We start from the raw sequence: 144,179 nt of genomic DNA on the forward strand, positions 1-144,179 counted from the left end.
GCAATGACGGCCTACCCGGCCTACGACGTTGGGCCAATTGTGCGCGCCCTATGGGACTCCCAATCACGGCTGGATGTGATACAGCCTGGATTCGAACCAGGGACTGTAGTGACACCACTTGCACTGAGATGCAGTGTCTTAGACCGCAGCACTACTCTTTTATTGTATTATATGGTGAAAATGAAATGTCATTAAACATTTTATTTTTTAAATGACGCAGACAATTGTTTTTAGGGGGTAGATAATTCCACCAGGGCAATAACATGTTAATGTTGATGAAGAAATCATAGTGAATATGATTATACATCCATATTGTGCTTTCAAAATAGGAGAGCTTATTTAAATGCAGCCAAATGGGACAGAAACTGTGCCTTCAGGGTAAAAAGGCACCCTCTGTGCCAAAAAGTTTTCAAGGCTTGTGTTGTTGTATTCACACTGTACCAGTGACCTGGAAGGTGATGGATGGTGAAGTAAATATTGGGGACTCATCCGTTATGATTCATGATGCAGTTAACGCCATGATCTATGGAATACAAAATGACTCCTGACAAATATGTCAGGCGGCCTACACTGTATCATCATGCCTTTGTAGTTCGACCACCAGATGGTGCATTTGACAGTTACAGTACAGAAGTTTCTAGATATGGCACTCAGTAATCTCGTCCACCGGACGGCTCTCTCTCTCTTGAGCCTGGGAATGAGGTTGGATTCCAATAAATACATAGATTCAGACGATTTCCTCTGTAATGATTACTCTTCCATAAGATTATTTGTGAGATCCATACTGATTGACACGCCAATGGAAGTGTGTGTGCGTGCGTGTGTATGTGCGCACACACGTTTGTGTGTGATTCTGCGCCTCTCTTTGACCATTAGGGGCTGCTGTGAACCTGACTCTGGTCACGCCAGAGAAAGCCGTCAAACTAACTGCCAATGACTTCTTTAGACAGCACCTGTCCAAGGATGGGTGGGTAGTGCTCTGAGACCTCTTTCAAATACCTACCTGAGTGTGTGTTTAGAATAAAACATTGTATCAAGAAAAAGTATGACATTACTCTATAACACTGTTTCTACTCTTTTATTCTATATTTTTTAAATGATGCAGACATATTTTTTAAGGGGGTAGATCAGCTTTAATATTGCAGATAGATTGTGGCTTCCATCAATGTAATTGTCTGTATCATTTCCAATTCCCCATATTTTGGGGGTAAATATACTGTATATTAAAAAATCTTGCATGTCTTAATTTATTTCCAAAATTAACAAATCATATGCATAATAATGTAGGCAGTTCATATGAAAGATTGTTACCTATAACCAGGATTGTTACCTATAACCAGGATTGGCATTACAAAAATGTCATTTTCGGCAAGTAATTATTATTTTGGCAAACAATTATTGTGATTCATCCTGTATTGTTCCTAACATCATTACACCATAGCAACAGACGTGGGACACACAGACACAGACACAAACACACACACACACACAGACACACACACACACACACACACACACACACACACACACACACACACACACACACACACACAAAACTCTCCTCCCTTCCCCCCCAAAAAACATCCCAGAGCCCAATTTAAGAGAGACTTGATATGCGAATGCATATACAGTTGAAGTCGGAAGTTTACATTCACTTAGGTTAGTGTCACTAAAACTCGTTTTTCAACCGCTCCACAAATTTCTTGTTGACAAACTATAGTTTTGGAAAGCCGGTTAGGACATCTACTTTGTGCATGACACAAGTCATTTTTCCAACAATTGTTTACAGACAGATTATTTCACTTATAATTCACTGTATCACAATTCCAGTGGGTCAAAAGTTTACGTACACTAAGTTGACTGTTCCTTTAAATAGCTTGGAAAATTCCAGAAAATGATGTCATGACTTTAGAAGCTTCTGATAGGCTAATTGACATCATTTGAATCAATTGGAGGTGTACCTGTGGATGTATTTCAAGGCCTACCTTCAAACTCATTGCCTCTTTGCTTGACATCATGGGGAAATCAAAAGAAATCAGCCAAGACCTCAGAAAAAAAATTGAAGACCTCCACAAGTCTGGTTCATCCTTGGGAGCAATTTCCAAATGCCTGAAGGTACCACGTTAATCTGTACAAACAGTAGTACGCAAGTATAAACACCATGGGACCACGCAGCCGTCATACCGCTCAGGAAGGAGACGCGTTCTGTCTCCTAGAGATGAATGTACTTTGGTGCAAAAAGTGCAAATCAATCCCAGAACAACAGCAAAGGACCTTGTGAAGATTCTGGAGGAAACAGGTACAAAAGTATCTATATCCACAGTAAAACGAGTCCTATATCGACATAACCTGAAAGGCCGCTCAGCAAGGAAGAAGCCACTGCTCCAAAACCGCCATAAAAAACCCAGACTACGGTTTGCAACTGCACATGGGGACAAAGATTGTACTTTTTGGAGAAATGTCCTCTGGTCTGATGAAACAAAAATAGAACTGTTTGGCCATAATGACCATGGTTATGTTTGGAGGAAAAAGGGGGAGGCTTGCAAGCTGAAGAACACCATCCCAACCGTGAAGCACAGGAGTGGCAGCATCATGTTGCGGGGGTGCTTTGCTGCTGGAGGGACTGGTGCACTTCACAAAATAGATGGCATCATGAGGGAGGAAGATTATGTGGATATATTGAAGCAACATCTCAAGACATCAATCAGGAAGTTAAAGCTTGGTTGCAAATGGGTCTTCCAAATGGACAATGACTCCAAGCATACTTCCAAAGTTGTGGCAAAATGGCTTAAGGACAACAAAGTCAAGGTATTGGAGTGGCCATCACAAAGCCTTGACCTCAATCCTATAGAAAAATTGTAGGCAGAACTGAAAAAGCATGTGCGAGCAAGGAGGCCTACAAACCTGACTCAGTTACACCAGCTCTGTCAGGAGGAATGGGCCAAAATTCACCCAACTTATTGTGGGCAGCTTGTGGAAGGCTACCTAAAACGTTTGACCCAAGTTAAACAATTTAAAGGCAATGCTACCAAATACTAATTGAGTGTATGTAAACTTCCGACCCACTGAGAATGTGATGCAAGAAATAAATGCAGAAATAAATCATTCTCTCTACTATTATTCTGACATTTCACATTCTTAAAATAAAGTGGTGATCCTAACTGACCTAAGACAGGGAATTTGTACTAGGATTAAATGTCAGGAATTGTGAAAAATGTAGTTTAAATGTATTTGGCTAATATTATATTATGTATATTATGCTCAGCCATCCGGGGGCTTTGGCTTTATTGGACCAACCCTGCCAGGCAGGCTCAGACTCTTGAGGGGGCAGTGCTGCTTTAGTGGGTCACTGACCACCTTTATTTTTCTGTCTTGGCTGCATATAGGCTGCTTGCAGTACGCCTATAAAACAGATAAGGATTTCTCCTTAGTGTGTGGGTCGCTCAGGTGGGTATCTAGGGTACAGGGTTGGGGACCGCTCCATCATGATCAGGCAATATTTATAATCTATTTTAAAATGTATATCCCATATTTGCACAAAATTGAAAGCTCTCTCTGTCACAACTCCTGCTTGCAGACCCATATGAGCTCTGGCATTTCCAACTTTTCCAAACACAAAAACACACACCCCACCTTCCACCACAATACATCCGTACATACCCACATACTGTGCCTTCTATGTCCTCTGTTTGCTGTGTTTTTATCCCTACCATCTTGAAAAACATTTTTTTACTATTTTGTGCAACACAATGGACACACAAGGGCCTTGAAAACACATGCAGATTGTTTGTGAGAGGTTAAGAAAACAGAAAACATAAATAATGTTCGCACTATGAGTCATCCCTGCCTGACTTGAGCAATGCATATAGAAAGAGGAACTTATGGCTGATGGGACAAGGGTCCATGAAGCAGAGTTTGATGGAAAACATAGTGTGTGCACACGTGCGTGCATGTGTGCGTGCTTGTCAATCGGCCATGTGATTTATCTTTGTCTTCTATCCAAGCCTTGTCTAATGGTTGGATCTTGTAAAGCTGAGTGCATTGGGGAAAATGAGGAATTGGGAATAAGAAGTGAGAAATCTGGATGTCCCCTTGCACGCCGGTCAGGGGCGGCTCCATGTCATTGTGAAAGAGATGATGGCCAACGAAACTGCTGGTGACAGTCAGGCAGTAAAACAGGGTCAGGGTCCTCTCTGCGGCCTGTCTATCCAGGCCATGCCCTCAAAACCATAATTTTCTTGACAGTTGCTCTCTTTTTCGAGAATATTTTTTTTGGATCTGATATTCTGATTATCCTCCGACATATGCATACAACCAGTTCTTTATTATCTTGGTAGACAGTAGACAAAACAAATAACTACTACTTACATTTGGATAACCCACGCCCGTAGCAGTGTGTGTCCACTCCGTTCTATTATAAACAACTCTCTGATATACATCCAAATCAATAAGGGCCCGTGGTGTGCAGTTCATCATATGGTAATCTAATGGAGTCTATGGCATACTACTGGATTGCACCTGCTGTATAAGGCCTGGAAGGAGCAAGTGGCTCCACAGAGGGAGCAGAAATCAGATCACAGACGACAACATCGCCCACTACCTCTAATCAAGCTTTGCTTTGTGGCAAGCTGTTTAGTTACCATCTGGTTTAAGGAAGAAGGAGAAGGAGAAGAAGAAGAAAATATTTTGAGTTCCAGCTTAAATTGGTAAAATTAAGGAAGTTTTTAGTTCCCTAGTTAATTCAGTGAGTTATAGAAATCTCAGATTTCTTGCCCTCTGTGGCAATTTGCTTTAACCGACTCAATGAGATTCTCCTGCATTCACAGAGAGCGTACTACTATCCATGCTGCTCCTGGAAGACTTATGAGAGGGACGGTAAGAGTGAGGCTGGCTGGACTGAGAGAGACAAGAGGCGTTTCTTCCCATGAGCATCCTTTCATACAGATTGTAATGTTATGAAATATGTTTTTCTGATGGTTTCAGCTCAGAGATATATCTGTATAGCTAGTGTTGGTATTCTTGCTACTTTTTATTGAATGAAGGAAAAAGTTTATGTAATGACAGAGGCAATTTGGCCTTTGTAGATCACTGGGTTACAGTTGTTTGCATTATATCCTTATCCATTATTTGATTTGATAGTCTTGGATAATAAGTTTGTTGAAAAATAAATGCTAATTTTCCCTTGTTGATCGTTAGTAGTATATTTTATCTTTGACTGAGAGTCAATGGGTTACATCAAGAGTAAAAATGTACCTTTAAAAGTTATCTTTAGCTAACATCTAGGCAGTAGACCTATGGTCATCACTGGCAGCTAATACTTTGTGTCCACATTTGTCTTAATTTTGTTTCTTCTAAATGTAATTACTTGGTTTAGAATATGTTGTTATCACATCAAAACTAATAACAGTACTCTTTAAATAATAACTAGAATGAAGTATGTTTGGTAACACTATTTGGATAGTCCATCTGTAGATGCTCTACAGACACTATCAGTAACATTTCAACTAACTATCTACTAACCTTAGCTCTAAGCCTAACCATTATCCTAACCCTTATTCTGAACCTAACCCTAACCATGACCTTAGCAAGCAGTTGCTTATCAACATAGTGAGTTGGAAAATTCAGACTATCCAAATAAAGTGTGAGCAAATGTTTTACTGGGCTATAACATGTTTCCAACTATTCAAGCTAAATTACTTGAGTTGTTCAAGAGAGTTTGTCAGAGGATGATTACGTAAATTATGTCAAAACCAGCACAGTGTGGACATTGATCTGGAGAAATCTTGGTCAAACAGAATAGATAGACGGAGTGCAACATTTCCTGTTGCGACGGTCTATGTATCCTGTTTTCCACAGTCAGTGGTCATGCATGTCATCCCCTTGTGAGAGGGTCTGTGGGTATGTTCTCGTGACCCGAAAGTGTGAGGCCACAGAGGTCTGGTAGAGGCTCTCTGTCTGTCCGAATTAAACTGACAGATTATGACATATGAGTAATCAAAGGTATCAGTTAAAGCCAGATATAGTCCTGACTAGAAATGTAGGCCTACATTGTGATTATTTTGCAATCCTTAAGAATACTTTTGCCACTATTATACAGTTGAAGTCAGAAGATTACATACACCTTAGCCAAATACATTTAAACTCAGTTTTTCATCATTCCTGACATTTAATCCTAGTAAAAATTCCCCTGTTTTAGGTAGTAGGATCAAATCAAAGTTTATTTATCACGCCCGCCAAACAGGTGTAGACCTTACAGTGAAATGCTTACTTACAGGCTCTAACCAATAGTGCAAAAAAGGTTTTAGGTGAACAATTGGTAGGTAAAGAAATAAACAGTAAAAAGACAGGCTATATACAGTAGCGAGGCTATAAAAGTAGCGAGGCTACATACAGACACCGGTTAGTCTGGCTGATTGAGGTAGTATGTACATGTGGATATGGTTAAAGTGACTATGCATATATGATGAACAGAGAGTAGCAGTAGCGTTAAAGAGGGGTTGGCAGGTGGGACACAATGCAGATAGCCCGGTTAGCCAATGTGTGGGAGCACTGGTTGGTCGGCCAGTTGAGGTAGTATGTACATGAAAGTATAGTTAAAGTGACTATGCATATAAGATAAACAGAGAGTAGCAGCAGCGTAAAAAGAGGGGTTGGCGGGGGCACACAATGCAGATAGTCCGGGTATTTGATTACCTGTTCAGGAGTCTTATGGCTTGGGGGGAAAAAACTGTTGAGAAGCCTTTTTATCGTAGACTTGGCAGTAGTAAAGAGAACACTCTATGACTGGGATGGCTGGGGTCTTTGACAATTTTTAGGGCCTTCCTTTGACACCGCCTGGTGTAGAGGTCCTGAATGGCAAGCAGCTTAGCCCCAGTGATGTACTGGGCCGTACACACTACCCTCTGTAGTGCCTTGCGGTCAGAGGCCGAGCAATTGCCGTACCAGGCAGTGATGCAACCAGTCAGGATGCTCTCGATGTTGCAGCTGTAGTACCTTTTGAGGATCTCAGGACCCATGCCAAATCTTTTTAGTTTCCTGAGGGGGAATAGGCTTTGTCGTGCCCTCTTCACTACTGTCTTGGTGTGTTTGGACCATTCTAGTTTGTTGTTGATGTGGACACCAAGGAACTTGAAGCTCCCAACCTGCTCCACTACAGCCCCATCGATGAGAATGGGGGCGTGCTCGGTCCTCATTTTCCTGTAGTCCACAATCATCTCCTTAGTCTTGGTTACGTTGAGGGATAGGTTGTTATTCTGGCACCACCCGGACAGGTCTCTGACCTCGACCCTCTAGGCTGTCTCGTTGTTGTCGGTGATTAGGCCTACCACTGTTGTGTCGTCTGCAAACTTAATGATGGTGTTGGAGTCGTGCCTGGCCATGCAGTCGTGGGTGAACAGGGAGTACAGGAGGGGACTGAGCACGCACCCCTGGGGAGCTCCAGTGTTGAGGATCAGCGTGGCAGATGTGTTGCTACCTACCCTCACCACCTGGGGGCGGCCCGTCAGGAAATCCAGGATCCAGTTGCAGAGAGAGGTGTTTAGTCCCAGGATCCTTAGCTTAGTGATGAGCTTGGAGGGTACTATGGTGTTGAACGCTGAGCTGTAGTCAATGAATAGCATTCTCACATAAGTGTTCCTTTTGTCCAGGTGGGAAAGGGCAGAGTGGAGTGCAATAGAGATTGCATCATCTGTGGATCTGTTTGGACGGTATGCAAATTGGAGTGGGTCTAGGGTTTCTGGGATAATGGTGTTGATGTGGGCCATTACCAACCTTTCAAAGCACTTCATGGCTACGGACGTGAGTGCTACAGGTCTGTAGTCATTTAGGCAGGTTGCCTTTGTGTTCTTGGGCACAGGGACTATGGTGGTCTGCTTGAAACATGTTGGTATTATAGACTCAATCAGGATCATGTTGAAAATGTCAGTGAATCACCACTTTATTTTAAGAATGTGAAATGTCAGAATAATAGTAGAGAGAATGATTTATTTCTGCTTTTATTTCTTGCATCACATTCCCAGCAGGTCAGAAGTTTACATACACTCAATTAGTATTTGGTAGCATTGCCTTTAAATTGTTTAACTTTGGTCAAACATTTCGGGTAGCCTTCCACAAGCTTCCCACAATAAGTTGGGTGAATTTTGGCCCATTCCTCCTGACAGAGCTGATGTAACTGAGTCAGGTTTGTAGGCCTCCTTGCTCGCACAGGCTTTTTCAGTTCTGCCTACAAATGTTCTATAGGATTGAGGTCAGGGCTTTGTGATGGCCACTCCAATACCATTGCTTTGTTGTCCTTGAGCCATTTTGCCACAACTTTGGAAGTATGCTTGGGGTCATTGTCCATTTGGAAGACCCATTTGCGACCAAGCTTTAAATTCCTGACTGATGGCTTGAGATGTTGCTTCAATATATCCACATAATCTTCCTCCCTCATGATTCCATCTATTTTGTGAAGTGCACCAGTCCCTCCTGCAGCAAAGCACCCCTTCAACATGATGCAGAGCACCCCTTCAACCCCCGTGCTTCACGGTTGGGATGGTGTTCTTCAGCTTGCAAGCCTCCCCCTTTTTCCTCCAAACATAACCATGGTCATTATGGCCAAACAGTTCTATTTTTGTTTCCTCAGACCAGAGGACATTTCTCCAAAAAGTACAATCTTTGTCCCGATGTGCAGTTGCAAACCGTAGTCCGGCTTTTTTATGGCGGTTTTGGAGCAGTGGCTTCTTCCTTGCTGAGCGGCCTTTCAGGTTTTGTCGATATAGGACTCGTTTCACTGTGGATGTAGATACTTTTGTACATGTTTTCTCCAGCATCTTCACAAGGTCCCTTGCTGTTGTTCTGGGATTGATTTGCACTTTTCACACCAAAGTACGTTAATCTCTAGGAGACAGAACGCATCTTCTTCCTGAGCGGTTTGACGGCTGCGTGGTCCCATGTTGTTTAAACTTGCGTACTATTGTTTGTACAGATGAACGTGGTACCTAACTAGAAGCACAAGCATTTCCCTACACTTGCATTAACACCTGCTAACCATGAGTTTGTGACAAATACATTTGATTTGATTTCAGGCGTTTGGAAATTGCTCCCAAGGATGAACCAGACTTGCGGAGGTCTTACATTTTTTTCTGAGGTCTTGGCTGATTTCTTTTGATTTTCCCATGATGTCAAGCAAAGAGGCAATGAGTTTGAAGGTAGGCCTTGAAATACATCCACAGGTACACCTCCAATTGACTCAAATTATGTCAGTTAACCTGTCAGAAGCTTCTAAAGCCATGACATAATTTTCTGGGATTTTCCAAGCTGTTTAAAGCCACAGTCAACTTAGTGTATGTAAACTTCTGGCCCACTGGAATTGTGATACAGTGAATTATAAGTGAAATAATCTGTCTAAACAATTATTGTAAAAATGACTTGTGTCATGCACAAAGTAGATGTCCTAACCGACTTGCCAAAACTATAGTTTGTTAACAAGAAATATGTGGAGTGGTTGAAAAACGAGTTTTAATGACTCCAACCAAAGTGTATGTAAACTTCCGACTTCAACCGAAGCCTGTAAAAAATAAAAAATAAACTCAAATTAGTTTAGACCAGGGATGGGCAACTTTGATGGGGATGGGGGCCACAGAAAATCTAAACTCTGTCTGCGTACCCACATCCATACCCACACATGCAGTCAGTTGCAAAAGACTCTAGGCTTTTGGGGGCCCAAAGCAAAAACATTTTCGGTGGGGGGGTGCCACCGTGCAAGCAAAACATTTTGCAGCAGAGAGAAAAAAATGTAAGCTGCAATATGTAACTTTTCATGCAATTCTACTAATTTTGCCATTGGGTGGAGATAAATGTTTGCAGTTTTTAACATGATATTTGAGTAAGAGTGACAAACAAAATCAATGGGGGCTCCCCAGTTGGTAATTGGACCATGATTACTAGAAGTTTAGATACAGTAGCTGGCTGCTAGACTAACTTAACAATCCAAAACATATTTAGCTGACGGGCTAAATGACTGACTGTCAGTGACTGACATAACAATAGAAAAACTGCTGATGCAAAACCAAATTTCGAAATTGCACCTTGTGTATTCTACTATTCTAACTCAAAACAGTAAGTTGAGACCCTGACTGAGTCCCCCTCCAGTGTATTTTCTGTATTGCTAAATGAGTACTAATGTCACACTGCAGCCCTGAGAACACAGGGTATTAAAGACAGAAGTAAGAGGTGTCAATGTAACTGCTTGCTTATAAAGATGCTTTAGCCATCAGAGATATGCATCTTGTGAACATAACTGCATTCAGACATCTTAAGTTGTTGAGTACTCAGTCACTCGCTTTCGTAGCCTAAAACCAAAGCGTCCATGGGTGCAAGTGATACAGTTAACACAACAGCATCCGTGTGCCTGTAGCAAAGTTGCACGCTGAACTTCTGGGCTGGTTTCCCAGACCTAGTCTTATTTTATTGCATATTTTATGAAGTATTGCCATTAATTAAGTATTTATATTCCAGTAAAAGACTTTATCTGTGTACAGGCTCTTTGTCCACAAGTAATTGGTGGATACCAAACACAGTAGACATTTTATTTACTGTGTTTTACCAAAGAAAGAAGCTGGTCTGATCTGTCAGGGACTGATAAGATAAGATACGCTACGTATTGTGTTTCCTTACTGTATGAAAAGGCCCAACCTGATCAGACAAGACAATCACTGAAATACCCCTATAGATTTATATTTTAAGTTTTGTGGCCTAGATCATACTGAAGTTTAGACACACAAATGGAGGCATTCACAGCAACCCCCCCCCTCCCCATAAGGAACTGAATCTAAAAGAGAATTTCCCAGTTCCTCTTTTACATAGTGTGTGTGTGTGTGTGTGTGTGTGTGTGTGTGTGTGTGTGTGTGTGTGTGTGTGTGTGTGTGTGTGTGTGTGTGTGTGTGTGTGTGTGTGTGTGTGTGTGTGTGTGTGTGTGTGTGTGTGTGTGTGTGTGTGTGTGTGATGATGATGATGGTCAAGACTGAAGTTGACTAACAGTAGAAATGTAAAACCAAATTATAGGCCTGATTCTGTTTGAATGTTATCTGCCTATTTCCTGTAACTTTTTACATTGTGAGAAACACACATTTTATGTATTGAGCCATTCATTCAAACACAGAATTGAAAGTGTGTTCTTGTCTTTCCCAAAATTGGATGAGCACAATGATGCCTGTTTAGGTTTCATCTTATTCTTAGCTGTCAAAGGCCTAGTAATCTGAAGCCGTATGTAGTATGTAGTAGACCTGTATGTGGATGTACTCTGTAAAGCAAGATACAGGGGAACAGAAATTACACTATATCATACTCATCAAACTAACTATAGTGCTGTCCATGAGGCTGAGGGACCGACCTCTTACTGAGATGTCCACCGATCTCCACCTAATAGTTTTAAATAGATCTGGGAAACCTGAATGATTTCTGACAAAGCAGCATATTTTTGTTAGAGAAAAAAATATATATTCAAAAAGAGAGTCGTTGTGTGCTCTGAAAATAGCCGTGGTGAAAATAGCGTGCTGGGCTTGCTGTAACGTACGTAGTGTATTAATACTAAATGTCATCAGTTTTGCTCAGACAGCTGTGATTAACATGGGGGCCATGGACAGGCTGTGTGGTTTCAGCAGACCCACAAGTGGTAGAAGGATGCAGGGGACTCAAATTATAACCCCAGACCATGCAAGCAAGGCAAACTGAAAAGCCACGTAAACCAAAATCCAACAAAGTCCACCAACATCAAATGCACAGGCCTACCAAATTAAGATTGTTATACCGCAACCAGTAAGTCAAACAGATTGTATGCCTTTGTTAATGTTGATTATTAAACAAAGAACACACTGTATTTGGTGCTACGTAGCACATCAAAACATTACCAGATAAGGTTATAACAATTCACTGAAAATTCACATAGTCTTTGATAGGAGAGGAAAAACAATAGAATACATGGACATCCATAATAGAGCAAATCTGACTACAGGGTTTCTGGTTGTGTGTTATATTAAGTTTTGAACAACCAAGGGAATATAATAATCATTCCGAAGTTATCCTCAGTGCGATTTGGATCTTACTATCTACAGTATTTCAAGTACCTGGTCATTATCAGACGGATGCACTCTTCCGCTGTCCAAACCTACACAAGCCTGTCAGTGGAGGCGTGTCCTCACTTCTCTTCAAGTTAAAACAGAGATGTTGTGTCAGGGAGAGATAGACAGACAGGGCTGGTTTCCCAGACACTGCCTTGTCCTGGATAAAAAAGCATTCTCATACTGTGTCCTGTAAACCAGACCATATTGTCAGGAGAGGGGGTCATCTGAGTCTAGTAGCAGAGCTACTCTACACTGTATTCATTGTGAGGAAGAATATTTTGGTGAGAAAAACACATTTGGTCAGAAAATATTATATTTTCAATTTCTCAAGAATCCCCCCACCAACACTACTATTGTCACAGGAGGTGTTTTATCTCCTCTCCCTTAATCTCCACAGCTGTTGCAGGATTGCAAAAAGGAAGTGGCATGATTTTATCTGTCCAGCTAATCTACACACAGATAAAACAGTTGTTTGGATAGAAATGCAACAGAATTCATTGATGTATGTGAGTCATTATTTCATTGATATGGCTAGAACTCAAGCTACTGGTTTGTTTTTTAATTGACATATTTACACGACTAAGTTTATTTGAAGGGATAGCATAGTATAGGGAATAATGGGTACAAGTGCCGAACCTTGCTGAACACCAAATCCAATGTACACACTGATACTGGTATGAGAAGTAGGAATTAAACCAGTTTAAAATGTGAAATGACAATGTTATCTGGCATTGAAACATGGTAAACATGTTTAATATTATATTTGTAATATTCATCTAGATTTCCATAGTGTATGCAAGGTGTATGAATATGGATACCTGCACTTTAGCCATACAAAAAAAACCATTTAATTTGGTTGGCAAAATTTGGTCACAATGAGATGCAAAGACGCTACCCACTGACAGATGATGCTATGCTAAAAGACTTGACATTTCAGGCCTTGAAATGATTGGCTGGTTTGGGAGGCGACGCAATTGAGCCTTAATAAATGTGAGATGTTAGAATCTCCCCCTGACAAATCACCAATGACCAGGAACCACCACCAGACACACAGATGTGTACACCCACAAAGATATACAGAAGTCAAAATATCAGGTTCCCTTTTCATTTTCAGTCATTGAGTAGGGCTAATTTATTTATTTTTCTTAGACAAAATTTGAGTCCCAGAGAGTAGCTTGGCTTACAAGTGGATAAAGTTGTGTAGGCAGAGGGAGACATTTTGGGTTTCGTTTGGTGAGAGGAAATTTGGTAAACGTTGTGCAATGGTGCGGGAAAAGTTTTGAAAGAGTGTGAGAAATAATTGCAAGCTAAGTGCCTGAAGTAGGTCGGTTCAAGAAGAAGCCTTCATGTTGCATCCGTACAGAATGGAGGGGTACCTCATCTCACCTGGTCCTGTAAGTACACAATGAGTCAAACAATTTGTGTTAATTCAGTTACAGGCCCAAGTATATACAGGTATGTGGTTATTTGTTGAGTTTATGTACTTGTTTATATACCACAGGATACACTTATACAGAAAATGCATCTCAAGCATTGTAAGCTCACTGAATTCAAGTTTGAATTTCATATTAACGTTACATTTTTCAAATTATGATAATTAATTAAAATATGGTAATAGATTACTGTAACGTCATTAATGTTCAAACTCTTAAACTGGTACACAATGTTGGTACTTTTGTGGTCTACATACTGTCAAAAGAACAATATTTCTAACATAATAGTTTATACAACTAACAATATGTTTTGTTTCACAAAAATCTATTTTGTAAGGTTATGACCAACCATGAAAAAAAACCCAGCAAAAGTATTATTGTAAATGTCAATGAAGTTTAAAAAGCTCAAAATGTTGTTCAACAATGTCATTATCAACAAACATTATCAAGGGAAGAAAGCAATTTGTATATAGATGTTGAGTATCAGTCCCTTGGAAACAATAGTAAAACTTTATGTGAAGTTTTGTTATGATTTCAGTTGAGGATATTATTTTTGTTTTGACAGCCATCAGAAGACATGTACGAACCCGACATCTATAGACAACAGATGTCAGAATATTCATATCCGTATGTCATCGATGCAGAGAGTCAAGGAGGTGAGCTTTAAAACACTACAACATTTTTCCTAGTATTACTACCTCTTGTATTATCTATTGATAATCTTGATAACTATGATACAATGATATACTTTTGAAATTAATTTCCCTTTCTCTGATGAACTTACCATCACATAATTGGAGATGAAGTAAACAATCTGAATATCACTTATACGGAAGTGAATAGTGCCGGCCCAGCTAGATATGTGTTTGACCAGGCCTGAGGAAATCACACACAGTAGCAATATTAAAGACAATACTGTACACAAAAGGTATCAAGACACTGCAGCTGGAGCCAACCATGTTGCCCCCATGGAGTACAGGAAACAGATGCCATTTCTGTCAGGCGCTCAACCTACAGTCGTAGAACAACTTTCCCCCCTGGGGTTTATTGAAATGGAGAGATTCAGTTGTATTTTCTCCTGTAATCAACTGATCCTACTGCCAAGAATAAACTGGTATTTACTAGTACGAGCTGTAGAATTATATAGGCTTTGCTCCATTTAACGAACTAAATTATTACAAAATAATAATGGCAAGTCTCTGGTGCAGTGTCAGGACCGAACACAACAGATCACTAAAACATGTGTACATGCGGAACGTTTTAACACATTTGTGACATTTGGGCTAAAAAGAAAGAAAAAGACAACTGCCAAAGCAAAGAGGTGTGAACAGGAAACTGCCTAAAATATTTTGCTGAACACTTTTTAAACAAATAGCATACATTGTGTATTTGGAATCTGTAGTCAAATAGGTGTTCTCTATTCTATGCCATCTGAACATTGCCATTTAGTATACACCTACCTCTTACTCTATGAACAACTAAAATGTTTCTCTCTGTTCAGATCACTGGGACTATCACACCACTCATCATGCTCATCCTCTGGACTTTGACAACCTGCCAGAGGGCCACTTCACTGAGCTCCAGAGTGTCCAGCAACTACATCTACCCAGTATGGCTCGTTACAGCGATGTTGACACTCTCTCTCTGGACCCTGGCCTTGGGGGACACAACCATGCCCTACCCCCACCGGTGAGCCCACCCCCCTGACCCCTCTTTTCCTCTATCACAGACAGAGCGTTGGAGTTGGTCATTCTTTTCAAGCAGATGTAGTGTACATGACTAATAGAGAATGTTCTGAATGTTCAGGACTAAAGCAAGTAGCAGAATTGATTTACATGTCCCCTCTAGTGCAATAGCAATGCTTCAGAAAGGTTTAATAACAGGTAAACATAAAATCAACCATCTGGCTTCAGATAAAGATATGACTATGAAAAGTGTATCTGAGCTACTGTTTGTTACTGGTGAGCTGTGTTGCGTGGAGGATGTAGGGTGCGCCTACACACAGATGGTTTGACATTGTGGCCTTTTCCTAACTGGGGCCTGCTGGTGTTGCTACAGAACTATAATCTGCCAACTCACTAACGGCTGATGAACAAATAATATTTTTTTTAAACAGAAGTGGCCTCCCCAACATTATGTCACACACACACACACACACACACACACACACACACACACACACACACACACACACACACACACACACACACACACACACACACACAAATCATTGTCAGTCTTCTTAGTGTAAAATCTTACATTGTAAATATTACACTTTAAACAGAGAGCATTAATGAATGAGCGTCGATGAGAATATCCTTAAAGATGCCTTTTCTATTTGTGAATGGAACTGACATACTGCCTCAGAGTAGAAACAGTGGGTTTTTAGAACTGTGTGCTGAATGTTTGGACAGGATTTTAAACGGCCAAACATTCAAACTGCTATAACAGCAACCACACATCACACCTCATGCAGCGGGGCAGTGCCCTATAATCTTTGCCACCGCTGGGCTAACTTGAGATGATTATATCGTCAAGAACAGGTCAAGGTTAACAGATCTTGACCTGATCTTAAAAACATGGCGAAGGTTTGAACTGAGAATCATGTAAATAAAACTTTGAGTTACAAGTTGTTATTATGGGTAGTCAGACAATACCTCTAAAAAAATAAAATAAAAAAATAAAAAGATACAACTGGTCTCCTAACTTGAAACATAGTCAAATGTAGCAAGCTAGCAGCGACATGCTAAAATAATCAGAGCAAGCTAGTTAGCTAAGCATTTAGCAACCTCTTAGCTACTCATGTTGAATTAAAAAATATAACTACTATAACTAATTAGGTGTCAAATATACAAGTAAGTCAGGTAACATTTGCTTTACTGAAATGTTAAGTTGAATAAGCTATATGACAAAAAACAACAGGGATGGATAGTTATGCTGCTCCAGGGGCATCAATATAAAATGCTAAGCTAAACAGAACTAGTAGGCTAGCAGATAGCTATCTTTTACTAATGTTGAGTCAAAGAACAGTGCTTGCTAGCTAGCTAGGTCTCAAATAAATGTTAGTTTGGGTGAAGATAACCATAGGAGTTAGAAAAGGGCAATTCCACGACTCTAAAATGTATGCCAAACAAAACTGATTTATTTTAAAGTTTAACAAACCATACAGTGCACAAGGACTCTATGCACAAGGGCTACATTTAACAAATTACACAGAAAATGTAACAAAAACACTGGTCTGGAAGAAGAAAAAAAAAAACTGGAAGAACTGTACAGATTCAAAGTTTGGTAACAGAATTTCTGTAAAATCTCCCTCAGTTTTTGTGTGTCCACGTTTTCCAAAAACTCAGAATTAAGAATTCAGAATTAGGATTCAACAATGTCTGCAGAAAGAATGGGGTGTCAGCTATGGTCTTTACTTCAACATTGTTGTAATTTTTAGGATGCAAAATGGTTGAAAAATGTATATCTGCCTTAATTCCTCCTATGAACTTCACATGTTGTTGCTCATGGGTCCTTTTACATGGAAATGACCCATGGCTGTCCTTAGGGCACCAAAGTGATCTTAACCCAAATTAACATTACTGCCCCCGGGGAAGAATTTAAACAGTGCATTCCAGTCTGCTTAAAGTCTGCTCTTAATGCACCAAGTGATCTTGACCCAAACTAACATTTCTGCCCCCACGGTAGCATAAACAGTCTGTTCCATTTTTGTTGTTGTTGATATCGCTTATTCAACTAAACTTTTAATAAAACAAATATTAACTGACCTACTGGCAGATTTGAGACCTAACTTGCTAGCTATTTTTTATTTTATAATTCAACATTAGTAGGAGGTAGGTCTCTGCTCAGCTAAGCTACATTTAGCTTAGCATTTTACTTTTCTTCCCCCAAAAGTTTATATAGCTTATTCAACTAAATATTTTGATAAAGTAAATGGGAGCCGATTTACAGGTATATTCAAGACCTAGCTAGTTATATTCTATGACTCAACATTCTATTTATAAATTCAACATGAGTAGTTAAGAGGTTGCTAAATGCTTAGCTAGCTTGCTTGCTCTAATTAAATGCTTAGCATAAGGCTGCTAGTTTTCTACATTTTACTCTTTGCTTCAAGTCAGGAGACCAGTTGTATCTTAGAGATACTGTCACATTTATTTGACTACTGTAACACAAACATGATTTTAAAACATTACAACTTGTAACTCAAAGTTATTTACAAGATTCAGAGTTCGAAACCAATCGGATTTGTTCTGCTCCAAACCAATCAGATTCTTTCTGCCCTTAGAACAAAGTTGACTAAACTTCAAGTAAATCTGCATTTAAGCTCTTTTTCTCACACATTATATGTGGGAGAGAATCTCTTTAAGTATTCATTCAACTCTACTGTCACTTGATACATTCAAGGGAGTGGGTATTCACAGGAGACAGGTGATAATGATGGCTGGAATGGAGTGTTTGATACCATTCCATTTATTCTGTTCCAGCCATTACTATGTGCCAGTCCTCCCTATTTAAGGTGCTACCAGCCACCTGTGGTGGGGATAGTTGATTGGGGGAGTAAAAATGGTTGCCGTCATTAATAACACGTGCGCCTCACTGTGTATATAACATGATCAGCATGGTATCTAATTTTTTTAGTTGTAATTTCTCAGTGAATACTGCTCCAAAAATAATGTATTGTAATTGTTTTGTATTATAATGACTACATGGTTATTGTTGTTTGTGGTGTCCAAGGTGCCATATTACCCTCGAGCCATGGGCTTCTTGCACCCCTCTCCTCAGACGATGAGGAGCTCAGACGACGAGGAGCCAGGAGGCCGCAGCCCTCCACTAGAAGTGTCTGATGAGGAGTGTCTGAGGGATCACATCGCCCACGTAACAAGGGGAGAATTGGGTAAGGAATTAATTCATAAATGCATACCTAATATCTCACATGTTTGATTTAGCTTTTGAGGTCACAATAATCCTACTCCATGTAGGTCATAGGTAGGGAACCTCCTCAACTGATTCATTGCATGTTTAACCATTTTGTACTTTTATCAACATTAATATAGGCAACAAGAAGAAGATCCGTCTGTACCAGTTCCTGCTGGATCTGCTGAGGAATGGGGACATGAAGGACAGTATCTGGTGGGTGGACAGGGACAAGGGCACCTTCCAGTTCTCCTCGAAACACAAGGAGGCACTGGCACATCGGTGGGGCGTACAGAAGGGCAACCGCAAGAAAATGACCTACCAGAAGATGGCACGGGCTCTTCGCAACTATGGCAAGACAGGCGAGGTCAAAAAGGTCAAGAAGAAGCTGACTTATCAGTTCAGTGGTGAAGTGCTAGGGGGGAGGTCTCACTTGGAGAGGAGGCCATATTCCCATTTGTAGAGGGAGAAACATAGTGGAAGTCCTGAAGAAGGGTAGAGTGAGAGTGAGAGATAGTTAACTGTATATAGTATGCAAGATGGTTATCAATGTAATAACTATTGTTTGTGTTCAAATCAACAATAACTGTTTTTGCTGCTCTTGTAAAAAGCATTTATGTGAACGTCAAAGCCAATGTCTTAATGGAATCTGACAATTAGCACATTTTGACTCAATGATTGCACACACACATCTGGACCTTTTACATTCCATAGCACGTAGAAACATGGCCGTTTTAAATGATACTGTCAACCATTATCACCAGAATGCTTACAGGAGTGGTAACACAGATGACCACTAGAAGTCCTCAGAGATCTCCTTTCTTAAAGCTGTCTGTATTCACTGACTTCTACGCACTGTTGGACTCACTGATCATTGTGCACATTTGACATCAATTAGACTTGGATGCAATGTAAACAAACAAAAAGACTGCGATAAAGAACTCTTTAGCATTAATGACATTGATTTGATACTCTGAGATGCACTGACTTTGGATAAGCAATTCCTGTAGCAGCACACAAACACAACATATTATACATTAGCTTTTGCTAATCAGAATTGAGTATTCAGCCAAGCCGTGGTATAAAGCTTGTATATTTCTATGATGGTATTACATGTATATTACATACTAACTCAAGTTAGCTCAAGACTTTGGGAAGTAAACCCTTCTGAACTTTGGGAGACTTAACCTGCAACCTTTCCGGACTGTCCCCTTGATCATAACTTCCCTATCACATCCCATTGACTTGTTCCTGAAATGGGGGAGGGTGAAGAGGCTTGTCACCCAGCCCTTATCATCTGCTTGTGTTCGGAGATGAAGCACAGACCCTTGCCTCCTCCGAGCTAGGGTGCAATCTATTCCTAGCCTAGGAATACCAACACAGGGATATTTCTCCCATCCTCTCAATCATAGACCCCTGTTTGACCTGTATGATTGTGTATATGACCATTTGTTTTTCCGTACTCTATGTGCTCTCTGTATAACACATGTTGGCATGTTTGTATGTTGGCATGACTCAGTTATATATCTGCACGTGACGAACTCGAAAGCATTTCTATTTCTCACATGTCATGTGGTTTTAGTCGACTCATCCTCACATTGTTCCAGCACATCACAGACTGGCTTTAGCAAATCCTCTGGGAATCACAGCCATCTACGCAGAACCCCAGTGGCCGAGCCAGATAATATATAGACATGTGGGCAGCCATGGAGACTTTACTGGGCCCACTGGCAGCAGACAAGGCCACCCCGTCCCCCACCATCCACCCCGCCCCCAGCCCAGTTATGTGGCAGCTGAAGCCTGTAGGTGTAAATAATTCTGGGTGCTGACACAGTTCTATGATGGGAGCACAGTCTGCAGTGAAAAGTGACGCAAAGTGAGGTATCCAGGGAGGACACTATCAAGAGACAGATAATAGTTTTAAGTGTATTTTCCCTACAGCACCTCTGGGATAAATAAATTAATAAATACAACTGAAAGGGAGACATAAAGGACAGGGATATAGTTAGAATAATTCAATTGAATAATGCAAAATCATAGAAAGAGTGAGGATTGATTTAAGTGAACCCTCCTGCATTTATTACTGACTGAGCAATAAAACAAGGTTGAAAATAAAAACATATACAGCACCAGTCAAAAGTTTGGACACACCTACTCATTCAAGGGTTTTTCTTTATTTCTGCTACTTTCTACATTGTAGAAACTATGAAATATTGTAGTAACCCCAAAAAAGTTATATTTTATATCAAAATATATTTTAGATTTTAGATTCTTCAAAGTAGCCACCCTTTTCCTAAATGACAGCTTTCAACACTCTTGGCATTCTCTCAGCCAGCTTCACCAGTAATGCTTTTCCAATAGTCTTGAAGGAGTTCCCACATATGCTGAGCAGTTGTTGGCTGCTTTTCCTTCACTCTGCGGTCCAACTCATCCCAAACCATCTCAATTGGGTTGCGGTTGGGTGATTGTGGAGGCCAGGTCATCTTATGCAGCACTCCATCACTCTCCTTCTTGGTCAAATAGCCCTTAAACAGCCTGGTGTGTTCTGGGTCATTGTCCTGTTAAAAATAAATGATAGTCCCACTAAGCACAAACAAGATGGCATGGCGTATTGCTGCAGAATGCTGCGGTAGCCATGCTGGTTAAGTGTACCTTGAATTCTAAATAAATCACTGACAGTGTCACCAGCAAAGCACTCTCACACCATCACACCTCCTCCTCCATGCTTCACTGTGGGAACCACACATGCGGAGATCATCCGTTCACCTACTCTGCGTCTCACAAAGACACAGTGGTTGGAACCAAAAATGTCAAAGGACAGATTTCCACCGGTCTAATGTTTATTGCTCGTATTTCTTGGCCCAAGCAAGTCTCTTCTTCTTATTGGTGTCCTTAAGTAGTGGTTTCTTTGCAGCAATTCGACCATGAAGGCCTGATTCATGCAGTCTTTGCTGAACAGTTGATGTTTAGATGTGTCTGTTACTTGAATTCTGTGAAGCTGTTACGTTCGTTGATGGAAGGATTGGACCAAGGTGCAGCGTGGTATGCGAACATCTTTCTTTATTCAATGAACACCGAAAAAAAACAAATACAAACGTAACGTTCAGTAGGGCTACACAGCACAGTACCAAAAACAAGATCCCACAAACTAAGGTGGGAAAAAGGCTGCCTAAGTATGATCCCCAATAAGAGACAACGATAGACAGCTGCCTCTGATTGGGAACCATACCCGGCAAACAAAGAAATAGAAAAACTAGAATGCCCACCCAAATCAAACCCTGACCTAACCAAATAGAGAAATAAAAAGGCCCTCTCAGGTCAGGGCGTGACAGAAGCATTCATTTGGGCTGCAATCTGAGGTGCGGTTAACTCTAATGAACTTATCCTCTGCAGCAGAGGTAACTCTGGGTCTTCCTTTCTTGTGGCGGTCCTCATGAGAGACAGTTTCATCATAGCGCTTGATGGTTTTTCCGACTGCACTTGAATAAACTTTCAAAGTTCTTGAAATCTTCCGAATTGACTGACCTTCATGTCTTAAAGTAATGATGGACAGTCATTTCTCTTTACATATTTGAGCTGTTCTTGACACAATATGGACTTGGTCTTTTACCAAATAGGGCTATCTTCTGTATACCAACCCTACCTTGTCACAACACAACTGATTGGCTCAATTAAGAAGGAAAGAAATTCCACTATTTAACTTTTAACAAGGCACACCTATTAATTGAAGTACATTCCAGGTGACTACCTCATGAAGCTGGTTGAGAGAATGCCAAGAGTGTGCAAAGCTGTCATCAAGGCAAAGGGTGGCTACTTTGAAAAATCTCATATATATGTTTACTTTTTTGGTTACTACATGATTCCATATGTGTTATTTAATAGTTTTGATGTCTTCACTATTATTCTACAATGTTGAAAATAGTACAAATAAAGACAAATCCTGGAATGATTAGGTGTGTCAAAACTTTTGAATTTTACTGTATTGTTTTTAGGAAGTATAAGGTAGTTTGCAATAATAGCTGGGACACTTGAGAAATCTGGGCACACACAAGGTCAAGGTAAAACACAAAAAGAAAAGTCCTAAAATGATCAGGATGTAGTGTTAAGGATCAGGGTCAGACATGCCTTATTATCCCATAATGCTCCACTAAGGTGTGGTTGCTCAACCGCCTCCACAGTTAACACTCCATAATACTTTACTCCAGTCAGTCTGTTAGTCTGTCATGTCCTCGCTATGTCACCAAGCCGAAGCTTCGGACGGTAGGCCCCTACTAATAAGATGCAAAGCTCCAGTGTGTCAGGCAACAGTATATGATTCACCCAGAACAGGACTTATTTAGAGAGGGTAAAGGTCCCACATATATGTGTATTACTTACTTGGGAAATTAGGTTTTGATGTAAAGTTCACTGCCATTTGGAAAGCTTGAATTACATGAAAAAGTATTGTTACATGACAAACATAAGGAAAGGTATTTTGCTGTTTACAGTGCTGCCTGTTCAGAAAATAAATGTTAAATTAACCAGATGGATGATGGAAAGTTGTGCACACAGCCATGGAAGGATTCCTGGAAGTCCTGGTTCACCAGGGGGAAAGCAATCACATTCCTGCCAACAGATAAAAGGATTACTCTAGCCTCCTGTCTGCTGTTTTCTGAAGCAGCTACTACTTTTTGCAAGGCCAGGCAGCGGCACAAATCTAGAAAGAGCAGGAGACGTTGCTGGACTCAGGTTCTAAATTTAACCCCCCACCTCCCATTCCCTCCCTCCCTCGCTTCGCCTGTCATGCAGCTGCGGTGTCGGGAGAAGGGATGGTTGAAATATGGTTTGCAGGAGGTCAGAGGGGTCTGGGGTTGTGTGAGTGTGGTGTGGAGGGATAGGGAGGGATGAAGTACACGTATATTATCTCATTGCCGGACAGAAAGGGGATTGGGTCTAGACATCGTGACGAAAGAGGGTGGGTTGGTACTGTTGTGAAGAGGGGGTTGCTCAGGAACCCCACTATTAAACGCAAGGGGTGAGCTAGGAAGGATTGTGTAAGTTATTGTTGGTTACTTTCTGGAAGAAACGTTCAATCAGGATGCCAGAGCCGGTCAAAAAAACAGGTAAGTGTGCTTGATCAGATTCCATCTTGTTTTACTGCAGCATCATTGTATCTCCAGCTGCTATCTAAAGACGTCACTGGATTTTTTTTAACCTCCTCTCCCTTTTCCCTCTGTAATAACAAATCCCTCCCAATCTGTGGGACTGGTGGGACTTTTGATCACTGATCATCTCATGTCATAGTTTCTTGTCTTCCCAGTTGCATTTCAGAGAGGTTACGTTTGAAAGTTGTTGCTGTTACAAGGGTGAACTTTATCAATGCCTGCCTCTTTAGCTTCATTTTAGCTATGCATGTCTTCTGTGCAGTTTTGTCTCTCTATTTGATCCATTGAAATTGTAAAGGGAGTGTACAGTGCAAAAGTATTCAGACCCCTTGACTATTTACACGTTTCGTTATGTTACAGACTTATTCTAAAATTGATTAAATACTTTTTCCCCCCTCATCAATCTTCACACAATACCCCATAATTACAAAGCAAAAACAGGTTTTTAGAAGGATTTTCAAATGTATAAAAAAATGTAAACTTCAATATGACATTTACATAAGTATTCAGACCCTTTACTCAGTACTTTGTTGAAGCACCTTTGACAACGATTACAGCCTTCAGTCTTCTTGGGTATGACGCTACAAGTTTGGCACACCTGTATTTGGGGAGTTTCTCCTATTCTTCTCTGCAGATCCTCTCCAGCTCTGTCAGGTTGGATGGGGAGCGTCACTTCACAGCTATTTTGAGGTCGCTCCAGAGATGTTCGATTGGGTTCAAATCCAGGCTCTGGCTGGACCACTCAAGGACATTCAGAGACTTGTTCTGAAGCCACTCCTGCATTTTCTTGGCTGTGTGATTATGGTTGTTTTCCTGTTATAAGCTTAACCTTCAGCCCAGTCGGAGTTCGTGAACGCTCTGGAGCAGGTTTTCATCAAGGATCTCTCTGTACTTTGCTCCGTTCATCTTTCCCTCAATCCTGACTAGTCTCCCAGTCCCTGCTGCTGAAAAACATCCCCACAGCATGATGCTGCCACCACCATGCTTCACCGTAGGGATGGTGCCAGGTTTCCGCCAGACGTGATACTTGGAATTCAGGCCAATGAGTTCCATCTTGGTTTCATCAGACCAGAGAATCTTGTTTCTCACGGTCTTAGAGTCCTTTAGGTGCCTTTTGGAAAACTCCAAACGGGCTGTCATGTGCTTTTTACTGAGGAGTGGCTTCCGTCTGGCCACTCTACCATAAAAGGCCTGATTGGTAGATTGCTGCAGAGATGGTTGTCCTTTTGGAAGGTTCTCCCATCTCCACAGAGGAACTCATGAGCTCTGTCAGAGTGACCATGGGGTCCTTGGTCACCTCCCTGACCAAGGACCTTCTCCCCCAATTGCTCAGTTTGGATGGGCAGCCAGCTCTAGGAAGAGTTTTGGGGGTTGATGGAGGCCACTGTGTTCTTGGGGACCTTCAATGCTGCAGAAATGTTTTGGTACCCTTCCCCAGATCTGTGCCTCAACACAATCCTGTCTCGGAGCTCTACGGACAATTCCTTCAACCTCATGGTGTCACGACTGATTTGGACTGGCGGATAGGCGGAATCAAATGCAGGAGACAGAGGTGCTGGAGGTGAGTGTCTTTTAATATAACTGACACACACAAACGCCGAAAAGCACAGGGCGCTATACAAAGTTCCAGTATTTTGAACTGCGCCCATAAAACACAAACTATAATTACAATGCGCAAGGAGCGCAGCCGGTAAATCGCTCGACAAAACTGTCGGTAACACAATGTAGACAATAAACAATCCCGCACAAAATCCCAACTGAAAACACACATTAAATAAGTCCCCACTAATGACATACACAAAACAGGTGCGGAACAGACAGACAAAACTAAACGACACAGAAACAATGATCGGTGGCAGCTAATAGGCCGGCGACGACGACCGCCGAGCGCCGCCCGACCGAGGAGGGGCGCCACTCTCGTTGGAACCTGTGACAGTACCCCTCCCCTGACGAGCCGCGCGCCGACGCCGGCCTCGGGGACGGCCCGGAGGGCGAGGCGCCGGCCGATCCGGTCGGCGACGGTGGAAGTCCAGCAGCATAGAGGGGTCCAGAACGTCCGCCGCCGGAACCCAGCACCTCTCCTCCGGACCGTACCCCTCCCAGTCCACGAGGTACTGCAGGCCCCCTACCCGACGTCGGGAGTCCAGGATGGCTCGGACTGTGTACGCCGGGCTCCCCCCGATGTCCAGGGGGGGCGGGGGGGCCTCCAGCACCTCACTGTCCTGCAGCGGACCAGCTACCACCGGCCTGAGGAGAGACACATGAAACGAGGGGTTAATACGGTAATACGAAGGAAGTTGTAACCTGTAACACACCTCGTTTATCCTCCTCAGGACTTTGAACGGCCCCACAAACCGCGGACCCAGCTTCCGGCAGGGCAGGCGGAGAGGCAGGTTCCGGGTCGAGAGCCAGACTCTATCCCCCGGGTTAAACACGGGGGCGTCACTGCGGTGGCGGTCAGCGCTCTCCTTGTGCCGTTCGCTCGCCCTCCTTAAACATTCCTGGACCGTGCTCCAGGTCTCCTGAGAGCGCTTCACCCATGCCTCCACCGCAGGAGCCTCTGTCTGTCTCTGTTGCCATGGCACCAGGACCGGCTGATAACCCAGCACCACCTGGAAGGGTGACAGATTAGTGGAGGAGTGGCGCTGAGAGTTCTGGGCCATCTCAGCCCATGGCACGAACTGCGCCCACTCCCCTGGCCGGTCCTGGCAATACGACCGCAGGAACCTGCCCACATCCTGGTTGATGCGCTCTACCTGCCCATTACTCTCGGGGTGGAACCCCGAGGTCAGGCTGACCGAGACCCCCAGCCTCTCCATAAACGATTTCCATACCCTGGATGTAAACTGGGGACCCCGATCAGATACGATGTCCTCGGGCACCCCATAGTGCCGGAAGACGTGAGTGAACAGGGCCTCCGCGGTCTGCAGGGCCGTAGGAAGACCGGGCAAAGGGAGCAGACGGCAGGACTTAGAGAACCTGTCCACAACGACCAGGATCGCCGTGTTCCCCTGAGACGGCGGGAGATCCGTAAGGAAATCCACCGAGAGGTGAGTCCATGGCCGCTGTGGAACAGGGAGGGGCTGTAATTTCCCTCGAGGTAGGTGCCTAGGAGCCTTACACTGAGCGCATACTGAACAGGACGAGACATAACGCCGGACATCCTCAGCCAAGGTGGGCCACCAGTACCTCCCCTTCAGGCCCCGCACTGTCCGTTCCACCCCAGGATGACCCGAGGAGGGTAGAGTATGGGACCATCGGATCAGGCGATCGCGAACACCAAGCGGAACGTATTTCAGGCCCACGGGACACTGCGGTGGAGTAGGTTCTGACCGACCCGCCCGCTCGATGTCCGCATCCACCTCCCATACCACCGGTGCCACCAGACAGGAGGCGGGAAGTATGGGAGTAGGATCGATGGTCCGCTCCTCGGTGTCGTAGAGACGCGACAGTGCGTCAGCCTTCCGGTTCCGGGAACCTGGAATGTACGAGAGAGTGAAGTTAAACCTCGTGAAAAACATGGCCCACCTTGCCTGACGGGGATTAAGCCTCCTCGCTGCCCGAATATACTCCAGGTTACGGTGGTCGGTCCAGATGAGAAAAGGGTGACGTGCCCCCTCAAGCCAATGTCTCCACACCGTCAAAGCCCTGACCACGGCTAACAGCTCCCGGTCCCCCACATCATAATTGCGCTCCGCCGGGCTCAGCTTCTTAGAAAAGAACGCGCATGGGCGGAGCTTCGGTGGAACGCCCGAACGCTGCGAAAGCACAGCTCCTACCCCAGCCTCGGACGCTTCCACCTCCACTATAAATGGCAAAGAGGGGTCCGGATGCACCAGGACAGGTGCATTGGTGAACAGAACCTTCAGACGATGGAAGGCTCTGTCCGCCTCTGCTGACCATCGTAGCCGCACCGGCCCCCCTTTCATCAGTGAGGTAATGGGAGCTGCCACCTGGCCAAAACCCCGGATAAACCTCCGATAATAATTAGCGAACCCCAAGAACCGCTGCACCTCCTTCACAGTGGCTGGGGTTGGCCAATTACGCACAGCCGTCACGCGGTCACACTCCACCTCCACCCCCGAGGTGGAAATGCGATATCCTAGAAATGAGACGGCTCTTTTGAAGAACTCACATTTCTCAGCCTTGACGTATAGGTTATGCTCCAGCAGCCGCCCAAGCACTCTACGCACCAGGGACACATGCTCGGCGCGTGTGGCGGAGCAGATCAGGATGTCATCGATGTACACCACCACACCCTGCCCGAGCATGTCCCTAAGGACCTCGTCCACAAAGGATTGGAAGACAGCGGGAGCATTCTTTAACCCATACGGCATGACGAGGTACTCATAATGGCCCGATGTGGTACTAAATGCGGTTTTCCACTCGTCTCCATCTCGGATACGCACCAAGTTATACGCACTCCTGAGATCCAATTTCGTGAAGAAGCGCGCCCCGTGAAATGACTCCACTGCCGTAGCAATGAGAGGTAGCGGGTAACTGAAACCCACTGTGATAGCATTTAGACCTCTATAGTCAATGCACGGGCGCAGACCTCCCTCCTTCTTCTTCACGAAAAAGAAGCTCGAGGAGACGGGGGATTTAGAGGGCCGAATGTATCCCTGTCTCAAGGACTCAGTGACGTATGTATCCATAGCCACTGTCTCCTCCTGAGACAGAGGATACACGTGACTCCTCGGAAGGGTCGCGTCGGCCTGGAGGTTTATCGCACAATCCCCTCGTCGATGGGGTGGTAATAGAGTCGCCTTCGTCTTACTGAAGGCGATAGCCAAATCGGCATACTCTGAGGGAATGTGCACGGTGGAGACTTGGTCTGGACTCTCCACCGTAGTCGCACCGATGGAAACTCCTATGCACCTACCTGAGCACTCCCTCGACCACCCCGTAAGAGCCCTCTGTCTCCACGAAATCTGGGGGTTGTGTGTGGCTAGCCAGGGGATTCCCAGTACCACTGGGAACGCTGGGGAGTCAATGATGAACAGGCTGATACGCTCCACATGACCCCCCCACGTCTGCATAACCAGTGGCACGGTGACCTCCCCTACTTGGCCTGACCCTAGCGGTCGACTATCTAGGGCGTGCACAGGGAAGGGGTGGTCCAGCTGAACCCGGGGAATCCCTAACCTCTCAGCTAACCCATGGTCCATAAAACTCCCAGCTGCACCTGAATCGACTAGCGCCTTATACTGGAAGTGAGGGGAAAAATTAGGAAAACAAACGGAGGTGTACAAGTGGTCGACAGGGGGCTCTGGGTGTGGTTGGTGCGGACTCACCTGGGGGGCCGAAGCAGTGCTCTGCCTGCCCTCCGAACTCCCGGAGGGACCTCTCCAGCACCGGTCCACAGTGTGTCCTCTGCGTCCACATCGGGTGCAGGAGAGACCCCCACCTCCGGTCCTCCTCGGTGCAGCCCCCCCTATCTCCATGGGCTGTGGAGCGGGAGGACTGGTAGGTGGAACGAACAGGCCCCGACTGGAACGTCCCCGGGCAGCCAGCAGGTTGTCCAATCTAATGGACAAATCCACCAGTTGGTCCAGAGTGGAGGTGTTGTCCCTACATGCCAGCTCCCGGCGGACGTCCTCACGAAGGCTGCACCTATAGTGGTCTATTAGGGCCCGCTCGTTCCACCCCGATCCAGCGGCGAGAGTCCGGAATTCCAACGCGAAATCCTGAGCGGTCCTCGTCTCCTGTCTCAAATGGAATAGGAGCTCACCCGCCGCCCTGCCCTCCGGGGGATGATCGAAAACCGCCCGGAAGCGGCGGGTGAACTCAGGGTAGTCACCCCGGGCCGAGTCTGGACCATCCCAGACCGCATTGGCCCATTCCAGGGCTCGACCCGTGAGACACGAGACGAGGACGCTCACCCTCTCTTCGTCGGAGGGAGGTGGGCGGACGGTCGCCAGGTACAGTTCCAGTTGGAGGAGGAACCCCTTGCACCCAGCGGCCGTCCCATCGAACTCCCTGGGAGGTGAAATCCGGATCCCGCTGGCACCCGCTTCAGTGGATGTAGGTAGGGGCGCAGGGTGAGGGACCGGAACTGGTCCTGCTGGGGAGGCACTTCTCTCCCATCTCTCCAACCGGGCCAACACCTGATCCATGGCCGAGCCTAGGCGGTGGAGGAGGCCGGCATGCTGGGAGACCTGCTCAGCCATGGATGGCGCTTCTGCTCCTGCTGACTCCATCAGTTTTCAGGTGCGGGATTCTGTCACGACTGATTTGGACTGGCGGATAGGCGGAATCAAATGCAGGAGACAGAGGTGCTGGAGGTGAGTGTCTTTCAATATAACTGACACACACAAACGCCGAAAAGCACAGGGCGCTATACAAAGTTCCAGTATTTTGAACTGCGCCCATAAAACACAAACTATAATTACAATGCGCAAGGAGCGCAGCCGGTAAATCGCTCGACAAAACTGTCGGTAACACAATGTAGACAATAAACAATCCCGCACAAAATCCCAACTGAAAACACACATTAAATAAGTCCCCACTAATGACATACACAAAACAGGTGCGGAACAGACAGACAAAACTAAACGACACAGAAACAATGATCGGTGGCAGCTAATAGGCCGGCGACGACGACCGCCGAGCGCCGCCCGACCGAGGAGGGGCGCCACTCTCGTTGGAACCTGTGACACATGGCTTGGTTTTTGCTCTGACATACACGTTCATCTGTGGGACCTTACATAGACAGGTGTGTGCCTTTCCCATTCATGTCCAATCAATTGAATTTGCCACAGGTGGACTCCAGTCAAGTTTTCGTACCATCTCAAGGATGATCAATTTCGAGTGTCATAACCAAGGGTCTGAATCCTTATTTTACATTTTTTTTATACATTTTCAAAGATTTCTAAAAACCTGTTTTCGCATTGTCATTATGGGGTATTGTGTGTAGATTGATGAGGGGAAAAAATGATTGAATACATTTTAGAATAAGACTGTTGTCACGTCCTGACCTGTATAAGGGGTTATTTGTTATTGTAGTTTGGTCAGGACGTGGCAGGGTGTGTTTGTTTAGAGTGTTTCGTGGTTTGTTGGGCTATGTTCTGTTTTAAGAGGGGAGTTTGTTGAGAGTGTTTCGGGGTTTGTTGGGTTATGTTCTTGTTAGTTTATTTCTTTGTTAGTTCTAGTATGTCTATTTCTATGTGGTGTTTGTTGGGTTGACCTTCAATTGGAAGCAGCTGCTCCTAGTTGCTTCTAATTGAAGGTCCAATTTAAGAGGGGTGTTTTTTCTATGGGATTTTGTGGGTAGTTGTTTCGTGTATAGCTGTATGCCTTACAGGACTGTTTGTCGTCGTTGTTTTTGTATATGTGTGTTTTGTTTTGGTTTTCCTTCTTTCTGCCAATAAAAAAGAAGATGAGTATACAGACTCCCGCTGCAGTTTGGTCCACTTTATACGACGCCCGTGACAGAACTACCCACCACAAACGGACCAAGCAGCGGGCCCAGGAGGAGCAAGGATCCTGGGCCAGGGAAAGAAGGGAGCAGCACCAGGAATGGAGCAAGCAGCGCGCTCGTGAGGTGATGGCATCCTGGTCACTGGAGGTATTAGATGCAAGGATAGACTGGACGTGGGAACAACTACTGGACCATTGTAACAGCCTGCCTGGGAAGCAGGTGGCGGTGGAGAGGCAGCCCCAATAAAAAATGTTGGGGGGGCACACGGGAAGATTGGCTAGGTCAGGCGGTTGACCTAAGCCAACTCCCCGTGCTTATTATGGGGAGCGTGTGGAGAGGAGAGCGCCGGTGCATGCAGAAGTGCGCACGATCTCTCCCATACGCACGCACAGTCCGGTGCGAGCGATCCCAGCCCCTCGCAAGTGCCGTGCTAGAGTGGGCATCCAGCCTGGAAGGAGGATGCCTGCGCAACACATCTGGCCACCAGTGCGCCTCCTAGGCCCAGGCTACCCTACGCCTGCTCTACGCACGGCAGCCATAAGGCATCTGCACAGCCCAGTTTGCCCTGTGCAAGCACTCCGCTTGTGCAGGGCTACTATTACCATCCAGCCAGGACGGGTTGTGCAGAAGGTGCGCTCCAGACCTCCAGTGCCTACACATGGCCTGATGTATCCAGTTCCTGCTCCTCGCACTAGCCCTGAGGTGCGTGTCTCTAGTCTGGCGCCTCCAAAGCCAGCACCACGCACCAGGCCTCCAGTGCGTCAGCCCAGTCCAGTACGTCCTGTTCCCGCTCCTCGCACTAGCCTTGGGGTGCGTGTCCCCAGTCTGGTACCTCCAGTACCAGCCCCACGCACCAGGCCTCCAGTACGTCAGCCCAGTCCAGTACGTCCTGCTCCTGCTCCTCGCACTATCCCTGTGGTGCGTGTAAATAGTCTGCCGTCTCCAAAGCCAGCCCCACGCATCAGGCTTTCAGTGCGCAGTCCCCGTCCAGAGCTTCCGACGACAGTACCCCGTCCAGAGCTTCCGACGACAGTACCCCGTCCAGAGCTTCCGGCGACAGTACCCCGTCCAGAGCTTCCGGCGACAGTACCCCGTCCAGAGCTTCCCGCGACAGTACCCCGTCCAGAGCTTCCGGCGACAGTACCCCGTCCAGAGCTTCTGGCGACAGTACCCCGTCCAGAGCTTCCGGCGGCAGTTCCCCGTCCAGAGCTTCCGGCGACAGTTCCCCGTCCAGTGCTTCCGGCGACGTCCTACAGTCCGGAACCGAGAGAGACGTCCTACAGTCCGGAACCGAGAGAGACGGCCTACAGTCCGGAACCGAGAGAGACGGCCTACAGTCCTGAACCGAGAGAGACGGCCTACAGTCCTGAACCGAGAGAGACGGCCTACTGTCCGGAACCGAGAGAGACGGCCTACTGTCCGGAACCGAGAGAGACGGCCTACTGTCCGGAACCGAGAGAGACGGCCTACTGTCCGGAACCGAGAGAGACGGCCTACTGTCCGGAACCGAGAGAGACGGCCTACTGTCCGGAACTGTCCGGAACTGAGAGAGACGGCCTACAGTCCGGAACTGAGAGAGTCGCTCTACAGTCCGGAACCGGCGCAGCCAGAGTCGCCCTCCAGTCCGGAGTTCCCAGAGTCGCCCGCCAGCCCGAGGTCTCCAGCGACGCGCCTCAGCCCGAGGTCTTCAGCGATGCGCCTTAGTCCAGAGACTTCGGGAGGGGTAATATATAATAACCAGTTAGCGGGGGTGGACAGGTTAGGTTGGGGAGTAAGGCCGGAGCCTGAGCCACCTCTGTAGTAGGAGGTTGGGGGGGGGGGTGAAGCACAAGAACCGTCGGTGACGGTGGCCACCCTCCCTTCCCTCCCTTTAGTTTGGGATTATTTTTGTTTTGGGTTTATTTTTGTGTTTTTGTTTAAGGTGCATCCGGGGTCTGCACCTTTGGGGGTGGGGGTGGGGGGGCGTACTGTCACGTCCTGACCTGTATAAGGGGTTATTTGTTATTGTAGTTTGGTCAGGACGTGGCAGGGGTGTGTTTGTTTAGAGTGTTTCGGGGTTTGTTGGGTTATGTTCTTGTTAGTTTATTTCTTTGTTAGTTCTAGTATGTCTATTTCTATGTGGTGTTTGTTGGGTTGACCTTCAATTGGAAGCAGCTGCTCCTAGTTGCTTCTAATTGAAGGTCCTATTTAAGAGGGGTGTTTTTTCTATGGGATTTTGTGGGTAGTTGTTTCGTGTATAGCTGTATGCCTTACAGGACTGTTTGTCGTCGTTGTTTTTGTATACGTGTGTTTTGTTTTGGTTTTCCTTCTTTCTGCCAATAAAAAAGAAGATGAGTATACAGACTCCCGCTGCATTTTGGTCCACTTTATACAACGCCCGTGACAGCTGTAATGTAACAAAATGTGGAAAAAAGAAAGTGGTCTGAATATTTTCTGGATGCACTGTATAACCTTATTTGTAATTTGTCTGAAGAGCTTTCATTTGATAATGGAACTACTATGGTGTATCATCATAGTGCACTTCAAAGGTTTAACATCACAATTTACTGCAAAAATCCATGACAAACTGGGCATCTTAAACGGAATTCTTTCATTCTGACTCATCCCTCCCTCTCCAGTCTCAGCATTTGCCAAGAAACCAAAGACTCAGGTGGCAGAGGAAGGGGCAACAGTGGTTTTTGAGACAGAGACAGAGAAGCCTGATGCGAAGGTGAGATGGCAGAGCAACACAAAGGACCTTGCCTCTGGCGACAAGTATATGATCAAGGCAGATGGAAACAAGCACTCACTTACCATCCAAGCAGTCACCAAGGAGGATGGCACTGCCTATGCAGTGATTGCCGGAGGGTCAAAAGTCAAGTTTGACCTTAAGGTGAAGGAGAAAGAAGTCATGGAGGAAGTCAAATTGGAAGTGAAGGAGGAAGTGAAGAAGGAAGTGAAGAAGGAAGGTGGGAGTCTATTAGGCTGTAGACCTTTGTCCAGAGCCATACTCACGTATGAGCGCAGTGTGAGGAGCGCCGAGCACAGAGGCCACCAAACACCATAAACATGTTTGTTGAACACTGAGCACTGTTTGTTGCACTGCTGGTTGTTATCACCTTCAATCACAGTCTGTTTTAGACAATTACTCAGTATGTTTCATTTCATCAAGCACAGAGCACAGTGTGTACTGTAACATTACCTACACAGTTGATCACACAGCAACCCTTTCAGCCTGGCAGTAGGAACTGTGTGTGGTTGGATAAAATGCCTGGGGTCAGAGAGAGAGAGTGGCTGTGGAGAGCTCAGACTTGGAGCAGCTCCAGCCTGTCCAGTGCTGCTGTGATTCACATCAAACCCTCTCTGATGACCTTCACCCTGGCCTGACACAAACAGATTGTTTCCTCATGAGTAACCACAGCAGCAAGTGCTCAGGATAGATAGTCACAAGAGGCATCTGACACGAGATAACACAGTGCATATGGAAACTTGATCCGTTCAAAGTTGATAAATGGAAATATTTGCAAGATAAGCGTAGACAAATGTGTAAAATAGGGACCTTGTAACAGTGGTATGGGCAGAAATGTTGCAAGAGGCAGGTGGGTTCAGGTGCAGAAGTTATGCTTGTATTTATGTCAATGGTGATCCAGACATTCAATTGACAATATTGACAAAGTAATCCAAATAGATATTTCCAAACTTCTCATAACACTTATAATAAAAAAGAAAATGCCTAGAGGCAGGCAAATCTGTCTACTCCAGACTCAGGTTGGGGTATAACAGGCTCACATCAGCCTCCTAACAATTACCGAAACTGCCCCCCAAAAAATAAAATAAACAAACAAGCGATTATATTTTCTTAGCTCCCCCTGGGACATACCTCTGTCAAAATGATAGTTAACCCATAACTGGTCATGTAAAATGCATTTTCATTAATTAGCCTACAGTGTGGAATAATAGTCTAAAGCAGACATAATAATCATCAGAACTTATTTAATTCATAGTCGAGTCATTCATAATATTGACGTCCTCGCAGGAAGGCCACCTACAACTATTAGAACGCACCCGCACACAAATACATTACAGATAGGCCCACTCAGAGCCATCTAGCAAAAGATTGTATATTATATTGACAAGATAGTCAATTGACCGCTCCAACAATGGAAATACATGTCCTTTAAAGATGGAAGGATGAGGTGAGATCAGGTGGGACCATTCTAGCCAATGAGAGGGAAGATACTTGTATGAACAACAGGCCATAGAGATATACTGTATATCTGTGCCATTATAGCGTCTGTGACCATCTGGGCAGCACCATTGAGGCTATCTCCATTTTAAAGTAAACAATTGTCTTCTTCTTCATTGGCTGATTGCTCCCAACTCTTAGGAATCCCCACCCAGTTGACTAATTTAAAATGGTGGAACCCTCATTGACAATGTCCTTGTTAAAATGGGTTATATCCATGATGAGACCTCTATCTATCTCTATGACAACAGGCACAACTCTGATATAAAGTTGTTTTTTTCAAAGTTGCCGAAATGCCATGTGCATTCACTTATATCAGTGCATTTCGTAACAACCTAACCATTCCAGAACTTCTATTCAATCAAATAAGCCTCACGTAGCAAATTAGCCATTCCATTTTTTGTTGACCAAATTCAACACTCTCTCATTGACTACTGCACATTTGAAACAGATGGGGAGCGCCATGGACAAACAGCAAACAAACACTTTTTATGGAAATAAAATTATCTCTTGCCTTGTGAGTCTTGCAAAAGTTCATATGCGCTATAAACATTGTGCCCACTCAGAGGTGAGGAAATAGTCAATGAAATGCAACAACATATCGTAGGCATACCAAACATGAATCAAAATGTGTGCAATGTTGCAAAAAACGGTAAGGGAATGACATTTTGTAATGCTAGCGATTACTGTACGTTTATGTGTAACATAGATTTGGCAAACATGTTTATCAATTTGGGAAAACAACATCAAACATGTGCCTACGGAAACAAAGCGCTCTCAAATGTTCAGACATTTTATGAGTTAAGAGAACAACCGCATAGGCTAAGCTTAGCCACAAAATGTAACCCCTCGAGCATCCCATTGGTTCCTGCATGATGCCCCCCCTCGATCATCTCATTGGTTCCTGCATGAATGCCCCTCCAAGCATGCCATCTTCCTGCTTGTGTGACACTTTTGATATTGTGGATTTCCCAGGATTGTCTATGCAATTAAAATGTGAGTCAAGTGGAATTAAAGAACTATCTGAGTTTTTCGGGGGTCCACCACCAAAGAACATCCAGCCAACTTGTCACAACTGTGGGAAGCATTGGAGTCAACATGGGCCTGGGGGGGTATGCAACTCAGTATTCAGAAGGTGTTCCTAATGTTTTGTAGACTCAGTGTATATGGCCTACAGTCCGAGAAACATTCAGTTCTATTAGTCTCTCATTGTAAATTGTTTGTTACCAGAGGAAGCCCAGGGTGGAGCAGGGGACCCAGGAGCTCCAGATCTAGCTGCTACAGACACTTTAGCTCCAGAGGAGGCCCCAGCCCCAGCAGAGACCCCTGCAGCAGCGGACACTACACCAGTAGCACCTCAGCCAGGTGCCAATATACAGGCACATGACACTCCAGGATTTGATGGTTAGATCAATGTTTACAGATTGTTTCCACCGATCCTTTGAGCTACTGGATACACGCTTGTGGTGATGTTGTAGGGTCACAATGCATGACAATGGAGACATTGTAATATACTTCACTGAAAAACGTGTGCACTGCACTTGCCAGTATCACAATTTAGCTTTGTATCAGCCTTCACAGAGCTTCTGTGAAGAAAAAAACCCCAACAAAAAACAGATGGTATAACTATCCTTGGTAGTTTACTTGCTCCCGGCTTCTCCCTAGCTCTGTCCTGTTTAACATTTTCCTGTTCCCTTCCCAGAAAGTCAAGCCCCTGACACGAAGACAGACCTCACAGGCCTGTTTACAGAGAAACCCCAGAGTGGGGAGGTTGCTGTGGGTGAGTGACACCATTACATTTTAGTCATTTAGCAGACTCTCTCATCCAGAGTAACTTAGTGAGGAACAGCACCCCAGAGATCATAGTCATTCATGCAAGCAATTCATAAAGATGTTATGGGCATGTCAAGGCATGTTTCCCTACTGTTGTGTCCAGGTGAGAACATTAATTTTGTGGCTAAAGTGAATGCTGCTTCACTGCTGAAGAAGCCCACCATCAAATGGTTTAAGGGGAAGTGGATGGACCTGGCTAGCAAGTCTGGAAAGAGCCTGCAGCTCAAGGAGCTTTATGATCGTAACTCTAAGGTTAGACTTTTGTCCCATACATGAGCATGTTACATACTGTTGTCACCAATGTACAGTTCTGAACATCATGATACAAGAACAGGTTGGACACTGCAATGAGCTGTTAAACCTAGAGATCGCCTTGCAAAAGACTTCAGAGGTTTTATGGTTTTGGCTGACATTATTATTACCAGGAATTTTTGGCCTTTGTTTTCAGGTCTACACCTTTGAGATGCAGATCATTGCAGCCAAGCCCAGTTTCGCTGGAGCTTACAGGTGTGAGGTGTCATCCCGGGACAAGTTCGACAGCTGCAACTTTGACCTAACTGTGCATGGTGGGTGCTCTCTCACACAGTACAATCACTAGGGGCAGATTAACAGAAACTACAATTGTTCTTATTTTCTCCTTAGTGCCTTTCTTGCTAAAGCATACAGTAAATATCAGTTATTTTTTATAGTACCTGTGGTATAAAAATCAATGATAGAGAAGAGATAACTGATTATTCTATCATGTTTCAGAGGCCCGGGCTGTGGAAGGGTTTGACATCAGGGCAGCTTTCAGGCGCACGTAAGCTCAAACATTTCTTTCTTTCTGTGTGTGTGTGTGTGTGTGTGTGTGTGTGTGTGTGTGGGTGTGTGTGTGTGTGGGTGTGTGTGTGTGTGTTTGTGTGTGTGAGTGTGTGTGTGTGTGTGTGTGTGTGTGTGTGTGTGTGGGGGGGGGGGTGTGTGTGTGTGGGTGTGTGTGTTTGTGTGTGTGAGTGTGTGTGTGTGTGTCTTTGTGTGTGTGTGTGTGTGTGTGTGTGTGTGTGTGTGTGTGTCACAGGTGGTTGGTGGCACCTTAATTGGGGAGAACGGGCTCAAGGTAATGGATGGAGCTGAATAAATGGAATGGTATCAAATACATCAAACACATGGTTTGATGCCATTCCATTCTCTCTGTTCCATGAGCCATCCTCCCCTCAGCAGCCTCTACTGGTGTGTGTGTGTTTGTGTGTGTGCGTGTGCGAAAGTGAGAAGGATTGAAGGAAAAGTATATCAAGTTATTATTTAGCAAGCTGTATCAACAAAACAACACAAATCAACTTTGTACAATGGTATTAACTAAAGCATTTTTCAACAGCCCCAAACTAGCAGTCTGTGCATATTGTTGGATGGTTATTTAAATGCTTCTCTTTTTTGTATACAGTATGTGCCAATACACAATAAGTAAATGGGGTGTAATAGTATCTATACAGTCCTTTGGATATGTGAGAGAAATAACTATCTGGCAATGCCAACTTGTCAGGAGTGGAGCTGCTAAGAAGAGAAGTGGACCATCAGGAAGGTCGTGAGAGTTTGCTGCAACATTGGGGGTTCATATCCAAACACTGGGGCCTCTGATTACCAAAAAGACTTCAGGGAAAGCTTTTCAGTCTCACTTTTCTCTGCTTTCCTTTTGGGTCAAACAGAGCCAGTTTCTGGAAATATGTAACTTCCTCGCTGAACTTTGAGAAGACAGCTATGGTGTGAAAGAGAGAGGGTTTGACCTAACTCATCTTTTAAAGAGACCACCTTAGATGTTAAATCCACTGGGTCATCCTTTAGCTTGACAGCGTGAACACTGTCATTGTGTCAACTTTGACAGAACCAGCTTCTGGTCTGGAGGTGAGAGAGTACAATAGGCTGGTTTTACAAGCAGCTTAACAGCACACCAACTTTATATGTCACTCAAACTCTCTCTCTGATCTACCACAGGGTCTTTATCAAAACAGTGGAGCCAGCTGCACAAACATTGAGCCGAAGGAGTGAGTTTTTGGTCTTGCCCCTGGTTTGATGGAATTGAAAGTGCCAGGATGTGTTAAGACACACAGGCTTTTCTGTGGCACTGGTTCTCCAGGGCTGTCGGATGAGAGATATCACTGGAGGAAGCCACTGCCGTGTGTTGTAATTCTACCACATAAACCACCAGGCCCTTGTTTAATCCTGATCGCTTCAGAGATCAGAGGAAGGAGATAAACACTTCCAGCCGCATATAAAACTGCTGTCCTCTCCCTGAGATCCCTCATCCCATTGATCAGTGTAGAATACAGATTTCATGGGGATTTTGACCAGGTGCTGGCATTCACCTTGAGTGCTTTGTTTTTTGATTGGAAGATTGTTGCTTCTCATGGTTACGCTAGTACAGGGTAAGCATCTATCTCTCCAACCAAACATCTGTCCATCCATTCTGTCTTTTATTCTTCTGTCTTTTCATTCATGCAACCACCCCTCATCCATCCACCCCTCATCTATCACCCCTCATCCATCCACCCCTCATCTATCACCCCTCATCCATCCACCCCTCATCTATCACCCCTCATCCATCCACCCCTCATCCATCCACCCCTCATCCATCCACCCCTCATCTATCACCCCTCATCCATCCACCCCTCATCTATCACCCCTCATCCATCCACCCCTCATCTATCACCCCTCATCCATCCACCCCTCATCTATCACCCCTCATCCATCCACCCCTCATCTATCACCCCTCATCCATCCACCCCTCATCCATCCACCCCTCATCCATCCACCCCTCATCTATCACCCCTCATCCATCCACCCCTCATCTATCACCCCTCATCCATCCACCCCTCATCCATCCACCCCTCATCTATCACCCCTCATCCATCCACCCCTCATCTATCACCCCTCATCCATCCACCCCTCATCCATCCACCCCTCATCCATCCACCCCTCATCTATCACCCCTCATCCATCCACCCCTCATCTATCACCCCTCATCCATCCACCCCTCATCCATCCACCCCTCATCTATCACCCCTCATCCATCCACCCCTCATCTATCACCCCTCATCTATCCATCCATCCATTGATCATCATCTTTCTTTCTGCCAGAAAAGACAGTCTGTCTGTCTCTATCCGTCTATATTATACTATACTTCCAGTGCATCCCAAAGTTCTCTTTGTTTCTTACCCCTTCAAATATCTACCAGCTCCTTGCATTCCACCTTGAAAAAATGTCAAGACCCTTTCTGCACTGTCTGTAATTGTCCCCCATTATGAAATCGGGGAGGGGACTGTGGATTTGTCTCTGTCCGTTCCTTCGTACGTTAGTCACACGCGATATCTCAGACAGCACTAGCCTGATTTTGAAAAAATGTGGGTGAATGATACATCTTGCCACAGAGATCCGACATTTACAAAATGACACTGATTCGTCCAAGGCAGGAGCTATAGTAATTAACTGAAAATTGGCCCCAGGTGGCATCATTCGTGGTGGACAACATGTTTGCTGTTGTTTTCAAGGGTGCTGCTCATCTCTTATGGTGATGATGATAACCAAACTGTCAGAATACATTGCTTTGATAGGGTACTGACATTGTGTTATTGGCGCTGATATTTCTACAGCAGTGTGGATGGAAGTGAGGAAGCAGGAGAGTTGGACTTCAGTGCCTTGTTGAAGAAAAGGTGAGTGTGAATTATCTCTGATTATTTCAGAACAAAAAGTAACATCATTATTTTCCAAATCAGTAAGCTTGTTTCTCTTGGGCATGTTATCTCATTGTGTCCATCTCTCTTTGTCACCCCCCCTTCCCCTCCCCTCCTCTATTCAGAGAGTAAGTGACTACTACTAGTTTACCCAACAGATTGGATTAATGGAAATGTTTTCCCAGTTACTTTTTCACTAACCTGAAGACGAGGTCAGTCTTGCTGCCTACTCACAATGCATCTTGAGTCCTCCTGCTAATCTCACACTGGTCCCAGACTACTTCTGCCTTGCACCCTCACACACCTCATGCCCTGTAGAAGACTCTGTCACTTCTACCACACAAGCTCGAACACATAGAGCAGTACACTATTAGATAAAAAGGTTCCAAAACAGTTCTTTGGCTGTCCCCATAGGAGAACCATTTTTGGATCCAGGTAAAAACCCTTTTGGATTCCATGTAAAACCCTCTGTGATTCCATGTAGAACCCTCCCTGGAACCAAATAGGGTTCTTCAAAGGGTTCTCTTACAGGGACAGCAAAAGGACCCTTTTAAGTTGTAGATACCACATTTTCTTCTAAGAGTGCAGGAGATTTAGCACACATCTGAAGTGCAGGACATTTAGCACACATCTGAATGCAATAGAAGCTTTCACAACACTTTGTGGTCTGCATCTCTTTCTTCCCTATGAGTGTCCCTGCATCATCACAATGAGTCATTACTGACTCTCCAGACCTACCTTCCATATTCAGTCACAACTCCGCCTGTTTCAAAGCAATGGTTTATTTCCGCCCCATCACACACAAACATTGTTCCATCTCACTCAATCCCTTAATGTCAAACCCATCTCCTAGTCTAGTGGATTTCATGCCCTGGCATTTACCTTGATGTCATGTATTGACCTATACTGGCAAACACATTGTTTTAGGGTCTCTTGTTTGTTGAAAATGTGAATGTTTTCTTTTTTCAAAATTCCAAATTCATAATGCAGTATAAATTATTCTGATTTGATGTTCTATATAATTCTGATTAATCGGAATTCATTTTCAATATTTTACAATAGCTATGGCACTTTTCTGTATGTCTGCAGACCATTGCAGCAGAAATTATACTTATTGTAGGTGTTGTGCTTGTTTGCGGTCTTCATGGGTGGGTTCTAGGGTGCTAGAATTTGATTTTGGGTACTGCAATGTATATTTGATGTGTGTATTAATCTGTTTGATTTGTCGCTTGGGTTCTGCTTCGGAATGAGTGCAGCAGTTTTTTTAAAGGTTCACCAGGTCATCGGTAAGAAACAATTGTTGTCGATGTAATAATATGCTATCTGATTGTTATGTGAAGACTGCAATGAGTTTTCGAGTGAAACCTGAATGCAAATATGACTTAGAAAATTGTAATGGAAAATTGCAAGTAATGAAGAAAATGTATAAGTAGGCCTATTGAGCATGGATAGACCTAACTGTTACTGTGCATGGTCAGTAATGTAACCTAATGATAATGCTAAGTGATGGCTTCAGACATTGGCTTACCTTGTCCCCTTGTGTCCTCTTTCTGTGCCAGTGCCTCTAAGTCCCAGGTCAAAAGTGAGCCTGATGAGGATGTATGGGAAATCCTCCAGAAGGCTAAAGCCAGTGAGTATGAGAAGATCGCCTTCCAGTATGGCATCACAGACCTGCGTGGGATGTTGAAAAGGCTGAAGAAGATGAAGAAGGAGGAAAAGAAGAGTGAAGGTTGGTATCTCTATCTTTGTGAAACTAACACTTATCCTTCAGCTCATACATTATGCATCCTGAGACTGAACCCATCCTAAAATGGACACCGCAAATACCCATTTAGGTACTCATCCCTTCAGTCATCCCTCCATGGAAGCCTCCACTGTAGAAGCTAGCTACTGTATCTGTATTTACAGCTAAATGTTACCTCTGCAGATCAGTATTGTTAACTATAGGAAAAGTAATTGCTCTCCACGTGTCTGTGTCTCCAAACCCCAGCTTTCCTAAAGAAGCTGGACCCTGCCTACCAGGTAGAAAAAGGGCATAAAATGAAACTATGCATTGAGGTGGCCAATGAAGACGTAGATGTAAAATGGCTGAAGAATGGGCAAGAGATTCAATCAACTGGAAGGTAGCCATCAGCGGAAAGGGTTTTCTGAGCTGGCATTCAAATTGAATGAATTACTGATGTACCATCTCTTACAAATGTGTGTACAACACATGCTTATTCAGCAACTCAACAATACAATTAGCTATCTCTCAGATTGCTGTATATGTCAGGCTAACGTTTCTCTTCCTTCCCCCCACAACACATGGATGGACTGTGCTGATCTTGCTGACCTTTCATGAACAGCAAGTAAGTACTTTCATCATGTCAAGCAACACATCTGAGATTGTTTTGCTAGGTACCGACAGTAGCAAAGGGCTGAAATAAGATAGACAGGAATACGACTGTCAACCATTGTAAATATGGAAGCTTTTTGGGGTCTCCACACTGCTGTCTACTCTGAAAACATGATGATGACTGATGTAAAACTGTTATGCTATCAACCAATTTACCAACTATCTATACAATGTATCATCAACAGGAAGACAGTGTTACACAGAAGGCTATTGTGGTTTGAATGTTGTCTATGTCTGTCAATAAGGAACATTTATTTTATTATGAAAGGTGTTGGTGAATAATTGAGTGGATAATGAAGGTTCTTGTCCATCTACCAGGTACATCTTTGAGAGTGTTGGCAACAAGCGATACCTCACCATCAACCACTGCTCACTGTCAGACGATGCCACATACACTTGTGTGGTCGGAGATGAGAAGTGCACCACAGAGCTCTTTGTCAAAGGTGCATGTGAGACAACTGAAAGTTACCAATCAACAGTTCAACATCAATGTTTCATTTGTACACTAGTTTGAATGCATTTCACACTGACATTTTATTTGTGCCTGCGTGATGTTTAACATGGCATCATGACATAACAAGGGAAACTCACAACAAGGGAAATAGGATTATTTGCTAAGGTGCCTGGTGGTATAATGGTGGTTCTTATTGTTTCTTTCTCTGTGTGTCTGCAGAGCCTCCTGTCACTATTACAAGTAATCTGGAGGACCAGATGGTCATGAAGGGTGAGCGGGTGGAGTTAGAGTGTGAGGTGTCAGAAGAAGGGGCTACGGTCAAATGGTAAGACGTTCTCTCAACCCACAAATCAAACTCAAACACTTCCATAGAAGGTGTGAGGAGGTCAACAATGGGTGCCATACCAGACAGTATTTTAAGATTTGCAAAGTGCCAAGTCCCTGACCGAGGACATCAAAAGCATGGTCTGGCATACTGTTCACATTTACGTCATTTCACAGCAACTCGGATAGACACAACAGATGGCTGTAATAACTAATATGGTGACATTGTGGTACATTAGGTTTCATATAGGAAATAGCTGTATTTTGTGTTTCCCTTGTTAGAATTAATCCACATATCAAATCTTGGCTTGAGGATAACATTACTCTGGTTGTAAGGATTGAAACAGATGTCGTTTTTGACTCTGCGCTGCATGGTGCACATTCCTCACATGTCCGGTAGATGGCATTTGTGTCACTCATGGCTTTAACGTGTTAGTCACCCCCAGGCTGTGACTTCCCTGATTGACAGACAGATGCTGACCTTCCTGTCACAGTGTCTCAGGTACAGTGTCTCTGCCACAGGGCTGGCCTATATATTACAGTGTCTCTGCCACAGGGCTGGGCTATATATTACAGTGTCTCTGCCACAGGGCTGGGCTATATATTACAGTGTCTCTGTCACAGGGCTGGGCTATATATTACAGTGTCTCTGCCACAGGGCTGGGCTATATATTACAGTGTCTCTGTCACAGGGTCTCTGCCACAGGGTCTCTGCCACAGTGTCTCTGCCACAGTGTCTCAGTCACAGTATATCTGCCACAGGGCTAGGCTGGATATCACAACATGCAGTAAATTATCAGCCACATGAAAGGTCATACAGGGCTGTTAGCACGTCCCCTGTCCTTTAGCGGAACGAGAAAGTAATCGTGAATTATGGTCACCCATCCAAAATACAACATTGTGATGTTCCTGGAATTGGGCCTAACCATAGGCACATAAATAAATATCTATCGGCCAATTTGTTTCTTTGGGCAAACATACAGTATCAGATTGCAATGATACCACTGTTAATACCTGTGCAACTGTGCCTTCAATGGTGAAAATTAAATAGTTGTGGTAAAGTGATGACCATTCAGAAAAGTGACATATAGAAAACATTTGTCAGTGCCGATGTGTAATGCAAAATGGCTGACAGTGTTACATCGGCAACTCTGTAACACATTCACTAGATACTGTCTAACATAACCTCAAATCAAAGCTGTTATAGTGACACCTCTGACTATTTATAAAGTCTTTATATAGTGTTGCTTAATATATATATATAGAAATGTTGATGTAGAAATGTAGATTCAATTAATCAGACAATAATGGAGAATTTGAGACTGCTGGTGCTCATGTGGTGCTCTGTCTATGCAGGGAGAAAGATGGTGTGGAGCTGACAAGGGATGAGTCCTTCAAGTACCGCTTCAAGAAAGATGGCCGCAAGCACGTCCTCATCATTAATGAGGCAACTAAGGAGGACTGTGGCCACTACACAGTTAAAACCAATGGTGGTGAATCTATGGCTGAACTCATGGTGTCGGGTAAGTGCTGACGTCAGACAACATAACAGATTGAAATACATCTCTGCTCAACAATGTTGAACATGATAGCCAGTATCCGGGGGTCCAACCACCTGCAGTCCATAAAGCCTGTCCAATTTAAAGACAGACAAAGCAATCCTTGAACTAGAGTACTGGGCTGAAGATAAAAAAAACAATGTGAATCTTCTTCCTCACCCTTCACCGAGACACAGCCTACTCTTATGTCCCTGTCACTCCAAGCAAGCCCCTGTTCTACCTAACCTTGAAACATGGCTGCCCACGCCATCAACCATGTCACTATGTCAAGGCTACAGCACAGACACAAGTCTGTTCAAATACCAGCTAAAGTTAGAAGACATGGCCCATATATTTTATCTGAAGGGTACAGGCTGGCACAGGTGACCCTCAATTGTCTATATGTGTCTTTGTCTGTCTCTGTCTCTCTCTCTCTCACTGTCTCTCTCTGTATGGGTTCTGTCTCTCTCTGTTCTCTCTCTTTGTGTTCTCTTTCTCTCTCTCTCTCTCTCTCTCTCTCTATTCTGTCCTGTTGTACTGCATGTTTAATTTCTTCTGAATATCTAATTCGTGCCAATAGGTGTATATTTATAGGGATATTCCAAAAAGATAGGGAATACAGCAAACTAAAAATGTTGTCCTATTACAGCGAGTATAGAGAATCAACCCACAGGAGACGTTGGATGATGACCATTCAATGAAAACGAACGTAGGAGAAAATCTAAACGAACGTAGGACAAAAATTAAATAACATTAATTTAAACCAATACGTGATTGAACAACAACCATCAAACAACGTCACTTCAGCAATTTCAACTGTGACAGAAAATTAGCCGTGTCATGACATCTAAAAACACCCATTCTCCACCATCTCTTACAGTTTTTCTCCATTGTTTACACACATTTTCTGAAAGCATGGCTCATATTCTCAGAACTCTACACACAAATCAAAAAAAACACAATGGGCAAAACCCCTCAATTCTCCAGCAAAATGAAACTTTACATTCAAAACAATGTTAATTCTTATCAAAATGGTGTTTTGTTTTCAAATGACACACAAACCATCATATGAATTGACATTTGTAAGAACCAGTTGAACACTGATGTGCTCAATGTCAAACACTATGATGAATGGAAAACACTTCTTCTCCATTCATCATAATGACTTAGGCCTTTTTTTGGTTCAGTGTTGCCATTACTACAGACAGTACGTACATAAGCGTGTTGTAAAATATTTGAGAATATTGTTTTTATACTCAGAACACACAAATGCACGGTAACAAATATATTTTATTTTTCCCACAAAAACAATGTACATAGTGTACATCCCATTCCCAACCAACACAAAGTTGCACATACAGTGGTCTACATACAAAACAGAAGAATTTAATGTATACAGTTACAGTAAAAAAAAATAATAAAAAAAAAACATGCTGCATCCTCTCTTCTGTTGCGGTCTGGCCACAGCACCTCATCCACATCAGAAGCAATGTTTTCCCTGGCCAAGCAGCGGGGGAAATATCGCCTAGCATGGCGATTCCAGCCATGAAAAGCATCAGCTGCTATATCTCCACATGCGTCTTCCATAGCTTGGAGAAGAGGTATACGCGTTTGTGGATTTCAGTCATACACTTTCCATCTCCAGGCAGAAAAAAATTCCTCAATAGGATTGAGGAATGGAGAATATGGAGGGAGATAAACAACTAAAAAGCGTGGGTGGGCAGTGAACCAGTTACAATCCAGAGCAGCCCTGTGGAAACTTACGTTGTCCCAAATGACAACGTACCTGAGCTGCTCTGGGCCATCTACCTGATCTGGTGGAATGAGTGTGTTGTGTAGGGTGTCCAGGAATGTGATCAGATGGGCGGTGTTGTAGGGGTCAAGGGTAGCATGGTGATGGATGACGCCGTGGTGGGTAATCGCTGCACACATTGTGATGTTCCCTCCGCGCTGGCCAGGGACTTGAACAATGGCACGCTGGCCGATGATATTCCTTCCCCTCTTTCGTCTTTTTGTGAGGTTGAATCCAACCTCATCAATGAAGATGAACTGGTGCTCCACTGCAGCCACCTCTATCTCAAGGACTCTCTGAAACACACATGACAATATCAGAAATAGACATGGAGTGGTCACATGGAGTGGTTCACAATACTGAAATATGTATAATTTATACAGTGTTGAGAGTATGCATCAATTGTGGGATTGTATAGGACTCACTTGCACGTAGTTATATGGCAATTCTTTGACTCTTTCTGAATTGCGTTCAAATGGCACCCTGTAGACCTGCTTCATCCTGAGATTATTTCTGCGCAAGACACAGTCCAGTGTTGATAAGCTTACCCTATCAATATTTTGAAATATCTCATTGTTTTCTACTATTTTTATTTGCATTTGCTGTAATGTTATGGCGTTATTTTCTAGGACCATGTTCATGATTTCAGTTTCCTGTTCAGGAGACAGAACACTTTCCCGACCACCTTGTGTTGGTAATCTTTCAGTTCTGCCAAACAAATAGTAAAATACTGTAAATACAAAGTAGGAATACATTTCCCAAATACTTGAAACGTACTTTATTTTAACAGTCCTACAGAACAGTCCACAGGCAATACTGTACTACTGTACTCATTGAGTACTGTATTGATATGCAGTACTGCAATTTTCTAGTGAGAGTAGATTTCTTACCTATTCTCATTTCGGAATGTCCGGATGATGGATGCTACAGTGTACCTGCTCAAATTTGGCTGTACTCTTTGCCCAGCCTCCCTCATTGTTAGACCATGGTTGACCACATGATCAACCAAAGTGGCTCGGATCTCATCAGAGCTTACGGTCCTTGGCCTTCCTCGTCCTTGTCCTCCCCGTCCTCCTCCTCTTACTCTCACTCCTCTGGCTCTGCCTCTGTTTCCAATGTTGGCATCCATTGCTCCAAAACAGAAGAGCTCACCTGTTGCCCTTTTATGCTAAAGCTCTGATTGCTAATTGTAAAACTGTGTGACGGGTGTTTGCCCATGTGATGAGTCAGTGTGCATATTTGAATGGCAGTGTGTTCATTGTGAAAACAAGAGAGTTTTTGCATGGAAATTGTGCCAAATGCAAAGAATTGTGTGTAGTGTTTTGAAAAAAGCGTGTTTTAGAACTGCAATTTGAGTGTAAAGCAGGAATTGTGCTTGTAGTTTAGCAGAATTGGTTCAGGGGGTTGGTGCATGTTGTGGTCATTGTGTCTCAAGTACCAGTATTTGTGTGTAAACAATTGAGAAAAATTGTAACTAAACATCAGTTTATGACCGTTTTACAATCCTAACATGACCATAAATGCCCAGTCATTGATGTCAAGAGCTGCAGAGTGCAGACATTGGTTTTGCTGTCCTAAAGTTAGACCTGCAATTTGTTTGGAACATTTTGGATGTAGATGTACAGTACCAGTCAAAAGTTTGGACACACCTACTCATTCATGGGTTTTTTGCTATTTTTACAGTTTTAGAATAATAGTGAAGACATCAAAACTATGAAATAACACATATATGGAATAATGTAGTAACCAAAAAAGTGTTAAACAAATTAAAATATATTTTATATTTGAGATTCTGCCTTGATGACAGCTTTACACGTTCTTGGCATTCTCTCAACCAGCTTCACCTGGAATGCTTTTCCAACAGTCTTGAAGAGTTCCCACATATGCTGAGCACTTGTTGGCTGCTTTTCCTTCACTCTGCGGTCCAACTCATCCCAAACCATCTCAATTGGGTTGAGGTCAGGTGATTGTGGAGGCCAGGTCATCTAATGCAGCACTCCATCACTCTCCTTCTTGGTCAAATAGCCTTTTTTGGTTACTACATAATTCCAAAATGTGTTATTTCATAGTTTTGATGTCTTCAATATTATTCTACAATGTAGAAAATAGTAAAAATAAAGAACCCTTGAGTGTGTAGTTGTGTCCAAACCTTTGACTGGTACTGTATATAAACAGACATGTATGTTTGTATATATACTTTTATCAAACCAAATCAAAATCAAATCACATTTTGTTTTTCACATGGGCCAAATACAAATACAAACTTATCATAAAAAGCTTACTTAGGAGCCCTTTAACAACAATGCAGGGTTTTTAAAAAATGAAGTAAGAATTTTCTGCTACATGGACAAAAGGAAAAATAATAACACAATAAAATAACTATAATGAGGCTATATACAAGGGGTACCGGTACTGAGTAAATGTGCAGGAGTACGGGTTAGTTGCTTAATTGAGGTAATATGTACAGTACATGTAGATAGGGATAGAGTGACTACGCATCGATAATAAACAGAGAGTAGCAGCAGCGTATGTGAGGAGTGTGAATCTATATCTGTGTGTGGCGTCAATATGCATGTGTGTGTGTGTGTGTGTGTGTGTGTGTGTGTGTGTGTGTGTTGCAGTGTGTGTGTCCGTGTGTGTGTTGCAGTGTCAGTGTAGTATGTGTGGGTGTGTGGTTAGAGTCCAGTAAGTGTACATTGAACCTGTGCAAGAGAGTCATTGCAAAAAAATACATTTGAATAAAATAAGGGGGTCAATCAATGTAAGTAGTCCAGGTAGCTGTCCATTTGATTAACTGTTGAGCGGTCTTATGGCTTGGGGGTAGAAGCTGTTAAGGAGCCTTTTGGTCCTAGGCTTGGTGCTCCGGTACCGCTTGCCGTGCGGTAGCAGAGAGAACAGTCTATGACTAGGGTGGCTGGAGTCTTCGACAATTTTTAGGGCTTTTCTCTGACACCGCCTGGTATAGAGGTCCTGGATGGCAGGAAGCTCGGCACCAGTGATGTACTGGGCCGTACGCACGACCCTCTGTAGCGCCTTACGGTTGGATGCCGAGCAGTTGCCATACCAAATGGTGATGCAACCAGTCAGGATGCTCTTGATGGTGCTGCTGTATCATTTTTTGATGGTCTGAGGACCCATGCAAAATCTTTTCAGTCTCCTGAGGGGAAATATGAGTTATCGTGCCCTCTTCACAACTGTCTTGGTGTGTCTGGACCATGATAGTTTCTTAGTGATGTGGATACGAAGGAACTTGAAGCTCTCGACCCACTCCACTACAGCCCCGTCGATGTGAATGGGGGAGTGCTTGGCCCTTCTTTTCCTTTGTCTTGCTAACGTTGAGGAAGAGGTTGCCAGGTCTCTGAGGTTGCCAGGTCCTCTCTGTAGTCTCTGTAGTCTATTTCGTTATTGGTGAACAGCCCTGCTACTGTTGTGTCGTCGGCAAACTTAATGATGGTGTTGGAGTCGTGCGTGGCCACGCAGTCATAGGTGAACAGGGAGTACAGGAGGGGACTAAGCACGAACCTCTGAATACAAAAGTATCTTGTGTGTATTATTTTGTTGTGTGTCGCTCAGGGGTTGTTGTGTGTAGTTGAATTTAAAGATGATGTCTGGTGTCTGGCCCGCCTTACAACAATAGTTTATCTGGGCCTCTATTCAAACTTAGCCATTGCCAAGAATTACCAGCTGCCAATCCCATTATGCTCTCGGGAGCAGCTTCTCATTGCTCCTGTCTGCTAACTTCATTCTGATGTAACCTTCACTAAGAGTGGAGTAGTTTACATTGATCATTGCGGATTGAGCTTGCAGCCTCCAGTGATGTCTAAAAGTATTTGTTTCCTGTGTGGATCAGATGCCCTATCCTCTATGCATCTGGTGTTGTTATATACTGTATAAGTTATACAGTATATCCATGTCACCTAGGATTCCCTAGTAAAAGTCCCCCAGAAAAACATAGGATCATAATGAACACACCATACTCTGAAATACTTCATATACAACATACATTGTGAATCATCTCTGACCTCTGACCCTTTAGAGAAGGAACTGGAGGTGTACCAGAACATTGCTGACCTCACGGTGAAGGCAAAGGACGAGGCTGTGTTTAAGTGTGAAGTCTCAGATGAGACTGTGAAGGGTATCTGGTACAAGAACGGAGTGGAAGTGAAGGCCGATGCCAGGACCCATATTACACACATTGGCAGGTGAGAATGGTATCCATACTGTTGTACTGAGTAGGATCAGAAGGTTTGTTGAGTAGTTGGACAAATACTATTGAAAATGATGTTCTCTCACTGAAGGATCCACAAACTCACTATTGATGATGTCAAACCCGAGGACCAGGGTGACTACACCTTTGTTCCAGAGGGATACGCATTCAACCTCTCAGCCAAACTCAACTTCCTGGGTACTTTTACAATTACACCATGTCATGTGCCCCTGCATTTCGTAATGATCATTTTCATCTAATAAATTAATTGCGTGTTTGTCTGCTTTTCAGAGGTCAAGATTGATTATGTGCCTCGCCAAGGTATACCATGGTTTATTCTTCATCCTCGGAGCCTCTTATTCAATTGCAAAGATTATATGTCTTGGATTGCCGGATTAAGAATACATTTACATATGTTGCATGTCCATCATTCTTTACTCCTGAAGATCCTCCAAAGATCCACCTGGACTGCATGGGTCACACGGCCGACTCCACCATAGTGGTGGTGGCTGGGAACAAGCTGCGACTGGACGTGCCCATCACTGGAGACCCAGCGCCTACTGTGATATGGACAAAGGGAGAAAAGGTAAAGTTGCTGGTTTTCCTCATTAGCCACACAGGCTAGCACATAGCCTCTATTCCAATCTTGTGTGAACGCTGGCCTCTGGCCAGTGGATGTTTAGGAGAGAGTACCTCAGTTCCAATGACTGTACAGATGATCAGGTAAGGCTTGCTGTGAGAAGACTGAACCATGTTGTTTTGTCTGCCCCATTAGTAAGTCATAAGCTGTCTGCTACTTTGTATGTTCACTCATACAATTAACTCTTCCACTACCAGTGGCCACATACTGTTGACTAGCTTAATTATTAATGTTTCTTTCCTTGTTTTTTCACTATCAGCTATGGGATTGACCTTGTTTTCCACTTTCAACTCTGTGGTTTCCCATGTTCTCCATTGTCAACCTTTTTAATTTATGAATTGACTAATTGTTTCACTTTCATGGTGAGAGGGTCCCTTCCTCACCCATCCCAACAGGTAGGAGGTCTGCAGGTGATCACATGACCTAAATGCCCGCAGGTGACTGGTTGATTGCGGGGAACGGGAGGTTAGTTGGTGAGAAGGGGAGGACAAGAGGGGAATACCCTCTGGCCTCCTCTTCAGCACCCTTACTGCTTTACTCTGCTCATGTAGGCTGGCTCTGAGGTGGCGGCAGAAACATGGAGCATCAAGGATGGGGATGTGAGTGTGGCCCTAAACACCAACGCTGAGGCCTGTGCATGTCTCTTTTCAATCACTGTGTTACTACTTCTCTCCATAACACCTGGGTTCCAAAAAATGCATCTCTTTCCGATGTATATTTCATTTTGTGCATTTTTGTCAGTCTCATGCTGTCCTTCTTTCTCTTCTGACATCCCTGTTACTTTTTATTCCTCATGCTCTCACACACTGTTCACGTCAAAACGTCAAGGATTTTATTTTGTCTGTACCAATAGAGGCCTGGGTGGCAACATGTTGCCTGATAACTTAACACAGCATTCAATGCTAATTAAACAATGCATGCAGTTTCATACTTTCATGACGATCAGGTAAGAGCATGTTCGAAATATTTTGCTGAAATGAAAGACATCGAAGGGGTGACACCATGGCAGAACTGTAAGTATTATAGCTGCTTTTGCATGAACATTTCAGCTGAGTCTATGAGTAAACCTCCCAGTGTGGTTGGTTTTCATGCCAAAAAGCATGACCAGGTAAATCCTTTCCAGCCAATGTGTCTTGGAAAGTGTATTTCATCCTTTTTTGGCTTTGACAATAAACAGTATCATCAAGGGTATGTTCACTACAACAGATCGGAAACAAGCAAGCCGAAGCAAGGAGGGACCTACCTGAATTTGTCCTTTAAGAAACTCTTGTTTGCAACGGTGTGCACTAATGAATACACCCCAGATCAGATGATTAAAACGGTTCTATTACGAATTGGAATTGATCCCTTTAGTTCAGTTGAATGAGAATGACTCCACTAATGATCTGCTGTCCTTATGAGTCAGGTGATGACAGAGGGGGATGGAAGGCTACACGTGGAGAGCACCAAGGGACACTGTATCTTCACTATTGAGGGAGCGGATAAACAGGACGAGGGCCTCTACTCTGTAATTGTGCGGAACCCTGCTGGGGAGGACAAAGCTGACATTAACGTCAAAGTTGTTGGTAAGATGCAACCACTGTCCACAAGGATTTTTGTTGATACATTTTTCTTTCTGTCATTAGTCAAAGAGATGAGAGACATTAGTTGAATCAGGTTGTACCTTGCTTATCCTGTATTTTACACTTCTTGAGCTTGGGACAAAGGTTCTATCTGCATTTTTGTCCAAATGTAGTTATTGTCATAGCCTTCTACTGTTCAATGTTCTCTACCTATATAGTACTCTAAATACCCCAATGCATTTTGTTAAGTCCAAAAGAATACTAGATAAAAATTGCGGACACCATTCAAACCAATGAAGGTTTGAAACTTTAAAGCCAACTATCTCAGAATCATCTTTATGCAGATAGAACCTTATAGTCCCAAGTCATCTTATTCATGTTTTTTTTTAATGGCCTTTTCTTTTCCTCAGATGCGCCAGACCCTCCCTCGGCCCCAAGGATCCTCAGTGTTGGAGAGGACTCCTGCGTTGTCCAGTGGGACCCCCCTAAGTCAGATGGTGGCAACCCGATCATTGGTGAGGATATACAGTAGCGTGCATAATGTCTTACCAGATCTTATGTTCAGGCATACACAATGTTCACTTGTTTACAGCAAACATGTGTAGAGAAAACAATGTGTAGTTTGATTATAGTATATTGACAGGTACAGTCACATGTCTATCAGTGGAGGCTGCTGGGATGACGGCTCATAATAATGGCTGGAACAGAACTGAACGAATGGAATGGCATCAGACACATGGAAGTCATGTGTTTGATGTATTTAACACCATTCCACTAATTCCGCTGCAGCCATTAAAGTGCCACCAACTTCCTGTGATGTCTATAGTAACAATGTTTGACTTTTTCTTCCCAGGCTATGTGCTGGAGAGGAAGAAGAAGAAGAGCTACAGGTGGATGAGGCTGAACTTTGACCCCTACACTGATACTACCTATGAGGCCAAGAGGATGATAGAGGGTGTGGAATATGAGATGCGTGTCTATGCAGTGAACGCCATTGGCATGTCACGTCACAGCGCTGCCTCACAACCCTTCATCCCAGTGGGTGAGTTCCCCTCCTATGTGATTTTCTTTTATGTACATCTATGAAATTGAACTTGCCTGTTTGAGGGATGGGGAAATACATTTTGTTCCATGTAGCACCTCGTACAATCAGGTCATTCAAAATGCAAACAGATAGGTGTCAGCTTTCAAAACGTGTTGGTGTAAACTTTGGGCGGTGGAGAATGATTCATGGGATGAATGGTCATCATATTGGCGCGTGCTCTGGTGGGGCCAAGTCAGCTAAAGGTATCAGTCACTCGCCAGTCATATGATTACGTTTACATGCACACTAATAATTTGATATTAAACTGATTATGGCAGTAGGACCAGTATGGTAAGTCAGGTAAACACCTTGCACTTAATCGAGGTAAGGTCAAAATCGAAGTAAACATACGCCAATTAAACACCGGGTTCTCTAAGTAATCTTTTGAATTATTAGGACATGTGTAAACGGCTTAATCGGAGTCCCAGCAATGCATTTGATCTGCGCTTGTGCCAGCACCAGCAGCGCAAGCCTCCCTCTTATGCGCGAGGGAAGTTACCACAAGAGGGCACAGTGGTCTGAAAGCATGTATCTTTACAACGCAATCATGTATTATGCCAAATCAATTAAATTAAACCATTACTTACGAGAAGCAATTCACCTCACATACTGTAACCTAACACCTCACATACTGTAACCTAACACCTCACATACTGTAACCTAACACCTCACATACTGTAACCTAACACCTCACATACTGTAACCTAACACCTCACATACTGTAACCTAACACAGTCTGAGCTAGCCCATGTAGATGAATAATGCAGAGAGGTGTGTGCAAACCTGTGTGTGCAAACTGAAAATATGCATCTTAGAAATAGTTCTCACATACAAACTGTATATGTCCGGACTCAGAATGAAATAGGCTTCCCAAAAATAACATGGTCACTGTGGTAGAATTTTTATTTTGATTGGTGATTTTGTGCATTTATTAAAGTCCCTTCAGGAAGTCTGATTTCAGATGTGTCCATGTAAACAGGATTATTAGGAAAATCGTTCTTCTTACATTGCATGTAAACGTTTTAATCAAACTAATATATTCATCCGTCTATTCACAATAATCATATTATTGTGTGCATGTATTGTCACACTGTCACATAAACACAACTTTTGTCCTGGCAGAGATGACTGATGTCTGATTTACACTCACACTGACCTGCTGTGAGCTGACCACGGAACATAAACAGAGCATAAAAACAGAAGAAACAACCCCAATGTTCTGACTGCAGCTACATACCTGTATTCTCTGAAGATAATGTTGATATTACTTCCTTGATAATACAGTTGCATTAATATGTCACAAAATTCCCAATTTTATGTATCAAATTGTATGTATTTTTTACATGATTTTAATTGAAAATGTGCAAAACTGTTTTCATCTTGAAGTATTGACGTCAGTGCGGTCTATCACTACAGTGAATTGTCTTGGGGGTTCGGCTACTGAGAGTTAAGTTCACATATCCCCTAAGCCATGTAAGGTCTACTATGCAATCACAACAGGCACCTGCAACCACTCAACAACAACACATGGTCATCTTGACATTTGGTTCCCATAGCATGCAGACTTGTGCTTGTAAGGAAAACATGTTTGGGTAGACGCTGGCTAAAATAAGACTGGAGGTGTTTTCAGGACAGAAATCAGAGCCTGGTTGAATTAAGGGGCTCTCTTGGCTGTGTCTCTTATTCTTTTATCTTGGGTCCCCTTCTACCTTCTCCTTCTCCGGGATGTGAGTGTGAACATCGAGGTATCCGGACGGACCCATCTCTCGTAAGACAGCTGATTAGGAAACTATCCGCGGCATCCCCCTCTATAAATAATGGCATGTAAGCGCGCGGCGGGGCTGGGACCAGCTGCTTAGAACACAGGGGCTAGCTGCTACTGTTGAGGCTGCTCTGGGAGGACATTGACCCAGCTGAACTGCTGCTGTCGAGTGCTATCACTGAGGCAGAACAGAGAGAGAGAGAGAGAGAAAGAGGAGCAGCAGCAGAGTAGATTGAGGCGTGTGGGAGACAAGGAACAGGAGGAGTACGACAAGCTCACTTCGAACAGAACTATCTTAACCTTATTCAAGGATGACCAAGCCAATGCTGCCAAAGATGGCCGAGAAGAAGCCGGCGACGGAGGAGGTTCCAGTGGATGGTGCAGCAAAGGCACCGACAGAGGGGGAGGCCAAGCCAGAGGCATCAGCAGCACCTCCTCCAGAGGAACCAGCCCCAGATCCAGCACCAGAGGCCCCTGTTGAGCCAGCAGCACCCGCAGCAGAGCCAGTCCCAGCAGAAGGAGCCCCAGCTCCGGCACCCCCAGCTGAGGATGGGGCCTCTCCGGCAGAAGGAGACCCACCAGCCGATAGAGCTCCCCCTGCAGAGGGTGCCCCACCAGAGCCTTCCCCGGCACCAGAGCCCGTACCAGAGCCGGAACCTCCAAGGAGTAGGCATTGATTTATTTTTCTCTAAGCTAGGGTCAACTATTAGGGGCATGGTTTGTGCTGTAATAAATACTGGGATTTCTTTAATGATGATGATAATTATGATAATAAGATAGAAGGTAAACCCTGGCTGTGGTTTCTGAGGTTCTGTTCTCCTTTTTACTGTTATTGTAAAGGGCAATATAAGTAGGAATGAACAGTGCCACCTTCATTGGTAAATCAGAGATGTTTGTTGTTTAATGTATATCTTGTCTCTCTGTATTAAAACTCACAGGCGCAAAAGAGAACAAAAGTTTTCTACTAACAGACTTTCCTATGTTGTTGTTTGTGTGTTGGCTAAAAAGATGAAAAGGAAGTTTATCAAAGTATTATGTTTGCTGTGTTCCTGTACTGCCGTTAGCCACTGGTTGGTCTTTCCCATTCAGTCTGACCCTTTAAACACAGACTGCCCTCTGACCTCTAGTACGTGTCTACATGGCCCCCTGTCTGGTTAACCTGTGACATGGGACCATGGGCTCGGGGGCAAGGCAACTCTGTAACTCAACCTCTGATGGCTGTCAGCTTGAGCTTATTTTAGGCTGCTTTTGCAGGATGTCTCTATGTGCTAATGTGTTGTTACATACAAACTGTTTATGTGGTACAAATCAGCTATGACAAGACAAATTACAAATGACCTCAGTTCTTTCTCTTGATATTTGGAGGATTATTCATGAAATAAATCTTTAGACTCTTGGATGTAAACAAAAAATGTGTGAGATACTCTCCATTTGTTTCTCCATTGTTATTTACCCATTTTCTAAGAAAAATGGTGACTTGAACATGACATTAAAATGTATAGGGACTGAATGGTTTCCATAGTAGCAGTGATGCAGCTAGTCCAGTATTGCAGCCTTGTCTCATAGACTAGACGTAACATAGTAAAGGTAAATCCAGCACACTGATATTAGTATGATATGTCACGTTTGGTATGGTTACCACAAGAGGTTGGTGGCACCATAATTGGGGAGGACGGCCTCATGGTAATGGCTGGAGCAGAATAATTGGAATGGTATCAAATACATCAAACACGTGGTTTCCATGTGTTTGATGCCATTCCTTTTACTCTGTTCTGGCCATTTTTATGAGCCGGCCTCCCTCAGCAACCTCCACTGATGGTTACAGAAGACAGATTGTTACTTATGGGAAAAAACAAAAGTAGGGTGGTTGGTCGGGGTAGATGGGTAGGCATATAACGCAAACGTCTAGTAACCCAAAGGTTGTGAGTTCGAATCTCATCATGGAAAACTTCAACATTTTAGCAACTTTTCAACTACTTACTACTTTTGAGCTACTTTGCAACTACTTAGCAAGTTAGCATAACGTGAACGTCTAACAACCCAAAGGTTGCAAGTTTGAATCTCATCATGGATAACTTTAGCATTTTAGCAACTTTTCAACTACTTACGATTGTTGAGCTACTTTGCAACTAAGCATGTTAGATAACCCTAACCACAACCTTAACCCTTTTAGTTAACCCTTCCCCTGATCTAACCCTTTAACCTAACTCATAAACTTAACCTTAACCCTAACCCCAAACCATAATCCCTAGCCTAGCTAAGGTTAGCCAGCTAGCTAACGTTAACCCCCCAGACACCTAGCTAGAATTTGTAACATATCAAACGTTTTGCAAATTCGTAATATATTGTACGTGTCGCAAATCCGTAAATCAAACGTTTTGCAAATTCGTAATATATTGTACGTGTCGCAAATCCGTAACACATTGTTCATTTTAGAAATTCGTAACATGTAATACGAATTGTAATTAGTAAACATGTCATATGAAATGGGTAATGGACATCCACAAATGAATACATACCATCCTAAATGGAGTGGCTTGGATTTGCGTATTATTTATTTAAACTTGATTTAACTAGGTAAGTCAGATAAGAACAAATTCTTATTTACAATGACGGCCTACACCAGCCAAAGCCGGACGACGCTGTGCGCCGCCCTATGGGACTCCCAATCACAGCCGGTTGTGATACAGCCTGGATTCAAACCAGGGTGTCTGTAGTGACACCTCAAGCACTGAGATGCAGTGCCTTAGACCGGTGCGCCACTCGGGAGCCTGCAAGGTCCATACTAAATCTCCAATGTGCTAGCTCCATGTCAGCTAGCCTGCAGAGGAGCTTAACACATGGGTTGCGGTAAGGTTGGAGATACTGTATTTCAGGAAGTGATGCTTTTATTGGAGGACCCTAGTTTACATGGCTGCTACCTGTAACAACACTACACTTTATCTGCAGCTAAGTTAAGCTGCCTTGATGCTGAGGCATCAGTTACAGGTAGCAGTAAATCCACAATAAAAAATATCCTGCCTTGACACCTGCTGACACTGAAATGTTTCCTTCTCTGTTTTGCAACATGTCTTCTTTACAGTCACATACTGTGACATAACATATGGAACTATTGATGTCTTTTTTCTTGTCATTGATTTCTTATTTAGACTAGAATAATGTTGCTGATCTCCCTCTCTCTTCCTTTCTTGTGTCCCTCTCTCTCTCTCTAAGCCCCAACCAGTGAGCCTGTCGGCCTGTGCGTGGATGACATCAGTGACACTACCGTCTCACTGAAGTGGAGAACCCCGGAGCATCTGGGCTCGTCTGAGCTGGATGGCTATGGGGTCGAGTACTGCAAGGAGGGCTGTGAGTACTGGGGTCCAGGAGGGTCTGGCATTCAATATTTTGATCCCTGACACACACACACACACACACACACACACACACACACACACACACACACACACACACACACACACACACACACACACACACACACACACACACACAATATCTGGGTAGATAAGGAGGAGGATGGCATGAAAGCTGTTGAAGAGAGTATTTCAGTTAGGAACACATTATTTAAAAACCAACCTAACAATATAGAAAAACTGTCAAATAAATACAAACAAATACAAATGCAGCAAAATGTCCAACATTTGACCCTCTTACATAAAACGACATCCTCTACCTTGCTAGCTGTATCACACTTTCCATGACGAGCCATTATCTAAAAAGCTTTGGTTTTAGTCTGACAACACCAAAGGCCTAAGTTGTCAAGAGTGGTTTTAGCCAGGGACCATTAGCACAATGCTTATGTAATTAAAGCAATCCCTTCAGGGCTGGCTATGCTGGCCAGCTGCACACCAATGTTCTAACTCAATCCATGAAGGCAGCCCTAGCTATGATGACATATAGGGATGGGGCACTGAGATTTCTTCGGATGTTGCGTTTTGACAAGTCTGTCTGGCCGTCTCTTGCCCACAGCTGATGAATGGGTGCCAGCTTTCGAGGGTCTGACAGAAAGGACATCTGTGATCATCCGGGACCTGCCGACCGGGGAGAAGATGCAGTTCCGTGTCAGAGCCTACAACATGGCAGGTCCCAGTGCACCTACCTCCCTAGCACAGGCCGTCACTATCCGCGAGATCATGCGTAAGCATTCCCCTATGATTGACTAAAACTAATCCCATTTTTTCCATTTTACCCTCCCTCCCATACAATGAGCGTAAAGTCCAAACATGTACAAAACATAAATATATTTTTTACCAGGGAAGTTCCTAAAACACTTGCACTGTAAGAGTAAGACATCATGAGTTTGTTCAAAACCTAAAGGCTGAAATGGAGAGTAAGTGGGGTGTCCTGCTGTGGTCTCCTCTCTCCTATTTCTCTACAGTTTGAGATATTTAGCTGATGAGGCGTGAAGTTAGCCTCCACTACCCTACATGGATCTCAGGGCTCACAGATCATGTTTGGGAACATACATACATTGCCAAGGTCATCAGCTATTTCGCTCTCAGCACCTAACAGATTAGCTGTGAGATGTATTTTGAGGTCTCAGATGCACACTGAAGCCCCCGGCCTTTCCGCTTGCTGACAGGATGATACTATCACTAAGTGCTGATTGGCAGTAAGGCAATTCCACGGTAACAGAGTGACACTGAGACTCAGATTTGTCACCTTAAAATGTATGTCAAACAAAAATCAATGATTGCAAAATTAAACAAAAACACATTTACTTGTAGAACAGTGCAGATGCAAAGTTTGGTAACAGAATGATGGCACAAACTCTCATTCTGTTACCAAACTCTGCATCTGCACTGTTCTTTAAGTAAATGTGTTTTTGCAACATTTTCTGTGGAAATTGTTAAAAGTAGTCATAGAGTTGTATGGTTTGTTTAACTCTCCAATTATTGGTTTTTGTTTGACATACATTTTAGAGTGAAAGTCTGTGCCACTGTTACCATGGAATTGCACTGAAAAGCACTTGATGTTGTCAACTCACACTTACTATTACCTCACAGGCAATTGGTCAATGTACATGAACAGTAACTCATTAGACCAGTAATGGTGCCATCAAGCTAAAAGTGATAGTTGAAAGGTATTGTGGTACTTCCAGTCTCAGGGGAAAGTCTGAGCCATGAACCACCTTCTAGGGTTGGGCGGTATGCAGATTTTCATACCTTCAAACCATTCCTGTACCATAGCGGGGTATACGATATTACTGGCAGTGCACACAATGGCCAGTATTTTTTCCCCCAAAACAATTCCCATAGCGGACGCTAGCTAAATGCTAACAAGCGAACATAAACTAGTTGCAAGGACAGACAACCCAGCTCATAAAGTTCTATAACTACAGTATCTCAAAAGGCTAATCAGTTTGCTGTGGCACAAAACAATTTTGGCAACCAGGATTTTTATCCTGGAGGGAATTTGATTGTTTCTGCTGGTACCAAGACGCTTTATCTTGCGAGCTAGCCACTTAGCTAGCAAGTTAGCAAACCAAATGCATAGCTGGAGCCCTGAGCTGGAGATCATTTATTTGGCGCATCTTAGATAGTGAAAACGTATAGTTATAAACAGTGGCGTAGCACACACCCCCGAGAGGCGGGTAGGCCCCGAGCTTTAGGGTAATGATGGCATTGGCATAATTTCAGGTAAACCGAGGGTGGGGTATAGCAAAATAACTTTATTTATTATATTTACTGCATTCGTACACAATTTAAAAACTCAAAAATTCTATTCAGAGAACAGCAAAAACAAGCAATTGACAACAATTGACTCCAGCCATTATCACCTTGGCTGCTGTAGCTTCATTCACCTCAGTTGATAAGGGACATAAATAACATTCTTCAGCAACATGTCTTACAGCAATTAGCTGCTACGCACTAGATCAGCACCGGGATTCAAAACTTGAGTTTAGTTTCAAGTCAAACAGCAGTTACCAAGTCATTTACAGCCATTTTCCACCTCTGCACTGTTTTGAGAGAAAAGTCGGGCTGTTCACTGCAAACAGCCTTCCCGCCCACTCCGAGGTGTCTGCATGGTCCTAAAGCCAGCCCAAATTCACAACCCTGATTGACAGTATTGAGGAGACGGTATACCGCTCAAGTCTACCACTTTCCCCGTAAACGCACACCACAAAATTGTACCCAAACACTTTTATTCATTGACATCTTATGATATTTTTGTTCACAGAGAAACCCAAAATCTGGATTCCTAGAAATCTCCGCCAGACCCTCATCAAGAAAGTGGAGGAGACAATCAACCTTGTGATCCCTTTCCAGGTATGGGCTAGCTAGAGTACATCCTTCACACTCTATAGGATGAATGTACTGTATATATGCTGGTGCCCTTGCCCATAAGAGAAATATGTTGAATGACTTAGGAACTAGAAATGGCTATTTCCTTTTCTTTGGTGCACATTGAGTTATGGAATAGTGCTACCCACATGAAAAAAATACAGTTTACTGTAGAATACTACAGTAGGCCTACTTACTATAGAATTAAACACACTGTAGTATCCCTCGGTCATATGTAGTACAGATTTTAATTTGACCACCCTGTTGCAGGATAACTTTTCAGCAATGCAGGAAATTGAACACTTGTAGTGTATTTGAGGTTTAAAAAGGCTTCATTTTTCAACAAAAATGTCCATTAATTTAAATCCACATAATAATTCACATGTCCTAATACTGCAGAATTATTTTCCTGCTGTAGCAAACAGGCCCAAATAAGATCCTACATCTGTATTTGCTATAGCATTTTGTAGTATACTGTAGAATACTATAGTAAATACTAGTTTTATCCGCACCCAAAAATACTGTAGTAAATACTACAGTAATGTCTGCAAAACACTACAGTCCGCAAAAACATTAGTTTTTTATGTGTAGTAATACTACAGTATTTCATGTTCATATTCCCCTCCCTCATAACCCAATTTGTGCCACCCATAAGTGAGAAACCTACATGCCAAGTATAGACCATACTGTGTTCACTACAGGTTATAGAAAAGAGCAGAGGCTCTGAACTATCTGTTCAGACCCCAGTCCTACCTATCTACAGGTTTTGAAAAATGTGCTCTTTTAGTATTTGTCCAGTAGGTTTCCTCAAGGAGAAAGCCCCCTTTTGTATGTCAAAAATAATTGAACAAAAACACTATAGTAAATACTACAGTAATGACTGCAAAAACACTACAGTAAATACTACAGGATACTACAGTAAATCACGCTATGTCTCTTTATTTGTTTCTGCTTTTCCCTCAAGACTATAAATACATACAGCTTCAGTTTTGAAACTGTATCCTAGTAACACATGCAATTGACAGACTGATAACTGATACAGACATGATTCTCTTAAGCAGCTCAGTGAGTAACTGCTGAAAACCACAAGCCAAGGAGTCTGGGCCACCACCAAATGTACCACCATCTACTGTATTCATTAGGAACACTTATCTAGGTTCAAATTTGCCATACAAATATCTGAACAATATAATATTTCAAATGTCTTGGTCTGGAGATGTACTGAAATCATCATCACCCCTGGAACTGTATTGATTATTTAGTAAACGTAGGTTACTGAGGAAAACCAATATTTCACACATATTAACTTACTTGTACTGCAGTCCTCCAGAATCTTGTTAAGTCTTTCAAAAAAATATTAGAATGTTTAATTTCCAATCTCAATTATTTTTTATTTTAGGGCAAGCCTAGGCCTGTGATCACCTGGAGTAAAGATGGGGAGCCTCTGAACCCAAAGCAGGTCAGCATCCGGAACAGCGACACCGACACAATCCTATTCATCCGCAAGTCAGAGAGGAAGGACTCTGGGAAGTACGAAGTCAAGCTGCAGATTGAGAATGTTGAGGACACAGCCAGCATCTCAATTCAAATAGTCGGTGAGGAATCCTCACAACTCTAATGGTTTGGAATAGAAATGTTTTATGATTGATCGGTGGCACTATCAGTTCACTCAGAACGGGTTTATGCTGTATCTGAGTTAACTATGAAACTGACAGATCCCGTAAGCTGGTCCCTTTGTCGACATTATCAGTGGATATTGAAACAAAACCACACCTGCCCCTAAAATACAGCGTAAACAATATTCTTCATGTACCCACCGTGTGGTTTACCTTTCTCTGGGATTGATTGAATTGGAGTTTAAGGTAAAGTTATGGTACAGTATGTTGACTTGATAAATATTATTTCTTATCTTTAGATTTGCCTGGGTCTCCAGAGAAACTGAAGATCATGGATGTTTGGGGCTTTAACGTGGCTCTGGAGTGGAAGCCACCCAAGGACAATGGAAATTGTGAAATAACCGGCTACATGGTTCAGAAGGCTGACAAGAAGACCATGGTGAGAGTCAATCTGCTGGGCAGTGTCTAACATGAAAATGTTCTCCTCATTAATTTGTGCAAGAGGTTCATATACGACAGAAAACTAGCAATTAATATTGGTCAGACAATATTAAATGAGTAAGGTTATACGAAGATCATACACTGCCCCACACATGGCAGGTTCAGGAAAGCATGATCTATATTCTAAATGATGATTAGGCTAATATTTATTTTCTAACTGACACACAGAGGTCATCCCAATGTGTGTGTGAGAGAGGGCGAGCTGCCTGATAATTATCTGTTAGTTCTCTGGCTGGGCTCAGAGTGAACTATGCCAAGCTCTGAGTGTTAGAACGTTGGGTTTAATAACCATGCCATTGCCAAGGCAAGGTAGCTAAGCTCTCTGACACATGGCCATAATTGACTAATGTATGTACACTATGTGACGGGAAGAATGCTACATGGTCACCGAGGGGTATTTTACCCTCCCTTGTGACACACAGTCAGCCACAGCTTGGCAGAGAGCCTTTGTGGGCAAGGAGAACTGCATTCTGGGCCTGTTTGTTTGAGCTCCAACTGCCACCTTCCACCACCCCAGGCAGCCACCCAGAGCACAGCAAGCCTAGCACACCCTGTTTTTAGCCCCCAGCCTTGGCCTCATACTGGACATGGCTTGTCTGTGTACTGATGGGAACCCATTGTACTTCTGAGCTGCAAGGTTACTGGCTAAATAAAAAGCTCCCTGTTCAGGTTTCACACAAGTCATTATTAGACCCAATTAATTTCCTCCATCTCACAATGGCAGGCTGTGAGATATGAGATTATCATGTTACAAAGAACAATATCTCAATTGGATATCGGAGATGCCCCATTGCTAAATATAACACAGTTGGGCCCCTTTGTTTGGCAAACACTCATATGAGTTGGCATGCATTCTCATTCTCTCAAGACACGTTACACTGACATTGTGGTTTAGTTGTTCTGTAGTATTTTGGTAGCCCTAAAATATGGTCTCACTTAAAAATGAAGAGTTTGACTAAAATGTGGTTGGTTTTCAGGAATGGTACACTGTCTATGAGCTATATAGGCGAACTAACTGTGTGGTGGCTGATCTCATCATGGGGAATGAATACATCTTCCGTATCTACGCTGTGAACATGGTAGGCCTCAGCCTAGAGCCCTGCTTCTCAGCAGACAGTGCCTACATCCAGAAAACAGGTGGGCTCCCATACTTGGCGCACCGTTCATGACAGTAATACCACTCTGACATCACAACTATAAACAAACAATAGTTATGCATTTAACATGGTCATTGTGTATGCAAACTCAGCAAAAAAAGAAACATCCCTTTTTCAGGACCCTGTCTTTCAAAGATAATTTGTAAAAATCCAAATAACTTCACAGATCTTCGTTGTAAAGGGTTTAAACACTGTTTTCCCATGCTTGTTCAACAAACCATAAAAATTAATGAACATGAACCTGTGGAACAGATGTGGCCAGGGAAATAAATTGCAATGTCCGTACTGTGAGACGACTAAGACAGCGCTACAGGGAGACAGGACGTACAGCTGATCGTTCTCGCAGTGGCAGACCACGTGTAACAACACCGCAACAGGATCGGTACATCCGAACATCACACCTGCGGGACAGGTATAGGATGGCAACAACAACTGCCCGAGTTACACCAGGAACGCACAATCCCTCCATCAGTGCTCAGACTGCCCGCAATAGGCTGAGAGAGGCTGGACTGAGGGCTTGTGGGCCTGTTGTAAGGTAGGTCCTCACCAGACATCACCGGCAACAACGTCGCCTATGGGCACAAACCCATCATCGCTGGATCAGACAGGACTGGCAAAAAGTACTCTTCACTGACGAGTCGAGGTTTTGTCTCACCAGGGGTTATGATCGGATTCGCATTTAACTTTAAAGGAATGAGCGTTACACCGAGGCCTGTACTCTGGAGCGGGATCGATTTGGAGGTGGAGGCTCCGTCATGGTCTGGGGAAGTGTGTCACAGCATCATCGGACTGAGCTTGTTGTCATTGCAGGCAATCTCAACACTGTGCGTTACAGGGAAGACATCCTCCCTCGTGGTACCCCTCATGCAGGCTCATCCTGACATGACCCTCCAGCATGACAATACCATCAGCCATACTGCTCGTTCTGTGCGTGATTTCCTGCAAGACAGGAATGTCAGTGTTCTGTCATGGCCAGCGAAGAGCCCGGATCTCAATCCCATTGAGCACGTCTGGGACCTGTTGGATCGGAGGGTGAGGGCTAGGGTCATTCCCCCCAGAAATGTCCAGGAACTTGCAGGTGCCTTGGTGGAAGAGTGGGGTAACATCTCACAGCAAGAACTGGCAAATCTGGTGCAGTCCATGAGGAGGAGATGCACTGCAGTAGTTAATGCAGCTGGTGGCCACACCAGACACTGACTGTTACTTTTGATTTGGACTCCCCCCCCTTTGTTCAGGGACACATTATTCAATTTCTGCTAGTCACATGTCTGTGGAACTTGTTCAGTTTATGTCTCTTGTTATGATCATACAAATATTTACACGTTAAGTTTGCTGAAAATAAACGCAGTTGACAGTGAAAGGACGGTTCTTTTTTTGCTGAGTTTATGAAGGAGCAGAATTCACATGAAATTCATTAAAAACCTGTGTAAAAACCATAAACTTTCTGAACATAAGTTGAGCACTGCACCTGTTCATCTGTTCATCAGGTTTCGAATACAAGCCTCCAACTTACAAGGAGCATGACTTTTCCGAGGCGCCTAAGTTCACACACCCTCTAGTGAGCCGTTCAGTCATAGCAGGCTACAACGCCACCCTCAGCTGCTCTGTCAGAGGCATCCCCAAGGTGAGGTGTCCCTATACAAGCGAGAATGACAGAGACAAAGGCTATGCTGCTAACCATGAATGATATAGTAATTTATCACCATCAGAATGACCATCAAATCAGCACGACTATTACATTATCATCATGTCTGCTACTAGTACTGTAGGGGGACGACAAGCATGTCCTGACCAGTAAAAACTATGAGCCTTAGTTATAGCAGATAGACGTTATTTCATTGTTTTTCCATTTGCATTACTCTAGGTAAATCTAGTTCACATTGTAACCTCTCTCTCTCAGCCCAAAGTGACATGGTACAAAAACAAGATGGACATCTCCAACGAGGCCAAGTACCGTATGTTCAGTAAGCAGGGTGTACTCACCCTGGAGATCCGCAAGCCCTGCTCATTTGACGGGGGAGTGTACATGTGCAAAGCAGTCAACGCCAGTGGAGAAGACGCAGTGGAGTGCAAGCTGGAGATTCGCCGTAAGTATCCCTAACACTACTCACTTTTTCTCTGCTGGTGAGCTCCTTAACACACCTGGCCTGCCAACCAACTGCCAAATCCATTGTCATTCTTGTATGCTCAGTGGCCAGTTTATTAGGTACACCACCCTGTTCACGAAAATGGTTCGCTCCTACAGACAATGAATCATGTGGCCATGGCTTGCTATATGAATCATGCAGACAGGTATCAAGGTTTCCAGTTACTGGTCGATTGAATGTTAGAATGGGTAAAACAAGTGACCTAAGCAACTTTGTGCGTGCTATGATCGTCGGTGACAGGTGCGCCGGTTCCAGTATCTCAGAAACGGCCGGCCTTCTGGGCTTTTCACACACGACTGTGTCTAGGGTTTATCGAGAATGGAGTGACAAACAAAAACATCCATTCAGCGGTAGTCCTGTGGGTGAAAAGAACTCATTAGAGGTCAAAGGAGAATGGCAAGAATGGTGCAACCTAACAGGCGGGTCACAAACAGGCAAATAACTGCGCAGCGGTGTGCAGAACGGCATCTCGGAATGAACAACTCGTTGGTCCTTATCACGGATGGGCTATTGCAGCAGATGACCGGGTTCCACTCCTACCAGCTAAACACAAGAAGTGGGTCCAGTGGGCACGCGATCACCAACACTGGACAACTGAGGAGTGGAAAAACATTGCCTGGTCCGAAGAATCCCGGCTCCTGTTGGATCATGCTGATGGCAGAGTCAGGAATCAGTGTAAGCAGCATGAGTCCATGGCCCCATCCTACCTGGTGTCAACAGTACAGGCTGGTGGCGGTGGTGTAATGGTATGGGGAATGTTTTCCTGGCACACGTTAGGGCCCTTGAAACCAATTCAGCAATGTTTCCATATCCCGAAGAATTCAGGCAAAGTGGGGTCCCACCCGGTACTAGATGGGCGTACCTAATAAACTGGCCACTGAGTGTACATGGTGATTGTTACAGTTATGACCACCGTAAATAGGGATGTAATTGTCAAGGTTTCAACTTCCTGTGTACTTCACTCTGTTTCCTGTCTGGAACAGGTACCCTTAGTACATATGTGTCCATCAAATATGAAGTCATATATAAATGTCTGAAAATGTCATAATATATGAATGCTCCCCAACTCATATTTGAAACATGCTTTGAGGTTTCCTTATGACATATTACATTTGGACATCAAATCTGAGATGGAAGAATTCTACTTCTAGAACATGCATCATGGTAATGATAGTATGTTCCAGAGGGCAAATACAGTAAATCTATTCTTCCTATTTGAGATCTCATGTTAACATATACAGACATATCATTATGTCTTCATAAGGGTATATTAACTCCCTGACGGACCTTTGGAATGTACACCGGAATACATGTAAAGGTTCTAAATGGATCCTGCCACCATTACATGATCCATCTCCTCTGACGTGTCTCTCCTTCTGTCTGTAACCCCACCATGCTGTGTCCTGTCATGCTTCTACCCTTTTTATTCCCAGCACCTGGCACTTTCCCCCAAGGTAAGCCCACACACCCAGTAATAACTGAGGTCAATCCCATTATTATAGAATTGTTTCATTTGTATTAATTAGAAAATAATAAAAGATGTGCCAAAATACTTAATCCTAATTGCTTCTGTAAATCAATCTGGATAAGAGCGTCTGCTAAATGACTAAAATGTAAATGTACTATACATTACTGTATGTAACAATGTGCAAGGTCCATCTCACTAAATTTAAGGGTACGAGAAGGTAAAATATATGACAAAATATTGGATAATGTGAAAGGATAAGACACGTTTTACCTCATCTGTACACTATAGATTTCTGGAAAAATCTATCTTGATATTAACAAATTGAACTGGAGATGTTATTCTAATCCCAATGTTATTGAAGTAACAGTCATTTCCTCAGTGGTAAGACTTGATCAAATGTACGGATATTATAAATAATATATTTATATAGTCTAGAAATAAAATGTAAAAAGACAATAATTAGACTGAATAAAGTCTAAAATAGTGAAGTATTATCAGTCCTACATTAATCACCAACAATAAGTTCTAGTATGTTTGACTTTTGAATTGGAAATATGATTCACGACTTAGACTTATTGCCTTGCAGCTCAAATCACCAAAGAGGAGAGGGATAAGCAGATGAACAAGGCCGATTAGATGTAAAGAAGCCGGTTGAAGACAGGACATCCACCCTGTCTCATCCTACACGGACCTCCACTGGGACCCTGGCCAGACTACAGCTCAATGTGACGAGACCAGAGATAATCCATTAGCTTTCATTACCCTGTGTCCCACTACCACCTCCTTACGTGCACATGTCAATCTTCCCCGTTCCCTGTTGTGAAATCATCTGACGTAGGTCATCCAAGACATTACATTCATCCACATTGGGTTATTGTACCTTTATTTATTTCATGGCATAATTTGAGGAATAGCAAAGGACTGCATTGTTTGATTCACTCTGGCATTGTTTGTAGAAAAGGGTTATTGAGTATCAGTGGCATAGAGTATTTGTTTTATGTCTGAAAAATAAATGCAAAGCTTTGTCATTGTGCAGTCTCACTTATTCAAATGCAAGTCTATCCCAGGTTTGTAGGGTACCCAACCATACTCATATTCCCAGCTGTAAACTGGTTATAATGCAAGTTAAGTAAACCACTACCCCTGGTGTGGCCTGTTCGCTAGTGAGGCCTTATAAAACCCCACCATTGTTTAACATGGGAAACAGACAGTGGACAGGGGTTAACACTGAGATGAATACACAGGTGGAGCAGCACTCGTGTGCCTCATGCTGCCCTACCCACAGAACATGATCACTATGAGGTCAACAAACAGTTGACGCTCTGGCGCTTGAATGCCAGTGGGAATGAACAAAAGCTGCTGGGTATTAACGTAACAAAGTCTAACTAAGGCCAAAAGAGGATATAGCAATATGTTTAATGTCTTTGGCCCAGTGATGAGGTGTGGAGAGGGTTGGAATAGTTGGAATGTCCCATTCCCCCTGTGGGTGCATCGCTGGGAGGTGAAATGTTTGGTCAAGCCAAGTCCATTTCCAAACAGGGTGTGAGAGATAAGGCTGCTCCTGTTGGTTTCTGAGGTCCACTGACAACCACCTATCTTCATCCACTAGCATACATTCACACAACACATTTTCTAAACAAACACATTTTTATTGTCAAACTTGGTGTAGATTTGACAGGTCACATTCAAGACCATAGTTCATGTGCACTTATCCACTTCCAGTAAGCCCCCATCATGTTGTTGTTACACACCCCATGAGGTTTGGATGTGTTAAAGGAACAGGGGCACATCAGAGGACAAGAATCAGTTAACCACCTAACCGAGGAACTCAATTTAACCTTGCGCAATACCCTAGATGCAGTTGCACCCCTAAAAATTAAAAACATCTGTCATAAAAAACTAGCTCCCTGGTATACAGAAAATACACGAGCTCTGAAGCAAGCTTCCAGAAAATTGGAACGGAAATGGCGCCACACTAAACTGGTAGTCTTCCGACTAGCTTGGAAAGACAGTACCGTGCAGTATCGAAGAGCCCTCTGCTGCACGATCATCCTATTTTTCCAACTTAATTGAGGAAAATAAGAACAATCCGAAATTTCTTTTTGACACTGTCGCAAAGCTAACTAAAAAGCAGCATTCGCAAATGGAGGATGGCTTTCACTTCAGCAGTAATAAATTTATGAACTTCTTTGAGGAAAAGATCATGATCATTAGAAAGCAAATTACGGACTCCTCTTTAAATCTGGGTATTCCTCCAGGGCTCCATTGTCCTGAGTCTGCACAACTCTGCCAGGACCTAGGATCAAGGGAGATACTAAAGTGTTTTAGTACTATATCTCTTGACATAATGATGAAAATAATCATGGCCTCCAAACCCTCAAGCTGCATACTGGACCCTATTCCAACTAAACTACTGAAAGAGCTGCTTCCTGTGCTTGGCCCTCCTATGTTGAACATAATAAACGGCTCTCTATCCACCGGATGTGTACCAAGCTCACTAAAAGTGGCAGTAATAAAGCCTCTCTTGAAAAAGCCGAATCTTGACCCAGAAATTATAAAAAACTATCGGCCTATATCGAATCTTCCATTCCTCTCAAAAATTTTAGAAAAAGTTGTTGCGCAGCAACTCACTGCCTTCCTGAAGACAAACAATGTATACGAAACGCTTCAGTCTGGTTTTAGACCCCATCATAGCACTGAGACTGCACTTGTGAAGGTGGTAAATGACCTTTTAATGACGTCAGACCGAGGCTCTGCATCTGTCCTCATGCTCCTAGATCTTAGTGCCGCTTTTGATACCATCGATCACCACATTCTTTTGGAGAGATTGGAAACCCAAATTGGTCTACATGGACAAGTTCTGGCCTGGTTTAGATCTTATCTGTCGGAAAGATATCAGCTTGTCTCTGTGAATGGTTCGTCCTCTGACAAATCAATTGTAAATTTCGGTGTTCCTCAAGGTTCCGTTCTAGGACCACTATTGTTTTCACTATATATTTTACCTCTTGGGGATGTCATTCGAAAACATAATGTTAAATTTCACTGCTATGCGGACGACACACAGCTGTACATTTCAATGAAACATGGTGAAGCCCCAAAATTGCCCTCGCTAGAAGCCTGTGTTTCAGACATAAGGAAGTGGATGGCTGCAAATTTTCTACTTTTAAACTCGGACAAAACAGAGATGCTTGTCCTAGGTCCCAAGAAACAAAGAGATCTTCTGTTGAATCTGACAATTAATCTGGATGGTTGTACAGTCGTCTCAAATAAAACTGTGAAGGACCTCGGCGTTACTCTGGACCCTGATCTCTCTTTTGAAGAACATATCAAGACTGCTTCAAGGACAGCTTTTTTCCATCTACGTAACATTGCAAAAATCAGAAACTTTCTGTCCAAAAATGACGCAGAAAAATTAATCCATGCTTTTGTTACTTCTAGGCTCGACTACTGCAATGCTCTACTTTCCGGCTACCCGGATAAAGCACTAAACAAACTTCAGTTAGTGCTAAATACGGCTGCTAGAATCCTGACTAGAACCAAAAAATTTGATCATATTACTCCAGTGCTAGCCTCCCTACACTGGCTTCCTGTTAAGGCAAGGGCTGATTTCAAGGTTTTACTGCTAACCTACAAAGCATTACATGGGCTTGCTCCTACCTATCTTTCCGATTTGGTCCTGCCGTACATACCTACACGTACGCTACGGTCACAAGACGCAGGCCTCCTAATTGTCCCTAGAATTTCTAAGCAAACGGCTGGAGGTAGGGCTTTCTCCTATAGAGCTCCATTTTTATGGAATGGTCTGCCTACCCATGTGAGAGACGCAGACTCAGTCTCAACCTTTAAGTCTTTACTGAAGACTTATCTCTTCAGTAGGTCCTATGATTAAGTATAGTCTGGCCCAGGAGTGTGAAGGTGAACGGAAAGGTTGGAGCAACGAACCGCCCTTGCTGTCTCTGCCTTGTCGGTTCCCCTCTTCCCACTGGGATTCTCTGCCTCTAACCCTTTTACAGGGGCTGAGTCACTGACTTACTGGTGTTCTTCCATGCCGTCCATGGGAGGGGTGCGTCACTTGAGTAGGTTGAGCCACTGACGTGGTCTTCCTGTCTGGGTTGGCGCCCCCCCTTGGGTTGTGCCGTGGCGGAGATCTTTGTGGGCTATACTCGGCCTTGTCTTCGGACGGTAAGTTGGTGGTTGTAGATATCCCTCTAGTGGTGTGGGGGCTGTGCTTTGGCAAAGTGGGTGGGGTTATATCCTGCCTGTTTGGCCCTGTCCGGGGGTATCATCGGATGGGGCCACAGTGTCTTCTGATCCCTCCTGTCTCAGCCTCCAGTATTTATGCTGCAGTAGTTTATGTGTCGGGGGGCTAGGGTCAGTCTGTTACATCTGGAGTATTCTCTTGTCTTATCCGGTGTCCTGTGTGAATGTAAATATGCTCTCTCTAATTCTCTCTTTCTCTCTTTCTTTCTCTCGGAGGACCTGAGCCCTAGGACCATGCCTCAGGACTACCTGGCATGATGACTCCTTGCTGTCCCCAGTCCACCTGGCCATGCTGCTGCTCCAGTTTCAACTGTTCTGCCTGCGGCTACGGAACCCTGACCTGTTTACCGGACGTGCTTGTTGCACCCTCGACAATTACTATGATTATTATTATTTGACCATGCTGGTCATATACGAACATTTTAACATCTTGACCATGTTCTGTTATAATATCCACCCGGCACAGCCAGAAGAGGACTGGCCACCCCTCATAGCCTGGTTCCTCTCTAGGTTTCTTCCTAGGTTTTTGGCCTTTCTCAGGAGTTTTTCCTAGGGAGTTTTTCCCAGCCACCGTGCTTCTTTCACATGCATTGCTTGCTGTTTGGGGTTTTAGGCTGGGTTTCTGTACAGCACTTTGAGATTTCAGCTGATGTACGAAGGGCTATATAAATAAATTTGATTTGATTTGAATCAGGTGACATGAACACCATCAACAGGGTTATTTTTTACCCATAATGCTCGCTTTGAGGACAATACAGTGCCACTGACACGGCCCGCTACCAAAACCTGTGGGCTCTCTTTCACTGCAGCCAACTTGAGTAAAACATTTAAACGTGTTAACCCTTGCAAGGCTGCAGGCCCAGACGGCATCCCCAGCCACGTCCTCAGAGCATGTGCAGACCAGCTGGCTGGTGTGTTTACGGACATATTCAATCAATCCTTATCCCAGTCTGCTGTTCCCACATGCTTCAAGAGGGCCACCATTGTTCCTGTTCCCAAGAAAGCTAAGGTATCTGAGCTAAATGCCTACCGCCCCGTAGCACTCACTTCCTTCATCATGAAGTGCTTTGAGAGACTAGTCAAGGACCATATCACCTCCACCCTACCTGACACCCTAGACCCACTCCAATTTGCTTACCGCACCAATAGGTCCACAGACGACGCAATCGCAATCACACTGCCCTAACTCATCTGGACAAGAGGAATACCTATGTAAGAATGCTGTTCATCGACTACAGCTCAGCATTTAACACCATAGTACCCTCCAAACTCGTCATTAAGCTCGACACCCTGGGTCTCGACCCCGCCCTGCCCAACTGGGTCCTGGACTTCTTGACGGGCCGCCCCCAGGTGGTGAGGGTAGGTAACAACATCTCCACCCCGCTGATACTCAACACTGGGGCCCCACAAGGGTGCATTCTCAGCCCTCTCCTGTACTCCCTGTTCACCCATGACTGCGTGGCCATGCACGCCTCCAACTCAATCATCAAGTTTGCAGACGACACTACAGTGGTAGGCTTGATGAGGAGGTGAGGGCCCTCGGAGTGTGGTGTCAGGAAAATAACCTCACACTCAATGTCAACAAAACAAAGGAGATGATCGTGGACTTCAAGAAACAGCAGAGGGAGCAGCCCCTTATCCACATCGACGGGACAGTAGTGGAGAAGGTGGAAAGTTATAAGTTCCTCGGCGTACACATCACGGACAAACTGAAATGGTCCACCCACACAGACAGTGTGGTGAAGAAGGCGCAGCAGCGCCTCTTCAACCTCAGGAGGCTGAAGAAATTTGGCTCGTCACCAAAAACACTCAAACTTTTACAGATGCACAATCGAGAGCATCCTGTCAGGCTGTATCACTGCCTGGTACGGCAACTGCTCCGCCCACAACCGTAAGGCTCTCCAGAGGGTAGTGAGGTCTGCACAATGCATCACCGGGCACAAACTACCTGCCCTCCAGGACACCTACACCACCCGATGTCACAGAAGGCCAAAAAGATCATCAAGGACATCCACCCGAGCCACTGCCTGTTCACCCCGCTATCATCCAGAAGGCGAGGTCAGTACAGGTGCATCAAAGCGAGGACCGAGAGACTGAAAAACAGCTTCTATCTCAAGGCCATCAGACTGTTATTAAACAGCCATCACTAACATTGAGTGGCTGCTGCCAACATACTGACTCAACTCTAGCCACTTTAATAATGGAAAAATTGATGTAATAAATGTATCACTAGCCACTTTAAACAATGCCAATTATATAATGTTTACATACCCTACATTACTCATCTCATATGTATATACTGTACACCATCTACTGCATCTTGCCTATGCCGTTCAGCCATCACTCATTCATATATTTTTATGTACATATTCATTCCTTTACACTTGTGTGTACAAGGTAGTTGTGAAAATGTTAGGTTAGATTACTTGTTAGATATTACTGCATGGTCGGAACTAGAAGCACAAGCATTTCGCTACACTCGCATTAACATCTGCTAACCATGTGTATGTGACAAATAACATTTTATTTGAAACTCAGCCAGAGGAGCCGATTGGGAGAGGTGCCAGTGCCCTGGTGCCCTGTGGGACATTTATAGCCTTGACAATTTCAACAGCACCCTTGAGTGGCACTATGGTCAGTCAGTCAGACAGAACCTAACCCTGTAGGCAAAGAAAAACACTGACAGTCCTGACAAGGTCGAAATCAGACCAACTCAACTGTGTCACTGTGGGGCAAATAAATTATAAGAATGAGTGAGAGTGTGTGTGTCAGAAATGTTGTACATAAAGCACTGTTTTTTTAAGCAAATGGTTTTATATAGTTTGGTTTACAAAAATCACAGTACATACTGTACATTCCTCCCACTAAAAGCATGACTTAAATTCAGTGACGCTGTACAACGATGTATTTACAAACAAAGCCTACAGTTCAAACCAAAATACCAAAATATCAATAGCATAAGAACACACACCTTACAAAGCACCGCTGGTAGCCACTAAAGTTGAAGAGGTAGCTTCCGTGGTTAGTCAATCCATCCCATTCTTGATTATTGGTTTTTCTATCAAAAATAATTTAAATATGGATAAACAGACAGCAATACACACCGATTTGGAATTTGCATGTACGGGCTTCAAACATCTCCAATACAATCTGGACAGTTGGTTGGGGTTAAAATTACACTCAGTCAAAACGTTGACAAATCCATACAAAAAAGACAATTTGTGATATAATTTCAAAAGCCAATGAGCTTCATAATATGGACACATTAACAAAATGTTGAGGGGAGGATAGGCTTCCCTACATTGCCTAATTTCCTGAGCGCTCGCATGAATTACACAAGTGGATACAGGCTCCTAGGGTGTGGTGTGGTGCAGGCCCCATACGCAAAGTCATGCTCGTGCACATCAAAACAGATATTCACCTACAGTCAAACCTGATCCAATAAAATGTTTCATAGTGAAACATTATCTACATTATATGTTGTTATTATATCATAATATACACCATGATATCCATTACACTGGCTACACTGCTGAGCTGTGGGATTGTGTGCATCTTGATCATAATTAATGGATTGTGAGCACCAATTATGTCCATTTTAAGAGAAGAAACAAAAAAATATATATTTTACTATAATGTCTCAGAGAACAAACCAGAAAAGAAGGCCTTTGTGTGGCATCAACATTCAGCTGGAGGCTTAGCTTGCACTTTGTACATGCTGCATTCACCTTTCAAAGCCAACTTCCTGACACCTGAAATAACCCTGTCCATGGCCCAGACATTCTGCTCCTCTTTAAGCAATAAATTAGAACAATCCTGGGGGTAAAGCACAGTTCAACGAAATGATTTTCAGTCCAAGAGACAAAACAAAGTCATAAAACTCTCCACAACAACCTGGGAAGACTGTTGTTAAAACAGTGCTCTCTTCCATTCCCATGTGACATCCAAGATTGTATCACTCATAGCGAGGAAGAATTGTTGACACTTATTGTCAAAGATAATAAACATTTAAGTCATTGTCTTGTACTCTTGAGGAATGAATACAGGGCATGTGAAGATACATGAACAGATTCAGTTGGCTCACATTGGGAGGGCTGAAAATGCAGCTTTCCGATTATATTTAACACATTGTCAGTACCCCTTAATTTAAAGCCGCTGCCATACAATTCTCCTTTCAGTTACTTTACATTCTCATATGAAAAACAACCCTAGAATGAGGATTATGATTACATTTGCTACATATACAAATGAATAGCGATTATGGCAAGGCTTTAAAATAGACAGACCAGGGAATGACAACATATAAAACACAATATACATATAACACAACAAAAAAAACTACAAAAGGATGGCACATAGATCCTTGCCTTACCAAGAGACGTGACAGATGAATTCAGGCTTGTAACATCTTGATAATGAGTTCGCTCTAAACCAAGAAGCAGGCACTGGTGGCAATCTTTTGTTACATATTTGACAGCCAGTTTGGTGTTATCACACAGGAATCAGTTGTAAATCCTGAAGGGCAAAACAAGTGTTGGCCAAAAGTCCCAGGTCTCAAAGAAGTCTCATTTAATGCCAGATTCCCTTTTTGTGACGGTTGAGTCTGGTTCACACAGTGATTAAAGAAGTGCTTCCTGAATGATTTGTGTGCAGGGACCCTGCACATGTTTTGTATCACAAACCTTTCTTTTTGTTATAGTGTCCAACACACACGCACACAAACAAACACAGATGCACACACACAGCTGAAGAGTTTCTCAGTCTTTGATGCGAGGTATGTTGTATGCATAGTGGACCAGAGGGAGCCCTCGGCTCTGGCAGAAGCAGGCTCGTCCACAGGCCTGCACCTGGTCTGAACTGTCGGACACAAACGAGTCCCCCTCGTCAGCGTACTCTGACTGGGCAGAGAGTGTGCCGCTGTCTGCCCAGTAGCCCTCCGTACGCTGGCCCGCTGCTGCACCAGCCGAGAGGGTAGGGCAGCTGTGGGACTTTACCAAGTGTCTGCAGACTGATGATGTGGAGGAAGAGGTCCTGGCGTATAGAGCCGCCTCGCAGTGCTCACACATGCCTGTTTCCCCACAGAGCTGGGAGTACACCCCACAGCCATAGCCCAGCCGTGTGGAGGAGTCCCCGTCCCCATCCACGACCCCAGAGCCCCCTGCACACTGCCCAGCCTTCACCCCCCGGGCCACAGCTCCATGGCCCCGCAGCCGCAGCCAGTCCTCTCGGAAGGCGGGGCTGAAGAAAACGTAGAGCACGGGGTTAAGGCATGCCGGTAGGGGGAAGAAGATGAGCGTGACGGACTTGGCGATCTCAGGGCCCCCCGCGGTGCCAGACCTGGCCAGTAGTGGGGCGAAGGAGAAGGCTGCAACAGGGCAGAAGAAGATGCAGTTAGTGAATATTAGCCATGCCACGTGGCGTACGGCCCCTGCCTGCTCCTGGTCTGCCAGCTCCACCCTGCCCAAGCCACAGTAGAGCTGGGTGTACACTGCTGCTGTGAACAGGTAGGCCAGAGCGTTGAGCAGCACCAGGGCCACAGTGACCCCCAGCGCAGGGCCCTCACCACCAGAGAAGGGTAAACAGAGAGGGGAGGCTGAAGGGTCGCTGGTACTGAGGGGCAGGCAGGCTGCTGCAGCCGCCAGGAGTCCCAGGAGACTAGCCGCCAGGGCAAAGCGTCGGTCCCCGACCCCCCTCTTGCTGCTCCTCCTGGGTGAGATGGCCTTCCCCAGGAGCCCCCTCACCGCCACGCTGCGCTCCACAGCCGCCAGGGGCAACAGCAGCACCGCCCACTCTGAGGAGAACACCGCCAGGGCCCCTGTTGCCCGGCAGCCCACCCCCGTCTCCCACCAGACCCCAAACTCAGCGAAGGAGCCCCAGGTGGCAGCATCCAGGACAGTGAGAACCCCCACATAGACCCCAGTTAGCAGGTTGGTGAGGGCCAGGAGGCCAACCAGCAGCCTGGCAGGGGAGAGGGCCAAGGCCCGGCGGGAGAAGGTGGCTGCCAGCACCAGAGTGTTGAAGATCAGGGCCACCAGGCAGATGAACCACACAGTCAGACGGATCATCCAGCTGCCCAGGAGGTGCTCACAGGGCTTGAAGGCTCCTGGAGGAGAGAGACAGAGTCAACCTTCAGTTAGTAAAAGATGTGATGATGTACACAATTCAATGCTGTAGATGACAATAAAGTGACTGTGGTTTACCTGGAGTGGGAGAGCAGTGCATTACCATCGATATCCTCTCCACTTCTTCTCCACCTAGAACACAAAGATTCATTAGCTAATCAATTTCAATATACTTTTTATCCCTCCTCTGAATAATACTTGTTTATGTCAAGAGTGGTCTAATGACCAGTCATGACCGACATATTTTACCTGTAACCTTCTTGATGTCCTCCTCATCAGTGGAAGATGTTGAAGAATCACATCCCACAAATGCACAGCACTGGTAAGCATAGGGAACTGATACTGACCTGTAGACCACAATAGGACCATTATCATTCAAAGTGTTGCATGACCCCAACCTCACTTAGTTACTGTAAGTGAATTGGGATTGGCACTACAGTGAGTTCACATCTAGTTCAGGACAGTGTGAGGTCATTTGGATGAATTACTAGGATTCTGACCTGAGTTTGGGGAGGCTCTTTGCAGTAAATACATTTTTCATCTGCAGGTTTCCTGTGAGTTTCAGTTGGTTCATGGAACTCAGTCCAGTTGTTGGAATGCTGGTTAGCGAGTTTAAACTCAGGTCTCTAAAACAAACAGGACATATTAGCATACATACATTCCTGGAACACACCACTAGCATATGTACACATATGTTTAAAAAGTAATGTATTTGTTAACATGACTTGTATGAGTACGGATTTAGTTTTTACCACAGTACAGTGTCCTACTCACAGGTTTGTTAGCGCCGTCAAATAGAGGAAAGCATCTCTATGGATGGTTTTCATTTCATTTCTACTCAGGTCCCTGCAGGAAAGAAAATGACTTAATGATGTGTTCAGAGTGAGGGCAGCAAATTAAGCATGCTTCTTTAAATGAGCCTCTGGCATGAGCTAGTGAAAGCAGAACTGAGTTAATTTCCAATGAGATCTACTTAGGCCCTTTACCTTTAAGCCTCAAGTTACTATAGGCGGTGTGTGTGTGTGTGTGTGTGTGTGTATGCATGTATGCATGCGTGTACTCACAGCAAGCGCAGGGCAGACAGACCCTGGAATGTGTCCCTGTCGATTTGCTGGATGTGGTTGTGCTGCAGGCTTCTATAATTAGGACAGAACACAGAATATACACTCAGAAAAAGGTAGAAGGTGGGGGTCATCTTGAGTGTAATGTTTAAAATGTGTTTGTGCTCTTGCTCACATTCCCAACAATATACCATACTCACATTTCCTGCAGCTTTAGACAGCCCTGGAAGGAAGGCAGCTCCTCAATCTCATTGTAGGACAGGTCTCTGATGAGCAAAAGGATGAAATAATGTAATCTGGAATGTCACCAGCATTTATGTGAACTAGATTAATAAGGTAGGATAAGGGTGAGAGGTGAGGTTGGGGATACTTACAGAGTCCGCAGCACCTTGAGATCCTCACAGAGCTCAACCGGTATGGCAGCAATCTTTGTGCCTGTCAAAGTACTGAGAAAGAAACACTCTGATTTAATTACCACTGACAAACGGTCTCACTTAACCTCAAACAAGGCAGAAAAAAATCTAAATCACTCACAATCTGTCTAACACGAACACATTCATTCTAACATTGTCGGTCTGTGTCAGTTGTGTATGTTGATGTAAAGCGTCTGCTGTATTGTGTACTCACAGACTCTCCAGGTTGTTAGTCCCAGTGAGACAGGGAAACTCCTGCATCATACTGGCTCCACGTAGCATCCTGAAACACATACCTCACAGGGTTAGAACACAAACAGGTATAACACACCAGAGACTAACTTTAGTCGGAATAACTGTCCACTCGTAACATTAGATCATGGTATGAAATAAGCACCTGAGCACCAGCGATATTCAGTGTATTGTATCACATGGTGATTTCATACACTGTTATTGTAAAGCAGTTCATTCAGAGATCCTTACCACACTATGAATACAATGCTCAGAGTACCAGACTTGGTTTTCTAACAGACATGGACAGGAACTTACAGGGAGTGCAGGTCAGACAGGTTCTGGAAGGCTGAAGTTCCCACAAAGGACAGGGGGTTGTCATACAGGTGGCTGGGGAGGATAAGAGAAGAGGACACTTACAGTAAACTCATTTACTATGCGAGAATGGCACCATCTTCTGGACAAGTATCTACTAGGGCCCATGGTCAGTCACTATATTACCAGCTTGATGCTGTCAGTCAGCCACTATATTACCAGTGTGGTGCTGTCAGTCAGTCACTACAGTGAGGGAAAAAAGTATTTGATCCCCTGCTGATTTTGTACATTTGCCCACTGACAAAGAAATGATCAGTCTATAATTTTAATGGTAGGTTTATTTGAACAGTGAGAGACAGAATAACAACAAAAAAATCCAGAAAAAACACATGTCAAAAATGTTATAAATTGATTTGCATTTTAAGGAGGGAAATAAGTATTTGACCCCCTCTCAATCAGAAAGATTTCTGGCTCCCAGGTGTCTTTTATACAGGTAATGAGCTGAGATTAGGAGCACACTCTTAAAGGGAGTGCTCCTAATCTCAGCTTGTTACCTGTAAAAAAGACACCTGTCCACAGAAGCAATCAATTAATCAGATTCCAAACTCTCCACCATGGCCAAGACCAAAGAGCTCTCCAAGGATGTCAGGGACAAGATTGTAGACCTACACAAGGCTGGAATGGGCTACAAGACCATCGCCAAGCAGCTTGGTGAAAAGGTGACAACAGTTGGTGCGATTATTCGCAAATGGAAGAAACACAAAATAACTGTCAATCTCCCTCGGCCTGGGGCTCCATGCAAGATCTGACCTCGTGGAGTTGCAATGATCATGAGAACGGTGAGGAATCAGCCCAGAACTACACGGGAGGATCTTGTCAATGATCTCAAGGCAGCTGGGACCAGTCACCAAGGAAACAATTGGTAACACACTACGCTGTGACGGACTGAAATCCTGCAGCGCCCACAAGGTCCCCCTGCTCAAGAAAGCACATATACATGCCCGTCTGAAGTTTGCCAATGAACATCTGAATGATTCAGAGGACAACTGGGTGAAAGTGTTGTGGTCAGATGAGACCAAAATGGAGCTCTTTGGCATCAACTCAACTCGCCGTGTTTGGAGGAGGAGGAATGCTGCCTATGACCCCCCAAGAACACCATCCCCACCGTCAAACATGGAGGTGGGAACATTATGCTTTGGGGGTGTTTTTCTGCTAAGGGGACAGGACAACTTCACCGCATCAAAGGGACGATGGACAGGGCCATGTACCGTCAAATCTTGGGCGAGAACCCCCTTCCCTCAGCCAGGGCATTGAAAATGGGTCGTGGATGGGTATTCCAGCATGACAATGACCCAAAACACACAGCCAAGGCAACAAAGGAGTGGCTCAAGAAGAAGCACATTAAGGTCCTGGAGTGGCCTAGCCAGTCTCCAGACCTTAATCCCATAGAAAATCTGTGGAGGGAGCTGAAGGTTCGAGTTGCCAAACGTCAGCCTCGAAACCTTAATGACTTGGAGAAGATCTGCAAAGAGGAGTGGGACAAAATCCCTCCTGAGATGTGTGCAAACCTGGTGGCCAACTACAAGAAATGTCTGACCTCTGTGATTGCCAACAAGTGTTTTGCCACCAAGTACTAAGTCATTTTTTGCAGAGGGGTCAAATACTTATTTCCCTCATTAAAATGCAAATCAATTTATAACATTTTTGACATGCTTTTTTCTGGATTTTTGTTGTTATTCTGTCTCTCACTGTTGAAATAAACCTACCATTCAAATTATAGACTGATCATTTCTTTGTCAGTGAGCAAATGTACAAAATCAGCAGGGGATCAAATACTTTTTTCCCCTCACTGTATATTACCAGCTTGGTGCTGTCAGTCAGTCACTAACTATAGTACCAGCTTGGTGCTGTCAGTCAGTCACTATAGTACCAGCTTGGTGCTGTCAGTCAGTCACTATAGTACCAGCTTGGTGCTGTCAGTCAGTCACTATAGTACCAGCTTGGTGCTGTCAGTCAGTCACTATAGCACCAGCTTGGTGCTGTCAGTCAGTCACTGAGACAGTTATGTGTGTAAATATGATAAACTGTACATGCTTGTACAGTGTTTCCCAACTCCAGTCCTGGAGTACCCCCAACAGCACACATATTTTGTAGCCCCGGACAAGCAGACCTGATTCAACTGGTCAACTAATCATCAAGCACTCAATGAGTTGAATCAGGTGAGTTTGTCTGGAGCTACAACCAAAATGTGTGCAGTTGGAGGTACTGGAGGACTGGAGTTGGGGAACACTGTGCTAGTACATGAATGTGTGAAGGCTCAAGGTTCTATTCAATAGTATTTGTTGACAGTAGGACTGGTTTTGAAGTATGGCCTTACATGGTGCGGAGCAAAGGGTTCTTGTGGAAGGCTCCCTCAGGTACGGCTGCTATGTCGTTGCTGTGAAATCCACTGGAGTAAAATGAAAATATACACAGTGAAACAATTATTCTAACCACACTCTTTGGGATGAAGGTGGAATATTAAATATGCAACGATACAGTTGCAACAGCTGAAAAAGATACAAATTGTGATTAGGAAATTAAGTAAACTGTTATAGTTGCCAATATGTAAATGACCACTAATTCTGTATGCATGTGTGCTACAGCTTCCTGATTTCTGCACTTAACCTGTATGGGATAGGGGGAAGTATTTTCACGACCGGATAAAAAAAAACATACCCGATTTAAACTGGTTACTACTCTTGCCCAGAAATGAGAATATGCATATTATTAGTAGATTTGGATAGAAAACACTCTGAAGTTTCTAAAACTGTTTGAATTGTGTCTGTGAGTATAACAGAACTCATATGGCAGGCAAAAACCTGAGAAAATTCCAAGCAGGAAGTGGCCTGTCTGCGAATTTGTAGTTCTCCTTTTGCTTCTTTATCGAAACCACAGGATCTGTGGGGTTACGTGACACTTTCTAAGGCTTCCATTGGCTCTCTAAAGCGTTCAGAAAGCGTATTGAGGCGTCTCCTGTCTCTGGGAAGAGTATAGGAGCACAGTTTGTCAGTGGACTGCCTGGTGACTAAGAGATTGGAAATGCGCATTCACGAGACCTCGCCATTTTTTCTTTTGAATGAATACACTATTGTCCGGTTGGAATATTATCGCTATTTTACAAGAAAAATACCATAAAAATGTATTTTAAACAGCGTTTGACATGCTTCTAAGTATGGTAATGGAACATTTTGAATTTGTTTGTCTCGAAATGCGCTCGCGCGTTACCCTTTGGATAGTGACCTGAACGCACGAACAAAACGGAGGTATTTGCACATAACTATGGATTATTTGGAACAAAAACAACATTTGTTGTGGAAGTAGCAGTCCTGGGAGTGCATTCTGACGAAGAACAGCAAAGGTAATACAATTTTTCTAATACTAATTCTGAGTTTAGTGAGCCCCGAACTTGGCGGGTGTCAAATTAGCTAGCCTGTGATGGCTGAGCTATGTACTCAGAATATTGCAAAATGTGCTTTCGCCGAAAAGCTATTTTAAAATCTGACATAGCGATTGCATAAAGGAGTTCTGTATCTATAATTCTTAAAATAATTGTTATGTATTTTGTCAACGTTTATCATGAGTAATTTTGTAAATTCACCGGAAGTTTTTGCTGGGAATGCATGTTCTGAACATCACACGCTAATGTAAAAAGCTGTTTTTGGATATAAATATGAACTTGATTGAACAAAACATACATGTATTGTATAACATAATGTCCTAGGAGTGTCATCTGATGAAGATCATCAAAGGTTAGTGCTGCATTTAGCTGTGTTTTGGATTTTTGTGACATAATTGCTTGCTTGAAAAATGGCTGTGTGGTTATTTGTGTCTATGTACTCTCCTAACATAATCTAATGTTTTGCCTTTTTGAAATCGGACAATGTGGTTAGATTAACGAGAGTCTTATCTTTCAAATCGTGTAAAATAGTCGTATGTTTGAAATATTGAAATGATAGAATTTTTGAGGTTTTTTTGTATTTCGTGCCACGCTCTTCCACTGGCTGTTGAATAGAGTGGGACGCTAACGTCCCACCTTGCCCATAGAGGTTAATGTGGCTAATTCCAGTTTTCACCATTAGATGGCATCTTTCAATCTAGTGAGTGTCAATTATTTGACTGAAGGTTTTATTGCTAATTAATCTATACTGCTGTCATAAAACATGGTAAATTCCATATCTGTTCAATATTTTTTCCCCCCATCAGAAATATGAAAGGACACCATCTGGAGAACAGTTGTGACTGTCCACATGAAACTTTGTGAAGTCATGATCTATTGTTCAAGATGTCCCAGTGATACTGTGAAAACAAAGGCCAGGTAATGAACCTAAGGTGCCTGCGTCTTTTTATCTAGTAGACATGTCCCTTATATCCATCACAAGTTCAAGGGATCAAGAAACCATTGTACAGGAACATTAAGACAGCCTAGCCTCTCTCTACTACAGCTCTGACAGACAGGAGAAGAGAGCAACAAAGGAAAGGAAAACAGACAGAGGAGTGTATTCTTGGGGCCACTATTCAGACCCCATCATTAATCTCTCACAGTTCCACCGAGACACATCAACAGCTCACATTTCTACAAAAACACTACAGCCTGCATGCAACCACAGTTACACTGGAGAAAAGACGAGGGGTCTCCTCTTTTTGCAGAAAATGATATCACCTCTAGGCCACATGCCACTTACTGACTAAACAACCTAATCACTCAAAGTTGACGTTTCAGATTTTAAAAATCTCACAAAGGGAATCTGTGTATGCATGTGCATCCCTGTGTGTCGGTGTTGTTGCGTGTGTGTGTGTGTGCGTGCATGTGTTTGTCATGGGACAGTACTCACAGCTCCTTCAGTTTGGGCAGTGCCTGGATTGCTTCTGGGAAGGTCATCAGGTTGTTGAAGTTAAGATCCCTGAGGGGCCAAAAGGAGCAGGGAGTTTCATAATCATTACACCACACACCACAGCACACTCAATCATACCGCAACCATTCACTAGCAGTGCTGTGCAAACATACGGTCACCTTAACGATAGTAAAATATTGATCTTCCAGTTTCAGGCACTACACCATAAAATAGCCAAGTGTACTGTAGTTCCCATGACAGACTGGAGTGCTCACATATAAGGTAGGCTTCTATAGTAAGACAATTCTCTTTATGCTTTATCAGTGTCAACGTTGTGAGTGAGTGTGACACCGCAAAAATAATTGTAACAGCCATGGTACGTCTAATATGGCTGCTGTTAAACCATAGGTCATAATGTCTCTGTCCTCTCCGGATTAAATATGTTGTGTCACTGTTCAGGCTGGCGACGCAGGAGGAAGCGAACAATGGGAGGGTAGTGCAGATAGCCATCATGGACTCCGCTCCATTTATCCTGGAGCAATTACAGGAGGAAGTGGACACACTGACGTCCCGGCTGCTCTGGGTGTGTGTGGGTGTGTGGGGGGGTGGCTCATACACACTGTTAATGAGTTTGTATTCAAATGTACTTACAGCGTCTCTAGGTTCTCTAGCCCCGTGAAGCAGCTCTCCCCAATCTCCTTAATTCTGTTATTATGTAGATGCCTGGAAGATAAAGGATATAATTATATTCCATTCCCGGCTCAAATTAGACTTCACTGTTGCAGACGAGCCAAAAGGGACATTGAACAGAAGGAACATGTATAGGATATCTAGTCTGTGTGATTGAACATCCAGGGAGGTTTTAATAGGGGTCCGTCTGGGTTATTTATTATATCTTTTTTTTACCCCTTTTTCTCCCCAATTTCGTGGTATCCAATTGGTAGTTAGTCTTGTTTCATCGCTGCAACTCCCGTACGGACTCGGGAGAGGCGAAGATCGAGAGCCGTGCATCCTCCAAAACATGATCCACCCAAGCCGCACTACTTCTTGACACAATGCCCACTTAACCCGGAAGCCAGCCATACCAAGGTGTTGGAGGAAACACCGTACACCTGGTGACTGTGTCAGCGTGCACTGCAGCCGGCCCGCCACAGGAGTCGCTAGTGCGCGATAGGACAAGGACATACCTGCCGGCCAAACCCTCCCCTAACCCGGGCGACGCTGGGCCAATTGTGCACCGGCCCATGGGTCTCCCGGTCACGGCCGGCTGCGACAGAGCCTGGACTCGAACCCAGAATCTCTAGTGGCACAGCTAACACTGCGATGCAGTACCTTAGACCACTACACCACTCGGGAGGTCACCCGTCTGGATTTTTAAGCAGGATATAATATAGCAATTCTTATTGACATACAACACGCATAAAACAAAATGCTCAATCTGCCACATGACATCCCATCCTTTGTGGATGAACAACGCAGCACTTTTCACATCTACCACACTCCCTGCCTGATAGTAAGACCCAATTAAATTTATTCATAAGGTAAATGACCTCTGCAGCTATCACCAGAGACCACAGTGATTGGTAAATCAGGTATTATTGTGAGTGCTGGTGTGTCGAAGCCTGATGGATTCAAGGTCTTTTCTTCCTGTTTATTCTTGCCAGCCACTAGGGACACAGCTCTGTCGTATTTCCCTCCAACTGGGCCCCGCAGCAATAGCATTTTTCTTGTGCCTGTGTGCGCACGTTTGTGTGCACGCGTGCGTTTGTGTTTGTAGGGGCATTCCACAGTAAGTGATGGCTTCATACAGTATGTTGATGTATTTAACTGAGAATTTAATTTGACTTGGAGTGGAATGGATTTGAACATCTGCAATGTTTGAATGGTAAAGAAGTGTAATCTGAGGGTTTGTTCCTTTGACACTTTGTTAAAAATATAACAATAATCTTACATGTAACTGTCTTTCATAATAAAAGTGGAGATTGTTCTATTACCCATGATTTCTACATTTTCTTCTTCCAACAGATGTAAATCTCCACCAAACATATCTAATGTCTGTGCAACATCTGAATCTACAGTATGCTATCAATGAGTTAAACACCCAAAACTCTCCCCTATGGGAAGGAGCACAGAACAGATCCTCCGTTTTAACTTGAATAGTTCAGACATGGGTTTAAATACTATCTTGAGCTTACTGAGCTTGCCTGGCACAATAGAACCAATAGAATAATCACAAGGAGTCCAAACCCTGCCCCTCTTGCACTCCAGAGAGACTAGAGCAAACGCTAAATGTATTTGAAAGATTTCAAATAGTATTTGAACCCAGGTCTGGAATAGATATATCTGCAGCACTCACAGCACCACCAGACTGGAGAGGTTGGCAAAGGCATTGTTGGGGATGTGGGTGATGCGGTTGAGTGCCAGGGTGAGAGCCTGCAGGTTAGCCTGGTGTCTCATGGGGCCCACTGGGACCTCAGTCAGGCTGTTGTCATCCAGCCAGAGGTGGCGGAGCTGCTGCAGGCCCTCAAAGCTATCCTCAGGCACCGTCGTGATGTGGTTGGCATCCAGACGTCTGCAGAGGGAGGGGGGAAAGAGATTTTAGAAACCTTTATCTTACTAGTTATGTCACACCAATGTGTGAATCCTGTCATACATTCACCAGCATTAACATTCTCACGTTGAGGACATCTCATATTGATACAGCACATAACAGAGAGAGAGAGACAGAGAGAGAGAGAATCAAGGGCCATGTAAGGAATGGTATTTATGAGGTATTTCTATTGCCTCAGTAGAAAAACATTAACACTACGGTCTTCCATTTTTAACAGCTTTCCATTGCCCTTAATCTTATTATCTGCAAATATTTGAATGAGCTATTGGATAGCCTACTACATTATGACGTATGTATAGTAAGTATGTTACTATACAAATTGGAATTTCATTACTCTTATAAATATTCTGCATTTATTTCTAACCATTTAGACTGCTCTGGTGAGGACTACAAACAAAAGGTTTTAAATAGCTTTGTTCTTCAATCAAGGTTTTTACTAGTTTTGTATTTGGCTGGTGCTGCACATTCTGTTCCTCATTCATGAAACCTGCTCCTTAATGCTGATCTCACAACGTTCACTCTCTCCCTCGCAACAAAAACTCTATCCCTTTGTAATTCCTCTCTTCCCTTCACAGACTCCCTCTAAGTTTCACTCTCCTCTTCCCTCGCTCTCTTTCCACCTCCATATCTCTCTCTCTCCCTCTAAATTCCCTACGAGTCTGTGTTGGAAGCAGAAAGGCACGATGATTGACATCTAACTCTCAAAGGCATTTTACAAACCCAGCTAGGCTCTGCCAAAACATATTACTTCAGCCACAGACCTTAGCCCCTAAGAGAGAAAAGACTTGTGAAAAAAAAGAGAAGGAAAAAAATGAGGGAAAACGTGGGACTGAGGGAAAGGATCTGGAGAGGTGATAAATGGCAGAAAGCTGGATTTTCAGCATGTCCCCGACCAGGCTTCCAGCTGGATCTCATCCTACACTATTCAGTCAGAGTCAAAAGAGGCACAGGGAAACAAAGATGGAGTAATGCTCAGTCATAGTCCCTCAGAGAGTGACATGCAGTAGTCACAGAGAGTCACTAAGTTAAAGTCAAAGGAAAGAGACGCTGAGGAGCTTGGGATTTGGAAACCAGTGCAGGGCTCTACACGGACCATTTTTACAAGAAGCGCACGTGCGCCTAAGTTGAAAAATGTAGGCGGACACAAAGACATTTAGGAGTGCAATGAAAAATATTTCAGGTATTAAAGCTATAATCCTTAATTATTATAGGCATACTGGTGCCTGAATTAAAATTCCAGGTCACACAGCAATAATTAAAATTGCCGCACTGTAGAGCCCTGCAAAGTCTAGGAAACATAACAACCCACAAACATCCCTTTCAAACCCATACAGGCAAAAACCAACCACATAAATAAATAGATGATGTCTAACTGTTGGTAAATGTAACGTGGTGGGGGGTAAAGACAGCATGGTAACCAGATGGTTATGTGTGAGCTGTGTAAAGGTTAGTGGAATGATGCAGGCCAGTCTAGAGGAAGCTAATAGGTCAATTGGATTGTAGAGTGAATGCTTCCCATTGTAAATGTCATGATTATGCTTGCGATGTCCATGAGGAGTTTTGCCATTTCAAGTCTCTAAAAGGTGTGTGTGTGTGTGTGTGTGTGTGTGTGTGCACAGTCGTGTAATTCCAGATGGGTGAAGAGATAGGGGGACTCACAGAGACTGTAGAAAGTAGAGGTTTTTTATTGCTGTACTTGGAACAGTCTTCAGCTGGTTATTCTGCAGCATCCTGAGGGAGAGAACACAGTTTTATAACCTGAACTGTGGTCGCACCAACATGACTCCTCATTACAATTTCTGCACAACCAAATCAAATCACATTGTATTGGTCACATACATATATTTAGCAGATGTTATTGCGGGTGTAGCAAAATGCTTGTGTTCCTAGCGGCAACAGTGCAGTAATATCTAACAATTCACAACAATACACTGATCTAAAAGCAAAAGAATGGATTAAGAAATATATAAATATTAGGACGAGCAATGTCAGAGTGGCATTGACTAAAATACAGTGGAATAGAATACAGTATATACATATGAAATGAGTAAAGCAGTATGTAAACATTATTAAAGTGACTAGTGTTCAATTATTAAAGTGACCAGTGATTCAATGTCTATGTATATAGGGCAGCAGCCTTTAACGTGTAGGGTTGAGTAACCAGGCGGTAGCCGGTTAGTGATGCAACCTGCAGTCACGTGGTGCGTACGAGAATGAGAAGATCAGCTCTGTATCGAGTTAAAGTGTGAACACAGTATGAAAATGTATGCACTCACTACTGTAAGTCGCTCTAGATAAGAGCGTCTACATTACATTTTAGTAATTTAGCAAAATGAACACAAAAGGATCAAAGTGTTGCAGCTTCTCAACCTCTTATCTCTATAAAGGGTCAAAGTCATTGACTAACTAGCACCTCAGGCTTTGTTTCATAAGCTTGTGTATGGGTTCGGGGTGAAGTAGAGTGTACAGCATGCATTACAGTATACTTGACTGTGGGGAGGATGTGTGTGTCTCTGAGCACACACGTTTGTGTCTGCATGCATATCCCATATGAAAAAATACTAGTGTATACTATGGTAGGAATAGTATAGTATTCACTCACTGTAGTGGTTTTGCGGACTTACCCACTGTATTGTTTTTGCAGTCTGAAGTCTGCAAAAATACTACATTGAATACTGTAGTATACTGTAGTATTTACGGTTTACTGTAGTATAAATACTGTCATTAAAAACAGTAGTATATACTATAGTAATTGCTGTAGTATTTTTGCGGTCATTTCTGTAGTATTTACTAAAGTGTTTTTGTTTTATCATCTATGACATCGAAGTGGGGGGCTTTCTCTTTGACGAAACATACTGGACAAATACTAAAAGAGCAAATTTGCCATAACCTGTAGGTAGGTAGGACTGGGGTCTGAACGGAAAGTTCAGAGCTTCTGCTCTTTTTTATAACCATAGGAAACATAATCCACTTTGTGTACAAAGCATTACGAACACCTTCCTAATATTGAGTAGCAACCACCTTTGCCCTCAGAACAGACTCAATTTGTCGAGGCATGGTCTCTACAAGGTGTCAAAAGTGTTCCACAGGGATGCCGACTCCAATGCGTCTCACAGTTGTGTCAAGTTGGCTGGATGTCCTTCGAGTGGTGGACCATTCTTGATATACACTGGAAAAACTGTTGAGCGTGAAAAACCCAGCAACATTGCAGTTCTTGACACACCCAAGCTGGTGCGCCTGGCACCTACTACCATAACTAGTTCAAAATTCACTTACATATTTTGTCTTGGCCATTCACCCTCTGATTAGCACACACACAATCCATGTCTCGAGGCTTAAAAATCATGAACCTGTCTCCTCTCCATCTACACTGATTGAAGTGGATTTAACAAGTGACATCTATAAGGGGTCATAGCTTTTACCTGGATTTACCTGGTCAGTCTATGTCACGGAAATGTTTTGTCCACTCAGTGTATATGGTCTATCCTTGGCATGTATTTTTCTCACTTACAGGTGGCACAAATTGGGATATAGGGAGTGGAATGGGCAGGGTATATGCAAATTAAATACTGTAATATTTAATATAGTAACAAAAAACAGTTTTGGCGGACTGACATTTCGGCCGTATTTACTAGTGTTTTTTTGTGGATAATTCTGTAGTATTTACTATAGTATTCTACAGTATACGACAACATTATATACTACTAGTACTACACATGATCACGAGATACTACTAGTATTCTACAGAATACTATAGTAACTACTGTAGTATTCTACAGTAAACTGTAGTAATTTTTATGTGGGATGTGAGTACTTGACCATGTAGTGATGAGCGTTAGTATCCGTCTGTGGATTGTAGTCTCTACTGGACACAGATGTGGTTATGGTGACTATCTCCCTTCCTCTCTACTATCAGTAGTCTCTGTCGTCAAAGCAGGCTAGGGCCCAGGGGAACAGGTTTCCTGCCTCTTCACACACGTCACATGACCACTGCTAGTTGGGAAGGAAGTAAACACCTCTGTTTTATTTAATTCGCCTGTATTTCATTCACCAGTTTAATTTACAGGTGTGTGTGCGTGTGAATGTCTGTGTGTTTGGTTTGTGTGGGTTGTGCCCGAGCACTCACCAGTACTGGACTTTGAACCCTTGGCTCAATGTACAGTCACAGAACATACAGGTATTATGAGTGTTTGTCTGTGTGTGCGTGTTGTAAGTGTGTGTGTAGGACCAATGAACGGCACACTTACAGGACTTTGAGTTGATGCAGTCCAGACAGAGCGTCAGGGTGGATGAATGAGAGGTCATTTCCTGCCAGTCGTCTGAGGTAGAGAGAGAGGAAGAGCGAGAGAAACAAGATGGTGTTCAATTCATGATTGCATCGAAAGCTAAACAATGATTCATATAGTAATCTATATGTTGTTGGTACAACTTTCAAAGCTCTCAATTTAACAGCTTCACTTTGAAATGTTAATACATACAAGATAGAAAGTCATCAGGCATCCCGGGTGGCCTAGTGGTCTAAGGTACTGCATTGCAGTGCTAGCTGTGCCACCAGAGACTCTGGGTTCGAGCCCAGGCTCTGTCGCAGCCGGCCGCGACCGGGAGGCCCGTGGGGCGGCGCACAAATGGCCTAGCGTCATCCGGGTTAGGGAGGGTTTGGCCGGCAGGGATATCCTTGTCTCATCGTGCACTAATGACTCCTGTGGGTCGGTTGTAGTGATGAGACAAGACAGTAACTACTAACAATTGGATACCACAAAATTGGGGTAAAAAAAACTAAAAAATAAGATTGAAAGTCATCGACCAAAAAAACGAATGAAAACACCTCACAGGCTCCAGTTTGTGTTATCAGGCATAACATAACGTCTGGGGTGCCAGGGAGACATGTCAGTGCGACGGCATTTTGTCACTTCACCAGACACTCTGGGGAGAGAGTGGACACATTAGGACTGGGCCTGGGTTTCCCCTCCTGGGCCTGGTCTACCTCCCCTTCCCTTCCCTTCCAGCCAGGATATCAGGAAGAACTGGCAGTGTGAATAATCATGTGGGGGCGGGCTGTCAGGGACTCATAGTTCCACCAAATCTGGCCTGGGAGATTAGCACCAGATTTATCACCCTCTGCAACTTGAGCCGGGTGGCGTTAGATTCCACTGCAGCCAATAGCTGCTGGGTGTGAGCCTGAGAGCCTGGGGAATCTGAGTAACAACTACCACCATGTCCTAATACAACCCCACAATGCACCCCCTTACTGGGGCCTACTGGGGGACACACTTCCAGGGATGTCGAACACTTTTGGTCCATCATATAACAACCAGACAGCGTCATATGACAGGGTCTCTAGTCTAAACACACAAACGCTAGTGGCAGACTTCCACTGTGATCCAATGGCAGACCATGTTTAAAATCACATATTTGTTGTGGTTGACAAACATGGTTAGGATTTGGAAGGTTAGATAATGGTACATGCTCTACAACTTGACTTGGCTCTGGCTCAAACCAAATGATTGCCTTCCAGTGGTGGATTCCACAGGACACGCTTTACCATCAAACGCCCAAATCAATTTGGCTTCTCATGTGTCTTTATCAACTATTCATTGACTGAATTGTTTCCTTTTGACAGCATGTTCATTGTTTCCCAGCAGGAAATGAACTGTTGAAGTACTTGTAGTCAAAGGGGCCAGTTTCATGCACATACGTTAAGCCTACTCCTTGACTCTCTTGCACTAAGTTTGCTGCAACTGCAATCCCAACTACTGACAATTAATAATAAATAATCTAGGACTCAAGTAACACAGCTTCAGGTTTGAAAGCAGAGTAGGATTCATGTGCAAATTGTATGTGGTTAGTGTGTCTGCCAGATTTATATGGTACTGTAAACTTTACGTCCACAGCCTTAGAGCTGGTCAACGCCCACATGTCTACGGCCCAGCCACCACACGCAGGCCTGCTAACAAATTGCTAAGACATCCTTCATGTTTCAGGGTGAAGAACCTCCCCACCCATTCTCTTTCTGTCAACAAATCCAGAACACATCCCCCTAGGCTTTGATGAAGGCAGAAGAATGTGCTAAGCCTTGTTGAGGAAAGACTAAATCCTTCCCTTCTGTAGCACCACTCCCACAACCACTCTCTTTGACTAACAAATTCACTGGTAGACAACATACACTTCAACATCAGAAGGTAAAGAAACTAGGAACACGCACTCATGGAGACAAATGTGTACAGAGACACACAGACACATACACAAACACAAATTGAGGGGGAAGACTCCCCTACATCTCTTTATCGGTCAGCATGGTAGCTAGGCTGTGTTGTGCTTTGTTCAGGATGGGAGGTGTGTATGAAGGAGGGTTGCGTGACTATCAGAGAGGGAATGTTTCTTTCTGGGCATGTCCCCCTCTCTCTCAGTCAGCCCTCAGGGCTGGAGCAGTGGTTCAGTGACACAACACCACCATGCCATCCGCTCAGTTCACTCAATGAAACCTTATGATTTGTTTCAAGGATAAGGCTAAACAAACACAAATGAAAAACTTTAGACAGCTGTCAACAAAACAGCATTCCGAAGCACGAATATAACTGCTAGGCCCTACAGCGCTGCTCAGTAGGGTTGGGCGGTATCCTGATTTTCATACCGAGACACCGTTTCTGTACCATACCGGGGTATACAGTATTATCAGCAGTGCACACAAGGGGAGCTAATTTAAACAAAACTCGTTTTTTGTTTAGTTTTTTTGGGGCACAGAACAATTTAGGAAACAGGGATCCTGATCCAGGAGGGGATTGAATGTCTCTGCTGTAACCAAGAAGCTTGACCTTGAAATCTAGCCACTCAGCTTGCAAGTTAGCAAACCAAATGCATAGCTGGAGCCCTCCGCCAGATATAATTGATTAACACATCTTAGGATTTCTTAGAGTTAAAAGCAGTGGCGTAGCACGCACCCCATTTTTTTAAACAGTATTGAAAATGATACTGTCAGTATTTTGAAAAATACCCCAGTATACGGTATCTCCCAAGCCTACTGCTCAGCTCCAGAGCAGGATGGAACCCAGAGAACAGGTTTCACTAAGTATATATGACACTGGGCAGAAACCCCTGCCCCTGCCTGAAAGGTAATGTTGAGTGGTAGAGTGCAGCGAGAGTGCGTTTTTAGCCAGGTTGTCATGGAAACCATTGTTTTGCCTTCTTCCTTCCTGCCTTGCATTCCTCCATTTACAATGCGATGAAAAGTAAATTGCACTTTGACAAAGCAGATGAAGTAGACCTAGTGTTCAGAAAAGAAGGGAGCAAAGACTTGTTCGAGATGATAGACACAGACAGGCTAAAATAACATGGGCACAGAAGCAGCCCTGGAAGCAGAATAATGTTAGCTGGTCATTTTGCATTCTCAGGGTTGCATGTTACCTGATATCAGGTAGACAGATCTTATCTTTACTTCCAGCTCTGAACCAGACAGAGGGGTATTTCAAGAGTAAAAAAATGACACACACACTCTAAGATTAGATATACTCATTGAATGGGTCCCAGAACTGAGACATGCTGTTGCCACCCTGCAAATTCTCCACGAAAACACAATGAAAGAAAGAATGTGATGCATCTCACATACATGTTCTCTGGAATCATACGTAGCCTATAGTCATGGTACTTTTTGATAGCCATCGTGGTATAACTTGCCCTTTCTGAAAACACAAGCCGACTCTACAATGGCATGACTCTCTGGTGTAAGAGAAACTACAGGGTTCTTTATATCTTGTTGAGCAACTTGATGATCAAACACATAATACAACTGGTCTGTTGTGGTTGAAAAGCACTGACTATCATATGCATGTGACATAAACTGTAGTGGGTAATGTACTAGAAAAGATGAATACTCACAGTTCTTCTAGATAGGGGAAGTTCTTGAAGACAAACGCCGGGAGCTCTGTGATGTTATTCATGCTGATGTCACTGTGGAACCAAACAACAAGTGTCATGAGTGGATCAGTATTTCTCTCAGGTTAGAAAAAGAACACAGCCATGATTCCAATTCAAATCTCAAACAATCAAGCTGGATTTATACTCCTAAAGACGCAACAACAGAGAATTGAAGAAATTAGTACATAATGTTCGATGCCATGGTAGTATGTAACAAATTCATCTTTTTGGAGGCATAACTAGTAACTAACTGCTCAGAAGCATGCTTTCAACACTGTTACATTGGGTTTTCCTGTAGATTGGTAGAGGGAAAGTACTGTCATCTTCCCCAGGAGTATAATGATTCATTTGGGCCAAAACAGGTCCCCATCAATACTGTAAACCCTTGAAGAAACGCTCCTCGTATTGCCTAGGGGCCGTTCACTTTTCCAACTCACTGCAGAGAAAGACAGGCATGTAGCAGCACGACAGCTATGCAGACTGCACTCACGTTTCTTTCCCACCTGACTAATTCAGTATGTGACTTACATATGTCATACATAGAGAGTAGCCTTAGGCAAAAATTGTCATTGAATACAACTAAAGTTCTAGGAATTGAGGAGAGATTGTTATATAGGCAGGTTTAGTAAAGATTGTAAATTGATTTTAGAATGATCAGTGCAGATTAGTGCACATCCAACTTCCAATAAAAAAAAATACAGGCTATAGTATAAAAACACAGCAAAAATGGTATGACACCATAATAATTCCCTTGTGTTCCACAACAGAGAGTAGCTTTTAACTTTGGGCCACTCATCTTGATTAGGAATCCATTCATTGGTTTCAAAGAGGAGCCCATAGACACCAGATGTTAGAGTTGAACCACAACAGGACTGAAAAAACATCCTGCTTTTGATAATGAAGCGAAACCCCCAAAAAGGGTCGATCTTAAATTTCACTACCAGGCCTCCCCAACGTCTTGCATGTGTGTGCATGTAGGACTTTGGATCCTTAAAGGATCATATCGCCCGCCACACTCCCACCCCCCACGTTTCTAACTACAAAGGCCCCCAACAGAAGCCCTCATCGTCCCTGCCATCTATCTTTCCCATCTCCAGGTTACCTAGCTTATCCAATTGCCTTCTAGGCTCTGTACAATGGAGCTTCCACCTTGATCCACCCCCCTCTTTATCCCCCCTACGGACTCTCCTTGGGGCGTTGTGTGGCCACTATTTGGAAGGCTTTCCCGGTGGTCCCTCCTTTGGATACATTCTGTCTCGCTGACAGCACCCCTACACCCGCACCCTGTAACCATCTTTCACAGGCTGTTGGCTGCCATGGTCAAGAGTGCAGGCAGCCACAGGGACAGGATGAAAGGGTGGTCTGTGAATGCTGTCCCTCCCAGCTGCTTTAGTCATCAGGGGACCTGCCTATCCTACATAGAAATACAGCTTTGATACATATAGAAAAAACAGCACTCTTTCTGAAGCAAAAAAGTTATATGCAAACTGTTTTGAGGGTATGAAATGTCAACATGACAACAAATAATGCAAAGGTGTCACTTTGGGCTCATATCAGCCTTGGTGGGAAACGGAAAGAATCACATTTCTAGCAAGAGTTGCCAAAAGTTTCACTTCTCAAGCGAGATTGTCCTACAGAAAAAAAGGAGATCAGCGACAAAGACATCCTTCAAAACACTAATCACATCCAACAGAGGAAAGTATGGGGAGCAGGCAGCAGAGGCTATTGTCAAGTCTCAACAGAGCACCTTTAAAACTCGCTGGGAATTCACTGCCAATCCAAGTAAATAGAGATACACAGATCATCCTTACTCAGAATAAAATGCCTGCTAAAAGACACATGATACCTTTCCAAACTCACTTTTGGGGTCAATGTCAAAGACAAAATCTATACCTTTGAAACAATTAAAAAATAAGCAATAATTCATCATTCTGCTATGATGCAAGATGAGAATAAATATATTATCTCAGCATTATCTCAAAGCCAACCACAATCTCTCCATGGTAAGAGGGTCAAAAAGAGGTCAACCCTGTTCAAGTCTCTGTCAAGTGACAAATTATACTTGTTCTTTAGTTGGTTATTGTGTGGTCTCTGATGGTTGGAGCATGGTTTTAGAAAGGTTTGTGGTCATAAGCACATCCTTAAAGACTTTGGTGCTGGGCTAATACAGAATACACTGTTTATGCTCCCAATTCACTGATTTATTGACAACGTATCGATCCGAAACAGATCTTGGTCAGAATGATTTTAACCTGAGCTCGGGGTTAGCTTTCCCCTCACAATTACACAGGCCACTGGTGTTTGTCCACAGACCAGACAAGGACCTCAGCAAAGCCACACAACAACCACAGAGCTCCACATTACAGACAGAGAACTATACATGGAAAGATTGCCAAGCAGTGCAAAGGCAGACCAAAAAGAGATTCAACTTAAAGCGACTCCAAAACCAAGGCGTGTATATGTGGTATGTGTGTGGGCGGATCAGACACTGGCTGGCATGGAGCCATGAGAGGGAGGGGAAGCTACCGTGCCAAGAACAGCAAGGATTGACAGACAGGACAACGGCAGATAACTAAGATAGTAACCTTTTTCCCCAAATCTCTATGTCTGTCCTTTGAAGATCTCTGGGTGATGAGTTGGAGGGCGTTGAAGGTAGCAAGTGTAAAAAGTATCTGATGTAGTCTCTGCAAGGGCCTTCCTTCAAGGAGGCATAGCCTTAGTTCAGATGTACCATGAATCCCAAGGTGATCTTCAAAAGGAGGACAACTTCACTTCTTCAATACCTTTTGGCAGTGTTTATTTAGCCGGCTAATGTCATCTGAATGAAAATCGATATCCTGCCAGTACGTCATTTGTTGAGGTAGAGAAGCCAAACCGGGCACCAACCCAACCACCTGCTTGCTGCTACCATTGACTACCTCAGAAGTAAAGCAAACTCAGTAATGCTTTGGCTTTTTAGCCCCCTGGTCTGTTGACAGCAGAGTTGTGGGGAAAAAATGCAGGTAATGGGTAACTATTTTCTCAGCCGGCTGTTTCTTATTGATTAAAGAGGAGGTGAAGGTGGTGAGAATTGAGGAAGAAGACTGAGGTTCCCTGGCTGCCATGCTGGAAAGGAACAAGGGCACTTTGTATACACAGACGGGCAGAGTGTTCCTCCATGGGAGTGCACAAAAGGTCAAGCATTACCCGCTGGGTACAAGGGGAGACTGATTCGCTGTAGCTAGAGTGCAAACAACCAGACTGCAAGGCAAACATGTCAGTCCTAAAACGGTGAGAGACAGAGGGAGAGAAGTGATTGATATGGGAGTTGTTGTCGTTGGCTTTCATTAAACTTTGTTATTTCGCTATTCAAATGTATGCTTTTTATGCCAATTTACAACATTGAATTGAACCAAGAGAGAGAGATTGACAGAATGTGATGATGAGAGAGTTGGAGAGGACTATGGAAAAAGAGGATAAAAATTGTGAAGATGAGTAAGTGATTAGAAGTAAAAAAGGAGTGAGAGTTGTGTATAAGGGAGAGTGAGACAGAGCAAAAACGGGGGGGAAGGGAGAGAGAGAGGTCAACATTCTACCATCTTGCAGTCATCCTGTTTGGGAGTGGGAACCAGTGACTGGCTCCTTTCACCTCTGCTGACCATGAACAAAAGTATCATTCAGCTTAAGATGGATAGAGGGCACCAATGGCGAGTGAGCTAGCTGGACCAGTGAGTGAAAGGGCATTAGTCCCCCTATCCCCTCCCTCCCCTAAACTTGTGCTTGTTCACACTATGAAAGGACTTCAATTGAGATGAGATGTGAGAAGTGACCCCCTCCTACCCCAAACCCTCATGCCCCCCGCATGCACACATGAGAGCGAGAGTGCACACACAGTCACCAAGCTCTCAAGAGACTGAGATGTTCTTTTGTCACTCGTATCTGCAGAGATGCAGCAGGCATGCACTGTCAGAGGGGAAATTGGTGTACAGGGTGAGGGGGGTTCCAGAACTTATTTCTCTTTCTCCCCACCTGTTATCCTCAGGCAGGAGAGTCTCATTTTCAGCTGCCAATAAAAAAGCATAATGTACACACCAACATGCTGCAGGCAGCTCCACCCCCCAGCCCACCTCTCCAACCTTCCCCTGGGCTGCTGGCTGGTGCAGCTCCACCCCCCAGCCCACCTCTCCAACCTTCCCCTGGGCTGCTGGCTGGTGCAGCTCCACCCCCCAGCCCACCTCTCCAACCTTCCCCTGGGCTGCTGGCTGGTGCCAACCCAACACTCTGATTTATGGACTGATAAAACAAAGGGCAGGCCAATTCCCATCTGTGCCAAATTCTGAAAGATTATGTAAATCAACAGATGCGTAAATGTTAAAGTATTGTAGGATATTGCCAATGAAAGTGGCAATGTACAGTACTGTATATTATTTTGTGACTAAGTATATGGGTTACTAACTTTGAAGAATGACCACACATGAAATAAAAACTTGAAGTGTCGCTCTCTAAATAACTACAAATGCAGGACAAGAGCAGGTCTAGTCATACCTCTGTCTGAAACTATTCCAATTTAAGAGGACATTCCAGAATTCCAAGGCCTGACTTTCAGAAGATGAAGTTAATGTTTGTGATCCTATTTCTGTTAGTTCTCTTCATAACAGAACTGCTGCCTTCCATTTTCCTCTCAGCTTCTATGTCCAACAGTTTCAGTACATTCATGGGGTGGCAGATTGTACTGGATGGAGTCACAGCAGGAGGAAAATCACAAACAAAGCCAACCTTCTGGGAAACCATTCTCCCACCTCTGGGGACAGCAGGGCCTGCAAAGTGTCTCTTGTAAGACTGCTGGACCCGTCTGCTTCTGTCGTTATCTCTGCGTGTGTGTGTGTCAATTTCACTGTCTCTTTCTGTTCATTAATCTCTCCCTTCAGTAATTTTCCATATCTCAATTTATCAAGCTCTTCACTATTTGCCTGTCTTGCTGATCCCTGTGTTTCTGCTGTTTGAGCAAAAAAGCTTATAATTTCCACTAAACCTCACAGCAGATGATGTGTACCCCAATTAATAGATTAGTGTGCCAGCAAACAAGCAACTTAATGTAAAGTGTTACCAAAATATATTTCTAGAAGAGTACTAAGGATGTAATTCCACTTTTGATGAGCGCTAACTGGGATTAAATTAACATTATGGAGGTGAATATTTTGTTTAGTTCTTTAAACAAACATTAGCTCACTTCCGGTAAGGAGCGTTACCAGCTCAGCACAGCCTCCCTGTGCATTAACTCTGACAAAAAGAGTCTTTCTACAGCTGTGATGTGTCGCACTAATCCATCATGACCCCTGCCCTCTCTACTCACCAAAACACAGAAGGAATGGAAAGAAGGGGAGTTTAAGAGACGGAGAAGAGACATTGAATGGAGAGAGGGAGAGAGAAATACAAAGAGAGAGAAATAGAAAGAGAGACAGCTGCACTAAGGGTCAATTCCACAGTAACAGACAAATACTTTTACTTTAAAATGTATTTCAAACAAAAACCAATGATTGACCACTTTTAACAATTTCCACTGAACATTTTACAAAACACATTTACTTGAAGAATTGTCAGAGGAAATTGCTAAGTAGTCCCTGTGCATTGAGTTGTATCATTTGTTTGCAATCATTGGTTTATGTTTGACATACATTCTAAAGTGAAAAATCACTCTGTTAGCGTGGAATTGCTCTAAGGCAACCCGTCAAATACTCTGAGGGCTTGAACTGAATATATCACGTAGTTATGAGCTAAAAAGATGTCACAAAGCATTTGGTTAACCCTTGCTCAGTGTAGGTGCACAAGAAGCCTTTACGCCCCAACTTCCAATCGTAATAAGTAGACATCACAATTGTAATACAATATTTGGGGATATGTTGGTAACTTACATGTAAGTCTGAAAAGATCATGATGTTTGATAACAGCATACACTACACTGTCTTAGTTGACACATTGGTAAATACCACGGTTTCTCTTCATTTTACCTGACACAAAACAACACTGGCAGTTTATTGGGTCAACTCTAGAGCGTGTGCATTTCTACAATTCTGCTGGATATTAATGAACTCAAGAAGAATAAAATGTACTTACAGTCCATGTGGTGTAATGTTCAGGTACCTAGGTGGAAATAAAGGTAAAAACCAACCCCTCAGCTTTTATGTTAAGTAAATAAAGGTGATGGTGATATTGTATATTTTTAAATGTCTCATTCAGTCTTGGATTTGAAACTGTTCTGCATCAATACCCACCGGGCCCAGATGTCAATTCAACATCTATTTCACGTTGGTTCAACGTAATTTCATTGAAACGACACGGAAACAACTTTGATTCAACCAGTGTGTGCCCAGAGGGTAGTCTTCTCAAGGTCAGATCCTTCCTTCTTTTCCACATTAGGAAGCACATTTCCTTGGTCCACCTTCAATAAATAACACATAGACTCTTTGACGCCCTTGGGCGGCTGCTCTGTTTATCATTAACTAAGACATTGTGAAACCTTTAAGGCTAGTTAACCAGAAATGTATTAACTACGCAGTCCCAGTCTCAGTTTCTACTCAGTTAGTAATGCTCTTCCTCCTTCTCTCCAGCTTTTACAGAGACAAAGACAGACATGAAGGCGGAATCACAGGGAATACAGAAAAGAAACAATAACCATTCCTTAAAAATAAACTATAGGCTAACTAAAACACCCATGTCATAGAGCTTTTGGTTTAGTTGTTATTTTGTGTTGATCACAACAGTTTTTTCCTTTCGGCGGTTCCTGACCAAGATTCAGAATATTTTATTTTGTTAAAAATATAGTCTACAAATAATTTAACATTGCACATTTTCCCCATGTTGATAAGTTGCTTGAGCCACAATATTGGAAGGAAAGTAAATAAAACTTAATTATTATGGTAAAGTGTTACCGAACTGACAAATTCTGGGGTGAATTCTGGGTATCCCTGTAAGATGAATTTGAAAGGTTTTCCTGCATCACTTTGTAAAGGACATGTAATGCATATGTAAAGGATATGTCATGCATATGTAAAGGGTATGCAATGCAAATATCAGAAAACCAACCACAACAACTGTCTCTGAGATGAGTAAGTGTGTCCAAAGTGTTGTCTTTTAGGGGTAGGCATACACCGAAAGTGACCTGGGACTTTCTCTGCCATGATGTGAGTTGGTGAGTGGAGCAGCATTCAGGATAAACAGTCTCAGGCAGGTATTTCTGGGATCTGTTAATGTCTGATCTCCAATTTTATAAAGACCAAATTAAAAGGATTACACCAAAGCATCATGAAGTTCCCTCTGTCAATGCCTGTTCTGGATCAAACCTTAGCCTTCTCACAGCAGTAGGCACAAAATGTCTTCATAGTTCTATTCCTTCACATCTCAACAAGGAGTCAGCCCAGACTACAGAGCCAAGACAGGCCGAAGAATCAGCAAATTCAGACCTTCTTGCTTTACATGGATGACGGGCTACTATTCCACATGTGCCTGAATATAAGTGTAAAAGATCATGGCTGTAGTCTAAGAAAGTGAAAGTCCAGGTCCCAGGCCAGGGAATATGCTATAGCTTGTATGCTTTTCAGTAGAGTAAAATACTAGGGTATAAGAGGGGTCATATCAAGGAAAGGTCAGCAAGTGAATGAGTTTGGACCAGCATGAACCATTTGGCAACCATTGCATAAAAAAAAAAATAGCCTAGCCAATACTGTATATACTGTACCAACCTTTAATTTTAAGGCCTACTTTTCCTCTGGCTGTTCTTCATTCTTTGTGTTTGCTCTCTCATACCAACCCCAATAATGTGTTTGTTATCAGTTGAATAACTGATCCACAGCCCAAAGTTGTAAAAACGCACTCGATTATTTTGTTTCATTGACAGCCATTGTGCAAAAGTTTGCTCCAGTACTGACGTGGTGAGGTGCCCCTCTCGAGTAAGTAGTGGTCGACCTTACCGTTACAAACACGGTCTAACTAGGGAGAGATATTGATTCTAGGTTTAGTCGTGTTTTATTACACAGTTTCAATATGTGTTGATACTTACAGATAGTAGGTGAAGGCGCTTAGACCAGTTGGGACAGTGGTCAGACCTTTCCCAGAGCAATCGGCGCCTCCGTCCTCGTCGCAGCTGCATGAGGACGAACAAATAGCCGGAGTGGATTGTCCTTGACCAGCCGCACCATCCCGTAGTGAAAACAACCGCAAAAATATCCAGATGACAAACACGCGCATGTTTTTCTTCTGTTCAGACTGAGCAAAAATGGCTTTACGTTTTTCTCTTATAAGGACATGTAGGCTACTTTTCGTGTGATTGCTCGGTTGTGATGGCTTGTCCAAGAAGCTTGAATACGTATTATTATTGATAGGTAGTCGACCACTTCAAGGATATAGAATGTTAATGCATCAGTCCCACCAAACATATATCCTTAACTACCATATCCTTAACTACCCCTGTCAAGTCTGGGACATTTTCTTTACTCAAACAATGCGGTTTACCTTGCACTAAGTGTGCTGCTATTCATCCCGTGTGGAGTGTTGGTCCCATAAAAATAAGTAGTACCCGTCCACACAGACGACAAAATCGACACCTTTTGCTTTTTTTCCGTTTTCGTTGTCCCATTAAATCAGCAAACCAGGCGGATCCGTGCGTGGACAAAATAAGAAGCCTCAATACAATTCTCCACCCGAAATGGGAAACACTTGGTGCGTTATTTTGCTATCGTTTCCCTCCTGATTTGTTTCCTGTAGAAAAATACAGTCAGCTTTCAGCCATTCCTCACGTTTCCTTCCTTTGCTCCCTGCCACCAGCAGCCCGCTTTTTCTTGCTCACTCGGTAAGCACCCTGCCGGACAACCTGCCACACGATCTGCTGAATACAGTATGTTAATACTGACCTACATATTAATGATTTCACAACGTCACACTTTTGCTTTAGTAAGCAACATACTGCAGTTAATACTTTTTTAATGGTGTAACAATTTATTTAAATGATCAATTCATTTCCACCTCAGTCCTTTCTTTGAGTGTGGTACCATCTCAGGTTAGTCCTTTGGTAGTAATTGGTCAATAACTGATATAATAGTTGGCTTACCATTCTTATTTTAATGAATTCCAACTGACTGAAATGTAGTTGTTATTATTAGATAGGCCTAATTGTCAATTTACTAGCATTTTACCATATGCTTTCTACCAATAATACTGTTGGCCTAAAATGAAGTGTAACAAACAGTTTCTTCAACAACTACATACTAGATGAAACGTGTTAGTTAGCCTTCTCGGGTCAAATGTTATTTGTTTGATTACATAATAGTTTTCTTTGTGTGGGTCCTGTGATTTGTTGTTCTTTATCTTTTTTTAAAATTGAAACTTTATTTCACAAGGCAAGTCAGTTAAGAGCAAATTCTTATTTACAATGATGGCCTACCCCGGCCAAACCCTCCTCTAACCCGGACGATGCTGGGCCAATTGTGTGCCGCCCTATGGGACTCCCGATCATGTCCGGTTGTGATACAGCCCGGGATTGAAGTGTAGTGACACCTCTAGCACTGCGATGCAGTGCCTTAGACTGCTGCGCCACTCAGGATTTCTGCTTGACTCCTGCCTCCAACAAGGGTGAATGTGAAAGTGTGACAACAATCCAGCCAGTAGAATAGACACTTCTCTCTCAATGGTTTAAGAGTCGCTGTGCTAAATAGGACTCTATTTTCACCAAAAGGGTGGCAGGCAAGGCACTTTGTTACTTGTCCACTGCTTGTCCACTGCTCCCTCCTCTGCTGTGGTTGGGCAGGCAATCCTCTGTAACTTGTGGCAGAGCCTCTGCCACAGAGGTGACCAGTGTGAGCTCCCCAGAGGCATGCAGACCTACAGCGGGTGCTGTCCAAGGCACCATTCAGCCTGTTCAACATAAAAATATATGGATAGTGTATGATATCATTGATGAACGTTGTAGAACCAGCCATCTCTCCGAACTACGCAGCCAGCGAAGAAGGAAACTTCTTAAGGATGCCACCATCGGCAATACCAGCTTTGAAAGAGACACAAGGGTACACATCATGCTCTGAGCATCATGGAATCAGGGCAGTGTTCTGTTTCATACCTGAGAGAAATACTGATCCGCTCATGATGCTTGTTGTTTGGGTCCACGGTGACATCAGCATGAATAACATCACAGAGCTCAGAGCATTCATCGTCAGGAACTTTGAACAGAGAGCATTCATCTTTTCTTGTACATTACTCATAACACAGTTTTTGTCATACCCATTTGATAATCAGTGCTTTTTAAATACAACAGAGACATTTTTAGAATACGTGTTTGATCAATATGTTGCTCAACAAAATATTAAGAACTCTGTCTTTTCAATTGAAGTTTCTCTTACATCAAAGAGTCATGGCATTGTGGAGTCGGTTAATGTAGTGTTTTCAAAAATCCATACATTTTTCAAGCACCAAAATGATAGTCACAACAATGTCATCCAATAAGTTCTAACTGTTAGTAGTGCACATGATGGTGACATACTTATAACATACAACATACAGTGAGGGAAAAAAGTATTTGACCCCCTGCTGATTTTGTACGTTTGCCCACTGACAAAGAAATTATCAGTCTATAATTTTAATGGTAGGTTTATTTCAACAGTGAGAGACAGAATAGCAACAAAAAAATCCAAAAAAACGCATGTCAAAAATGTTATAAATTGATTTGCATTTTAATGAGGGAAATAAGTATTTGACCCCCTCTCAATCAGAAAGATTTCTGGCTCCCAGGTGTCTTTTATATAGGTAACGAGCTGAGATTAGGAGCACACTCTTAAAGTGCTCCTAATCTCAGTTTGTTACCTGTATAAATGACACCTGTCCACAGAAGCAATCAATCAATCACATTCCAAACTCTCCACCATGGCTAAGACCAAAGAGCTCTCCAAGGATGTCAGGGACAAGATTGTAGACCTACACAAGGCTGGAATGGGCTACAAGACCATCGGCAAGCAGCTTGGTGAAATGGAAGAAACACAAAATAACTGTCAATCTCCCTTGGCCTGGGGCTCCGTGCAAGACCTCACCTCGTGGAGTTGCAATGATCATGAGAACGGTGAGGAATCAGCCCAGAACTACACTGGAGGATCTTGTCAATGATCTCAAGGCAGCTGGGACCATAGTCACCAAGAAAACAATTGGTAACACACTACGCCGTGAAGGACTGAAATCCTGCAGTGCCCGCAAGGTCCCCCTGCTCAAGAAAGCACATATACATGCCCGTCTGAAGTTTGCCAATGAACATCTGAATGATTCAGAGGACAACTGGGTGGAAGTGCTGTGGTCAGATGAGACCAAAATGGAGCTCTTTGGCATCAACTCAACTCGCCGTGTTTGGAGGAGGAGGAATGCTGCCTATGACCCCAAGAACACCATCCCCACCATCAAACATGGAGGTGGGAACATTATGCTTTGGGGGTGTTTTTCTGCTAAGGGGACAGGACAACTTCACCGCATCAAAGGGACGATGGACGGGGCCATGTACCGTCAAATCTTGGGTGAGAACCTCCTTCCCTCAGCCAGGGCATTGAAAATGGGTCGTGGATGGGTATTCCAGCATGACAGTGACCCAAAACACACGGCCAAGGAAACAAAGGAGTGGCTCAAGAAGAAGCACATTAAGGTCCTGGAGTGGCCTAGCCAGTCTCCAGACCTTAAACCCATAGAAAATCTGTGGAGGGAGCTGAACGTTCGAGTTGCCAAACGTCAGCCTCGAAACCTTAATGACTTGGAGAAGATCTGCAAAGAGGAGTGGGACAAAATCCCTCCTGAGATGTGTGCAAACCTGGTGGCCAACTACAAGAAACGTCTGACCTCTGTGATTTGCCACCAAGTACTAAGTCATGTTTTGCAGAGGGGTCAAATACTTATTTCCCTCATTAAAATGCAAATCAATATATAACATTTTTGACATGTGTTTTTCAGGATTTTTTGGTTGTTATTCTGTCTCTCACTGTTGAAATAAACCTACCATTAAAATTATAGACTAATCATTTCTTTGTCAGTGGGCAAACGTACAAAATCAGCAGGGGATCAAATACTTTTTTCCCTCACTGTACATTCCGCCACTGTGTGTGAACGCAACAGCAGCCAAGTTAGTTCCGATGGAGAGGAAGATCCTGCAAGATTGTCAGTTTTCATGTAAATACATTTGCATAATTTTGCAAGTGAAAGGTTCAAAGGCACATGTTATGATAGATTGTTTGAGAAGGAAATTGTCCAAGCAGAAGCACATTAACAAAGTAAATATCTATGTAACATAGCAGATTTATCAAAGCATTGGTGGACGTACATAATGGGCAGAGGTTACAAATGGGTTTTTAAGTGACACATTTTACAAGTTTTGGATCCCTTGATGTTAAATGGAGTATGTAATACCATATTAGATTATGTCACATTTACCAATGCACCCTACATACGGACCTGTTATGTCACCTTTTATACAACCTTTATAGAGTTTGACATAAGTTTGAAAATTAGTAAAAACCTTTTTAACGCTATATAAAGCCTTTCTGGGGGGGGGGGGGATCAGCTTTAATATTCCAGATAGATTTAGGGTTTTATCAAGTGAATTGTTTGCATCATTTGTAATACCCCTTATTTGTTTATTCCCCCCCATCACTACCACCCCTCCCTTGATTGGAGTAAGCTAACAATACATCCTCTACAGCTACTTACAGTGATTTTCACTCATATACTGTATACAGTACATGTGTAACCGATGTGAAATGGCTAGTTAGTTAGCGGTGGTGCGCGCTAATAGCGTTTCAATCGGTGACGTCACTCGCTCTGAGACTTGAAGTAGGGTTTCCCCTTGCGTTGCAAGGGCAGTGGCTCTTGTGGCGCGATGGGTAACGATGCTTCGGTGGGTGTCAGTTGTTGATGTGTGCAAGGGTCCCTGGTTCGAGCCCGGGTTGGGGCGAAGAGAGGGACGGAACCTACACTGTTACACATGTAGTTAACTAATTATGCATATATTCCTAATTTCCTCTTTCTGCAAGTGCTGGATTTCCACCCACAGTGGACAATCCACCATCCATTCTTATCTTAATTCCAACCCTCCGATGTCCACAGGTTAACCCATCTTTCCCAGTATAATACCATTTTGCTATTTCCTTTTGCAATACATCCCTCCATTTTACTGTAGTATCTTACGGGGGTCTTGAACCTCCCTATTTGTAACATTTCTACTGATATTGCCCTAAAGATAAATATTTTACCCAAAAGTATAATGACATTTCCCATTGATTGATTGTGTTTTTTCAGATCCCCAAACAATACAGTTTGCAGATCCATCTGAACTCTGATATTATGACATAACAACCATTCTTGGACCTGACTCCAGTGTGCCACAGATGGACAGTACCAGAAAATATATTCTATTGATTCTGTTTGCTTGTGGCAGTATGCACAGGGCTGACTGTTCAACGCCCTATATATTGAGCATTCTTTTTGTAGCAAGTGTTTTATATAACAACTTAAATTGAAATGAACAGATTGATATGTCAATTGTTGTTTTATATGTCAGTTCATAGACCCAATGCCAAGGTATTAGGACATCAAAGACCTGTTTCCAACTGATTGGAATTCTATGCGGCATAGCTGTCAAACCTTTTGGCTTTAAGTGAAACATAATTTTTATTTATACTAATCATTTTAAGCCATGTATGGTTTTTAATGAGTGGCAGACAGACTAATTCTTACATTTCTTCCTTAAGTAATTGCCTCTTTCAATTATGTGGCAGAGGCGCAGAGTTGGTTATCATTTTGTATTGAGCATACACCTCCATACTCTGTTGTTAGTTGCTTGTGTGACATTTATTTTTTTTCAAAATTACAAATCAAATCAAATGTTATTGGTCACATACACATGGTTAGCAGATGTTAATACGAGTGTAGCGAAATGCTTGTGCTTCTAGTTCCGACCATGCAGTAATATCTAACAAGTAATCTAACAATTTCACAACAACTACCTTATACACACAAGTGTAAAGGAATGATTAAGAATATGTAGATATAAATATATGGATGAGCGATTGCCGAACGGCATAGGCAAGATGCAGTAGATGGTATAGAGTACAGTATATACATATGAGATGAGTAATGTAGGTTATGTAAACATTATATAAAGTGGCATTGTTTAAAGTGACTAGTGATACATTTATTACATCCAATTTTTAATTATTAAAGTGGCTAGAGATTTGAGTCAATATGTTGGCAGCAGCCACTCAATGTTAGTGATGGCTGTTTAACAGTCTGAGATAGAGTTGAGATAGAAGCTGTTTTTCAGTCTCTCGGTCCTCGCTTTGATGCACCTGACCTCGCCTTCTGGATGATAGCGGGGTGAACAGGCAGTGGCTCGGGGGGTTGTTGTCCTTGATGATCTTTTTGGCCTTCCTGTGACATCGGGTGGTGTAGGTGTCCTGGAGGGCAGGTAGTTTGCCCCCGGTGATGCGTTGTGCAGACCTCACTACCCTCTGGAGAGCCTTGCGGTTGCGGGTGGAACAGTTGCCGTACCAGGCGGTGATACAGCCTGACAGGATGCTCTCGATTGTGCATCTGTAAAAGTTTGAGTGTTTTTGGTGACAAGCCAAATTTCTTCAGCCTCCTGAGGTTGAAGAGGCGCTGTTGTGCCTTCTTCACCACACTGTCTGTGTGGGTGGACCATTTCAGTTTGTCCGTGATGTGTACGCCGAGGAACTTAAAACTTTCCACCTTCACCACTACTGTCCCGTCGATGTGAATGGGGGGTGCTCCCTCTGCTGTTTCCTGAAGTCCACGATCATCTCCTTTGTTTTATTGACGTTGAGTGTGAGGTTATTTTCCTGACACCACACTCCGAGGGCCCTCACCTCCTCCCTGTAGGCCGTCTCGTCGTTGTTGGTAATCAAGCCTACCACTGTAGTGTCGTCTGCAAACTTGATGATTGAGATGGAGGCGTGCATGGCCACGCAGTCATGGGTGAACAGGGAGTACAGGAGAGGGCTGAGAACGCACCCTTGTGGGGCCCCAGTTTTGAGGATCAGCGGGGTGGAGATGTTGTTTCCTACCCTCACCATCTGGGGGCGGCCCGTCAGAAAGTCTAGGACCCAGTTGCACAGGGCGGGTTCTAATGACGAGTTTGGTGTTAAATGCTGAGCTGTAGTCGATGAACAGCATTCTTACATAGGTATTCCTCTTGTCCAGATGGGTTAGGCCAGTGTGCAGTGTGATTGCGATTGCATCGTCTGTGGACCTATTGGGGCGGTAAGCAAATTGGAGTGGGTCTAGGGTGTCAGGTAGGGTGGAGGTGATATGATCCTTGACTAGTCTCTAAAGCATTTCATGATGACGGAAGTGAGTGCTACGGGGCGATTGTCATTTAGCTCAGTTACCTTAGCTTTCTTGGGAACAGGAACAATGGTGGCCCTCTTGAAGCATGTGGGAAGCCGTCTGGGATAGGAATTGATTGAATATGAATATGTTCGTAAACACACCAGCCAGCTGGTCTGCGCATGCTCTGAGGACACGGCTAGGGATGCCGTCTGGGCTGGCAGCCTTGCAAGGGTTAACACGTTTAAATGTTTTACTCACGTTGGCTGCGGGGAAGGAGAGTCCACAGGTTTTGGTAGCGGGCCATGTCGGTGGCACTGTATTGTCCTCAAAGTGAGCAAAGAAGTTGTTTAGTTTGTCTGGGAGCAAGACATCGGGTCCGTGACAGGGCTGGTTTTCTTTTTGTAGTCCGTGATTGACTGTAGACCCTGCCACATTTTTCGTGTCTGAGCCGTGTCTGAGCCGTCTACTTTGTCTCTATACTGACGCTTAGCTTGTTTGATTGCCTTGCGGAGGGAATAGCTACACTGTTTGTATTCGGTCATGTTGCCCTGATTAAAAGCAGTGGTTCGCGCTTTCAGTTTTGCGCGAATGCTGCCATCAATCCACGGTTTCTGGTTGGGGAAGGTTTTCATTGTCGCCGATGCACTTGCTAATAAACTCGCTCACCGAATCAGCATATACATCAATGTTGTTGTTCAACGCTATCCGGAACATATCCCAATCCACGTGATCGAAGCGATCTTGAAGTTTTGCTGTAATATTTGATCTACCTTTTCTGGTGGATGAAATTTAAATTGCAGCCAACTCTGTATGGCTTTTATTTTAAAAGGAAGACACTTTAAATAGGATTACACTGTCAATCCACCAAAAATGTGCGGTTTTAATCTGCAAAAAGGCAAAGAGCCCCATCCTAAATATATGATGTGCCTCTCTTAAAAGCCTTCTGGAAAACCCGTTTGGATTTATAGTTTCTGTATGTGCCTTAATATTCAAAACATTTAGTCCTCCACAATTATGCATTCAGAAAGTATTCACGTTCCCCTTAACTTTTTCCACATTTTGTTGTGTTACAGCCTGAATTTAAAATGGATTCAATTGAGATTTTGTGTCACTGGCCTATAAACAATACCCCATAATGTCAAAGTGGAATTATGGTTTTAGACATTTATACAAATAAATGAAAATCTGAAATGTCTTAAGTCAATAAGTATTCAACCCCTTTGTTATGGTAAGCCTAAATAAGTTCAGGAATAAAACATTTTAACAACAAATCACATAATAAGTTGCATTGATTTTTTTAATAACTACCTAATTTCTGTCCCCCACCCATACAATTATCTGTAAGGTCCTTCAGTCGAGCAGTGCATTTCAAATACAGATTCATCCACAAAGACCAGGGAGGTTTTCCAATTACTTGCAAAGAAGGGTACTTATTGGTACAGGGTAAAAAAAAGCAGAAATGGAATATCCCTTTGATCATGGTGAAGTTATTCATTAAACTTGGTGTATCAATACACCCAAAGATACAGGTGTCCTTCCTAACTCAGTTGCCGGAGAGGAAGGAAACCGCTCAGGGATTTCACCATGAGGCCAATGGTGACATTAAAACAATTTACAGAGTTTAATGGCTGTGATAGGAGAAAACAACTGAGAATGAATCAACAACATTGTAGTTACTCCACAATACTAACCTAATTGACAGAGTGAAAAGAAGGAGGCCTGTACAGAATACATATATTACAAAACATGCATCCTGTTTGCAACAAAGCACTAAAGTAATACTGCAAAAAATTGTCAAAGCAATTAACTTGTTGTCCTAAATACAAAGTGTTATGATTAGGGCAAATCTAATACAACACATTACTAAGTACCACCATCCATATTTTCAAGGTAGTGGTGGCTGTATCATGTCACGTCATGGCTTGTAATCGTTAAGTGGTGGGGAGTTTTTCAGGATAAAAAATAAACAAAATGAAGCTAAGCACAGGCAAAATCCTAGAGGAAAACCTGGTTCAGTCTGCCTTCCAACAGACACTGAGAGACTCCCGAGTGGCACAGCAGTCTAAGGCACTGCATCTCAGTGCTAGAGGCATTACTACAGACCCTGGTTCGATTCCAGGCTGTATCACAACCGGCCGCGATTGGGAGTCCCATAGGATGGCACACAATTGGCTCAGCGTCGTCTGTGTTAGAGTTTGGCCAGGGTAGGCCGTCATTGTAAATAAGAATATGTTCTTTACTGACTTGCCTAGTTAAATAAAGGTTAAATTAAATAAATAAAAAAACAAATGTATCTTTCAGCAGGACAATAACCTAAAACACAAGGCCAAATACACACTGGGGTAGCTTACCAAGACAACATTGAATGTGGCCGAGTTACAGTTTTGAAAATCTATGGCAAGACTTGAAAATGGTTGTCTAGCAATGATCAACAACCAATTTGACAGAGCTTGAAGAATTTTGAAAAGAATAATGGGAAAATATTGTACAATCCAGGTGTGCAAAGCTCTTAGAGACTTACCCAGAATGACTCACAGCTGTAATCGCTGCCAAAGGTGATTCTAACATGTATTGACTCAGGGGTGTGAATATTTATGTAAATTAGATCTTGTATTTCATTTTCAATAAATGTGCAAAAATGTCTAAAAGCATGTTTTCACATTGTCTTATGGGGTATTGTCTGTAGATGGGTGAGAAAAATAAATACATTTCATCCACTTTGAAGTCAGACTGAAACACAACAAAATATGGAATAAGTCAAGGGGTATTAATACTTTCTGAAGGCACTGTACCTACTGCCAGTACAGTATGGGTTGTTTCCTGATTGGTTCCAGAGAAGAAAAGGGAGCTAAAAAATGAGTTAATCATCAGAAATAAGCTTGAGTTAATCTGCCAAAATGAAGACAAAATGCTATGCAGACATATAATTATTAGGATGTAGAAGAACAACTTACATGCAGTTGTTGTCAGCAGCAACCAAAAGAGATCCTCTGCCTCTGATAGTTCTGGGTTACTGTTGCTAAGAGTGTATTATTTGTTTAAACACATTTCCTCTTGCTTCTAGCTAGCATTTAGTTTGCAAAAGCAGAGGTTTGTTGCAAAATATGAATTAGATCTTCCCCATGGCATAGAGAGCTAACGTGTAGAACATCAGCTAGCCATTTCTCTGACCAAGTGAAATCATGCAGCAGCATCGTTAATGTGGATATAAATATCAATGCAAAACAGCCTAAACAAATTAAAAGGGAACAATAGCTGTCATTTCAGAGTTTGATGTGACTGGGTTAGCTTTCGTTAGCTGTTTTTTTCTAAAATCCCCATTACACTCTGAGGTCCTTTGCCTGGTTATATACAGTCGTGGCCAAAAGTTTTCAGAATGACACAAATATTAATTTTCACAAAGTTTGCTGCTTCAGTGTCTTTAGATATTTTTGTCAGATGTTACTATGGAATACTGAAGTATAATTACAAGCATTTCATAAGTGTCAAAGGCTTTTATTGACAATTACATGAAGTTGATGCAAAGAGTTAATATTTGCAGTGTTGACCCTTCTTTTTCAAGACCTATGCAATTTTTTTAATTTTTTAATTTTACCTTTATTTAACTAGGCAAGTCAGTTAAGAACAAATTCTTATTTTCAATTACGGCCTAGGAACAGTGGGTTAACTGCCTGTACCTTGTCAGCTCGGGGATTTGAACTTGCAACGCTCTAACCACTAGGCTACCATGCCGCCTCGGCATGCCGTAAATTAACTTCTGGGCCACATCCTGACTGATGGCAGCCCATTCTTGCATAGTCAATGCTTGGAGTTTGCTTGGAGTTTGTCAGAATTTGTGGGTTTTTGTTTGACCACCCGCCTCTTGAGGATTGACCACAAGTTCTCAATGGGATTAAGGTCCGGCGAGATTCCTGGCCATGGACCCAAAATATCGATGTTTTGTTCCCCGAGCCACTTAGTTATCACTTTTGCCTTATGGCAAGGTGCTCCAAGGTGTTCCTGGATGGTTGGGAGAAGTTGCTCTCGGAGGATGTATTGGTACCATTCTTTATTCATAGCAGTGTTCTTAGGCAAAATTGTGAGTGAGCCCACTCCCTTGGCTGAGAAGCAAACCCACACATGAATGGTCTCAGGATTCTTTACTGTTGGCATGACACAGGACAAGCTTTTTTCCAGATGCACCAAACAATCGGAAAGGGGATTCATCAGAGAAAATGACCTTATCCCAGTCCTCAGCAGTCCAATCCCTGTACCTTTTGCAGAATATCAGTCTGTCCCTGATGTTTTTCCTGGAGAGAAGAGGCTTCTTTGCTGCTCTTCTTGACACCAGGCCATCCTCCAAAAGTCTTCGCCTCACTGTGCGTGCAGATGCACTCACACCTGCCAGCTGCCATTCCTGAGCAAGATCTGTACTGGTGGTGCCCTGATCCCGCAGCTGAATCAACTTTAGGAGACGGTCCTGGCACTTGCTGGACTTTCTTGGGCGCCCTGAAGCCTTCTTCACAACAATTGAACTGCTCTCCTTGAAGTTCTTGATGATCCGATAAATGGTTGATTTAGGTGCAATCTTACTGCCAGCAATATCCTTGCCTGTGAAGCCCTTTTTGTACAAAGCAATGATGATGGCACGCGTTTCCTTGCAGGTAACCATGGCTGACCGAGGAAGAAGAATGATTCCAAGCACCACCCTCCTTTTGAAGCTTCCAGTCTGTTATTCGAACTCAATCAGCATGACAGAGTGATCTCCAGCCTTGTCCGCGTCAACACTCACACCTGTGTTAACGAGAGAATCACTGACATGATGTCAGCTGGTCCTTTTGTGGCAGGGCTGAAATGCAGTGGAAATGTTTTTGGGGGCTTCAGTTCATTTGCATGGCAAAGAGGGACTTTGTAATTGCAGTTCATCTGATCACTCTTCATAACATTCTGGTGTATATGCAAATTGCCATCAAACAAACTGAGGCAGCAGACTTTGTGAAAATTAATATTTGTGTCATTCTCAAAACTTTTGGCCACTACTGTACACTGAACAAAAATATAAATGCAACATGTAAAGTGTTGGTTCCATGTTTCATGAGCTAAAATTAAAGATCCCAGAAATGTTCCATACACACAAAAAGCTTATTTATCTCCAATTGTGTGCACAAATTTGTTTACATCCCTGTTAGTGAGCATTTCTCCAAGATAATTCATCCACCTGACAGGTGTGGCATATAAAGAAGCTGATTAAACAGCAAGATCATTACACAGGTGCACCTTGTGCTGGGGACAATAAAAGGCCACTCAATGTGAAGTTTTGTCACACAACACAATGCCACAGATGTCTCATGTTTTGAGCGAGCGTGCAATTGGCATGCTGACCACAGGAATGTCCAACAAAGCTGTTGCCAGAGAATTTAATGTTAATTTCTCTACCATAAGCCACCTCCAACGTCGTTTTAGAGTATTTAGCAGTACGTCCAACCGGCCTCACAACCGCAGACCACGTGTATGGCATCATGTGGGCAAGCTGTTTGCTGATGTCAACGTTGGAACAGAGTGCTCTTAGGTGGCAGTGGTATTTTGGTATGGGCAGGCATAAGCTACGGACAACAAACACAATTGCATTTTATTTATGGAAATTTGAACGCAGAGAGATACCGCAATGAGATCTTAAGGCCCATTGTCGTGCCATTCATTCGCTGCCATCATCCCATGTTTCAGCATGATAATGCACAGCCCCATGTCACAAGGATCTGTACACAATTCCTGAAAGTTGAAATATCCCAGTTCTTCCATGGCCTGCATACTCACAAGACATGTCACCCATTGAGCATGTTTGGGATGCTCTGGATCGACGTGTACGACAGCGTGTTCCAGTTCTCGCCAATATTCAGCATCTTCGCATAGCCATTGAAGAGGAGTGGGACAACATTCCACAGGCCACACTCAACAGCTTGATCAACTCTATGCGAAGGAAATGTGTCGCGCTGCATGTGGCAAATGGTGGTCACAGCAGATACTGACTAGTTTTCTTATCCCTACGTTTTTTGTAAGGTATCTATGACCAATAGATGCATATCTATATTCCCAGTCATGTGAAATCCATAGATTCGGGCCTAATAAATTTATTTCAATTGACTGATTTCCTTATATGAACTGTAACTCAATAAAATCAGTATACACTGCGTGCACAATTATTAGGCAAGTGAGTATTCTGATCTTATCATTGTTTCTATTCACATTTTCGAACTTCAAACCATATACACTTGAATGCTTATTGGATTTAATCATTTTCAGGTGATATGTATTTGTGTAATGAGGGAGGGTGTGGCGAAAGTGAATAACACCTTATATCAAGGTGTGCATAATTATTAGGCAACCTCATTACCTCAGGTAAAATGGGCCAAAAAACAAATTTAACTGACACTGAAAAGCCAAAAATGTAAAATGCCTTTCAGACGGATGCGGCACTCTTTAAATAGCTAAACTATTGAGGTGTGACCACCGGACATTCAAACGTTTTGTTGCGAATAGTCAAATGGGGCGCAAAAAAAGCATGGGGAAGAAAAGGCGCAAATTAACTGCAAAAGACTTGAGAAGAATTAAACGTCAAACTACCAGGAACCCATTATCCTCCAGTGCCACCGTATTCCAGAACTGCAACCTACCTGGAGTGTTCAGAAGTACAAGGTGTCAAGTGCTCAGAGACATGGCCAAGGTCAAGAAGACTGAAACAAGACCACCACTGAATAAGATTAACAAGTTGAAGTGTCAAGATTGGGCAAAGAAACACCTGAAGACAGATCTTTCAAAGGTTTTATGGACAGATTAAATGAAAATGACTCTTGATGGACCAAATGGATGGGCCCGTAACTGGATCAATAATGGACACAGGGCACCACTTTGAGTCAGGTGCCAGCAAGGTGAAGGAGGGGTACTGGTATGGGCTGCTATCATTGAGGATGAGGTAGTTGGACCTTTTCGGGTTGAAGATGGACTGAAACTCAACTCCCAAACCTACTGCCAGTTTCTTGAAGATTCTTTCGTCAAACAGTGGTACAGGAACAAGTCCTCAGCATTCTAGAAGGCCATGATCTTTATGCAGGACAATGCTCCATCACATGCATCCAAGTACTCCACTGCTTGGCTAGCCAGCAAGGGCCTCAAAGATGCCTGAATAATGACCTGGCCCCCTTCCTCACCTGACTTAAATCCTATTGAGAACTTGTGGGCACCTTCTCAAACGTGAGATTTACAGTGATGGAAGACAATACACCTTTTTGAACAGCATTTGGGAGGCTGTGGTTGCTGCTTCAGCGAAAATTGATCGTGAACAGATCAAGAAACTGACAGACTCCATGGATGGTTGGCTCATGGCAGTTATTGAAAATAAGGGTGGCTATATTGGTCACTGAATACTTTTGAAAGGCCAAAAATATTATATAATTGTCATTTTGTGTTACTTATCTTTTACACTTACTCTAAAAATTGAGAATAAACAAGTGAGTTGAGAGAAATTATTTTTGTAATTTAGTTGCCTAATAATTCTGCACACTAATAGTTGCCTAATAATTGTGCACACTTATATATTTCCCTGAGAAAGACAAAACTCACTTTTCCTTTGTTAAACATTCAGGTTTGAGGTTCAATAACATTTTGGACTGACTCAGAGCATTGTGTTTGTTCAACAATAAAATTAATCCCGGGGAAAACAATTTGCCTAATAACTGTGCACGCAGTGTATATAGAACCTTTTTTAGTAAAGGGTTCTTTAATCTTGTCCAAAGAACCTAAAGGTCCTATATAGAACCCCAAAGAACCCTTTTTTCTAAGAGTGTAGGCATTGTTTTGAGTAGATATCCTGAATTGGTGGGAGCACGGCCTCAGTGATGTTCATCAACCGTTGGAGGGCCTTGCGTTCATGGGTGGAGCATTTCCCGTACCAGGCCATGATGCAACTGGTCAGGATGCACTCAATTGTGCAGTGGTACTATTCGGAGAGGACCCGGGGTGGCATGCCAAATTTCTTCAGATGCCTTAGGAAGTAGACAAGAGTGGTGGTATTGTTGGCCCTTGTCAAGTTATCGGTGATGTGGATGCCGAGGAACTTAAAACTGGTGACTTTCTCCACTGCAGTCCGTCGATGTGGATCAGAGCGTGTGCTCTCCTCTGCTTCCTGAAGTCGACAATCAACTCCTTTGTTTTGCTGACGTTGAGGGAGAGGTTGTTGTCCTGACACCACAATGCCAGTTCTCTTACCTCCTCCCTATAGGTTGACTCGTCGTCGTTAGTGATCAGACCTACAACTGTGGTGTCATTAGCAAACTTGATGATGGAGTTGGTGTTAGCCACACAGTCGTGGGTGACCAGGGAGTACAGCAGAGGGCTGAGGACACACCCTGGGGGGTCATTGTGTTAAGAGTCAGTGTGGAGGAGGTGTTGTTGCCAATTCTCACAGCCTGTGGTCTGCCCGTCAGGAAGTCCAGGATTCAGTTGCAGAGGGTGGTGTCCAGGCCCAGGGCCCTGAGCTTGGTAATGAGCTTGGAGGGAACAATAGTGTTGAATGCTGAACTGTAGTCAATGAACAGCATTCTCACATACACATAGGTGTTCTTCTTGTCAAGGTGTGTTAGGGACACGTGAATTGCGATAGATCTGTTGGAGCAGTAGGCAAATTTGAGTGGGTCCAGTGTGTCTGGCATGCTGGTCTTGATGTGGGCCTTGACCAGTCTCTCAGAGCACATCATGATGACAGGGGGGTGAGTCTGATGAGACCATAGTCATTTAGGCATGTCACCTTGGTTTTCTTGGTAACTGGGATGATGGTGTTCTCCTGGGACTACAGCCTGGGACAGGGATAGGTAGAATATCAGATGTCAGAGAAGACCCTGGCAGCTGGTCAGTGCACACTCTGAGAATGTGGCGATCTCTACCATCTTGTGAGTATTCACTCTTTTGAGAGTTTTCCTCAGGTCAGCCTCGGAGAGCGAAAGAACCTGCTCACCCGGTGCCGTGACAGCCCTCCTGGATGGCTTGGTGTTGTCTACCGTCGAAGCGAGCAGAAATGTATTAAACCCGTTTTGGAGGGAGGATTCAGTGGGCACCACACACCTGGATTTGCCTTTGTAGTCTGTGATAGCCTGTAGTCCTTGCCACATGCGTCACAAGTCTGAGTTGTCAAACAGTGATTCAAGTTTGAGTCTGTATTGTCTTTTTGCACCCCTAATGGATTTGCAGAGCTCGTACCTGCTCGCCTTGTACACATCGTGTGCAACCGAGTCATCAGGGTTCATTTTTCTGACATTGAATGCTGCAGTACGGGCTCATCATGGCACAGATTTCTTTGTTCCAATCAGTATTCTCAAAACAGTCCTGCAGCATTGAGTCTGCCTCCTCCGTCCAGTGCCCCACTATTCTCTGTCCTGGACGCTCCCTCTTGAGTTACTGATTGTAGGCGGAACAGAGAGACGTGATCATATTGGCTGAAGTGGGGATGGGGTGGCTTTGTACGTGTCACCGATGTTTGTGCAAATGTGGTCTAGCATGTTATTCCCTCTCAGGGGGCAGGAGACATGTTAGTGATATTTTGGGAGAATTTGTTTTAAACTTGTTTGGTTAAAATCTCCTGCGACGATAAAGACTGCTTACAAGGGAGAGGATTCTCATTGGCTAATGGTCTTGTACAGTTCACTGAGTGCTGCCGTGATGTTGGCTTGTGGCAGTACGTAAACAGCTGTGGCAGATAGTGGGGTCGGCATTTTAGTATAAAAAACTCCAGATCAGGTGAACAGGAGCTCGAGATGTTTTCAACTTCGGTACACCAGGAATTGTTCATGAGAAAGCATATACCTCCCTTTACTCTTACCAGAAGCCACCGTTCAATCCATACGGAAAATGAAGAACCTGTCTGGTTGAATAGCAGAGTTCAGTGTATTGTTCGTCAACCATGTTTCTGTGAAGACAAAGACCTCATTCCCTGATGTCCCTCTGCGATTGAAGCCTTGCTCTGAGTTCACAAAGTTTATTATCCATTTATGTAAATGTTGAGCGGCTTCACTGCAGGTAGATTGTATGTTTTAAAATATATATATTTCTTTTAAATTAGCCATCACAATACTTGGAAGAGGATGCTGCGTTGCCTGTCTTTTCAGTCTAGCTTGGCGTCTCCCTTACCTTCCACTTCGTTAACCGCGTTGCCTTCTGAAAGATACTGTACCTTTGTAGCTTCCGATCTAATGTCTGGTTTACTGACCCCTGCCTGCCTTGACCTGTCTATTGCCTGCCCCTGTTGGATTAATAAACCATTGTTAATTAGACGTTGTCTGCATCTGGGTCTTACCTTCGTACCTGATAAATGTCCAGAGGGTGTTTGTCGGTCGTAGGAAATTATTGCACAAACATTCTGAGCAAACAAAGTAATAATAGTAAAAAATGTCAGGACACGCACCCTACCCAGCGCCACCGTGTTACACGCAGCCATCTTACACATAGGGTTGTGGTTGGGGGTGAGGGTTGAACTGGGATGTGGACATGACGCTAGGGTTAGGGTTGAAACAGGATTTGGACATGACGCTAGGGTTGAAACAGGATTTGGACATGAAGCTAGGGTTGGGCTTGTGGTTGAGGCTATAGGTTAAAGCGAGAAGTTTTATTTATGAAGGTTGATATGTATAATACTACAACCTTCATTAAGGTGTCAGGACTGGTTTCATAAAGGTGTTATGAATGCATTATACTCCCTTCAAGTGATGTGTTTACTGTAAAAACTGTCATAGACACTTCTCATGGTTATGACGTAGTTTTGTAGTCTTGACAGATGTCCTCCTAACACTTTTTACTGTAGCCTAATTTTGCCTAAGTGAGCAGGCGACATTGACTGTTTTGTCAACATACAGTACCAGTCAAAAATTTGGACACACCTACTCATTCAAGGGTTTTTCTTTATTTATTTTTTACTATTTTCTACATTGTAGAATAATAGTGAAAACATCAAGACTATGAAATAACACAAATGGAATCATGTAGTAACCAAAAAAGTGTTAAACAAATCAAAACATATTTTATATTTGAGATCCTTCAAAGTAGCCACCCTTTGCCTTGATGACAGCTTTGCACACTCTTGGCATTCTCTCAACCAGCTTCATGAGGAATGCTTTTCCAACAGTCTTGAAGTAAGTTCCCACATACTGATTATTTGTTAGCTGCTTTTCTTTCACTCTGTGGTTCAACTCATCCCAAACCATTTCAATTGGGTTGAGGTCGGGTGACTGTGGAGACCAGGTCATCTGATGCAGCACCATCACTCTCCTTCTTGGTCAAATAGCCCTTACACAGCCTGAAGGTGTGTTGGGTCATTGTCCTGTTGAAAAAGAAATGATAGTCCCACTAAGCGCAAACCAGATGGGATGGCATATCACTGCAGAATGCTATGGTAGCCAAGCTGGTTAAGTGTGCCTCTCACCAGCAAAGCATTGCCTACCATGCTTCACGGTAGGAACCACACATGCTATCACGTTTCAGGAGAAGACCCAGATGCAGACAGTGTCGAAGTAACAAAAGTCTATTACTAGTACGGGGGCAGGCAAAATGTCAGGTCAAGGGCAGGCAGAGGTCAGTAATCCAGATCAGAGTCCATAAGGTACAGAACAGCAGGCAGTCTCGGGTCAGGGCAGGCAGAGATCAATACTCCAGGGTGGTGTGACAAGGTATAGAATGGCAGGCAGGGTCAGGGCAGGCAGAATGGTCAAAACCTGGAAAACAGGAACTAGAAAAAGACAGGAGCAAGGGGAAACGCAGGCGAACTGGCAACAGACAAACAGAGAACAGAGGTATAAGATTTCTAAGATGGCGTAGCAGTCAGACGTCTTTGTCTTGTCCCATGTATATATCTTTTTATATCTTTTTCTTCACATTCTTTTTAATATTCTTCCTAAATCTAAACTTCAAAATACTCTCCTGCAACCCGCCTCACCCAATGTGGCGTGGATCTTTTTTTCTTTCTAAAGTATTTCTATTTACCTCCGAACTGGACTACCTCAACTGAAGCTAGCTAGCTAACTAGCTACCAGCTATCAGCTATCAGTCAGCTAACCACTGCTAGCGGTCATCAGCTAACCTTTAGCTCGGAAAGCTCTCACCAGTTTGTACAATGCATTTCAAACCAGAGCATACCGGACCTATTTTTCTCTCCATATCCCCGGATTCCTACCGCAAACTCTGAACCTTTTCATCTGGATCATGGCAGCTTGCTAACCGCAACCCGGGTTGACTACTCCTGGTTAACGTTTCCGTCCCGGAGCAAGCACCAACTAGCCTGGAGCTAGCCGATGCTAGACCCATCTCCCGGCTAGGGCTCCTGGGCTACTCCTGAAGCCCACTCCTCGGCTACAATATCCGGACCCCTTCTTCTGCCAGTACGGGGCACGGAACCCCGCCAATCCTTCACGACTGGAATACCGACATAATCTGCCCGAGGATCCTAACAGGCCCCTCAGGTGCGAAATTTTTTACATTTTTAAATTTTTTACATTTTAGTCATTTAGCAGACGCTCTTATCCAGAGCGAATTACAGTAGTGAATGCATGCATACATACATTTCATTTCATACATTATTATATATATATATAATATATATATATATATTTTTTTTTTGTTTGTTCTCCGTACTGGCCCCCCGTGGGAATCGAACCCACAACCCTGGCGTTGCAAACACCATGCTCTACCAACTGAGCCACAGTTATGCTAACCACAGCCTGCTAGCTATCTATAGCATATGGGACTGTTAGCTGATCCATCGGCTAGTTTCTTGGACCACTATACCCATTTTGCCAATTGGACTTGGACCCCTCTGCTACTTGGAACCCTACTAATTCCACGACTGGTCTATCGACTTAACCGCACGAGGAGGCAAAAACAGACTTTCCCCCATCGCGACGTCCCTCTAAGGCCCTTATGCTAGCTTGCTATCCCCGGCCTGCTAACTGCTAGCTTGCTAGCCCCGGCCTGCTAACTGCTAGCTTGCTAGACCCGGCCTGCTAACTGTCTGAATCGCCGTGTCCCCAGCCAGCCCAACCACTCACTGGACCCATACGATCACTTGCCTACGCATGCCTCTCCCTAATATCAATATGCCTTGTCCATTACTGTCCTGGTTAGTGATTACTGTCTTATTTCACTGTAGAGCCTCTAGCCCTGCTTAATATGTCTTAACCAACCATGTTGTTCCACCTCCCACATATGTGATGACCGGGTTTAAACGTCTCTAGAGACTATATCTCTCTCATCATTACTCAATGCCTAGGTTTGCCTAGGTTTACCTCCAATGTACTCTCTTCTCTTCCTTCCTCTGTACATTATGCCTTGAATCTATGCTATCGTGGCCAGAAACCTGCTCCCTTTACTCTCTGTTCCGAATGTGCTAGACGGTCAGTTCTTATAGCCGTTAGCCGTTAGCCGTACCCTTATCCTTCTTCTCCTCTGTTCCTCTGGTGATGTAGAGGTTAATCCAGGACCTACAGTGCCGAGCTCCACTCCTACTCCCCAGGTGCTCTCATTTGTTGACTTCTGTAACCATAAAAGCCTTGGTTTCATGCATGTTAACATTAGAAGCCTACTCCCTAAGTTTGCTTTATTCACTGCTTTAGCACATTCTGCCAACCCGGATGTCTTAGCCGTGTCTCAACCCTGGCTTAGGAAAACCACCAAAAACCCTGAAATCTCCATCGCTAACTATAACATTTTCCGCCAAGATAGAACTGCCAAAGGGGGCGGTGTTGCAATCTACTGCAAAGATAGCCTGCAGAGTTCTGTATTACTATCCAAGTCTGTACCCCAACAATCAAGTTTCTACTTCTAAAAGGTCACCTTTCCAGAAACAAGTCTCTCACTGTTGCCGCTTGCTATAGACCTCCCTCTGTCCCCAGCTGTGCCCTCGCTACCATATGTGAATTGATTGCCCCAACTATCTTCTGAGCTCGTGCTACTAGGTGACCTAAACTGGAACATGCTTAACACCCCGGCTATCCTACAATCTAAGCTTGATGCCCTCAATCTCACACCAATTATCAATGAACTTACCAGGTACAACCCCAAATCCGTGAACACGAGCACCCTCATAGATGTCATCCTAATTAACTCGCCCTCCAAATACACCTCTGCTGTTTTCAATCAAGATCTCAGCGATCACTGCCCCATTGCCTGCATCCGTAATGGGTCTGCGACCAAACGACCACCCCTCATCACTGTCAAACGCTCCCTAAAACACTTCTGCTAGCAGGCCTTTCTAATCGACCTGGCCGGGGTATCCTGGAATGACATTGACCTCATCCCGTCAGTAGAGGATGCCTGGTTATTCTTTAAAAGTGCCTTCCTCACCATCTTAAATAAGCATGCTCCATTCAAAATGTAGAACTAGGAATAAATATAGCCCTTGGTTCACTCCAGACCTGTCTGCCCTTGACCAGCACAAAAATCCTGTGGCGTTCTGCATTAGCATCGAATAGCCCCCGTGATATGCAACTTTTCAGGGAAGTTAGGAACCAAAATACACAGGCAGTTAGGAAAGCTAAGGCTAGCTTTTTGAAACAGAAATGTGCATCCTGTAGTACAAACTCAAAAAAGTTCTGGGACACTGTAAAGTCCATGGAGAATAAGAGCACCTCCTCCCAGCTGCCCACTGCACTGAGTCTAGGAAACATTGTCACTACTAATAAATCCACAATAATTGAGAATTTCAATAAGCATTTTTCTATGGCTGGCCATGCTTTCCACCTGGCTACCCCTACACCGGTCAACAGCCCTGCGCTCCCCACAGCAACTCGCTCAAACCTCCCCCACTTCTCCTTCACCCAAATCCAGATAGCTGATGTTCTGAAAGAGCTGCAAAATCTGGACCCCTACAAATCAGCCGGGCTAGACAATCTGGACCCTCTCTTTCTAAAATGATCTGCCGAAATTATTGCAATCCCTATTACTAGCCCGTTCAACCTCTCTTTCATATCGTCTGACATTCCCATAGACTGGAAAGCTGCCGCGGTCATCCCCCTCTTCAAAGGGGGAGACACTCTAGACCCAAACTGCTACAGACCTATATCTATTCTACCCTGCCTTTCTAAGGTCTTTGAAAGCCAAGTTAACAAACAGATTACCGACCATTTCGAATCTCCCCGTACCTTCTCCGCTATGCAGTCTGGTTTCAGAGCTGGTCATGGGTGCACCTCAGCCACGCTCAAGGTCCTAAACGATATCATAACTGCCATCGATAAGAGACAATACTGTGCAGCCGTATTCATCGACCTGGCTAAGGCTTTCGACTCTGTCAATCACAACATTCTTATTGGCAGACTCAACAGCCTTGGTTTCTCAAATGATTGCCTTGCTTGGTTCACCAACTACTTCTCCGATAGAGTTCAGTTTGTCATATCGGAGGGCCTGTTGTCCAGACCTCTGGCAGTCTCTATGGGGGTGCCACAGGGTCCAATTCTCGGGCCGAATCTCTTCTCTGTATACATCAATGATGTCGCTCTCGCTGCTGGTGATTCTTTCATCCACCTCTACGCAGACGACATCATTCTGTATACCTCTGGCCCTTCGTTGGACACTGTGTTAACAAACCTCCAGATGAACTTCAATACCATACAACTCTCCTTCCATGGCCTCCAACTGCTCTTAAATGCAAGTAAAACTAAATGCATGCTCTTTAACCGATCGCTGCCCCCACCTCCCCGCCCGTCCAGCATCACTACTCTGGACGGTTCTGACTTAGAATATGTGGACAACTACAAATGCCTAGGTGTCTGGTTAGACTGTAAACTCTCCTTCCAGACTCACATTAAACATCTCCAATCCAAAATTAAATCTAGAATTGGCATCCTATTTTGCAACAAAGCATCCTTCACACATGCTGCCAAACATACACTCGTAAAACTGACCATCCTACCGATCCTCGACTTCGGCGATGTCATTTACAAAATAGCCTCCAACACTCTACTCAACAAATTGGATGCAGTCTATCACAGTGCCTTCCGTTTTGTCACCAAAGCCCCATATACTACTCACCACTGCGACCTATATGCTCTCGTTGGCTGGCCCTCGCTTCAAATTTGTCGCCAAACCCACTGGCTCCAGGTCATCTACAAGTCTCTGCTAGGTACAGCCCCGCCTTATCTCAGCTCACTGGTCACCATTGCAGCACCCACCCATAGCACGCACTCCAGCAGGTATATCTCACTGGTCACCCCCAAAGCCAATTCTTCCTTTGGCCGCCTCTCCTTCCAGTTCTCTGCTGACAATGACTGGAACGAACTGCAAAAATCTCTGAAGCTGGAGACTCTTACCTCCCCCACTAGTTTTAAGCACCAGCTGTCAGAGCAGCTCACAGATCACTGCACCTGTACATAGCTCATCTGTAAATAGCCCATCCAATCTACCTCATCCCCATAGTGTATTTACTTATCTTGCTTCTTTGCACCCCAGTATCTCAACTTGCACATTCATCTTCTGCACATCCTACCATTCCAGTGTTTAATTGCTATATTGTAATTAATTTGCCACCATGGCCTATTTATTGCCTTACCTCTCTTATCCTACCTCATTTGCATATGCTGTATATAGATTTTTCTACTGTATTATTGATTGTATGTTTGTTTATTCCGTGTGTAACTCTGTGTTGTTGTATGTGTCGAACTGCTTTGCTTTATCTTGGCCAGGTTGCAGTTGCAAATGAGAACATGTTCTCAACTAGCCTACCTGGTTAAATAAAGGTGAAATAAAAAAAAATTAAAAAAATACACTGGAGATAATGTGAAGATGGGCGACACCTGGAGGGGGGTGGAGACAAGCACAAAGACAGGTGAAACAGGTCAGTGTGTGACAGTACCCCTCCTCCCCTCACGGGGCACCACCTGGCATCCTACCTGGGCACATACCTGGTTGATCGGTGTGCTGGCGTTAGAAATTAGCGAATTAGGCAGGGGTCCAGGATGTCCCTAGCGCGGACCCAGCATCTCTCCTCCGGGCCATAACCCTCCCAGTCAACCAGGTACTGGAATCCCCTGCCCCGAGGTCGAACCTTCAGGAGACGCCTCACCGTGTCCGCTGTTGGCCGTTGATGAGATAGGGAAGAGGGGTGGGGCCAGGAAACAGGAGACAAAGGGCTGTGAGACATGGGTTTGATCCTAGACACATGAAAAGTGGGATGTATACGGAGGGTACGGGGCAAAAGAAGATGAACAGCAGAGGGGCTAATGACCTTGGAGATGGGGAAAGGGCCGATAAACCGGGGGGGAAGTTTGCGGGACTCCACCCGGAGGGGCAGATTCCAGGTGGACAGCCATACCTTCTGCCCGAGATGATACCAGGGAGCTGAGGTGGTCTTGAGAAGGGCCGACCGAGCTCTCTTCCAGGTACGACAACAGCGGCAGAAAAACATCTGCGTCGAAGGTATGCCAACTTCTTGCTCGGGGAAGAGCGGGGGCTGATAACCCAGGTCACTCAAAGGGCGAGAGACCCGTGGCAGAGCAAAGAAGGGTGTTGCGGGCGTATTCAACCCACACTAGTTGCTGGCTCTAGGTGGTGGGGTTGGCGGAGACCAGGCAGAGAGAGTCATCTCCAGGTCTTGGTTAGCTCGCTCCGATTGGCTGTTGGACTGGGGGGGACCCGGAGGACAGGCTGACCGACGACCAAATTAGTGTGCAGAACGCCTTCCAGAACCGGGACGAGAACTGAGGACCCCGGTTGGAGACCATGTCCATGGGAGTCCATGGATCCGGAAGACTTGCTGCACCATGAGCTGGGCTGTTTATTTGGCAGAGGGTAGCTTGGGGAGAGGAATGAAGTGGGCAGCTTTGGAAAACCAGTCCACTACTGTCAGCATGGTGGTGTTGTCATCAAACGGGGGGAGACCCGTGACAAAGTCCAGGGATATGTGAGACCAGGGACGGCGAGGGAGCAATGGAATTCGCTCTTCTCTGCTTTCACAAAAAGCTGGTTCTCCAGGAGGCGTTTGAGAACCTGTCGGATGTGGCGCACATGTTCTTGGGCGGAGCGGGAGAAGACGAGAATGTTGTCGAGGTAGACAAAGACAAACTGGTTCAACATGTTGCGGAGAACATCATTAACCAGAGCCTGGAACACAGCTGGGGCGTTGGTAGTCTTCCACTCGTCCCCTTCCTGTATCCGCACCAGGTGGTAGGCGTTCCGTACATCCAGCTTGGAGAACACGGTGGCCCCCTGGAGCGGCTCAAAGTCCAAGGAGATGAGTGGTGGCGGGTAGCGGTTCTTCACTGTGATGTCGTTGAGGCCACAGTAGTTGATGCACGGGTTCAGGTTTTGTCCTTCTTCACAAAGAAGAACCCTGTGCCGGCGGGGGAGGCAAAAGAACGGATGAACCCTGCAGCTAGGGAGTCCACAATGTAGGTCTCCATAGCCTTAGTCTCCGGACCCGACATAGAGTACAGTCGTCCCCGGGGTGGAGTGGTAACTAGGAGAAGGTCAATCCCGCAGTCATAGGGTTGGTGCGGTGGAAGCGATGTGGTCCAGGCCTTACTGAACACCTTCTGGAGGTCCTGGTACTCTGCGGGAATGGCGGAGAGGTCCGGGGCAACTTCCGTGCCCCCAGGAATAAGTCCTGGGGCAGGCTGCGTTGACTTCAGGCAATGAGCTTGGCAGAACGGGCTCCAGCCCATGATGGCACCAGCAAACCAGTCAATAAGGGGATTGTCTCGCTGGAGCCAAGAGAATCCCAATACCACGGGAACCTGAGGAGACTTAATGAGCCGGAATTGGATCGTCTCGCTGTGGTTCCCTGACACACGTAGGTTGATGGGGGTGGTATTGTGGGTGACCCGGACTATAGAGCGCCTGTCCACTGCTCTAACATCCATGGGAATGGAGAGGGGCTGAATGAGGATGTCCAGCTCGGACGCCAGGGTAGCGTCCATAAAGCTCTCATCAACCCAATGAGTACCCGGAGAGATTTTGATTGGTTCCCCCATAGTAAAATGGCATGAAAAGGGGTGTGAGTAAGGGGAGAGGAAAAGATATCCATATGGCCCACCAGAGTAATCGTTTCTACCGGTGAGCCTGGTCTTTTACTGGACAGGTGGTGACGAAATGACCAGTAGTCCCGCAATACAGGAAACTCTTAGTGTGAAGCCTGTATAGCCGTTTGGCTGGAGACAGCCTAGCTCTGCCTAGTTGCATTGGCTCGGGAAGAGATGAATCGGCAGACTTCGGAGACTCTCGGGGGAACTCGGGTAGCCTCAGGTTCTCTTGGCAACAGAGCCGTCAGGACTTCCGGGATGCCTCGGAGGCGAGGTGGACTCCTTTGGCGGGCGAGTGAAATCTAATCTCCTCTCCTTCCTTCGTTCCCATAGTCACCCATTGATCCGAATGGTCAAAGCGATGAGCGAGTCGAGATCCGTCAGTTGTTCCAGGGCTGCAAGCTCGTCCTTTACTTCCTCCGAAACTCTGTGTAGGAACATGTTGAACAACGTTTCCGTGTTCCAGGCACATGCCAACATGCGGAAATCCACCGCATAGTCTGCCACATTGAGGGAGTCTTGCTGAAGCTGGAGCAACTTCCGGGCAGCCTCTCTTCCAGACAATGGAGCATAGAGAACTTTCTTTAACTCCTCCACAAACTCCTCCAGACTGAAGCATACGGCCGACTGTTGTTCCCATACTGCCGTAGCCCAGGCAAGAGCCCTTCCGGGCATTAGCGTGATGAGGTATGCTATCTTAGAGCAGTCCGAGGGAAAGGAGGAGGGCTGCAGCTCGATGATGAGGGAATACTGAGCAAGAAACGCCGACAGGTGCTCGACTCTCCATCGAACAGTTCCGGGGAAGGTAAGCAGGGTTCCCGGGCTGGCCCAGGGAAGTGGCGCTGCTAACAGCCAGGTTACTGAGGGGCTGAGAAGTTACCGCCGTGGTAGGCTGCCTAACAGATAGCCTGCGGAATTGCTCCAGAAATGTGTTCAATGCTCAGTCATGGCGTTCAGCCAAGGTCTGGAACTCTTCCATAAGACCACGAAGCAACTCCTCGTGCCTTCCATTGGTGGCACCTTGGGAGGAGATGGCGTTGCAGAGCTGGTCTGAGTCTGCTGGGTCAGTCATGGCCAGTTCGTACTATCACATTTTAGGGAAGACCCAGATGCAGACAGTGTCGAAGTAACAAAAGTTTATTACTAGAACAGGGGGCAGGCAAAACAACAGGTCAAGGGCAGGCAGAGGTCGGTAATCCAGATCAGAGTCCAAAAGGTACAGAACGGCAGGCAGTCTCAGGGCAGGCAGAGTTCAATAATCCAGTGTGATGTGACAAGGTACAGAACGGCAGGCAGGGTCAGGGCAGGCAGAATGGTCAAAACTGGGAAAACTAGAAAACAGGAACTAGAAACAGACAGGAGCAAGGGGAAAACGCTGGTAGGCTTGACGAACAAAACAAACTGGCAACAGACAAACAGAGAGCACAGGTATAAATACACTGGGGATAATGGGGAAGATGGGCGACACCTGGATGGGGTGGAGACAAGCACAAAGACAGGTGAAACAGATCAGAGTGTAACAATTTCCTAGTTTTGAAATTATTCTATGGTGTATAAAAATAAAGACAAACCCTTGAATGAGTAGGTGTGTCAACTTTTGATGGGTACTGTATGTCATACACCTATCATAACTATTTCCAATACATGGAAAATGACACTGCTTTGATACATGCTATTCAGTGACATAAGATGTCATGATATCTTTTGCACATTTCGTATCTTGTTTTCTCATATCATCACATTTTGTCACGATGTGAGGGAAACAGAGGGCTCAACTCTTATGTAGAGAAATAGTACCACTTAGTGGTGAGTATTTAAAAGTGCTCCTAAAATGTTTTCTTGGTCTCCCATGTAGGGCTACAGGAGAAGAAAAGACAGGCTGGGAATCGTAACTGCACTGCAGAGATACATTGTTATTGCACAACACTCAAATGTATTTCATGTCAAATGATTAATTTAACTGAGTGAAATAAATATGTTATTTTGAGGAAGGTAGTTGATTATTGCATCTGTGTATGCTGGTTATCTTAAGCTGCTAAATTGGTCTCATTCCAAATGCTCCACTTGCTTTCCATATTGGAGGTGGACAGGCCAAAATGTCCATTTATCCTCACTGTGATGATCCAGTTTACACTAATGAGCCGTGCCCCAGTCATGTTATCTCCACTCTGCTCTACAGACGTCCAGTCCTCACAGTCAACTCCAATACAATTATTTGTGCAGCAGAAAATGTGTCACCGACAACCATTTTCTCTTTTCTTCCTTCAGCCATAGTTTCAATAAGAGGCCAGTCCCCTTAGGGGCCTATAGAGTGTAAGACCTAAGATATTGGCAGCAGGGAGCAAAGGAAGGCATTAACACCAGATGACGCTGTCAGTCTGTCTTCAGAGATGTGTCCATGATGATCACCTGATGAAAGGCCTGTGGATGGTCAATGATCATCATAAAGCAGTGCTTGTCTGTAGAATACAGCTGGCAGAAGAAGGACATCACAGACAAACAGGATGAGAGAACAAAACAGACACAAATTTGCTAATAAATTCACAACTATTATTCACTTATGAGGAAATGAATTTCTTTCAGAAAGCACAGATATTTGTCGTGTTGCTCAGGCATCATTACGTAAATAACCTTGGGGCATTGTCCATTTTTGTAACCAGTCAATGGAGGCATTGAGGCTATGGTCGTTGCCAATGCGTTGTTGCTCGCATGATGTGTGTCTGCTGGACCAATTACATCACGATGTGTGTCTGCTGGACCAATTACATCATCCACTGGCCCCTCAGAGAGCTGTATTGACTGAGAACCTGTTGTCAGGGAACAAAACAGAGGATGAATTTGATTGGCCTGAGATGGAAATGGAATGGGGCTTGTGGTTTGGATAGCAATGGTAGTGAAACCACAACTGTTACAAAGCAAATATCTGTCATTGTCGCCATAGAGTTCAAAGAGTCTTGACGGTCCATTTTACATGCATATGATGGGCAGCTAGTGTGGTCCTGTCATTCATTCTCTGAGCCTGGTATGACTGGGTATGACTGGGTATGAATGGCTGGTGTGTTGCTCGCCTCAAGTGATTTATATCATCAGACATTTACACCATCAACACAATAAACGCTGTTGTTTAACATGAGTTGATGACCTCAGCTATAAGCCTGGTCTGTCTCTTCATCTGTCTGTGTTGTAATGGGATGTATGGTGCAGATTGTCATCTGCAATGAGAATGTGCGGTGGAGTTACTAACTGGTTTGCAGTTATAACATAATGTTGTGAGAATTATTCTCTATAAAACATTTATGGAATTGCAAAAATACACAAGAATTTGGCCCAGATCATAAATTCATGACATACAGTACTCTATTAATGTGAACTCCTGGATAGAGGGCTTGCACCAAGATAGAAATGTCAAATGAGTTGTCTATTTGTCTAACCTTTTTGTGGGAAACAGGCAGTTCAGTAAACAATACAATGGAACAACAGATAATTATATATTTTTGTTTGATTTAGCAAAGTTTATTTGACAGAACATTTTCAGCTTGTGGTAGCAGAGGGCAGTAATGAATATATGTCTGACTCATACTCATACTAGCAATATATTCATATTACATCACAATTCTAGGGGGTTTCCATTATACAGCACCAGTGTGTCACCAATGATTATGTTAATGTTAGTTCTAGTGTTATTCCGTGGGAAATGTGTTTCCATAGCTAGGGCTGACACTGAGGACTTGTGAAGAGCAGAATCAACAACTTCTGCATCATCAAGACAGTTGCTTTGTGAGAAGGTGTTAACCATGGAAGGTGTTAATCCATGTTCCCAGTTAGCCATTGTTATTTAAATGTTAGCTGAAAAGTGCCAGTGGCCTGGTCTTGGCCCCAAGTCAGAGCAGGTCCACTGAGCAAGTCTGAGCCTTTTTGGTAAAACATTGGTCCTTAGTGGAAATTGTCCATTCATGTACCGTTCAGCCATGCCTTTCTACAATTCAAATAATTAATCCTCTGAAAATAATGAACATTTTATGTTATGAAAATGAAAATGACAACCACTTCCTGAATTGACAACTGAGATGCAATTGACCATCAATTTGTGAGTTACTGTTTAACTGCAGCTTCAGCTCAAAAAAGAGATTGACAAATCAGTCACAGATCTACTCAGATGAAATGGCAAAGGGTGTGTGAAAAACATACCAGATTCATGCTAAATGCAAATGTGAGTCCCAGCAACCACAGAGAATGTGTCTGAGTTCATGTGTTCAAACTTACCCCCAATAGTCTGAACCATAATTCATTGAATAATAACTGAAACAGGCAAACGAAGGAGATGCAGAAACACATATCAAAGCCCATGTGTCCTTTAGCTCCAGGGTCTTTTTTGAAAGCACGCTGTCAGATTCATTTCCAACCTCTCAATCTGGTAGAAATGCTGATGGGTAGGTTTGGCTAATCCTGTCGGCTCATTGTGAAACAGCATTGGAAATGATGAAGCACCAGAAAACCATGCTGCTCCCCCTTTGTGTACCCACAAAGTGCACTGGCCGTAGACAATGAACTGAAACATTGGTGTAATTTTAACATGGCAATGAGCAGGGGGGTGGAATCAGTGCAGTGGATGCTAGTTCACTTAAATGCCTACCCTCTTGATGGAAGACGGGAAATGCTTGGCCTAAAAAGAAAAGCTCTGGCACAAAAATGTTTGGACAGATTCTTTTTCCATTTTTCTGTGTTGTCATACGTATATGTCCAAACGTACATTTTGTCAGCGGTAAAAAGGTGTATTTCTATGAGAAGCTTTGGAGGTGGAATAGCAGCTTTTGTTTAGGCCCAACGAAGAGAAAGAAATAGTTTCATCTTCACACTGCAATTCATCACTAAGAGGTGTGAATCTTCTTAGGGCCACAGATCAGGTGAGTCAGATGCTTTGTAATGTTATTTTCATGGTCACAGACCCTGCAGAAATGAAATAACAGTGCCTGCAGATTGACGTCATCTCCTGGAGCTGCATAAAGCATTCTATGGGACTATTGAGTTTTAGAATGACTCACAATGGCCTATCAGACTGTATTGTGATGCCATTTGGAGAAAGTGGTGGTTCTAATACAATCAAACAAACATGTTCTCTCTAACATATGTATATTATGTGAGATTTCAAAGAAATATCTGAGGACTGCTGTATAACAATACTTATCCTGACCAAATGCCTCTAGAGAAAAGAAGCCAGACCCTTGAGTGGGGAGTGGAATCAGAGTACCATTGTAATCTAATTGAGTTGGCTATAGGAATATTACCACTGCTAGGATTGATGGAAACCAGTGGGCTGTCCAACACTTACGTACTCATACAGAGACATACTGTCAGTGTCGGTTACACTCACTACTCAATGGCTTTCCCTCTGTTATTAATGATGATCACAGCTTATGAATGCTGTTGGATCAAGTACATCATTAGACCCTCACTGCTCTCCTGACAGCTTACAGAACATTCATGCATTGTTTGCCCAACTCTCTCTAAATGTAGACTTCAGTACTGTATGATCCTGAGAACTACCTGTATATGGTGTACCTTTATTTTGTATCTCTCAACACCCCTATCTCACTCTCTCTCACACTCTCTCTCACACTCTCTCTCACACTCTCTCTCTCTCACTCACTCACTCACTCACTCAGTCACTCACTCACTCACTCACTCACTCACTCACTCACTCACTCACTCACATTTACCCAATAAGACATCTCTTGCATCCCTCTCAAATCACCACCAGTATTCCTTTTTCTTTCAGATAAAAAAAAACACTCCCCACTGAGAGACAACGGAACGATTTCCTATCGGTTCCCAAGATCCAAACGGTGAGTGTGACTCATTGCCTTATGCAACACAAAGCTCATGGTTCTTCAAGCTTTCTCAGCGCTTTCCTTCTGCCTCTCTCTCTCTCTGTTCCTCAATGGTGCCGAGTTTCAAGGGTAGACTGAATGTCCTCTTCCATTCAGCTGCTATTTTGGTCTCCATGTCAACAAGATGTGAGTCGCCACACAAAAGAAACACCTATTTCATGGACACTCCCTGAAATGTGTCACTATACAGCACACAAGTGAATTTGTTGTATTACCTGGCTCATTATCTTGCAATCCCAATATGCACAACACCTCCCTATGCATACTGCAGAACACTTGTATTATAATTATTTTAAAGCTGTATTTTTGTTACCAAGAATATTATCAGAATGTACACTTGATAGTATATGTTAATGCGTTGCCACCACCCACTGCGACCTGTATGCTCTAGTCGGCTGGCCCTCGCTACATATTCGTCGCCAGACCCACTGGCTCCAGATCATCCATAAGTCTATGCTAGGTAAAGCTCCGCCTTATCTCAGCTCACTGGTCACGATAACAACACCCACCCGTAGCACACGCTCCAGCAGGTATATCTCACTGGTCATCCCCAAAGCCAACACCTCCTTTGGCTGCCTTTCCTTCCAGTTCTCTGCTGCCAATGACTGGAACGAATTGCAAAAATCGCTGAAGCTGGAGAGTTACATTTCCCTCACTAACTTTAAACATCAGCTATCTGAGCAGCTAACTGATCGCTGCAGCTGTACATAGCTCATCTGTAGATAGCCCACCCAATCTACCTACCTCATCCCCATATTGTTTTTATTTACTTTTCTGCTCTTTTGCACACCAGTATTTCTACTTGCACATCATCATCTGCTCATCTATCACTCCAGTGTTAATTTGCTAAATTGTAATTACTTTGCTACTATGGCCTATTTATTGCCTTACCTCCTTACACCATTTGTACACACTGTATATAGACTTTCTTTTTTTCTATTGTGTTATTGACTGTACGCTTGTTTATTCCATGTGTGTTGTTGTTTGTGTCGCACTGCTTTGCTTTATCTTGGCCAGGCAGCAGTTGTAAATGAGAACTTGTTCTCAGCTAGCTTACCTGGTTAAATAAAGGTGAAATAAATAAATAAAAATAAAATAAAAATGTGAAAGAGTATGCTGGCTGTTTTTAGAGTCGTTTTGGGTGGGCTTCTCCCCTGAGTTTCAACACACCTAGAAGCCTATTTTCATAGGCAACACCTCAGCTCATCCATATTTCTTCAACAATTTCTGCACTTCTTGGAAAAAGATAGATCCTTGTGTTGAATTACTTTGACACCGAAAGGGATTTTGGGTGTGAATCAAAAGAATGCTGTATTCATAGGCTACTTTTGTCAAAAGGGGTGTTTCATCCCAATGCCATAGCGTTTGTTGTTGTGTGCGGCACTGTCATGTTAGTGACTCATGTAATGGCAGACAGCTCAGGGGGAATAGTGTGAGAGAATAGGTTAACCTCATAAGTCGACAGTCGAGAAGAAAATATAATGGTAGCTGAGGGATTTGGTCCCCAGTTTACATTCACCATCATGACCAGAACGTTACCAGTGCAAAGAAAAGAGAGGAGATTTCTCTCTTAGTAGTGCTGACAGTTTTGGTTTGAAGCTACAGGGTGTTATCCATAATTCTTTGTTTATGTCCAGCTTCCATGGCTTGCAACCTGCAGAAGTGTCTCCCAAGGCAGTGGAAGCCTTTGGCTGCCCCACAGCTCTCTGCATAAACAGAGCAGCCTCCCTGATCAGCCGCTGGGTGTAAGCAACAAGGCTGGCCATTGTGAGACCAACCGGACGACTGCTGCTTAATGACTGTTCATCAGGCAGACCAGTACATTCCTATCATCTTCACATATGTTCATACTTGTCCAATTTCTTTTGTATTAATATTGTTTTGTATTAATATGATTGAAGATATGAATGCACGCACATGTACACACACATAAGCTAGGCATACACACAGATTCACATGTAAGCATCAGATGTTTTGTAATAAACATATCTTCTCCTCTCTGCCAGTTTAGTCAGTAAGAGGAGAACTCCTTGCTCATCGTAGCCTCAAGCACAGCCTATATATCCAGCCTACCCTTCTTGTCTCCAACTAATGAATAATTTCTCAGTCAATGTGCTCCGCCAGAACACATCAGAGGGCCAGATCACGTCACTGGACCTGTCTTACGCACATCCCTGCCAATGCAGCTAAGCAAGGCTTTTCCCATAGACCTCTGGGAGTTGTTGTTTTTGTTTCGGTGTAATGGCTGGTGTTATTAGTTTGCCGTGAAGCGCAGAAATTCTGAGGGACTAATAGAGATAAATATATCTGTTCTGGGAAACTATCTGCAATAAGAAAACACACTGTGGCTTTTGATTAAATCAAATCTGAATCATAGACCTATATTATTCAATGCCTTATACACATATTCTTACAAACACAAAGACAGAGATCTTTTCCAAACACAGAGCTATCTCTCTCCCAACTCACTAAATGTACCCTGTTGTAAGGAAGGCAGCATCAGCAGCTGTTGGCATAGGAGGAGCTTCTCTGCTCTGTCCTTTCTGTGGCTGAGAACCCCCTCATGGAGTAATTAAGAATCTCTCCCAGCTGAGGAGCTGTGCCTTCCTAAATCACTCATACACACACACACATGCACACACACACACACACTACAGGCACATGCGCACACACACTACACGCACACATGCACAACCACTACACACACACACACACAAGTACGCAAGCGCATGCACACGCACATAAACACACAAACAATCCCTTTCCCTCCCCCACCTTCACCTGGGAACTGGGGAGGCTCTGTGCCAATGTGTGCAGAAATTCTGTATTATTCCTGTCATTTTAATATTTGTCATTTTCCCTTTAGTGCAATCTCTTCCTCTGTCCTACCATCTCCCACACTCTGTCTTTCTCACGCACACACACACACACACACACACACACACTTTTGAGTGATTTGAGTAAGTTTAAATCCTGCCGGATGTTGTAGAAGTGAAATATACATGATAATTTTCATTTTGATTCAGATTAATTTAGTAGGCACCAACCTGCGGTAAACTGGTTGTCTGTGTGTTAAACTCAAGTGTTGGACGTACTTACAGAAAGTTTCAATGTATCATACAGTTGAACCAAGCATACACATTGATTACCTAGCATCATTCTTAAATGTAAATATTTAGCAGTCAATATCAAGCCAAAGCGTCAGACTGCCAACTGAAACAACAAACAGTAGTGCAATGAGACAAGACATGTGCCCCTGCCCTTCTGTGGTCTCTCCAATTTTAGTCTCTTTGCCAGTCATGTGATTTTTATTTTTTATTTAACTAGGCAAGTCAGTTAAGAACAAATTCTTATTTACAATGACGGCCTACCCCGGCCAAACCCGGACGACACTTGGCCAATTGTGCGCCACCTGATTATAATCACGGCCAGATGTGATACAGCCTGGCCTCTTGCACTGAGATGCAGTGCATTAGACCACTGCGCCACTCGGGAGCCACTTTACCATTATAAGCATACAATATATGCCTGATGAAAGTCAGAATATATCTGAACTTACTGATAAATCTTCACCCACAAGCGTTCCTTTTCAGCGCGTTTGAATGCACGCACACACACAATTGAGTCATGGGCCCATTCGTTATGAGTCACTCAGATGGCAGGAGGGTCATTTAGAGTCACGGGGCCATTCGTTATGTCACTCAGACAGCAGGAGGGTCATTCTACCAATAGAATGCCTTTTGGGTAGTGTAATTTGATTTTTAAAAACTATTTATTTCACCTAATTTTAACATTCTGTCCTAAAGTGCACATGTTCAACCTTATATGAGGTTGAATTAAGAAAAACAACTATAGTAAGTGTCAATTAAGGTAACAGGGTTGACGTAACATGGTTGAAGTTATCAGTTATAAATCTCCTTGTGACAGGGGAAATGGAAGCTTGTTGTGTGCAACAGCGAAGGGCAATTTAATGCAAGCGTCACAAAAATATTGAAATTGTTAAAACATTTCTAGCCTATCTATCTACTGTTTGAGGTGTTATGCTCGACCAGAAAATGGCCAAGAAGAGCAGAACCAGCTCACCTACTTTTACACTCTGATTTGACGATTGGATGTTCAATGTTTCTTTTGAAGATATATATAATTAAAAAAGGAATAGTTTCACCATATTAAAACGAGAGTTCAGTTCACATAACAGGGTTGACCTTAAAATGAGAGATAAACGTAAATTAATCACTAAATCACTTGACAGAAATAATAATCTTCAGAAATGACTTTGTCAAAGCAACAAAGAATAACTAGGCCTTTATAATGATAGTGAAAACTTGGGGAAATATTTGGGCAAAGTGGGTTAAAATGTTCATATAAGTCAGAGAAACATGTCAAAATGCACATTTTTGGCACTTTAATTGAATTTATTGAAATTTCCACATGCTCTATATTAAAGAGCAATTCATTTAATATAACAGGCTTTTAAAATTCAATATTGGTGCACAATTTCTACTTCAAATATCAAAGGGATGCAAAAGGCACTCTTTGTGGAAGGACCCAGAAACAATGCTGTTTCTATAGAGACTGGGTTCCAGGTGAATAGCACCTTTAATGAATTGTCTGCACAGCCCCCACCCCCACACACATCAACACAATATCACTAATCAGGTTTTCCCATTGAGGATTTGGAATTCTCATCACTAGACATGACTGACATGAACTTAATGAAGAAAGGGGATCACAAAAGTGCACTGCACAATGCCTCTAATTTGAAATATTCAATATACTGTAGCTCCTACATACTATAGTTGAAAAACATACAGATATGTATTGGGGATACAATGTCCTGCTGCAATGATGCAATGTATAGTATATGCTTCCTATTACTGCTTAACCCTCCCAAACGAAATGCGTCAGAATATTAGCCCTGTCCATATTTTCATTATATGACATCTAAGCCCTTGATGATGTCTTTTAGAATATTTGGAGTGATTTAAAACAGTTTAGGTGTCTCTTAGACCTTTACAGTATCACACTGGAATGCCATGACACGACAATTAGCTGTAAGAAATCCTGCAATCCTGCCTTATCCTATCATCAATAAAATAATGATTGCACTGGACTCCCAGAGATGCAGGTGCGTTATTGAAAAGATCAACTCAGACAATTTGATGATCATTTTTCTGTGTATCTAATTAAAAAACAAGCTCTGGCTATAAACTAGCAGGTGGCGATATTTAGTGCAGAGCCAAGAAGGAACGAGACGTGTCTTTCTCATCGTATGACACACCAGGAATACTTTTTTGTTGTTGTGAATAACAGACAAATCGATTTTGCCCTAGTGTCTTCAAAGCTTATACAATATCCCAATATCATATGTAAAAGGTATATTTATAGAATGATACTTAGAATGATCATACATCAGATGATCTCCCTCTTCACTATTGTTCTCTGATTATCACTGTTTTTTTTCTTATGTTTGAATCTCTCTTCTCACCTCTTACCATATCTCTCTGTGTGCCTATCTCCTTCTCTCATTCACCAAGGCTTACTATCTGCGTCATCTTCCTTCTCCTCTCAAGGGCAGCTCACTTAAGCTTTCATTGGCTCAGTGAATCCATGTTGTGATGACATCTCACATCCTGAGCTTAAGTAAATACTGGGCTGTTCAGAATTTTTTAAAATTAGATTTCTCTATGTGAGCTTAAATCAAATGTTATTTAAAAAAAAAAAAATTATACAGGATATATATTTTTGCATTATATAAAAGTATAGACTCTGAGCTTCAAAATGATATATCATACACTGTAGTTGGAGGAAACATGGGAAAGTTATTCTGCTGATACACCTCTTATCCCACGCAGTGGTGTAAAGTACTTAGGTAAAAATACTTTAAAGTACTACTTAAGTAATTTTTTGGGGTATCTGTACTTTACTATTTATATTTTTGACAACTTTTACTATTACTTCATACATTTTTCCCTGACACCCAAAGTACTCGTTACATTTTGACAGGAAAATGGTCCAATTCACTTACTTATCAAGAGAACATCCCTGGTCGTCCCTACTGCCTCTGATCTGGTGGCCTCACTAAACAAAAATGCTTTGTTTGTACATTAATATCTGATTGTTGGAGTGTGCCAATGGTTTGCATAATATAAGTCATTTAAAATTGTTAATACTTTTAATACTTAAGTACATTTTAGCAATTCCATTTACTTTTGATACTTAAGTATATTTAAAACCAAATACTTTTAGACTTTTACTCAAGTAGTATTTTACTGGATGACTTTCACTTTTACTTGAGTCGCTTTCGATTAAGGTATCTTTAATTTTACTCAAGTATAACATTTGAGTACTTTTTTCCACCACTGCACTTAGGAGACAAGTAGAGGGAAATGCCCTTGCTGAGATTTTCACACTTGCTAGAGAGCT

The 144,179-nt window shown here is 43.7% G+C and overlaps 3 protein-coding genes, 1 long non-coding RNA gene and 1 other non-coding gene across 13 annotated transcripts; 4 read left to right on the forward strand and 1 right to left on the reverse strand.

The window, feature by feature from the left end:
* The first annotated feature begins 3,401 nt into the window (after positions 1-3,401).
* On the forward strand, positions 3,402-5,187 carry LOC115203212 (uncharacterized). Its single transcript, XR_003880127.1, has 2 exons — positions 3,402-4,706; positions 4,827-5,187. It is a non-coding gene; the product is annotated as an uncharacterized LOC115203212 (long non-coding RNA).
* Positions 5,188-11,993: 6,806 nt separating this feature from the next.
* On the forward strand, positions 11,994-20,590 carry LOC115203213 (transcription factor PU.1). Of its 2 annotated transcripts, none has more exons than XM_029767665.1 (5): positions 11,994-13,495; positions 14,100-14,190; positions 15,036-15,223; positions 18,272-18,431; positions 18,592-20,590. In XM_029767665.1, exons 1-5 carry the CDS (start codon positions 13,448-13,450, stop codon positions 18,912-18,914), a joined length of 810 nt encoding a protein of 269 aa, XP_029623525.1. In that variant the 5' UTR covers positions 11,994-13,447; the 3' UTR covers positions 18,915-20,590. The 2 variants fall into 2 exon arrangements, with proteins under 2 accessions (XP_029623525.1, XP_029623526.1); XM_029767666.1 differs by lacking the exon at positions 11,994-13,495 and adding an exon at positions 13,538-13,556.
* A 2,812-nt stretch (positions 20,591-23,402) lies between these two features.
* Positions 23,403-74,211, forward strand: LOC115203214 (myosin-binding protein C, cardiac-type). 8 transcript variants are annotated; one of them, XM_029767667.1, is made up of 33 exons: positions 23,403-23,553; positions 33,634-33,963; positions 36,471-36,644; positions 36,943-37,020; positions 37,177-37,325; positions 37,522-37,639; positions 37,824-37,872; positions 40,695-40,754; positions 40,901-40,903; positions 42,032-42,061; positions 42,335-42,504; positions 42,766-42,898; positions 43,121-43,123; positions 43,489-43,613; positions 43,844-43,949; positions 45,305-45,471; positions 51,315-51,480; positions 51,577-51,683; positions 51,777-51,806; positions 51,932-52,071; positions 53,531-53,690; positions 54,098-54,202; positions 54,541-54,729; positions 59,747-59,881; positions 60,503-60,670; positions 62,714-62,802; positions 64,217-64,412; positions 64,733-64,872; positions 65,912-66,071; positions 67,579-67,715; positions 67,992-68,178; positions 69,672-69,692; positions 70,293-70,734. In XM_029767667.1, the coding sequence occupies exons 1-33, from the start codon at positions 23,529-23,531 to the stop codon at positions 70,340-70,342; spliced, it is 3,900 nt and encodes a 1,299-aa protein (XP_029623527.1). In that variant the 5' UTR covers positions 23,403-23,528; the 3' UTR covers positions 70,343-70,734. The 8 variants fall into 8 exon arrangements, with proteins under 8 accessions (XP_029623527.1, XP_029623531.1, XP_029623532.1 ...); XM_029767671.1 differs by having other exon boundaries at positions 36,471-36,605; XM_029767672.1 differs by lacking the exons at positions 69,672-69,692; positions 70,293-70,734 and adding an exon at positions 74,183-74,211.
* LOC115204795 (U7 small nuclear RNA) lies at positions 63,589-63,641 on the forward strand. Its single transcript, XR_003880464.1, has one exon. It is a non-coding gene; the product is annotated as a U7 small nuclear RNA (small nuclear RNA).
* A 2,547-nt stretch (positions 74,212-76,758) lies between the features above and the next one.
* Positions 76,759-106,389, reverse strand: LOC115203215 (leucine-rich repeat-containing G-protein coupled receptor 4). The gene is made up of 18 exons (XM_029767676.1): positions 105,540-106,389; positions 97,466-97,537; positions 93,841-93,912; positions 91,253-91,324; positions 89,339-89,554; positions 87,634-87,705; positions 86,983-87,051; positions 84,486-84,557; positions 82,112-82,183; positions 81,777-81,845; positions 81,524-81,595; positions 81,350-81,415; positions 81,153-81,224; positions 80,863-80,934; positions 80,589-80,714; positions 80,338-80,435; positions 80,167-80,220; positions 76,759-80,069 (listed from the first exon to the last, which is right to left on the reverse strand). Exons 1-18 carry the CDS (start codon positions 105,725-105,727, stop codon positions 78,724-78,726), a joined length of 2,880 nt encoding a protein of 959 aa, XP_029623536.1. The 5' UTR covers positions 105,728-106,389; the 3' UTR covers positions 76,759-78,723.
* Between the last annotated feature and the right edge of the window lie 37,790 nt (positions 106,390-144,179).

Source organism: Salmo trutta, chromosome 12 (assembly GCF_901001165.1).
Source record: "Salmo trutta chromosome 12, fSalTru1.1, whole genome shotgun sequence".
In the NCBI taxonomy this organism is placed as follows: domain Eukaryota; kingdom Metazoa; phylum Chordata; class Actinopteri; order Salmoniformes; family Salmonidae; genus Salmo; species Salmo trutta.

Excerpts from the sequence above, each read along its gene's own strand:
- LOC115203213 (XM_029767665.1), top strand. The coding sequence starts at position 13,448 with ATGTTGCATCCGTACAGAATGGAGGGGTACCTCATCTCACCTGGTCCT. Across the intron at positions 14,191-15,035 it reads CGATGCAGAGAGTCAAGGAG|ATCACTGGGACTATCACACC; the intron begins GTGAGCTTTAAA and ends CTCTCTGTTCAG. Across the intron at positions 15,224-18,271 it reads ACCATGCCCTACCCCCACCG|GTGCCATATTACCCTCGAGC; the intron begins GTGAGCCCACCC and ends GTGGTGTCCAAG.
- LOC115203215 (XM_029767676.1), bottom strand. The coding sequence starts at position 105,727 with ATGCGCGTGTTTGTCATCTGGATATTTTTGCGGTTGTTTTCACTACGG. Across the intron at positions 93,913-97,465 it reads TTCCCCTATCTAGAAGAACT|ACGACTGGCAGGAAATGACC; the intron begins GTGAGTATTCAT and ends TCTCTACCTCAG. Across the intron at positions 87,706-89,338 it reads CTCTCCAGTCTGGTGGTGCT|GCATCTACATAATAACAGAA; the intron begins GTGAGTGCTGCA and ends TTTATCTTCCAG.
- LOC115203214 (XM_029767667.1), top strand. The coding sequence starts at position 23,529 with ATGCCAGAGCCGGTCAAAAAAACAG. Across the intron at positions 53,691-54,097 it reads CATTAACGTCAAAGTTGTTG|ATGCGCCAGACCCTCCCTCG; the intron begins GTAAGATGCAAC and ends TCTTTTCCTCAG. Across the intron at positions 54,730-59,746 it reads ACAACCCTTCATCCCAGTGG|CCCCAACCAGTGAGCCTGTC; the intron begins GTGAGTTCCCCT and ends TCTCTCTCTAAG.